The sequence below is a fragment of the Durio zibethinus genome, chromosome 17, assembly GCF_047325235.1.
Source record: "Durio zibethinus cultivar Kanyao isolate XHJ-2024 chromosome 17, ASM4732523v1, whole genome shotgun sequence".
In the NCBI taxonomy this organism is placed as follows: domain Eukaryota; kingdom Viridiplantae; phylum Streptophyta; class Magnoliopsida; order Malvales; family Malvaceae; genus Durio; species Durio zibethinus.
Window position 1 is genome coordinate 18,968,834 of NC_143178.1, and position 144,179 is coordinate 19,113,012.

General features: G+C 28.8%; 2 protein-coding genes and 2 non-coding genes across 11 annotated transcripts; 3 read left to right on the plus strand and 1 right to left on the minus strand.

The window, feature by feature from the left end:
* The first annotated feature begins 37,008 nt into the window (after positions 1-37,008).
* Positions 37,009-45,387, plus strand: LOC111282738 (FKBP12-interacting protein of 37 kDa-like). Of its 7 annotated transcripts, XM_089746544.1 has the most exons (15): positions 37,011-37,278; positions 37,378-37,429; positions 37,521-37,573; positions 37,820-37,887; positions 38,010-38,046; positions 38,579-38,666; positions 38,847-38,911; positions 39,010-39,087; positions 39,795-39,842; positions 42,108-42,161; positions 42,691-42,852; positions 43,199-43,268; positions 43,458-43,513; positions 44,349-44,433; positions 44,934-45,073. In XM_089746544.1, exons 1-14 carry the CDS (start codon positions 37,252-37,254, stop codon positions 44,406-44,408), a joined length of 918 nt encoding a protein of 305 aa, XP_089602670.1. In that variant the 5' UTR covers positions 37,011-37,251; the 3' UTR covers positions 44,409-44,433; positions 44,934-45,073. The 7 variants fall into 7 exon arrangements, 6 of the variants coding, with proteins under 6 accessions (XP_089602673.1, XP_089602670.1, XP_089602672.1 ...); XR_016329282.1 differs by lacking the exon at positions 43,199-43,268 and having other exon boundaries at positions 37,009-37,278; positions 44,934-44,964; XM_089746545.1 differs by lacking the exons at positions 44,349-44,433; positions 44,934-45,073 and adding an exon at positions 44,255-44,342 and having other exon boundaries at positions 37,012-37,278.
* Positions 45,388-56,192: 10,805 nt separating this feature from the next.
* LOC149514078 (small nucleolar RNA R71) lies at positions 56,193-56,298 on the minus strand. Its single transcript, XR_016329453.1, has one exon. It is a non-coding gene; the product is annotated as a small nucleolar RNA R71 (small nucleolar RNA).
* A 2,033-nt stretch (positions 56,299-58,331) lies between these two features.
* Positions 58,332-58,438, plus strand: LOC149514079 (small nucleolar RNA R71). The gene has a single exon (XR_016329452.1). It is a non-coding gene; the product is annotated as a small nucleolar RNA R71 (small nucleolar RNA).
* Positions 58,439-96,015: 37,577 nt separating this feature from the next.
* Positions 96,016-107,751, plus strand: LOC111282763 (tetratricopeptide repeat (TPR)-containing protein). Of its 2 annotated transcripts, XM_022871003.2 has the most exons (5): positions 96,016-96,631; positions 96,741-96,790; positions 96,884-96,971; positions 97,439-97,555; positions 107,514-107,751. In XM_022871003.2, the coding sequence occupies exons 1-5, from the start codon at positions 96,209-96,211 to the stop codon at positions 107,583-107,585; spliced, it is 750 nt and encodes a 249-aa protein (XP_022726738.2). In that variant the 5' UTR covers positions 96,016-96,208; the 3' UTR covers positions 107,586-107,751. The 2 variants fall into 2 exon arrangements, with proteins under 2 accessions (XP_022726738.2, XP_089602674.1); XM_089746548.1 differs by lacking the exons at positions 97,439-97,555; positions 107,514-107,751 and adding an exon at positions 97,069-97,329 and having other exon boundaries at positions 96,065-96,631.
* Positions 107,752-144,179: the final 36,428 nt, after the last annotated feature.

Below are 144,179 nucleotides of genomic sequence, written 5' to 3' on the forward strand. Positions count from 1 at the left end.
TTTATGGATCTAGTTTTAAGGAGGTTCATGATGTATAGAATTTGGAATGAATAAAACTTCTCTTGATTTAAATTACCTATAAATGAATATTTATATTTATATCTTAAAAGTATGCTTAAAGGTACTTATAAAAGAGGATGATGCTTGTGAATATACTCTCATCAAACTTTTGAGGCTAAAGGAGTATCCTTAAATAACTCAGCCTAAATATAAGAGGGGGATTTAAATTCTTTTTCAACAATAATAAAATTTAACTTGGATATCATGCATCATTTGTTTGAACATTGTTTTTCATGCCAGCTAAAGATAAGGGATGATGTTTATAAGTATGCTTTCATTAAACCTTCAAAGTTAAGAGATATCCTTAAAAGTCTTATGTAAATATTATAGGGTTTTTAAGTTATCTCTTAAAGACAATAATAAATATTCACATCATGTACTTCTAATTTTTAGGAATCAATAAAAGGTTCAAAGATAACATACCTTAAGAAATCAAATCAATTAATTCTTTGCACCTATAATACACGAGCTTACTCAAGAATCATGAAGAATGAAAATTGCCAACTGAATTGATAGGATGGAAAGGGCCCATGAATAAATTAAAGAAATAGTTACAAGGATGCAATAGAACATAGACAAGCAGTTTGCAAAATTGAAATAAATATTGGCAGGATTGTCAAAAGGAAAAAGGGTTGTCGAGATACATGATACAAGGGAAGAGATAGTTGTAGAAGAACCAATATATATGGGGTTCACATACTTTTATCCTCATGTTACTCAAGCACTATCGATAACTCATCAATAATATGTTGGTAATTCTGTCAGGCCATCTCCAGTCCAAATGAACATTAATCCTGGGTCCACTCATTTTGACCCTATTACTATGCTGAATTTGGATAATCCTAATGAACAAGAGAAACTAAAAGGGGTGTCTAACTTAACAAAAAATACTAAGATGAAGAGCCAGTATGACATGTTGGAAGATAGAATGAAGTAATAGAAGGTCATGGTATATATGGAAGCATTGATGCTAATGAATTAAGCCTATTGCTTAACTTGTTATTCCATCAAAGTTTAAGATCTAGGATTTCAAGAAATATTATGGATCGAAGTGCCCCTTAGCACATATTACAATGTTCAATAGAAAAATGATAGACTATACGCACAAAGATAAGTTGTTGATCTACTATTTTTAGGATAGTCTCACTAGGTCAAGTGCAAGGTATTACGTCCAACTGGACTAAAGCAAAATTCATTCATGGAACAATCTAGCTAAGACCTTCATAACATAATACAAGCATGTTAACAAGCATGTTAACAATAAGAGCCTTTTATTGAACATAATTATGAAGGCACAATACAAGCAATGCCTCAAAAAATTTTGCCAATATGGTGATTTCGAGAGAAATGATTGAGAATGCAATAAAAAATGATAAAATTGATGGATAAAAGACTTCAAGTTCTAAGAAGACCCCAGCTATAAGAAAGAAAGAATCTAAAACCCATAAAGTAATATTTCAAGCTCATCATCTAAACCTTTTATTCCCTTCCCCCATGTCCGACCTATCACTCTACTACCTATCAACAAACCAAATATCCTAAACACTATACACATATACAATACCCGCCAATCAATGTACCAACTCAATTTTCAACCAAAAGTTCCTTAATTTACCCAAACCCTAACTATACAACAAATTTCCCAACTAAACAACCCAACTCCAAAACAAAAAAAACTCTTGCACCACTAACACTGGAGAAATAAACCCTATTAACTCAATACCCATTTTTTACATATACCTTTACCCACAACTCTTGAAAGGCCACTTATCACCCCTATCCCTATTGAACCTATCAAACCACCATATCCTAAATGTACAACCCCAATGCTCGATGTGAATACAATATACGCAGTAGGTCATTCCTTAAAAGATTGTACAACTTTAAAATACATGCTGCAAGCATTGGTGAAAGTTGAGTGATTAATTTTTTATACCTAAAGAAAACCCAATATTGGAAAAAAACTCATTACTAGATCATGCTGGGGGTATAACTAATGCAATAAAGAAAGGCAAGGGAATCAAAAGGTGCATAAAAAAAGTGAAAACTCTTTTAAAAATTGTGTACAATTGTTTGGTCAAAACTGTTGTGGTTCAATTGATAATTTTTTAGACTAATGACAGATGTCTAGGATCAAGTCTGATCTATAAGTATCATGGAATACTAGTGGGTCATCTAATCTAGGATTGTAAAAAGTTCAAATAGGTAGTTTAAAGGCTGATGGATATTGGAGTAATTGAGCTTTACAATAAAGAGAAAAAAGACGAAGTAAGTAAGATAGTAAGTCAAGGATCCAGTGGACTGTTCATCCTAAAACCTTTAACAATTTTCTACAATTAGCTAAAATCGATGGCAAACAAATAAACTCCTTACCATACAACAACTGTGAATATATATGTTCTAGTGCATTTCCTTATAAAAATGACAAAGCAGTGTGATTGCACTTAAATTTTAGCATTTTCTTACTAATTTAGTCTAATTTCTTATGATTTTTAGCTTGATCCATGAGAATTTTGGCAAAAATACTTCTAACTACATAATTGTCACATGTGTAGGTGAAAATATAAAGAATGAGGAATTATGGAGATTTTGGACTCATTCTAGAGGATTTTTTATGCTAAAAGCTAGGAAAGGCCAAAACTAGTGTGATTTTATTATCTTATCACTTATGGGAGTTTTCTTAACCCTTTCTTCTATGATCTCTTTACCTCAATTGAACTTTATGGAATCTTATTTCAAGTCTTAATTTTCACATTTCTTTTTTGGGAAAGTTATTTTTAGCTCATTAGTGCATTATTACCTTTGTAGTATTTTTATAAGTGCTTGAAAGGTAATAGATGCATTAGTGTAGTTGGAAGCTAATTTTGAATTGGTAATTTTTCAAAATTTTTCAAAGAGATTATAATCCATAATCTGTTCATTTAATGGTTTGAATTTTGGCAAAAAAAAATGAAGAGGGAATATGTTATAATTGGTGCCAAATGGAGTAAAAATGCAAGCTTGTGCCATGAATGCAAGTGTGCCATGAATGCAAGTGTGCCATGTGAGGAAAGCATTGCAGCACCAATGTTGGGATATTTAATAAGAACTAATTAGAGCTGCTAAGTAAGCTATTTGAAGGCCCCCTATTGGTCATAATGTTGACTTTTTTAAGCTCAATAGATCATGAGAATGAGGCTTAAAGTAAAAGGAAAGCCAAAGGAAGAAACCAAACAAGCAAAGAAGGTAAAAAAGGAAAGAAGAAGGCTTTAGAAATATGGTAGTTTCTTAGAGTTTTTCTCTGTAATTTTATGAGTTAAAGCATTTCTCATTTGCCTGTAAATAAGGGAGAGAGACCAGCCATAAGGGGAACTAGATAGATTTTTATATTTTAGTTTTAAATTTCATGCATTTACTTTTCTCTACACTTTTATTTTCTTGCTTCCTAAATAAGGTTGTTTGTCAGCCAAATTTGCTTTACTTAATATGAAAATTTAACTTTCATGCATCAATTTTCAATATACTTTTAGATTTCTTTAATGAAATTTCAAGATTCTTACGTTTTTACCTTCAATTTTTATTGATTTCACTTATTTTTCAAATCTATTTAGTGAATCACATTCTTGACCTCTTTACAATGTTTTGATTAGATCTTAATGAAATCTAGCTTGTTTTGAACCAAGTTTTTTTCTTAGATTTATAACTCATAGAACTTTAAATCTAAAAAAAAAAAAATTAGCTTCAAATTCTATCTGCATAATTCTAGAAAAATCTCTAAATTTTTAGCTAAACATTAGTGGTAGAGTTAAACTTTGCATGAATGATAGCATAGCAAGGATCTTCTCTCCATCTTGGCATTTGGTTTGAAACTCTTGCACTCTACACTCTTAGATTCATGTGTTCACTTGTTAATTTTCATTTGATTGCATTTGATTTGTACATGCTGCTTGGATTATTTCTTTGTTAACTACTTAATTTTTACTGTTCTTGGATTAGACTTTTGATTTATTTCATTGAGCTTGATTTTTTATTGTTTCTTAATATTTCTTTTTTGATTTAGGTAGTAAACTTGTAAATCTAGGTTGTGTTAACTTAATTTGAGTTCATTCCATATAGAAAGTATTAAATCTAAATTTTCTTCCAAACTTAAACAATTTTCAGAATTTAAAATACATTTTCAGTTTTCAAGTTCTTGTCTAGATTTTGCAATTTTCTTCCTTTAATTGTTCTGCAATGTTGTTTTTATTCTAATTCACTCCTTATTTTTGCAATTTTAGATTTCATACAATTTGATGCAAATTAGATCTAGTTTTAGTTGCTAAATTTTTAGCTTCAAGCTTTGCATATAGATTTCGATTTTGTTAGTTCCTTTAGGATTTGTGATCTTGTTGCTTTATTTTCTTTTCCATTATGTTTGGATCTTCAATTTACATTCTGTTACGATAGTTTATGTTCAATTGTTAGTAGTTAAGTTGGTTACACTCTTTTAGTTACTATTTTTCATTTTCTACTTGTTATTTTCAACTCTTAGATTAGATATGCATTTTAATTTATCTTAATGTGATTGAACCCACTTTAGAAAGGGTGTGGAGATAATAGGTATTTCACCTAAGAACTTCTTTAGTTAATCCTCATGGGATTGACATCTAGGCTTTAAAGCCTCTATTATTACTTGAACAATCTATGCACTTATAGAAAATCCAAATCACTATATTGTAGAAGTATGATTGTGACAAGGAAGTCCAAGGATCAAACTGTTCAAAAATTAGTGATGTGACCAACATATCTGGGGTCTTCCATCAATGTTATGCCAATGGCTACTCTAACAAAGTTACCAATCAATCCTTCATATATGAAGAATAGCCACACAGTGTTCAGAGCCATTAATAGGTCAAAAAGGGAGGTGATTGGAGACAGAGAGATTTCACTATAGATGGGGCCTTCACCTTTAATGTTGAATGTCAAATCATGGACATCTCACTGTCATATAGTTGTTTGCTGGGTAGACCATAGATCTACACCATTAGGGCTATACCATCATATTTACATCAAAAAGTAAATTTGTGGTTGATGGAAAGCAAGTATGTTTTGATGAAGAGGATGACCTATTAGTTACCAAAACCTTGACAACCCCTTACATGGAAGCTATCGAAGAAGCACTCAAATGCTTTTTACATGCCTCGAAGGTGTTAACACTACATATGTGAGAAAAGGCTCAACCATATTGATCTCTTAATTATAAAAAACTACTAGGATGATGGTTAAGCGGATACTTGAAAAAAGGTATCAACCCAATCTAAGTCTCAGGTTGACACCGCAAAGGATGAGAGAAGCACCACAATTTGCAAAGAACAGAGAAAGATTTGGTATGAGATATAAGCCAACTACTGCTAACAAAGGAAAGCAATACAAGAGTAGAAAGAGAAAAGAATGGCTTGCCTCAAGGGGCAACAACTGAATGGGAATAAAATGGTGTTCTATACCTTTAATGACACTTTCGATTTTGGAAACTATGTTTATCCCAAAATATCAGAGGTAGGAGTGCCAACAAATGAGATAAAGGGTGACCTTCTCAAAGATGAATTTGAAGATTAAGGAAGCAAATAAAACAATGACAATGGAAGAAGAAATCTTCTTGTTTCCTTTCAATAGTGTTTTCTAAAGACCAGTTTGTTTATGATTAAGGAAACTATGTAAGTGCATAAGTCGTCAAGTAATAATAAAGACTATAAAGTCTAGATGTCAATCCCTCGAGGATTAGTTAAAATAGAGTCCTAGCCTAAGTACCCTTTATCCTTATACCTTATCTAAAATTGGTTTGGTCAATCAAAATCTATGAAAAAGTATTCCTACAAAATTAACAACTAAAATCTAATAAGAAAACAAATTTGTAAAATGAATTAATACTATGAAAGGAATGTGCAAATACAAAATTAACAAAGATGACAAACAAAGGAAATTTTACCTAAAGTGTATGAAATAAAAACCTAATATGCTAATTCAATTGAGAACTAGAAAAATGTGTAAAAGAATATGTACATCATATGAAACAATCTATATGTACATGTATTCTACCTAAGTAATTGAACAGAATATATGTAAAAAAAAATCAACTCAACATGAATAGCATATTAAAAAAGAAAATTTACTCTTGCACAATTCAATGTAGTGGAACTAATCTAACATGCTTGGTATACTAATCTAAAGACTAAATGGCAAGTAAAAAAAAAAAACTTAGTGAAAAGTTTGCCGAGTGTATTAAACAAAAATAAACAAAATTGTATGAAATACAAAAGAATGTGTAAAACATTACACTATTAACAACAAAAAACAACTTAGATACTGAAGTTTAACTATCTTTTAATGATGAATAACTATATCTCCTAAATGAACAACTATATGAAAACTTAAAAAAAAAGAAAAAACCTATACATAGAAAATACATGCAAGAAAACACAACTAATAGTAAACATGATCTACACCTCTACATTTACATGAATTGCATTGTACACTTCCAAGTTTAAACTTTCCAATATGTAAAGATAAATCTAGATTTGAATGAAATGTGTATGAACATTTAAAAGACTATCTAACAACTTGAAATGCAATAGAAAAAAAATTTTGATTAACAGTAAGCAACATATGAATAGAACTTCTATCACTACTACATGTATAGCATGAGCATGAACAAAAGATGGAATTGTAGTATGAAATGAATCTAAGCTAAATAAGAGAACTTATATCTAACTGAAACTAGGAAGAACAATTAAAGAAATAAAATGCAAAATTAAAATACAATAAAAAATTGAAAATAATGGCGTAATACTTAACTAGAAACTATTCAACTTACACATGAACTAATTTGCATGGATCTAAGAGAAACAACCTCAACATATGCTTATGAACTGTAAGAATCTTTGACTAACAAGATTCAACAATGTACTAATTTAAAGAAAGTTAAGTTGACAAATTCTGACAAGATTCAACAAGAAAATCTCACGAATCTAATGTAAAATCAGCTCAACAAAGTGATATTCAAAACAACGTACTTATGTGAAAAAATAGAATAAGTTTACAAGGTTTCTATCCAAACAACTAGTAATTTCAAGTGAAATCAAAATACAAATAAAACAAAAAAAATGTAAACCTAGACTAAGAGCACTCCAAGGCCAGCCCTTTCCTCTTATTTATAGGCAAAGGGGAGAGTCCTTGACTTATTAAAATATCTAGAACTTTCATGCTCTTATAGGTGCTCACCTAGTGTTCCTACATGACTGGTGATGGTGCACGTCGAGTGTTATTCGTCTCCCATGGTGCTTGGTTCTTTTTTAGCCAATTTGAGCCTTCATCCAAGTTAGCTTCAACAACCAATCAAATCCCCCAATATGCCACATTAGCCCTTTTTATGTTTCCTAGCTTAGGCAACTTGTTGTAGCTTGATCCCTATGCACCAACATGTTCTGCCTTTTTCAATATATATATATATATATATATATTTTTACAAAAAATTCCAACACTTAATGAACAATTTTATCACACATTTTACTAATAAAAATCTATGAAAATAAGACAAAAAAATTTTAAACAAGAAAATTTAAGAAAATTCCCTAAGTGTCAATGTGATCTACTGACACTAATTAAAGCCATTTGCATAAAAAATCTTTCACAATTTGTCCAAATTAACCAAAATTCTTCATTTTCTTTAACTGTACCTACAAATGAGACAATTATGCTTTTAGGAGTATTTTTGCCATGAAATGCCAAAGAATAAACTAAGATATAAATCGAATTGCACTAAAATTTAAGTGCAATCAGACCCCTAAACTTATGCTTTTGCTTATCCTCAAGCGAAATAAGATTGAGTAAAAATCATACTATGCTTTCAATGCTTCATTTAACATAATTGCCTTATGAATTGATCAATGAATATAACTAAAGTAAAATCATAAATAAGTGCTAGTAAACAGCAATATACCAAGGCTCAGATCATTCTAACTATGGTTCCATAAGTAAAACCTCCCATACATCCTTGCATTAAATCTAGTAATGTCATGCAAAACATGAAACTTTAATAACAAGGATCAATAAAGCATGCTTATGTTTCATAAGTTTATTTATCACATCTTTCTCCACTAATGTAGATAAATACATGATCGAGGATCATTTAAAACTTCATTAAGCTTGTAATGTAAGGATATGGTTAAAGTATGATAAAAATATGATAAAGCTTGTAATGTAAGGATATGGTTAAATACAATTCAATGTTCAAAGCATCACTTGCAAATGAATACATATTAAAGAATTCATTAAACCTAAATATCATCTCATATTTCACACACATTCAATCTTTTCCTAAAGCTATGTCCATTATCAATCACTACCTATCATTGGCTTTGTGAAGAACTAATCAAAGAAAGTATAATAAAGATTTAAGCTACTGATAAGCTCAATTTCAAGGCAAGCTAAAGGAAAACTAAAAAATTTTACAAAAAATTTTAAAAAATTTCCCCTCACCCCCAAACTTAAACAACACATTGTCCTCAATGTGTAAGCATCAAGCAATAAAGCATAAAAGAGGGAACAAGGAAACTCCTTTATCATCATGGAGGCATGGTAACCGAATCTTCATTTCTTACTTTGGCTAAAACTAGTGTATCCATTTCAAGCTTTTATTTTACCTACGAAACAAAAGAAAATAGCTATAACAAGAAAAAAATCAATATGTACAAAAAAAATTATAATCAAATGAACAAAAGAACAAAATGTACAAATAAGGAAAATTGAATGCACAAAAAGGAAATAAACATACAAACACATATGTACAAAATCATGCACAAAAAGAAATAACATGAAAAGTAAAACTCGGGTTGCCCCCTAAGAAGCATTTTATTTAAAGTCAAAAGCTAGACTATCAAAACAAGTTCAACCCTATATGTTCATAATAATCACTTCACACTTGATTCCTGAATCCAACCATTTCAAGACCTCTCTCTTTACGATCTCATCACAAAAATGGTCTAATGGTAGATTAAGTGGGAAAGTAACAAGAGTAATAGTAAACACCTCAACCAAACCTTTAACCTTATACCTAGAAAAACTTAGATAAGTGGGTTTTGGTTTTGGCATCCAATCAACTGATTTATCATCAACATAAACCATTTCATGTCCTTGTATCATATCTACAACCTCTCTCCTAGAAGGACTATGATAGGTATTACTAAACTAAAACTGCTCAAAGACCAATAAATCAACTAAAAATGAGATCCCATCAACAACACCTAAACCATCACCTCTAGGACTCTGATAAGCATCATCATAAATAAATGTATCATAGTCTAATTATTCTAGATCTAAAGGTCTAATCACTCTAGGGAGAGTATTGAGATCAACTACAAGCTCGGCACCAGTAGGTGGTGCAAATTAAAAAGTAGAGGTATCAATATATCACCATCATCCTTACTCAAATCCATGTCCTCTATTTCATCGACTACATGGGATTTATCAAAATGCAAAATGGGGTGCTTTAAGTGTAAAACATCATGAAATAACAACACTAAATACCTCTACATTTAAACACTAATCAGAATTATCAAAGAACGGTAAAGCCTTAAAAACATGAAAAGTGACATTCTAATCCTTAACTCACATTGTTAATTCCTCTTTTTACATATCATCAAAGTCCTAGTAGTGGCTAGAAAGGGTCTTCTTAAAATAATTAGGATCTTATGATCCACCTCCATCTCTTGAACCCTAAAGTAAACAAGTAAAATGAATTTCTCTACCCTAACTAAGACATCTTCCATAATCTTTTTAGGGTATACTAGTGACCAATTAGCTAACTACAGAGTAACTAAGATGGGTTTTACCTTTCCTACGCCTAATCTTTGAAAAATAGACTAAGGCATCAGATTAATACTAGCACATAAGTCACACAAAACTCTTTCAAATGACATACTTCCTATGGTATAAGGAATGGTAAAACTACCAAGATCTTTAAGCTTAGTAGGTAGTCTTTTATCACTGATGTACATTCATCGATGAGTGCAATAGTCTCATAATCTTTAAGCCTTTTCTTATAAGAGATAATATCTTTCATAAATTTTTCATAGGTAAGCATCTATTTAAGTGCATCTATAAATGTGATATTAATGTGCAGCTTCTTCAACACCTTAAGATATTTAAAGAATTGTTTCTCTTTTTTCTACTTTCAAACCTTTGAAGGAAATGAATATAAAGTCTAGGTGGCTCAACTTTAAGAGGAGCAAGCCTAGATGAATTGGGTAAAGCACTATATAATGGTATCTATGGTAATGGGGTATGAATAGATACTACACCCTTATCCTTCTTCTTACCCTTCTCTTTTTCTTAAATTAGCTTTCTATTAAGCTCATCATCATCAAACCCTTCTATGCCCCATCTTGAAAACTTATTTGACTCTGGCCACTTGCTAACTACTTCTTGCTTCTAAATGTGATTTCCTAGTAGTGCTCTTTCCACTCCCTTCTAGGGTTGACCTCTATGTTAATAGGTAAGGTGTTCTATAGTTAGGTACTAAAAAGGGTCGCTAAGTAACTAATCTAGGTCTCTAAGTTTTTTATGGACACGGATTGGTTTTGAAACATGGTGGTCTGGTTCTGAAACATGGTATTTTGGGTCTATATAAATGAAATCATGATACCTAAAAGATCTTCCATTGAGGGTTTCTTTTCATGAAGTTGGCATAGATGGATAAGAAAGTGTGTAATACTACGAGTGTTGTTATTGCTGATATGATGACTACTAAAAACCTAGTGGGTAAGGAGGTCTAATGTATTAAGGCTATTTTAGTGCCTGAATGGATTGGATTGAAGTAGAATTATTCCTCTAACCTAGGTCATATATGAGAGCATGAGGGTTGTTGGGTTACCTATGGGTCTGTCCTAAATAATGGATACTCTCTAGATGGGTGCTCTTATATGACTTCCTCGGGTGTCTTACCCTACATGTATCACACATAGCTAAAGAACTATGGGTATAAGTAAACCTAGAATGACTAGGACTCAGCTCAGAAGGTGCAACCTTACAATATAAAGACTCCACAAATTTGGTTAGGGAATCTAACTTAGCACTAATTACTGTAAGCTTACTAACCTTGTACACCCTCGAAGCTTTCTTAGAATGTTGTTTCTCATTAAACCACTAACAATTATTAATTGCCATACCCTTAATAAGATCATAAGCTATGTCAAAAGTCTTATCATCAAAGCACCTCCTAATGTAGCATCTAAAAGCATCATAATATTAAACACCAACCCATTATAAAAAATATGGATCTCCAGTAATTTTGGTAGCACATGATATGGACACCACCTTAGGAGCTCCTTCTATCTTTCTCATGCCTTATACAAGGTCTCCAAGTTATGTTAGGAAAATATAATAATTTCATTTTAAAGCTTGGCTAGAAAAAAAAATTTAGCCAAGAACTTCTATATTAAATTATCCCAAGTGGTGATGGAATCTAGTGGCATAGAGGCTAACCAACTTTTGGCTCTATTTTTAAGGAAAAATGGAAACAATCTAAGCTTAATGGCATCCTTAGCAACACCATTCTATTCAAACATATCATAAATCTCCAAGAAATTCAGATCGTCACTTAAATGACCACTAAATTACACTGACTATTATATCAATTAGATGATTACAGGTTTAATCTCAAAATTTTTGTCTTGAATCATTGGCCTTCTAATGCTAGGTTGAAAACCCTGAAGATCAAGCACAGCATAATCCTTAAGGGATCTAGTGTCTTACTCAAAAATGTTGTTGGTAAGATTAATTTGTCTCTTCCTTCTAATCCTCTTACGGGTAGCCTTAACCTAAAAATCTAAAGGATCAACTCACGATTCCCCAACTAAGTACATACATGGGCCACAAGAACACTATACCTAATGAACCAATCTAAATATGGAAACTTAAGTATGCACAGCTAAGGATAAAAATGATCCACAAAGGAACCTTGGATATATACTCTTAAAACCAAAGTAAGCCTAAGCTCTAGCCTAAGGTATGTACACTAAAGGGAACCAATCTATAAAAAGGTATGGTGAAGGTTGATATTAACCTAGGAATCTTAAATGTTAATCCTTGACAATGATACTAAAAGCTTACTTAGGGAAACTCTGCAAGCATACAAGCCAACAAGTAATAATAAAGACTATAAAGTCTAGATGTCAATCTTTTAAGGATTGGTTAGAGAAGACTCCTAGCCTAAGTACCTTTTATTTTCATACCCTATCTGAAGCTGCTTTGATCAATCAATATCTATGAAAAAGTATTCCTACAAAATTAACAACTAAAATCAAATAAGAAAATAAATTTTAAAAAATAATAAATTAATACTATGAAAGGAATATACAAATACAAAATTAACAAAGATGAAAAAAAAATTTGCACAGGAAATTTTACCTAAAGTGTATGAAACCAAACCTAAAATACTAATTCAATTAAGAACTAGAAGAATATGTAAAAGAATATGTAAGGTATATGAAACAATCTATATGCACATGTATTCTACCTAAGCAATTGAACAAAATATATGTAAAAAAAAAAATCAACTTAACATGAACAGCATACTAAAAATGCAAAGAAAAAAACTATCTAGAAAGAAAATTTACTCTTGCACAATTCATTGAAGTGAAGCTAATCTAACATGCATGGTATACTAATCTAAAGACTAAATGACAAGTAAAAAAAAATCTTAGTGAAAAGTTGGAATGTCGAGTGTACTAAATAGAAATAAAAAAAAAAATTGTATAAAATACAAAAGAATCTATAAAACATACTAACAATGAAAAACAATTTAGACACTAAAGTTTAACTATCTTCTAATGATGAATAACTAAATCTCCTAAATGGAAAGCTATATGAAACTTGAAAAAAAAAAAACTAAATGCAAAATCACATGTAAGAAAACATAGTTAACAAAAAACATGATTTACGCCTCTACATTTATATGAATTGCATTATACACTTCCAAGTTTAAATTTTCCAATATGTAAAGATGAATCTAGATCTAAATGAAATGTGTATGAACATTTAAAAGACTATCTAATGACTTGAAATACAACAAAAAAATTTGAATAATAGTAAGCAACACTTGAATAAAAATTCTACCGCTATTGCATGTATAACATGAGCATGAACAAAAGATGGAAATGAAGTATGAAATGAACCTAAGCTAAACAAGAGAACATATATCTAACTAAAACCTTGACGAATAAGAAATAAAATGCAAAATTAAAATGTTATAGAAAACTAAAAATAGTGCTGCAATACTCAACCAAAAACTATTCAACTTACATAAGAACTAATTTGCATAGATCTAAAAAAACCTTTAGCATATGGTCATTAATTTCAAGAATCTTTTTGAATTAAAAATAGCTAGGTTGACAAATTTCTTAGAAGATTCAACAAGAAAATTGTACAAATCTAATGTAAAATCAGCTCAGCAAAGTGAAATTCAAAATAGTGTAGTGATGTGCATAAACAGAACCTGTTTACAAGGTTTCTATCCAAACAACTGCTAATTTCAGGTAAAATAAAAAAAATCAATCAAGATTTAACAAGTTAATCGTAAAACTATAGATCTAAGAAGAAAAATAGCAAATAAAACTCCACAAGGAGAGCAATTCCTTGCTAAAGAGGATTATTCACCTCTGGCACCTGCAATTGCTCTAACTGCACCTTTCAGCCTTAATATGGAATTCTTTGCTTCAAGATATAATCAAAATTTTTATATGTTGAAGATCATTAGTTTAGGAACCAATGAAAAAAATTGGAAAAAAATAACAAGAATTGCTATAGATTTAATGCAAGAACCGAATGAATATCAACCTAATCAATTTCACAAATAAGTGGAAAAGTAAATGAAAATAAATTGTTTAGAGCTAAAACCTAATTGAATCTTCAGATTTCATTACAAAATTTGAAAAGATCTTAAAAAAATACATAAAAACATGTAAATTACAAATGAGTTCCATTAAAAAAATCTAGAAAACAAGTGCTTGAAAGCTAGGAAAATTTAAAATATGAAAAGAAAATACAAAAAAAAAAAAAAACATAAATGCAAACCTAGACTAAGTGTTCTCTAAAGCCAACCCTTTCCCCCTATTTATAGGTAGAGGGGAAAGGGGGGAGGAATCTTGAGTACTAAAAATATCTTGAACCTTTATGCTCTTATAGGTGCTTACTTGGTGTGGCTACATGGCTAGTGATGCTATACATCGAGTGCTATTTTTCTCCCTTAGTGCTTGGTTCTTCTTTAGCCAATTTGAGCCTCTTTCCAAGTCAGCTTCAATGGCCATTCAAATCCCTCCAATATGACACACCAGTCCCTTTCATATTTCCTAGCATAGACAATTTGTAGTAGCTTGATCCCAAAGCACCAATGTGTTTTCCCTTTTTCAAAATTTTTTTCTACAAAAAATTCTAACATTTAAAGAGCAATTTTATCACACATTTTACTAACAAAAATCTATGAAAATAAGACTAAAAGAATTCAAGAAAAGTTAAGAAAACTCTTTAAGTGTCAATGTGATCTATTGACACTAATTAAAGCTATTTGCACCAAAAATCCCTTACATCATGTCTAAATTAACCAAAATTCCTCATTTTCTTTAATTGTACCTACACATAAGATAATTGTGCTTTTAGGAGTACTTTTGCAAAGAAATGCCAAAGAATAAGCTAAGATATAAGTTAAATTACACTAAAATAAAGCATGAAAAAGCTAAAATTTAAGTACAATCAATTTTCTTTCATTATCCTTGAACCGAAATCCAAGTGCCTCTCCCAAGCATATACGAATAGTTTGTATGGGCTTATTTTTTAGCATTATCAATAAAATATCAAATGCAATGCATTTTTCATCACATATTCTCTTCCATTCTCTTCTATTCTTTTATTCATGCCAATATATCTTTTGTTCTTGCCCAAATATCCACCTATATCCTTGCAATCTTAATAACTTTTAGGTTTCTAACACTAAACATCATGAATGGTCATGACAACTGATTCGAGTTCAATTTTGAGAATTTTGTCAAAGTTAACAACCTAATGATGAGGATTTAGACAACTATATCTTGTTTCCAAATTTGATAAGACTAGTAGAACAGTAGGAGAAAATAATAAAACCCCATCGAAAGCTCATTGATATGATCAATTTAGAATAATAAGAATAAAATTGAAGTCAAAATGGATACTTCACTTTCGTAAAAAGAACGACGAAGATTAGAGAAGTTACTTCAGAAGTATATGAATGTATTCACATGGTCATATTAGGATATGTTAGGGCTTGACACAAATATTATAGTGCATAAGTTACTTTTGGTCTCGGCTTACAAATTGATATAGCAGAAGTTAAGACGTATAAAATCAGAGATGCTTTTGAGGTTCAAAGATAAAGTTAAATAGTTTGACATTGGCTTTCTAGCAGTGGCCAAATATCCCAAGTAGGTTGCTAATATAATCTTAATGCTAAAAAAGAATGAAAATGTGAGAATGTGTGTAGATTATAGGGATATGAATAAAGCTAGTCCCAAAGATAACTTCCCATTACCCCATATTGATACATTGGTTGACAACACTGTAAAGCATTCAATATTCTCCTTTATAGATGGATTTTTTGGTTATAATCAAATTAAGATAGCACAAGAGGACATGGAGAAAACCATATTCATCACAATATAGGGAACATTTTGTTATAAGGTCATATCATTTGGATTAAAAAATGATGGTGCTACCTATCAAATAGCTATGGTTACCATTTTTTTCATATAGCTATAGTTACCCTTTTTTTTCATGATATGATGCATAAATAGAGTGACGTTTATATGGATGATATGATTGTAAAGTCTTTGAAATGTGAGGATCATATGGAAAACCTTAAAAAGCTTTTTGAAAGGCTAGGTAAATATCAACTTAAGTTAAATCCAGCAAGTGCATGTTCGGGTTGAAATCAAGAAATTTGCTAGAATTCGTGATTAGTGAAAAAGAATTGAGATAGATCCCAACAAGTTTCAAGTAATCACAAAGTTGGTTCCCTCATAAACACAAAAATAGGTAAAAAGTTTCTTGGGAAGGTTGAATTATATTGCTTGATTCATATCTTAGTTTACCTAAAATGTGACCTTATTTTCAAATGGTTAAAAAAAATGACCCAAGAGAATGGAATGAAGAATGCCAAGATACCCTTGAAAAAATCAAAGAATATATTATGAATCCACTAGAGCTAATACCTTTTGTGGTGGGAAAACCTTTGATCTTGTATTTAATAGCGAATGAAGCCTCTATGGAATGTGTATTAAGGTAAAGAGATGAGATTGGTAAGAAGGATTAGGCCATTTATTACCTGAGCAAGAAATTTACTGATTATGAAGTCAAATATTCATAGCTTGAAAAGATGTGTTATGCTCTAGTGCGAACTATTCACTAGCTCAAGCAATACATGTTGTATCATACAACTTGTCTATTATCAAAATTGGATCGACTGAAGTATATATTCAAAAAACATATTTGTGACATAGAATAGCAAGGTGGCAAGTCATACTCTCAGAATATAATATTATATATATAGTTCAAAAAGCTATTAAAGGGAATGCAATAGCTGATTTCTTTGTTGACTGAGCCACTAATGATTATGAACATATGAAATTTGAATTCTTGAACAAAAATCTAATGGCTATTCTGTCAATAGAAAAAGAAGAATCTAGGGTGGCTACATAGAAAATGTTATTTGAAGGGGCATCAAATGATTATAAGCAGATGAGATTTGAATTTTTAAACAAAGATCTAATGGCTTTTCTATCAATAGCTAAGTAAGAATCAAGGGTGGCTACATGGAAAATGTTATTTGATAGGGCATCAAATGCTTTAGGGCACAATATAAAAGCCATATTGATATCCCCAAATGGAAAATATTACCCCAACACTAGGAGATTATCTTTTAACTGAAGGGAATTATGTATCATTATTAAAGTTAAAGTAGCAAAATTTTAAAAAAATTTTAATTCTCTATAGCCAAGATCAATCAATAAGATTATACAAACAATATATATATATAAGCATCATGGTTTTAACTAAAGGTGTTACCTTGAATGTAAAAAATTCCTTAGCTTAATTTGGTGATCTTCCAAATAGATTGTAAGTAAAAAAGTTATCCAAATATTCAGCCTTTAATGGTGATCTACACAAACTCTTGTGAAAGAATCTTATCTCAAATTTGGTAAAACTCAAAGCCACACTATAACTAGTAAATGTTTGCAAGACCTTTTGTATTTTCTTAAGTGAAACTTTTTTTTCTTATTTATTCTTCTTATAAGAGGGGATAACCTAATGTTCCTTTTATAAGGGAAGCATTCGACCATATTAGCTTTAATGCTTGGAATACAAATTCTCACAATTAACCCTTTACTAGCCGAATGTACCAAACAAGTGAAATTGTTTCTCTTATTTTTATTTCCTCTATTTGTTGGTTTATTTCCTCTATTTTTTGGTCATACCAAAATCAAATTAAGTCCAACTTAATTTGTCCCAATTTTAGTCTCTCACAATTGTCCTATTATGTGTGACCTATTAGGTTCTTTAATACATTGGCAATAAAAACAAGCATTATAAGCCTTAATATTCAGCTATGAATGAAATAAACTTTTTGTCTTCATCACCAATTCTCCAATTAGAAAATTTTATGTTTATAGATTATGATCAATGCTAGCTTTATTGCCATGATCCCCAATTGCTAAAAAAAAGTCAATATGGCTTGACAACCTATCCATAAATGCTCTTAGTGTATAATTAATATTCATTTACCATATAATATCTTGGTTTGAACATTAAGTATGGTTTAGTGTCTACTCACTCTTGTTCAACTATGTTAAGTCTTGTCCTTGACATTAACTTACAAATAAGTTTTAAAAAAATTTTAAAATCTTATTTCACTTTGGCCAAAGATTTCTCAAGTTAATTCAATCACGACTAGTTAAGATATTCTCTTGATCACATAAGGTGATGAATCTTATCTTGATTACTTTATGTATCTTCATATGCCTCATGTTATACCTAACAACACTTGACTAGAGCATTCTTGGTTAGAACCATAAGTAAAGTAAAGTCAAAGTATAACATTCATTATATCAGATCACAAGTAGTCTCAAGTTAAAAGATCACTTATATAACCATCACATGAGAATGTAGCTATAGATACTATGTGGACTACCATATAGCATTCTCATTTTAGGTCATGTTTAATGAAGTTGTTCTTATAACAAGCACCCAAATGTTAACTAAAGTTTATCCAAACTTTAACTATGAGATTAGTTACCTGCTTCACAAAGAATAGCATAATTATGTTAGTCTTAACAACTTTTATAAATGTCTTCTTATTGATAAAACGTCAACTAGGAACAATTTTGGAACATATAACTTTTATGCAATGACTTGTCTCAATTTTAATCTTTAACAATTATCCTATGTGTGTAACCTATTAGGTTCTTTAGCATGTTGGGAATAAACACAAGCATTGTAACTTTAGTATTCAGCTATAGATGAAAATAATTTTTTATCTTCATCACCAATTTTCTAATTAGCCAATCTCATATTTATAGATAATGATCAATGCTAGCTTCATTTTCATGACCCCCAATGCTAAAAGTATGGCAATATAGCTTGACAACCTATTTGTGAATGGTCTAAGTATATAATTAATATCATTTTATCACATAGTATCTCAATTTGAGCATTGATTATGATTTAGTGTCTACTTAATCTTGTTCAACCATATTAAGTCTTATCATTAACATTAATTCACAAATAAGTTTTAGAACAATTCTAAAATCTTATTTCACTTTGGCCAAAGATTTCTCAAGTTAATTCAATCAAGACTAGTTAAGATACTTTCTTGATCACACAAGGTGATGAATCCATCTTGATTACTTCATATATCTTTATACACCTTATGTTACACCTAACAATACTCGACTGAAGCATTCTTGGTTAAAACCATAAGTAAAGTAAAGTCAAAGTATAACATTCATCATATATGATCATTAGTAATCTCAAGTCAAAGGATCAATTATACAACCATTATATGAGAATGTAGCTATAGATACTATATGAACTACCATATGGTATTCTCATATTGGGTCATGTTTAATGAACTTGTTCTTGTAATAAGTACCCATATGTTAGCTCAAGTTTATCCAAACTTCAAGCTATGAGATTGGTTGTTTGCTTCACAAAGAAGAGCATAACCATATATTAGTCTCAACAACTTTAATCAATGTCTTCTTATTGATAAAGCGTCGATTAGAAACAATTTTAAAACATATAGCTTTTACGCAGTGATTTGTCCTAATTTTAATCTTCAATAATTATCCTATATGTGTGACCCATTAGGTTCTTTAGCATGTTGGCAATGAATACAAGCATTGTAAGACTTAGTATTTGACTATGGATGAAACAAACTTTTTGTCATCCTCAACAATTCTCCAATTAGCCAATTTTATATTTATGCATCATGATCAATGATACCTTTATTTCCATGACCCATAATTACTGAAGAAAAGTCAATATGGCTTGACAACCTATCTATGAATGGTCTTAGTATGTAATTAATATCCTTTTATCATATAGTATCTCAATTTAAACATTGAGGATGCTTTAATGTTTATTCAATCTTGTTAAACCATGTTAAGTCTTTTCCTTGATATTAACTCACAAATAAGTTCGAGAATAATTTTAAAATCTTATTTCACTTTGGCCAAAAATTTCTCAAGTTAATTCAATCAAAAGTAGTTGAGATACTCTCTTGATCACATAAGGTGATGAATCCGATCTTGATTACTTTATGCATTTTCATATGCCTCATGTTACACCTAACAATACTCAACTAAAGCATTCTTGGTTAGAACTATAAGTAAAGTAAAATCAAAGTATAACATTCATCATATAAGATCATTAGTAATCTCAAGTTAAAAGATCATTAGTAATCTCAAGTTAAAAGATCACTTATACAACCATCACATGAGAATGTAGTTATAGATACTATGTGACTATCATATAGCATTCTCATATCAGGTCATGTTCAGTGAACTTGTTCTTGTAACATACACCCATATGTTAGCTCAAGTTTATCCAAATTTTAATTTATAAGATTAGTTACTTGCTTCATAAGTAAGAGCATAACTATGTGCTAGTCTCAATAGCTTTTGTCAATTCTTTTTATTGATAAAGCATTGACTTGGAATAATTTAGGAACATATAGTTTTTTTGCAATAATGATCTCATAATTACAATCTCATTATAATTCTTTTGCAAAGCTTTATTTATATTCTGAGGATTTTATCATATAAGCATCAACATTGAAATATATGTATACAAGCTCAATGATAAAAGAAATAAAACCTTTTGTAAGATATCAAATATCAAAGTATTACAAATATGATAATATCTTAGCCAAAATATGATTCAGCTTGAAGGGCAAATACCAACATTTACTACACTAATAAGATAGAAAAACATGAGGCTTATATCTTGGGCTTACAAATGGCCTTGGACAAAAAGATCAAAATTCTAAAAATTTTTGGGGATTCAACATTGGTGATTTATCAGTTGAAAAGTGAATGGGAAATGAAAGACCTGAAGCTGGTGTTATATTGGAGGTATATTGCTAGGTTGATAGAAAAGTTTGAAGATATCCAATTTCAACATGTACTTTGAGAAGAAAATCAAATAACTGATGCCCTAGCCACTTTGTCAGTGATGTTTAAAATAAATGCAAATGTCGAAATTCAGCCTAGCAGGATATAGACTCTTGAATTTCTAGTGTATTGTATAAGTGTAGAAAAAGATAATGGCTAGCCCTTGTATCATGATATCATGCAATACTTAAAACATTAGAATTATCCTAAGCATGATCAAAAAAATGATAAGAGAATTTTGAGAATATTGGCAATGGGATTCTTTTTTGATGGGATAATTTTGTATAAGAAAAGTTGACATAAAGTACTACTAAGATGTGTAGATGTTGCAAAAGCAAAGAAAATAATTAAATAAGTGCATGAGGGAATATGTGTGACACATGCAAATAGTTACATGATGGCAAAACAAGTAATGAGGGTAGGATATTATTGGTTGACAGTGGAGGATGATTGTATTAACTATGTAATGAGATATCATAAGTGTTAGATTTATGCATATAAGATCTATACTCCTCTAGTACCATTACATGTTCTGAAGCCTCAATGGGTTTTTTTTTTATGTAGGGAGTGGATGTGATTAGACCCATTACCTTGAAAGCTTCAAATGGGCATCATTGATTTTTATGGCAATTGATTATTTTACAAAATGGGTGGAAACAGCATCCTATGCCAACATAACCTAATCAATGGTATACAAATTCGTAAAAGGGAAAATAATTTGTTGGTATAAATCATCAAGAAGAATCATTATTGACAATGCTAGTAATTTGAATAATAAAATGATGAAGGAAGTATGCACTTAATTCAAGTTAAGCCATTATAACTCAGCACCCTACCATCTTGAGGTGAATGGGGCAATGGCAGCCACTAATAAAAATATTAAGAAGTTATTAGAGAAGATTGAAAATTATAAAAACTAGCATGAAAAGTTGCCATTTGTTTTGCTTGCGTATAGAATGTCAATCTTTACTTCCACTGAGGTAACTCTTTTTCTTTGGTATATAGAATAGAAGTAATTTTGCCAATTGAAATGGAGATTTCATCTTTAAAGGTCTTGATAGAAATACAATTGAAAGAAGCAAAATGGCTTCACAATCATTATGAACAATTAAGTTTGGTTGAAAAAAAAGAAGCTTGTAACACTCAGTCATGGCCAGATGTATCAAAAAATAATGATAAGGGCACATGAAAAGAAGATAAAGCCCAGATGCTTTCATGAAGAAAAGTTAGTTTTAAAAAGAATATCACCCAATTAGCATGACAATGAGGAAAATGGACACCTTATTGGAAAGGTCCATATGTGGTCACTAAAGCATTCTCTGGTGGAGCACTAATTTTGGTAGAAATGATGGAGACGATTTGCTAAACCCTAAAAAGTAAAATGTTGTTAAGAAATACTTTGCTTGAAAGAAAAAAAAAAGAAAAACCAAAGAAAAAATAGAGAAAAAATAAAAATAAAAACAAAAACAAGATGAAAAAAAAAAAGAAGATCTAGGTTGAAACCCTAAAAAATGCTATCTAGGTCATAGGAAGATATACGTAAGTTGAAAACTTGAATAAGCAACTTAGGTATAAAGAGGAAATTGAAAAAATGTTTGGGTTAAAAACTTGAAGTAGAAGGATGTGGGGGCAACAACACTGAAAAAGTGAAAGATCGATAATTATCAAATTAGGGATCATGATTGTAGTTCGATCAATCAACATTGATCAAAGTTGTTAATGAGACAAGATTTTCATAAAAGACATTAGGTGTAAACAATCTAGATCCGTGTTCAATATTGGAAATGTTGAAAATCAATCCTAGATACCATTATCATTTGCTCACTTTTCTTTTATTCTAAATGATACATTTATTTTCCTCTCTCCAAACATTTTGTGAACCAGGTTAACCAAAATTACATTGAATATCCTTTGTTTTCCTTTTTTAAATCCATTTTGTTCAATCTATTGATTGAAAATGGTGTTGCATCTAACATAATATTGTTGGTAATGATTGATGATTCCCATAACCAAACTTGAAGCATGCTAAAAAAAGGCTTTAAGATAACAAAGATAAATAAGCAAGGTTCTAAAAAAATGAAATGAATGAAAAAATGAAAATTTGGAAAATGAAAAAAATGAATGATGAAAAAATGAATGAAATGGATGATAAATTGAATAATGAAAAATAAAAATGATGAAAGATGAAATGATAAATGATGACTAAACAAAGGAGAAATGAATGAAGTGGAAAGTGAAGAAAACTCGAAATGGAAAAACAATAATGATAAATTGAGGATGGTAACATCTTTAGCAAAGTTTGATAAATAGCTAATAAAAAGATCAAGGCAAAATGATTGGTAAAGAGAGGAAGAAGAAAAATAAGAAATGCTGAAAAATGAAAAATACTTTGATCATATGATTATAATTTGACTACTAATGACTTATTCAAGAAACAAAAGTTTAAAGATAATTGTGGTTAAAAGAACCTTGTTTCCATAAATTCAAGTGCATAATGTGGACAAAATTTGTTTGAATGACATACACTGCTTGCTATGCATTTATTCCATCCATTGCATGAAGAATGAATTTTATTTTTGGAAAAGCAAAACACATTATCAAAAAAAGAACACATTTTAAAAAAAAAAAACATTTTTAAAGTCTTACACACATAACCTAACCTTTTTCAAATTGATATTTTTAAAGTTCCATACCAATATTTATAGGAGCACTTTCTCAAAATGAGATTTTTAAAGTTTCTAGCCTATGTTTATAGAAGCTTTTTTCAAATTGAGATTTTTAAAATTCCCTACCCAAGTTTGTAAGAGTCATTTTTTCAAAATAAGATTTTTAAAGTTTTTAACCTATGTTTATAAAAGCCTTTTCTAGATGAGATTTTTAAAGTTCCCTACCTATGTTTATAGGAGCCCTTTTTCAAAATAAGAGATTTTTAAAGTTCCTACCTATGTTTATAGAAACTTTTTTTCTAAATAAGATTTTTAAAGTTTCTAGCCTATGTTTATAGAAACCTTTTTCAAATTGAAATTTTTAAAGTTCCTTGCCTTTGTTTATAGGAGGCCTTTTTCAAAATGAGATTTTTAAAATTTTTAGCCCATTTTATAAGAGCCTTTTCTAGATGAGATTTTTAAAATTCCCTACCTATATTTATAAGAGCCATTTCAAAAATAGAGATTCTTAAAGTTCCCTACCTATGTTTATAGGAGTTTTTTTTAAAACAAGATTTTAAAAGTTCCCTACCTATGTTTATAGCAGCCTATTTCAAATCAAGATTTTTAAAGTTCCCTGCAATGTTTATAGGAGCCTTTTTCAAAGCAAGATTTTTAATTTCCCTGCCTATGTTTATAGGACCCATTTTCAAAGTGAAATTTTTAAAGTTCCCTACCTATATTTATAAGAGTCTTTTTCAAATCAAGATTTTTAAAGTTCCTTGCCTATGTTTATAGAAGCCTTTTTTTAAGATGAGATTTTTAAAGTTTCCTACTTATGTTTATAAGAGCCCTTTTTCAAAAAAAAAAACTTTTAAAATTCCCTGTCTATGTTTATAAAAGCATTTTTCAACACGAGATTTTTTTAAAGTTCCTTGCCTATGTTTGTAAGAGCTATTTTTTTTCCAAATGAGATTTTTAAAATTTCCTAGCCTTGTTTATAGGAGACTTTTTTAAAAATAAGATTTTAAAATTTCTTAACTTGTATTTTTTAAAAAAACTTTGGATGGCTTAAAAAAATAAAAAAACAAATGAACAGCACACAAGCAAAACCCTCTCAGCCCTTAGTCCCAAACAAATTTCATATATTAAGCCTTTGCATTATTTTTTATTCTCAAAATTATGCAAAAAGGGACAACTGCAAACACTTAATTTTGTCCAAGCAAAATTCGGCCAATTGTGAAGCTCTTAGAATCCAATCCAGTTCAAATCCAACATTTTTTTTTAATTTTGACATGTTTTTCAAAAAGAAATTAGGGACCAGTTTAATTAAAATGCCCCTTGATCAAATTTGGTTAAACTTAATGAAACAAAATCAAACTTGGTCAAAATTGATCAAAATCAATTAAATCAAATTGAACTTGGTCAATTTTTTAAAAATTCAGAACCAAATAGGACTAATAATGCTTAAAGTTGAGATTTGTGATTTAAACGCACTGAAACCTTGATTATGCTTTTGGAAGAGTAAAATTTTCAAAATGCCCTTATGGATATTTTCACAATCTAACCTCTTCAAAGTTAGATTTTTATGAAAACTTCCAATCAAGATTAAATATTATTTAATATTTTTGGTACATTAACAATCTCAATTGCACCATGTAAGGTGTGAAATTACTAAAATACCTTTAAGGGTATTTTCATAAAGTGACCTTTTCGAGGTCAAAATTTTATGGAAAGCTTCATACCAAGATTTGATATTATTTTATGATTTTTAGTGCATTAAAAACCTTGGTTGCACATTAAAAAATATAAAATTACTAAAATACCCTTTTTGGGTAGTTTTGTAATTTGACCTTCCCAATGTCAAATTTTCATGAAAACTTTCAAACCATTATTTCATAATATTTCAAGATTTTTTGTGTTTTAAAATCACAAAAATGAAGAAGAGAACATTGTTTTCTAAGAAAATAGCTTAGAAATCGAAAACTTTCCAACAAAGGATAAAATATACTTTTCACTTGGTTCTAATAGCTTTAAAAATGCAATCTTTGGCTATAAACATTCTTGACTGTGAGATAATCTTAAATGCTTGGATCCAATGGCGAAAGTTGGTTCCTTGCAAGGAAAAAAAAAGGAGAAAGGATAGCCATTGGCTGATTTTTTAATCTAAAGGTTTGCATGGCTTATGCATGAAATTTATTTTCATGAAGGGGGTTAAAAAAAGGGGGAGGAGTGAAAGGTAGAAAAGTAGATGGGATTCACGAAAATACAAGAAGAAAAAGAAAAAATATTTTGGAAGCTTGCATGCTTGGAGGTATATTTTTAGTTTTTTTCTTACATTTCATCACATTTCATTCCATTTTCATATTTCTTTTCTCTATTTTTTTTCTATTTTTCTTGAAGAAAATTCATATTTGTTTGTGTTTCTAACCTCAAAATTGATCCAAAAACTCAATCAACTAACCTATAGTTCGAGTTAAGACAAATGATCAAAGTAAACAAAAAATAAATCCACCATTGTTGACCTTTGAAGGTTCAACCAACTTTGCCTCCCCCATGGCTGAACCTCCTTTGGTCCATTCATAATGTTTTCGTTGCTTCTAATCTTGCTTATGAATGATTTGATGGTTATTTCAATTGTTAATTGCATGGGTTTGGATTAGTTTAGTGGTGTTTGGTTATATATGTTTGTTTCTACGATTTCCTTACTTATTAGTTTGTTATGATGAAATTTCTCTTATAGTAAAAATGTCTTTGTATCATGGTTTTATGAATGTTTTATGTATAATGTAATGAAATGAAACAATGAATGTTTGTGGAATGCCATAGAGGTTATTCAGCCAAGCCTTTCCCATGGTTGGCTGAAACTTCCTTAATTAGTTTATGGCTAAAGGTTGTTTAATTCATCTTTAAATGTTCATGTTTTTGCATTGTTCTTCAAGTTTTCAAAGTGTTTGATCAAATTTTCCACGAATAAAATGATGGTTTAGTAGATTTTTCGTTGATTTTGTGTTTATTTACATGAATTTTTAAACCAAAAATGGTGGAACATGTCTTTTATTTTTTAAAAAAAATTTGTTTTGCTTTATTTTGATCTCATTATCCCTCACATTTTTTTTTTTATAATTTATTTCTTAGATTTGCCTAATTTGGTTTTTTTTTGTTCATGCATTTTCCATGCTCTAATATTTACAATTTTATCGATGGTATTTTTGTTATTTGTTTTCATCACATTCATTTCCCATGAAAACCTAAATCACCCATAAAACCCTAAACCACCTTCTAAATACTCAACCACCCACAGAACCCTAAACCACCCATGAAACCTTAAACCTAAAACCCAAAAAAACCTAAACCTTAAACTCTAAACCTCAAACCTTAAACCTAAACCCTAAATTCCAAATCCAAACCTCAACCCTAAACCCCAAACCCCAAACCCCAAACCCAAACCCAAATCTCAACCCTAAACCCTTAACAAAACCTAACCCTAACCTAGACCCCAAACTTTAAACCAAATCCCAAAACCATTCCTTAGACCTTAAACATCTCTCAAACCCTAAAATCTAAACCAACCTTCAAACCCTAAAACCAACCCTTGATCTAATTCATGCATTTGCATTTCACTTCATTTTGTTGTTATATGCATTTGTAAATTGTCATGCATTTATACTTTGTCATACATATTCAATCATCAAGCATCCATATTATTACTATATTCATCCATGCATGCATCAATTTTATAAAAAAAAATTTTTTTTTTCAAAAAAACAAGTGTTTTAAAATAAGATGATATCTTAAATAAATATAACCTTTAAAATCTACCCTACCTATAGGGAAACTTTCAATAACTATTATTTATGTGGGGTATTATCTTAGTTTTGTGGGACAAATTGAAAATCTTCAAGTTAGAAATATTTTTAAAGCTCTACCTAAATATAGGAGAGTGAAAAAGATACGTCAATACTTAGGAAATTTTTATTTTGAATTAAAAATAAATTGTTCTGCTTTTCAAGAAAAAAATATATAAAAATGTTTTACCTTTCAAAAGAACAAAAACTTTTTGAATAAAAAAGAAGAAAAAAATAGGAATTAATCTTAAACATTAGAATAGGACCATTTTTACCAAAGTCTAAGTATAACATGCAATTAATTGATACCATTTTCGATGGGCACTTTGGGGTGTTAATCTTTTCCCATGCATAACCTACTCATGAACCCTAAATCTAATTTTTGCATTCCTTTTTTTCTATAAAACTTTTAAATCTATTAAATGTTTTATTAAAAGGACAAAAAATTTTAGATAGCCAATTACACCTTAAAAAAGATTCATAGCGACTCCTTATTTTGTTTTTATAGAAAATTCTTTTAGCACCCCATTTGTTTTCAAATTCCCTATTGTCTGGCGTTTAGGTACTTTGATCCCACACATCACAACAAGTTTTAGGCATTAAGAAGAGCATGGTTAGGGTGATAGCCCATCCTATAACTTTATAAGGTTTATTTTCATTATTTTATTATTCTTTCAAGTTCTTTTTAGTTTATGGTTGGGGTTACAGACCAATCTTTCTAGTTATTCATTTTTTTCTTGCTTTCTTTCAAGTTTTATGTTCTTTAAACTTCTCTTCAGTTTGATTTCAATTTATGTAAATTTACTTTAAGTTTCAAGTTCATTTAAGTTTTGTTTCAAGATTTTTACAATTCAGTTTACGGTTATCTTGGTTTAGATTCAATAATGATCTTGTTTAGTTTTCTTATTCCATACAATTTACATTGGTTCCTTCTTAATTTAATATTTGCATGCTTTAATTCATCATGTTAGTTTTGGTTTATGCACTTTAGTTTGGCTCAGATTTGATTTGTTGCTTCTTGATTCTATTGCATGGTTTTAGGTTTAATCTAATTCGATTAAAGCTTAATTTGTTTAATTTGAATGTTTTAGGGATTAATTAGGGTTAGATAAGTTTAATTTATTTTGGTTGCATGCTTTTATGTTTAATCAGTTATCTAGTTAATTTAATTAAGCTAGTAAGATTTAATTTAGTAATCTTGTATGTTAATTAGTTGAATAGGTTTCTAGGTTTAAAGTTTTAAGTTAAGTTTAATTTATAGCAATTGCATGTTTTAGGATTTAATTAAGTTTATTTTGCTTATATTCTTAAGTTTATGCTTATTCCAGGTTCAACTAGGTAAATTGTATAAGTTTAATTAGCATTCAATTTTGGTTAATTTAGTTAGTTACATTCTATTTTGAGTTTAACCTATATCTTTGCTTATTATTTGTTTAGTTAAGTTGTTGTTTTAGTTATTACATGTTAATTTCAACTTAAGCTTGTTTAATTTAATCTATTGCACAAGTTAATTTTTTGTTTTGATTAGTTAAGTTGTTTAATTTAGTTTTTGCATATTAGCTTCAATTTGTTTGAATATAATTAGGGTGTTATAATTTTGGTACTTAGTATTAACTCTATTTACAATCCTTGTAAAAATGATATTTACTTACTACCTGTATGATTTATGCACTTGTAAATTTTTAATCATTAGTCTCAATAGATTTGGTCAATGTCCTCTTATTGACAAAGCATCAACTACAAATTATTTTGAAATATAAAGCTTTTATGCAATGATGATCCTATAATTATAATTTCATTATAATCCCTTGCAAAGCTTTGTTTATATTCCGAAGACTTTATCATGTAAGCATCCATAACAAAATACATGTATACAAGCTTAATGATAAATAATCAAAACTTTTATTAGATATCGAATATCAAAGTATCACAAATATGATAATGTTTTAACCAAAAATGATTAGGCTTGACAGGCAAATACCATTTTTTTCTTTTATTCTTTCTAATATCTTGAAAAGTCAAAACGATCTCTTAAAAAAACAATATACTGACTTAATTAACCTTAAACATAAAAAGCTTCTTTCACAATTAGTCTTGAAATCAAAATTAAAGTCTAATCCAATTCATCTAAAAATTGAGCTTCAATGTTAAGCTGAAATAACTTTAATATATTATTATTGATGTTAGGAAGTTTCATCATCATCCATATACTTTCATCCAAAATAATGATCATATCAATAATATTAGATGAAATATCATACCTCATAATATAAGTTTTTTCATTTATTTTGTTAGTATTTATCATGTAGATTGTTATAATATAAGTGACAAACAAATATACATATATGTTAACTTTGAATTGATCTTTATTTTAAAATGACAAAATATTAAGCTAAATAAGCTTAATTAAGATTTTGAAAATATTTATTTAGTACACATTTTTAAGTTTTATTGTTTCTATACTAAATAAATAATATGTTTTTCAAAGTGATATTTGTAATGAAAAATATTTTGAAAAAGATTTAGATTTTGAAAAAGGTTTTTTTAGAATATGGTTTTTATGATATATTATATTTAGTACAAAACAAATATTGTACCTTTCAAAATTGTTATTTGATTTGAAAAATATTTTAGAAAAATCTTTTAAATGATTAGTCTTAAAGTTTATATCAAAAATACAAATTTCTAATGTTAAGAATTATTTGTAAAATATTTCTCAAAGTTTAAATAAACCTTTCTTTATGTCTTTGTATTTCTCACACCAAAATTATCTTTAAAGATTTTTTATTTGAGCTTAAAATAAATGCCCACTTGTTGTTTTTTAAGTAAATTTATTTATGTTAGACTCTACATAATTTTGATAATATTAGTTTTGAGAAATAAATTAACTAGAGAAAATTATTTGTAAGAACAAAGTTTTCCAACAGTGATTTTGATTTATTTTCTTTTTTTATTTACAAAGTTTTAATATTTGAATTATATATGGTTGGAAAGCTATTTGAGTTTACTTTTTAATAAACCAAACAAATTTGAAATCCAAATTTTTTAAGAAAAGATATCGAATTTTTACAAGAGACTATGCAAGTTGTCTAATAACTACACAAAGAGGAGTTTTGAAAATTCATTATAATTTTTATTCATTGAATCATATATTTAATTTTATATGGATAGAAAGTCTCTTAAGTTTAGTTTTTAAATCTTCAAAATTAATTTTATATGGATAAAAAACCTCTTAAGTCTAGTTTCTAAATCTTTAAATGGATTATGATTTGGATTTGTATAACTCAAAAAATAATCAAATTAGTGAGTAGAGTGCATAATAGAATTTAAAGCAATTAATTGCCTTACTCATCTAGAATCATTTTAAGTGCCAGATCAATATGACCTGATCGATCCCTTATGAAAATGGATTAATCCCTTAGCCTACAACAATCATAATTTGAAAGAAATTCATGACTCGATTGATCCTCTAATGGACCTGATCGATTCCATTGCTCTTGATAGCTTTCAAAAGCTAGTTTTTCAAGAGATAAATATCTGATTTCTTCTCTAACTCAATCTCAAAGGCTTCATTTCATTTATCTTTATAGAAAAAAGGTCTTCCAACAATTATGAACAAAAAAGAAACATAGGAGAAAGTTCATAAAGTCATATCTTCAAAATTCTTTAGGAAAATCAAGAGTAACAAAAAGCTTGGAACTTAAATTCTATATTCTTTATTTATGTTGTATCTAAATCATTCAGCATCTCATTTGTACTTTATTAGGAAAACACTAAACCTTTGTAAGTTGTTTTTAATTTGTAAAATATTAAACCTTATTATAATTAAGAGGTGCGGTATTTTTTTGAATGATTTTGAAAGTTTTTATAGAAACTTATTTTGAAGAATTAGAGGTTGCTACTTAAGCCTAAATAGGTAGGGAATTAGATGTTACTATCTTAGCCTAGAAAGATAGTGAGTGAAAAGTTATTCTTTAGACTTGAAAGGTAGTTTGTAAGAATTTTCAAGAATTAGTGAATTTGGATTCTTAACTAAGGAAGCTAAGAGAGGGGATGTAGATGTCTTTCAAAGAACTAAACTTCTATAAATATTTGTGTTTGATCTCTCTACTTTACTTTTTTATTTTTCAATGTTATTTATTTGTGCTTTAATTTCATCTATCTTTTATATTTTAAAATTCTCATTTACATTTATTTGAAAATTTATTTTGGGAAAGAATTTGAAGATAATCAAATTCATCCCCTTTAGATTATTATCTATTCTTGAGCTAACAATATATATATATGTATGTATTCAATCATCTTAATTTACACCACTTGTACATGTGAATGATATAAGAGTATAACATAATAACATAAAATTGCATTTACAACTTCACATCAAAGAGTTAATTAAGCCTATTTAGGCCTCATTTAGTATTGCCTTTGAGTTCAAAAAACACAACTTTTGAATGCAAAGAACACATTATGGTTTTGTGTTAGCACTTTTTGACTACTAAAAGTGAGCTAACTGAAAAAGCTAATTGGGACGTACAATTGTATTTAGAATTTATGGTTTGGAGACAAAATTACCAAATACCTATTCAATTATTTATTTTTGACAAAAACAACCTATTTTTTCCTTTCCAAATCATATACTTTTTAGACATTTTAATTTTTCATAATAATTTTTCACAACAATGCTAAATACTCAGAAATCTTAAACCATAATTTTTCACAGTATTTTTTATAGCATTTTTTAATCATTCTTTTTTCAAACCAAACTTTTCCCAACTATAACAATAATGATAAACTAGACAAAGTGTGGGCATTTTATTAATGCTGAATAATTAAATTAATAAAACATATTAATAATGTGGTTTGATTAAGTGAAAGCAACTGAAATTTTGGTTTTATTTGTAAATGAAAAGCTTAAACCAAACCACATGATCTTTTCTTATGAAAAATGGAAAAAAAATTAAATTGAAATCAGGATGGACTGGATTTAGATTCAAAGGCCTTACATATACTAATTTATTAGTATAATGGATGTTGCAATATTGGGATAGAAAAATAGATTACAGGCACTAAAATTTGAATTTTATACCTATTAGATATCATCTTTTAAGAGTATGTGTATAAATCAACTGAATTAAACTTCGAATTCTAAAAAAAAAAAAATCTTTTCATTTAACTAGTTACATACTAAAAAAAAGATTGGATTACAAAAAGGATTAGTCATCTTCTCAATATAGGATGACAAAAACACAAATTCTCAACAAATGCATATGTTTCAATCTTCTAATGGTCTAAACCCCATCTGCAATGAATTATTCCATAAACACCCCTGAAATATCAAATCTTTTTTACTTTCATTCAAATGACGTTAAAAACAACTTTGTAAACATTTTTCATATAAGATAACTTGTTTGAGTTATAAAACATTTGCAATATAAACAAATTTTAAAAGCAAGCTTTTTTATGCCTCATACCATTCAAACATCAATAAATAACATACAAATGTATTAAGGCCATGAAAATCATATTCATGAAACTTAAGCTTACTCATCCAAACTCATTTATGCATAACCAAGTTGGATAAACCATTCAAAACTTAATTTTTTTTTAGATTTTCATTTTTAACACTTTAAAACTCATTTTTACTTAAAAAGGACCTTCAAAAATCATATAACTAGTCAAGCTTGTTTTTAACTATCTTGAACTATTCCAAAAATTTTCGAATGACAAAACAAAATTGTTTAAGGGATCATTTTCCCTTAGAAACAAGAAAATTAAAAAGTCAACTTTTAAACTCCATATTTTCTTAAAAAAGATCATTAAGATGGAAAAATATGTTTAAACTCATATTTAAGCTCATTAAATCATTTTGAAAAATTTGATTACACAATTTTAAATTGTCTAAATGGTTTTTACGCCCATGTTTGCTCAAAAATTGATCTTTAAAGCTCTAAAAATCCTTTAAACTTGCATTTAACACTTCAAAAATTAAAACTATTACAAGTTATCAAGTCTCTTTATTTCAACATGTTTAAATCATTAAACTCAAGATATTGAAATTTATTTTGCACTTCAAAACTTTCTAAAACAAATTTTCACATTTTAAATACTTGACTTTTGCAAAACTAATTTTCAAAGCAAAACCTAAAGTCTAAAATATTATTAAACTTTGGATGCTTGCCCTAAGTTTGGGCATAAACACAATTCAAACAAACAAGTACAAAACAATTGCATTAAGCATGTCAAGTTTTTAATATCAAGCATTCACATACAAAGGTGTGCTTATGCTAATGCTCATGAGCATAGATATATATTCAATATAAAATCAAATTCATCAAGCATATCAACTTGTTAATATGAATCCTTTAAGAGCAATGACAATGCTGACACTTATACTTTCATAAAAATGAAATATAAATATATCTAAAGGAAATAAGCACCAAAATAAATTTCAACAAGCATGAAAATATATTTATATCAATGCCATCAAACATTCAATAACATGATAAGAACATACTTCCTTCAAGACTATGCAATTTATAACATGTATCATCCCAAAATCATATAGTCATAATCAACATATATTAATTAAGCTCAAGAAATGTTAGACAGCATATAAAGCACAAAAAAAAAAAAAATGTAACCAAAATTTAAATTCAATTCAAACAACTATTTGGTTAAGAGGTTATTCCAATTCCATTCACATAACTCATAATTTTCAATTTTGGAAGCTTTGAGAATTTCCTCAACACCTTGAAAATTATTTTGAGCCATATGATTTTAACTCAAGGTTATTAAACCTATATAAAAAAAAAGAATCTAAGCACTGTTACTAATTATTAGCTCAAATGTAGATAGCAATCCAAGATATGTTGAATTGGATTGTCTTTAAATTCTTTTCCAAAAATAATTTTTAAATAAATTTAAAATGAAAAAATAAAAATATATGAAATTAAAGCATAAACAAACAACAATGAAAAATAAAAAAAAATTAGAGTAGAGAGATCAAACACAAATATTTATAAAGGTTTGGTCATTCTCCAAAGGTAGCTACATCATTTCTGTAGCTTTCCTAGCTAAGAATCCAAATTCATTAATTTTTAAAAATTCTTACAAACTACCTTTCAAGGTTAAAGTACAACTTCTCACTCGCTATCTTTATATGCTAAGATAGCAACTCTAATTCCTTACTTTTCTAGGTTATGGTAGTTACCTTTAATCACTTAAAATGAGTTTTTAGAGAAACTCTAAAAAAAATTCTAAGAGATATCTTACCTCTTGATTATAATTAAACTCTAATGTTTTGCAAACTAATGACACCTCCCAAAAGTTTAATATTTGCCTAATGAAGTACAAATGAAAGACTAAATGATTTGGATTCAACATATACAAAGAATATGAAATTTAAGCTCTAAACTCTTTGTTGCTCTTGATTTTTTAAGAGAATTTTAAAGATATGGTTTTATGAACTTTCTTCTATATTTCTATCATGTGCATGGATGTTGAAAGACCTCTTTATATAGAGAAAAATGAATTATAGTAATTGGGATTGAATTGGAGAATAAATGAGACATTTATCTCTTGAAAACTAGCCATTAAAATCTATCAAAAGTAATAAGATCAACTCGATCCATTAGGGTATTGATCGAGTCAAGAATTTCATTCAAATTTTGATTGTTGTAGGCTAGGGGAGCAATCCATTTTTATAGGGGATCGATTAGGTCATGTTGATTTTGCATTCGAAGTAATTCTAAATGAATAGGGTAGTTGACTACCTTAAATTAAACCTTGTTCTACACTTTACTTATTAATTTGAACATATCTTGAATTATATAAATTCAAATCAAGATTAGTTTAAAGATTTACTAAACTTAAGGACTTTCTATGCATATAAAATTCAACATCTGATTCAATGTATATAGTGTTTCCAAAACTACCTTACGCAGTTGTTAAACAACTTGCATTGTCTCTAGTAAAAACTCAATATCTATTTTTATAAAATTTGGATTTCAATTTTATTAGGTTCATTAGAAACTAGATTCAAATATCTTTTCAACCATATAATTTAAATATAAAACTTTGTAAATAAGTATAGAAAATAAATTAACATCAATGTCGAAAAACATTGTTCTTACAAAACAATTTTCTTTAGTTAGTTTATTTCTTAAACCAATATTATCAAAATTCTATGGGGTCCAATATAAATAAATTCACTTTAAAAGGAATAATTAGATTTTCATTTAAACTTAAATAAATAATTTTTGAAGACATTTTTATTTGAAAAATATAAAAACATAAGAAATGTTTGTTTAAACTTTGAAAAGCATTTTACAAATAATTCTTAATATTGAAAATTTGTATTTTTTATACAAACAATAAGGCCAATATTTTAAAATATTTTTTCAAGATATTTTTCAAATGAAATAACAATTTTGAAAGGCATAATGAGAACCATGTACTAAACAAAACCTTTTTTAAAATTTAAAATCTTTTTTCAAAATATTTTTCATTTTAAATATCATTTTGAAAATATATTATTCATTTAGTAACAAAAATTAATGAAACTTAAAAATATATATCAGATAAATTTTTTAAAATCTTAAGCTTATTTAGCTTTATATTTTGTTATTTTAAAATAATGATCAATTCAGGACTAACAAATTTAAATTTTACATTTTTTCTTATTTTCTTTCATGTTCTCTCTTTTCTCCTTTCTTTTATTATTATTATTTTTTTTTGTCTAGAGGGGGAATAAAAGAAAAAAATAAAAGAAAATAGATAAAATTATATATATGATACTTATTTTTTTTTGAAAAAAATTAGCTATTTTTTTTAAAGACTATTTAAAAAAGTAATTTTAGCTCTCAATTATATAAATTATTTTAAATTGTTTAAAAAAAGAACACATATTAAAAAGAAAGAAAATGAAAAGAAAAAATAATGAAAAATATTTTTGATAAAGATTAAATTTTAAAAATAGTTTTTAAAATAATTTAAAGATAAATTTGAGAAAAAATAAATTTAATTCTCATCTACAAAAATTATCATAAAGAATCAATTTTTAGTTAAAAAATTTTGAATTATACTTGTATAAAAAGACTATAAATTTAAATTATTTTTATTTTAAAAGAGAGTAGTTTTGAATGATAAAAAAGTTATTCTATCATACTATTAATTTTACATTCTATTATATTATTAATTTTACATGTAATAAAAGAAATGAGAGATAAAAATAATCTTATCATACTCTTAATCTTAACACACATTAAATATAAGATAAGATGATATTATTTATTTTAATTCTATTTATAACTTTATATTATCTTACGGTAAGCTTGTAGAGTTAGTAATACTCACTCAAATGAGAAAATTTTATTAAATTCATTTAAATATGAATTTAATCAAATTTAATTTGATAAAAAATTAATAACTAAGACACCTTAAATTTATAAAAAATAATTAAATTTAAAATAATTTAAATTTAAGTGATTCATAAAATTAATTTAAAATAATTTAAAATTAATCTAATTGAATTTTAAAATTTAATAATTTAAATATAAATGATTCCAATTAAATAATTCAAATCCAAAAAAAAATCAAATACTAAATCCGAAAATTTTAATTCTAAAACATATAACGTCCAAAATAATTCAAATTTAAAATAATTTAATTTTTTCAATAAAAAAATTTTAACACAATATAACTAAACCCAAATCTGACGTGATCCAGTGCCATTGCAGGCTCCCCATGCTAAGTATTAAAGAATCAGGCCTAATAAAGATGTACACAATGTTAAACAGCCATTTGGATTGGTTTCCTTAGACTGAAAATTGAACGACCTGCTCCCAGGAGATCTCAGCTTCTTCCTTCCCAATTTCGAACTGGTTACCCCCTTCACTGCATCCCACATTAAAAATTAGCTTCTCCCTCCTCTTTCTCACTCAAAATCAAATTCCTAAGGTTTTGTCTCCCTCACCCCAATACCTGCTTCCCATGGCTTCTCACACGCATCTCGACGATGTAAGTTGCATCTTTCTCATTACAATATGGTGCTAACTTTTTCCATTTTAGGGTTTTTAGTTCCTTTTTAATGAAAATTTGTGATGTTTTGGGGAATAGGATGACGATTTTGGCGGTGATTTTCCCCGCAGTCATAATACCAGGCGTTCAGGTTAATCTCAATAATTTTTTAAAATTTTTTTGTTAAATTCTTTGCTTAAATGATCGATTATATTAATTTTTTCGTTGAAATACTTATTCAGGTAGTAAAAGAAGCTTTGGTGATCTTGAGGATGATATTTTTGGATCAAAAAAGGTAGTTATAGTTATTTCACCATTTTAACTAGCCTCTGCAACTTTGCATTTTTTTAGTTTTCTTAGACCCATTGGAATTCAAGGAAATTTTAAACATGGAACCCTAGTGCTCTAATTTGACATCCTTATCTCATTTAATTGTTGCTCGTTTATCACTTAAGCTTGAGAAGTCTTTTGTGGAGAAACAAATTTATTTTTATTATTATTATCATCATCATCTTAGGAGTTTTATCTGTTTGTATTGCAGGGCAACTCTAAGGTAGAAGAAACCACCCCTGGTGTAGCAACAGGGATGATTTTGTCACTTCGTGAGAGGTGTACAGCACAGAATGACATATAGCTAACAGATTATTATGTTTATGTACCTGCTTGTTTGTTTTTGATTTTCTACGAGACCTAACTTTGCCTTTTGTTGTGATTTTTACCGCCTTTTGCAGTCTTCAGATTTGTAAGGATACCCTTGCAACATGCCAAGTATGTATTCATCTATTATTTGATATCATTCGACTCTTTCTTTGTCTAATCTATGTATATGTTGTACAGTCAAATTCTTGGTAATATTTAAGATAGTATGAGTTCAAGAAAAAACAAAAAGTCTACTTCACAGATAACATTAGAGTTTTATGTGGAAAATGGTTTACCCATAGATTTTTCTAACCTTTTGGTTGCACTTTTATGCTTCCTAGTCACCTGGGAATGTTTATGGATGCTTTACTGTGTTCCTTTTGTTTTGCTCAAAGGTTTCTTAAATAGATTTGGCATGGTGTCTTTAGGACAGTAGCTATTATTTCCATATTAGCACTTTCTGTTGGTTCAAACTTTCAAATGACATTATATAGACATGCAGAAATAGAATTATTGTAATCTACAAATTTCATGGTCAAAGAATTTAATGCCATCTGCTTGAGCTTTCGCAGTGTTATTCATAAACTTTGATTTTTAACCCCTTTCGTTTTCCTTTTCTTATTTCAAAATTTTGGATTATTTGTGATATTTTCTGTTTTAGATGGAGCTTGAAGCTGCAAAATCAGAGATTCAGAAATGGCACTCTGCCTTTTGGAATGAGCCCTTCATACTATCTGGAACAGCTCCTGGTTAGTCTTTTCTTAACAGTGTTTTCCTTATTTATGCATCATATATTTAGACCTCTTGATTTTCTGTCCGATTCAAAGTTTTTTTTTTTTTCTTCTTTTTTTGTACTTTTAAAGTTTATGATAATTTTATGTGATCTATCTTTCCTTATTAAGCAATTGTTTTATACCATTTTTCTGTAGAACCCAAGTTAGTAATAAATTATCTTCAAACTCTGAAATCCTCTGAGGAAGCACTGAAAGAACAGGCAAGAGCTTGCTATTGTTTGTTTCCACTGTATTTTTCCGCATTAACCTGTCTTATTTGTCATGCTGAATTTCATACATATTTTGTTCTTATTTCCAGCTAGAAAAAGCAAAGAAAAAAGAAGCTGCATTTATTGTAACATTTGCAAAGCGTGAGCAGGAGATAGCTGAGTTGAAGGTGACATCATTTTCTTTTGTGTTTTTCCCCCTTTTTAGTATGTATCTATATCTCACATTGTTTAGCATGCAATTTTCTTCTCTATGTGGTGGAATATGCAAGAATGAGATAAATTTTTGAAGGAGATTTTTTAGAAAGATAATAAAAAGTATGTGAATGACCAGCCATGATGATCATAAAAAACTTGAGTTGCATTTTACTTCAAGCTCATCCTTTAGCTTCAAAATCTGCAGCATAGGACTTACTGGTGTATCCGTTATCTCAAATGTCCACTGGACTACTTTGTTGAGAAAACTGCATAGTTTCTAATTTTGTAACTGTTAATGTTTCACTATGGCTTATAGTTTTTTGTTAATTCTCAACTTGGAGAGGACTTTTACTCTTGTTCCTTTAACTTGAGTGATAATTCATCTTGTCTCTTCTATATACAATCCTTTAAGATCACCTTTCTGGGAGTTTTTGTTGCTGTAGCTTGGGATGGAGATTATCATGACCTTCTTATATGTCTTATCTAGTTCACAGTTCTGGAAGAACTTTCAAGGGCACTTTGACCATTTATTGTTACTTTTATACAATCATCTTGAACCTTTATTTGGTTAATTCTTTTCTTCTAAAGTATTTTGCCCAGTTACTTAATGCAATGATTATATGAACATGATTGTCTAATAGTATGGCTAGCTAAGACCAAAATCATTTTTAATTTCCAGTCAGTAGTTCGTGACTTGAAAGTGCAACTGAAGCCACCGTCAATGCAGGTATATAAACTGCTTGTTTTATAAAAAAAAGGGAAAAAAGTTATTTCTATTGCTCTAGATATCATAAACTTCTTAGTTTTTTTTTTTTTTTCTTTTTTTTTTTTTGGTTGAAGACAACCTAGAAGAAAAATGTATAAAATGTGTTTCTTAAATGGAAACAGGGCAGGGAAGATGGTTTTTTGCCTGCCCCAAACCTAACCGGACTTCATAACATCTTCACCCAAATCTGGCGCACCTTGACCTTGGGCTATGAATTTTAATTCCCAACCTGAAATTTAATAATTATAATTTACTTTTAAGATACATTGCATGAAATATTTTTTTAAAACTAAATTACATCTTAAAAAAAATCAGGTCGGGGCGGGTTGGAACCTATCATGTTTAGGGCTTTTTCCATCCCTATATATACCATTTGCCCAAATTTTATGCATATTAATAATTTGATATTGTCATTATATCTAGCTGATTCAATAGATGGTACCGTAACTTATCCAAAAAGAAAAAATTTGATGGCACCGTGTTAATGGTGATTCTAGACGTGTGTTTGGTACTCTATTATTGAAGAAATTTGAATCTTTCTAAGAAGTAAAGTAAATGCTATATATGTAGTGCCATATATGCCTTTCTTTGCACTAGTTTTATTCTCTTCTTAAATCTGTTTACAGTGGTTGTTCTAATTTTTTATTAAACACTCCTGCCGCCCCATAAAGAGAGTTTCAGTTTGATTTTGGGGACTGTTAAGAAAATGTTTTGAACTTTTATTGAGTGCTCAACTTTGCATACATTTATTGATTTTGACCTGGAAAAGGTATAAAACTAGTGAAGGTTAATTTGGAAACTTTTGTGGAACAATCTTACTCACTTTTCAAATGTGACTAATTGGGTAGGATATAGCTATGGAAACAAGACAGTGTTTCTGTTTACAGTGGTTGTTCTAATTTTTTATTAAACACTCCTGCCGCCCCATAAAGAGAGTTTCAGTTTGATTTTGGGGACTGTTAAGAAAATGTTTTGAACTTTTATTGAGTGCTCAACTTTGCATACATTTATTGATTTTGACCTGGAAAAGGTATAAAACTAGTGACGGTTAATTTGGAAACTTTTGTGGAACAATCTTACTCACTTTTCAAATGTGACTAATTGGGTAGGATATAGCTATGGAAACAAGACAGTGTTTCTGTTTACAGTGGTTGTTCTAATTTTTTATTAAACACTCCTGCCGCCCCATAAAGAGAGTTTCAGTTTGATTTTGGGGACTGTTAAGAAAATGTTTTGAACTTTTATTGAGTGCTCAACTTTGCATACATTTATTGATTTTGACCTGGAAAAGGTATAAAACTAGTGAAGGTTAATTTGGAAACTTTTGTGGAACAATCTTACTCACTTTTCAAATGTGACTAATTGGGTAGGATATAGCTATGGAAACAAGACAGTGTTTCTGTTTACAGTGGTTGTTCTAATTTTTTATTAAACACTCCTGCCGCCCCATAAAGAGAGTTTCAGTTTGATTTTGGGGACTGTTAAGAAAATGTTTTGAACTTTATTGAGTGCTCAACTTTGCATACATTTATTGATTTTGACCTGGAAAAGGTATAAAACTAGTGAAGGTTAATTTGGAAACTTTTGTGGAACAATCTTACTCACTTTTCAAATGTGACTAATTGGGTAGGATATAGCTATGGAAACAAGACAGTGTTTCTGTTTACAGTGGTTGTTCTAATTTTTTATTAAACACTCCTGCCGCCCCATAAAGAGAGTTTCAGTTTGATTTTGGGGACTGTTAAGAAAATGTTTTGAACTTTTATCGAGTGCTCAACTTTGCATACATTTATTGATTTTGACCTGGAAAAGGTATAAAACTAGTGAAGGTTAATTTGGAAACTTTTGTGGAACAATCTTACTCACTTTTCAAATGTGACTAATTGGGTAGGATATAGCTATGGAAACAAGACAGTGTTTATAGGAAAAGGGAATATGACTTTTGACTATAAGTTTTCTTAATGATTCCAAATTTCCTATCCACTGCCTCAGTATTTAGGTGAATTGTTGTAGCTATTTCCTAATACTTTCTGCGGTGTAGAATTTTGTTGTCCAATTATATGGTGTGATTTCATCAAATATCTGCTTTTCTTATTCTAAATGTTTTGTTCAGTTAATTGGAAATTTGTCCGACATGATTTAATAACATTTTTCTTACAAGGCCTGGAACTAAATAGTATTTGCAACTTGCTACCTGTTTAGTTTTCTTTGTGGTTTATTTGACAGGCCAGAAGGTTACTACTGGATCCTGCCATTCATGAGGAATTTACACGTTTGAAGGTTTGTGCAGATAACTCATTGCTTATTTTGTTATTAATTATATGCATTGCGAGGATGTCTATTCTTCTCTCAATGAGGTGGGATGAATTTGGGGAGAGAGGAAGCATAAAGTGAGTGACATGTTTATCTGGTGAGAATTGAATTACAAGTTATTAAAGGACAATGCTAATATTACTATTAGTAACAAATCTTATGGCTTTGGGTTTTAGGATGGTTTGGAAATTTTGACTAGGCAGGTGTTTATAATTGATTAGGCTGTCATTTATGTTTCTGCTTTTAAACTTCATGCATATCCAATTTCTCTTGTTCCTCATTTCTGGGTGGTAATCATACAATAAGTTTAAGAGTTAAAAAGTTGAGGCCCATCAGTTTAATCTGCTGTTAGATTGTGCTCTGCCTTTATAGATTAGCCAATCAGGGTTATTTTAATGTCATTATGCTACAATTTGGATGTGGAGATACATGCTTTTAATTTATCCATTGCGCTTATAGATCAGTTATTTATAGTTTTCTAATGTACTGCTGTTAGAATATGGTTGAGGAAAAGGACAAGAAGGTTAAGGAGCTGCAGGAAAATATTGCTGCTGTTAGTTTTACTCCACAAAGCAAAATGGGAAAGATGCTGATGGCAAAGTGTAGAACCTTGCAAGAGGAAAATGAGGAGATTGGTACTCAAGCAGAGGAAGGAAAGGTATAACAGTTATGTATCATTGTTTTCTGGGTGCATGCCAATTTATGTGTAACCATGCATCTTCCCTATGTAAAATTAGGGGGTGGGGTATGGATGGATTGTGAAACTTTTCAGCTGCATCGAAAAAACATCTTTGTTCTTTGAACATTAAAGAATCCTAAAATAGATTAGAAATGTCTTTCAATAATGATTATGATGGACTTTGTATCCTCTTTTTATTTTTTTTTATTTTTATTTTTTTCCTTCATCTCAAAAAAATGCTGAATATGATTCAATTATATATTGAGACTTTGGACTGTTAGTGATGATGATTTCACTGATTTTTGTTGGACTCTGTGCTCTGCAGATGCATGAATTGGCCATGAAACTTGCATTACATAAATCTCAGAATGCAGAACTCAGAAGTCAATTTGAAGGTCTGAGTTAAATATGTTATAAATTTTGGGTTGAATAAATCAGATTATAGATTTCTTAACTTGTCTAGTTATAATGACAACTTGATTATGTCCTTTCCTTTGCCATTTTTAAATTGCAATTTTTATTTCATGGTTGAAAATTTTTGGTTCACATGCCATCTTTAATCATTATCATTTTGTTGCTTGCAGTACTATACAAACAAATGGAGGGGCTGACAAATGATGCAGAAAGATCAAATGAAACGGTTTTTATCTTTATCTCATCTTTAATCTTTTCTCATTGAAGTCAATCATCACATACCATATAGCAAATGAGGCACAGATGGAAATTTGACTTTAGATATTTAGCATCCTCTGGGGGTATTTTGAGTAATATCTGCAATTTTAGGATCATCTGTTCTAAATTGCCCTTGTTGAAGTGGAACTACCTTCCCATGTCACTATAATCCCAAATAACAATCATGATGAGCACTATGGTGTCCTATTTCCTGCTGTACTTTTTCTTTTTTTAACGCAAATTAGTATCATTTACCTGCATATGAATCCTATTTGCCTACTCATGATAATTGACATTTGCATTGAAGAAGCTAAAACATACTAGAATAGGATCTCATTCTGAGTTCTATAGCCTCTTTGTATTGTGATGTCTTACCAACTCTGCTGCGGAGTGGGAAAGAAAAGAATTTGTGGAAGGAAAATGAACTTTAGATCATGTTTGACTATATATTGCATCTGCCATCTGGGGTTTTGACTTTGGGAAATTCTTTCCATAATGAGAAGGCATAAATAGGCAACATGATTTTGATAATATATCTTGAGCAACCGACTTTCCTGGATCCCCCACAAACTATATCTTTGTCTACAAAATTGGAAGTCTTGATTTTGATAATATCACTAAGCAGATGGCATCTATTCTACTCAATAGAATTGTAAGAATTTTATTTGGAGTATATCACTATTCAATTTATAATCTTTGTAATATTTAGTTATCTGTAGTATAAGTACATTATGCTGTTGGAGGAAATGCAAGGTACCATTACTTGAAGACCAAATCTGCTCTTGTATGTATTCGACCCTCAGGTAGTGAAAGACATCCGTGAATGGTGGCTACGCATCAACCCACCTCACAAACTACCCTAGCAAGATGATGATCTTACTTAAGGTGGTGAGCACTCAAAATTTACACAGACGAAAAGGAAAAATGAAAGTCACTTAGGATGTGATAGAACTTGCATAAACTTGTAGATTACATAGTTATTTATCCTACTCAAAAGATGATTCTAAACTCAAGACATTAAACTCAAATGCCTCTTAAAACTAGGTTCATAGATAACTAGATTCATGAATAACTAGGTTCATGAATGGCTAGAGACATTAAGTAAATTTAAGTTTAATATCCAACAGAGCTAATGGATTCACATCCCTTAAACCGATGCAGGCATAGTTAAATGACAACATCGACCAAGTTAGATGTTTCATGGTCTATTACATTTACCAAATGCTAAGATGAAAAGGATCTCGAGTATTTCATTGGCCATTACTGTAGCTCATATTCAGTTAGAGCTGTGCCATATTACTGTAGTATTTTGCCATGATGGCCTTGTCATTTCTTAGCAGTTATAATTGCTTAAGGCAAGTTTTTAATTAGGTCATATTGTGTTGCAGGTGTATATCTTGCAAGGGAAACTAGAAGAGAAAGGCAATGAAATTAAAAGGTTGAAGCTGGAACTGCACCAGAAGACCCTGATGGAAGAGGATAATAAGACAGATATAGCCTTTGCTACTGCTAATCAGGTAAAAGATAAGATGATAACCGATGAAACCAGGAAAAGTAAACAAGTAGACATAGCATTATTTTAGGATGTCATTATTTCACCCAAATTTTTGTTGTTTGTACATTTAAGATGGTTTTATTATTATTTTTTAATTGTTAATGAATTTTGAAGCCCATTAGTCTTGTGGAATTGCATTTTTGAAGTGCAAATCCATAGTATGAGGTAAACTTAACCATCTATGCGGTGTGGGTCGCATCATGTTGTTGCTTTGTCAAAATTTCATTTGTGGCCTCTTTGATAATTGTTTAGCTTTTTTTGCATGGAAAATTTGGTATTTTTGGCAACTATTGTCCGGTTTATTCTTGTTTGCCCTCACTTTTGGGAGAACAAGTGTCTTTTGTTTATTACTTTTGCTATTTGTATTTCACTCGTTTTGCAAAAATAATATAAGGCGAAAGGTAAAATAAATAAATAAATAGCTAAAGCATGAATTAAATGAAGTTTTATTTATTTATTTATATTTGCTAGAAGGAATTGGAATTTCATAAGATAAAAAAAAAATTAATTACACTTTTGGTACTTAAATTTTGAAAACAAAATATATATATATATATATATTGGTTTTTATAGACATAAAATGTAAAATATGCACTTTAAATTTTTATAAAATATACAATTTGCATTTTGAATTTTTAAATTATTTATTATGTTAATATAGATTTTAATCTCATTAATCATGTGTGGTGTTTGATATATGTTATTAAATTATTTATTCATCACACAAACAATAAATATTTTCTTCAATAAAAATTTATTAAAAAATATATTTTTTACGTGAAGCCTAAAAATTGTTTAGGAGATTGATCAATTATTATTCTTTATGTGATATTCACATGAAATGTTTTACAAAATACTTATTATTTTTATTTAATAAATAATATGTATATAATAAAATTATATTAGTTAAATATTATAAAGATAAGTTAAATTAATAATATTAGAATTAAAATTAAAATAATATATTATTTGAAAGGTAATGGTGCAAAACTTGTTTATTCCAAAGTTCAGATATAAAAAGTATAATTAATAAAAAAAAATTTTAAAAATGTTTTCGAATGTTTTCAACTCAATATTCAATGATGTCACCAAAACGTTCTATAAGGGTAGAGTTGAGATCTCAATTTCGTGACATATCCAATAACGTTTTGGTAGCGTTCAATGTTACTTTAAGATACCCATGATTATAAAATCAAAAAGGTTAATATTTTAAATTATCATATTAAGTGTAATATTATAAATCACAAGTAATATTAAATCACTACGTTTGGTATTATATGAAAAATTGTAAAGTACAAAATATCCAAAATATTGCAAAAAAAAGGAAAAAATTTAATGCTTATTAAATCAATCATTTATAAAATAATTAAATGTAATTATATAAAAAATTATTTTGATGAAAATAATTTATAAAAAATTTTTAAATGAATTCATTTTTTTTTTCTAATTAATTAACATTTATTCAATTGTAAGAGAAAACTTTTTAAAAATAAGTAATTAGAAAAATTAAATTTTGAAAATTTTTATTAGCTAGCTTTTTAGGCAATGTTACTACATTTTTCGTTAGAGTAAATTAGTTAGAAAATAATATTAAAAATTATTTTTTCATAGGTGTTAAAATTTTTTCACTTTTTAGGTTGAGAATAAGATCACTCCAAGGCAGTGATCTTATTATCCCAATAATTTAAAATCACCATTACATAAGATTTTTAGACTAATTATCTAATATCAAACGTTATTCTTATACCAAACACTCTATGGGTTAATACGTTCTATTAAGTACAAAAACTTGAGAAAATCAATCAACTAGCTTTTTAACCTAGCATCAGGCATAATAACAAAAAGCAAGTTGATGTTTGGGCTAAAAAAGCTTGATAATTGTACTAAGATTTGTCATTTTTTGCCAAGAGGGATTATTACCCATATTTACATATGTGAAGCATTGCTAAAAAAGTCTTGCTGTAGTGAGAGACACCTATCACCTACACTCATCATATGAACCAATTCATTTTAGTATTGACCTTGTGAAGGATAATGTAATAATATGATGAACATCGAAATAATGCAAAAGACTTACTTAATTTACAGAAGCACAAATATGATCAATTTGCAAAAGTGTTGTAGAAGCAATGCCAACTTGATTCACTAGTCAAGAATAAGATTACGCATTTGAAAATTGTCTATTATTTCGAAGAGTTTTCTTTTTTCTACTGATCCCTCTTTTTTCTTTGTGTCTTATTACATAGTCCTACATGAACGAGACTTATCTCACACTTGGTTGAGATGAACTTATTCTCTTTTTTCTCTCATCATGGTTGAATGCCATGTCTCATTAAGAGAGGAAAAGGCCATGGCATATTCTTGTCTCAAACATTTTTACATCATCTTCTCATATGGCCAGATGCCATATTCATAAATTAAACAAAAGGAGCATAGCAGTTTTTGCTTATTTTTTTAATTCAAATAATATAATTGCCTTAGTTAGTTTTTACCAATTAGAAAAAAAAAAAACATTCATATAGTTTCTATGTGGTCAGCCCTATTTATAGGCAGGCCTTTTTAATATCACTCGCACAAAATAGGTGGTAAACTCTCGTGATCAAGATAATATTTTTTCTATTCTTTACAATAGGTTCATACAAAGAAATAAGTTATGTGACCAACATACTTCAAGAGCTTAGTTGCTATACAACTATTAGGTAATTATAGTAGCTTAAAATCACATCTAGTCACTTATACAACTATTAGGTATGTATAGTAACTCTCAAGTATAAGTAGAGTAAATATACAACTCCCTAAATCAATTCAATCATATTTCAAGTTCCTGACAATCTTTTTTTTTATCATATTGCATGATATACTTGTGTAATCATAATTATGTTCGACGTCTCAAACATAATTGGTTGACTTATGAATACAACCAGATGTGACATCATAATGATCTTTTCTTCTTATAGAATCCTCCTTTCAATTCAATTATTATTCAAATATGTCTAATTAGATCGAATCATCCTTGACCATTGGCAACAATTTAAGATAGCTAATGTTGAATTGAAACTTTAAGAAACAATTGAAAGTCTTTAAAGGTACTAAATATGAGATTCTCTGATCTTAAGAGTCTTTCGCAACAAGAAGAAGAGATATATTCTTTTGTGACCCTTGTTGGTTTAACTATGCACATATGGTATAAAGCACATGCTATGGTATCACTCTCTTTTTCTTAGGGGAGCGTATGTGTTTATTATTAGATATCAATATCTTATAAGTGATAGTTTAAATACTTCCACTATCTAACTTGAGTCCACACTTTACTTGGTTTCACATAGTCAACAAGACTTCCATCTAGCATTTAAGATAGCCAAAGTGAATTGTGGGATTATTTACTTTTGGTTACAAATCTCAATATCAAGAGACTTCATCTTGATTTTTTATCAAGGTGATTTCATTTTAAGCTTTGGCCTTTGATCCATATTTTAAAATGAATCTTATTTCTATGGTGCCAAGCCATTGAGGCGATTGTCTCTGTTAGAAGGCTAATAATCTATCCAACATACTTTTCAAATCATATCGCATATGTACATATACATATACATATACATATGTGAAAAGAATTATGAATCAATAAACAAAGTTAAAGCAATAAAATTTTAAAATTTTTAATTCTCTAAAACCAAGATTAATTAACAAGATCATACAAACAATATATATCTATATATAAAAGTATGAATAATTTTGGCTCAGGTTGTTACCTTAAATGCTGAAATTCCTTTGGTTTAATTTGGTGACCTTCCAAATGGTTTCCTTTGCTAAGAAGCTGCTTAAGTGTTCAGGCTTTAATGGTAATTCACACGCACGCTTGTGAAAGAACCTTCTCTAAGGTATGGTAGAACTCAAAATCATACTTTACCTAGTAAGTGTTTGCAAGACCTCTTGTATTTTTTCAAGTTTTGTTTAGACTCTCTTAACTTGTTTTTTTCTTGAGTAAAACTTGCTAATTGCTTATAAAAATAGTACAAGAAGGGCGATGGATTGATGTTCCTTTTATAGGGATAATATTCGACCAACCTTAAGTTTAATGCATAGAATGCATATTTCCATAAATAACCCTTGCTAGCCGAATCCACCAAAACAAGGGAAAACTCTTTCTCTTGTTTTATTTTCTTTATTTTTAGTCATACCAAAATCAAATTAAGTCTAATTTAATTTGTCCTAATTTTAATCTTTCATATTTCTTCTATTATGTGTGACCCATTAGGTTTTTTAGCATATTGGCAATAAAATCAAGTATTTGGTTATGGATGAAACAAACTTTTTGTCTTTATCATTAATTCTCAAATTAGCCAATCTTATGTTTATAAATCATAATCAATGCTAGCTTCATTACCATGACCCCCAATTACTAAAGAAAAGTTAACATAGCTTGACAACCTATCGTAAATAGTTTTAATATATAATTAATATTCTTTCATCACATAATATCTCAATTTAAACATCGAGTATGATTTAACATCTACTCAATTTTGTTTAACCATATCATGTCTTGTCCTTGACATTAGCTCACAAATAAGCTTTAGAACAATTCTAAACTCTCATTTTACTTTGGTCAAAGATTTCTTAAGTTAATTCAATCAAGACTAGTTGAGATACTCTCTTGATCACACAAGGTGATGAATCCCATCTTAATTATGCATCGTCATATGCCCATGTTATACCCAACAATACTCAACTAGAGCATTCTTGGTTATCATGATATCTCGAGACTCGAGTTCAATCAAGACTAGTTGAAATACTCTCTCGATCACACATGGTGATGAATCTCATCTTAATTATGCATTGTCATATGCCTCATGTTATATCCAACAATACTCGACTAGAGCATTCTTGGTTGTCATGATATCTCGAGACCCAGGTGTGAGCTGAACCAAAAGCTAAACGAATGGAGAAAATTTTAAAAAAAAGGGGTTAAAAATATTTCAATAAAAACAAAATAAAATGAGTCATCATTAATATTTTTTAGGGTCTGATCTGTCATCCAAAAAATTATCTTTTTAATAAAACATTTTAAAATAAATTTAAAAATTTCTAGAAAAAGAACAAATTTACGATTTACGAAATCAGAGTTGACTTTGAGAGTTGATTATGCGTGGAAAAGAATTAGCACCCCCATAACGCCCCTCAAAGATGGTACCAATTAATTGCATATTATTTTTTAATTTTAATTAAAATGGTCTTATTTTACTTAATGTTTAAAATTAATTCCTTTTCTTCTTTTTATTATTTTCTTTTTCATTTTTTTATTTTTTTTGAAACAAGAAATAAATCAAATTTAAAACTAATTGTTTTTTTTTTTAAACAAATCAAATTTAAAATAAAACTTTTTTTTTGGATCAAAGAGAAAATATTTTAAATATTGAAATGCTTTTTTTTACTCTTCTATAATTAAGTAAAGCTTTAAAAATATCGCTAATTTAAAGGTTTTCGAATTACCCCACAAAACCAACATATCCTCTTGTAAATAATAATCATCAACAGCCCTCCTATAATTAGGCAAGATCTAGATGACTACATTTACTTACGGTATTATCTTATTTTAAAAATATTTTTTCTTTGAAAACTAATTTTTAAAAAACAAAAGCATGAAATGTATGAACATAATATAATGATAAATGTATGATATTATAATATGAATAAAGTATGGATGCACGATCATATAAGAATGCATGTAATGATAAGATACTATGAAATGCAAATGCATGAATGATTTAAGGCTTGGGGGTTGGTTTGGGGTTTAGGCTAGGGTTTGGGGTTTAGGCTAGGGTTAGGGTTTAGGTTTAGGTTTAGATTTTAGGGTTAGGGTTTAGGGTTAGGTTTTAGGGTTTGGCTTTAAGGTTTAAGGTTAGTGTTTGATTTAAGGTTTAGGGTTTAAATTTGGGGTTTAGGGTTTGGATTTAAGGTCTCACAAAAATATTTTTTAGGTTTTATGGAAATGGACGTAAAAGGAATGCAAAATTACAAGAATGCCATTGATGAATGTATGTGTCAAATGCATGGCCTAGAAACATAATTACAAAATAAGATATTTTCTAACTTAATAACACAAATATAATGCATAAAAATTGAAAACAAAAATGGATCAAACATGGAAAACTTTAAATTTTGGTTTGAATGTCCCATCATTGTTCATCTTTTAACACAACCAAATAACATAAAAAATTCACCAAAAACAACCTTAAAACAACATTTTTTCAATGAAACTTTCTATCAAACATGTGAGAAAATTACCAAATACCATAAAACATGGAATGAAGCATGGATCAAAGAACCAAAAGCAACTAAGGCATGAAACTAGGCTTATCCAAACGAAACCCTACCATGGCTAATCCATTATGCTATTTTCTTAATCATTTTCTTCATTTTATTTCATCCAAATGCTCATTAATCATATGAAAATCATTAAGAACAATTTCATCAAACACATAACGAACTAATATAGCTTGAAGATCTCATGAACAAATATATTATGCAAATAAAAACAAAATCCTCATTAGAAACATGATCTAACCACATCGAAACTTGGAACCCTTAACTAAAACATCACATATCAATTATGAACCAAACAACATGTATTCAACAAACCAAACACATTTGGTTAAAGGAAAATTTTCAATGGTTGAACCTTCCATGGACTTTCCTTAAGCATACTTTCATTCTATTTCATCCATAAAGCATCCTTTACTCATGCATTCATCATACAAAGCATTTGAATCATTAGGGAACATTTATCAAACATAAAGTAAACTAAAAAAATATAAAGAAAATATAGGAAACTCAAACATGAACCAAATATCCCCATATTTCAATTACCAAATAAAAATCTATACAAGATTCAAACTAACTAATCATTTAAACATCACAAGTAAGACTATGAAGCAAGTGAAACAACTAGAGTAGCCAAGAAAAGGTTCTACCAACATGGCAGACACCATGGTCAAACCTCTAACTTGGTTGTATCAATGGCGGATTTTGATGTTTTTGCTTGGTTTACAATTTCAAACCAACTCTGGATTAGTTGGATGAAAATGAGTTCAAGCTTTTTACAAGAAAAATAAACCTAAACTTTTTGAAAATAAACAAGAAATCAATGAAATATGGTGTAGAATGAAAGAAAATGAGATAGAGATGCTAGAAAACGCAAAAGATGAATATGGAATGGATACCTTCAAGTCAAGCACCAAAAAATTTTCCTCTATTCTATTTTTCATGTTTTCTCCTTTGGTTTCATGTGGTAAAATCCTCCCTTGAATGAAGAAAAAGCCAATAAAAAAGTATTTTGTAAGATTGAATATAAGCCTTAGGAACAAATCTCATCTAAGAGCTAAAATTCCTCCATTGTTTTTAATCCAATGAGCAATCTTTAACCATTGGATCAAGATTCAATATGAGATTTAATGGTCTACATTGTTCACTATAAAAGTTAGATTTTTACAGCCCCTAAACCAAATGAAAAGATAATTTTGCCTTTAGTAAAAAGTTTTCAATATTTAGGCCAGTTTCCTAAAAATCAATGTTCCCATGCTTGTTTTTAGGATTTTAAAATACTAAAAATCATGAAATATAATGGAATTAAGATCTAAAAACTTTCATGAAAATCCAAACTTGAGAAGGTCAAATTGCAAAACTACCTATAAGGGTATTTTGATAATTTCACACCTCCCAAGTTACTGGTGTGATTTCGAATGCACAAAAAGTCATCAAATATTATAAAATTATGATCTAAAAGTTTCATGAAAAATTGACCTCAAAAAGGTCCAATTACGAAATTATCCCTAAGGGATGTTTTAGTAATTTCACACATCCCAAGGTACAATCAAGGTTTTTAAAATTTTGAAAATCAATAAATTGAGTTTTTCATGAAATTTCGACCTTGAGAAGGTTAAATTACAAAAAAAAACCCCTAAATGACGTTTTGGTAATTTCATACCTCCTAAGGTGTGATCTAGGTTTTTAGTGCATTAAAAATCATAAAAAAAATTTATTTATAATTTGAAAGTTTTCACTAAAAGTTAACTTCGATAAGCTAAATTATGAAAATACCCTTTAAGGGTGTTTGGTAATTTTACACTTTTTAAAGTGCAAACAAGATTTTTAGTGCTTTAAAATCACCAATTTCAAATTTAAACCACATTGATTCTAATTGGGTTGTGAATTTTAAGAATTGATGCGAATTTTATCCATTTTTATCGAATTTGATCAATTTTGACCAAGTTTGACTAATTTTTGACTTTGTTTGATTAATTTTGACCTAAGTCGACCACAATTAACTTTGGAGCACTTGGGTTAAATTGGTTTAAATTTTAATTTTAAATTTTTGTCAAAATTAGAGAAATGTTGGATTTGAATCAGGTTGAATTTTAAGCACTTCAAAAATGGTTGGAATTTTGCTCAAACAAAATTAGATGTTTATAACTACCCCTTTTCTGCATATTTCAGAGAATAAAAAATGATGTAAAGACCAAAGACACAAATTTTGTCCGATACCAAAGGCTAAGGAGAAGTTTATTTATGCTGTTTCTTTTCTTTCATGTTAGAGGATTTTTTTTTTTTTATAGAAGAGCTCCTATAAACATATGCAGGTAACTTTAAGAATCAATTTGAAAAGAGCTCTTATTAACATAGGCAATGAACTTTAAAAATTTGTTTGGAAAAGGCTCCTATGAACATAGGCAATGACTTTAAAAAAATTTGTTTGAAAAAAGGCTCCTATGAAAATAGGTAACGAACTTGAAAAAAATTTGTCTGGAAAAACTCTTGGCTTAGATTTTTTTCTTTTTTTTTTTTGTATTCAAATTTTCTATTCTTTACATTTTATTACCTACCAAACAACTTCTTTTTCCAATATTTTCTATTGAATCTAGCTGCAACTTAATAGTTTCTTAAGAGTTATTCAATGCTCTTTAAAAATCTTTCAATTAAATTTCCATTTACAATTGTTTTCCAGCTCACGTTACTAGATTTTTCATTGATGTTCAAATCTGTTTTTGAATCTCTCTTTTCTAATATAGTTCTGATTTTTGAATCAAAATTCTAAAATGTTCATTGTTTTTGCTCAAGTTTTATTTCAGGTTTCCTAATCCCTAGAGCTACAACATAGTTGAAATCTAGCTTCATATTCGTAGCACATCAATCCAAATCAAGGTCGAAAGTCACAGTTGAATGTAGGTGATTGTGCAAGCCAAACATGAAGACTAACTCTGTCATGGATCTTTTCTCCACTTTGGTGATTTGTTTGGCTTCTTTTCTTCTTCAAATCTTTAGTTCTATTAGTTACCTTGCTTAATTTCATTTTATGCAATTTATTTCATGTTTTTGATTGCTGTTTGGTTCATTTTCTTTGATATTATGTTATTTTTCTAGATTCTGCACTTGTTTAGAAGTCAAGTTCATTGAGCTGATTTCTTTGTTCATTCATGAATTTTTCTTATTGGTTTGGGTAGTTAATTCATAGATCTATGTAGTTTTAGCTCAAATGAAGTTTATTTTCACTATGTAAATGTAGATTGGATTTTTCTTTTGCAATTCCATGCGCTTCTAGTACATACCAACTGTCATTTTAGTTTCTATGTAGTTTTTATGTGTTTTTATGCATGTTTTCTTTTGAAAATTTTCTCTTCATTTAGTTCTTCATTCTTTTACACATTCAAGTTTAATTGAAGGTCCATTTGATTAGCTTAAGAGATAAGCCAGATTTTAGTTTCTATTTTTTTTCATGTTTGTCATGTCTGCATCATATAGCCAAAGCTGTAGGTTCTGCCTTGTTGAGTTAATATTGTAGATTCTTTAGGTTTTTTCAGATCGTCATTCTTTAGTTCATGTTTAATATAGTTGTTTAGTGTTTGTGGAAAATCCAAGTTGCGTGTTATAGATTTCTTTTTCCTTTCATGGTCATACATAGTTGTTAATTCTAGTTTCTATACTTCTAGAATTTAGGCATTATTTTCATGTGAATTTTGTAATTGTATTTCACACTTGACTTTTAACTATACATTTTCTTTTATTTATCACTTGTTCTTACATTTTAGGATTAGTTATAATTTTTCATTTGCATTTTGTTCACTATTTTACATGTCTTGTTTTCTTAGTTGGTTTTAGTTGATTACTTGTATATTTTTAGTAGAATTTCAATTTTGATACATTTGGTTTTTAGTAATTTTTGTTATGTTGCTTATTAGTTTTTTTTTTTAACTAGTGATTTTTGTCTTAGTTGATTTTTCATAGACATTCTTTGATTGAACCAACTTTAGTAAGAGTAAGGTGATAATTGATACTTAGCATAAGAATTTTTATCTAATCTTTGTGGGATCGACATTATGACCCAAATGTCACTTTTACTACTTGTCTAGCTAGTATACTTGCATATTTCTCACATCAAGTATTTGGTGTCCTAGGTTAATATCAATCTTCACCATACTCTTCTATAGATTGGTTCCCTTTAGTATACATACCTTATGCTAGTTCTTAGATTTGTTTTGGTTTTAGGTGTCTATATCCTTGCTTCCTTTGTTTTCACTTTTCATAGTTGTACATACTTAGGTTTTCATTTTTAGAGTGTTCTTTTGGTCTAATGTTCTTGTGGCCCATGTATGCACTTAATTATGAATCATGAGTTAATCTCTTTAGATCTTGAGCTTGACATTACTAGTAGGAGGACTAAGTGGCCTAATGGTTGAACAGGACACTAGGGCCCTTAGGGATTATATTGCACTTGATCTTCATGGTTTTCAACTTGGCATTAAGAGGCTAATTATACAAGCCAACAATTTTAAGACTAAACCTACAATCATCCAAATGATACAATAGTCAGTGCAATTTAGAGGTCATTCAAGTGAGAATTTGAAGGCTCATCTTTGGGATTCTTGGAGAATTGTGACACATTTAAATAGAATGGTGTTACTAAGGATGCCATTAGGCTTAGATTGTTTCCATTTTCTATTAGAGATAGAGCCCAAAGTTGGTTAGCTTTGATGCCACTAGATTCTATCACCGTTGGGGATGAAGTTCATGGCTAAATTTTTTCCTTCGACTAAGACATCCAAGCTTTGAAAAGAGATCACTACTTTTTTCTAGCATGACTCAGAGACCTTGTATGAGGCATAGGAGAGATACAAGGAGCTCCTAAGCCAATGTCCACACTATTAACTATCGAAATGGCAGGAGATCTAGGTTTTCTATAATGGGTTAATGCCTAATACTCAAACTTTTTTAGATGCTGCATCAGGAGATACTTTGATGAGTAAGATTTTTAACATTACATATGAGCTTATTGAAGATATAGTGACTAATAATTTTCAATGATCTAATAAGAGATAGCATTCTAGGAAAGCTTCAAAGGTGTACAAAATTAGTGAGCTTATAGCATTTAGTGCTAAGGTAAATTCTCCAGCTAAATCTGTAAAGTCTTTACATTGTAAGGTTACACCTTTAAAATTGAGTTCTAGTCATTCCAGGTTTATTCATACCCATAGTTTCTTAGCTATGTGTAAGGTATGCGAGGTAGGTCACCCAAGGGAGTCATGTTCGAGCACCCACTCAGAGATGGTTCAATTTGTAAGATAAAACCCTAAGCAACCCAATAACCTTTATGTTTTCGCATACAGCCCAGGTTGGAGGCTTTAGCTTTCCACACCCTAGCTACATAAAAATATTCAAAAGCATTAGATTTTGTAAGGAATAGTAAAACTCTCTAGATCTTTTTGCTTTATAGGCAAGAGTTATTGAAGTTTAGGCTTGTAATTTTTCAAAAATGTGGCTTTTTTTATTCTTTAAGCAGCTTCTTTTGAATAAGCCTTAGGGCAGGTGGTGTTATGCTAAAACACTACCTATACATTCTAGCAGTCATCTTTGGCCTTGTTTGCATATCCTCTTGGACTTCATTCTCTTGATCTTTTTTTTCTTGTTGTTGATCTTTTTCTTAGACTGCCTCTTTTTAAACTAGTTCTTTAGGCTTAGGCTAAATGCTTTTCAATGGTGTTCTCCCTACTTGTAATAGCATTTGCCCTTTTTCAATTGACTCTTCAATGTACTCTTCAGGATCTTTTTCATATTCCATTTTAGCATTTTCTTTCTTGGGATCTTTTTCATAAGGTTTAATGTTTTCAAGAGCCTCTAATGCCATAATGTCAAACCTTTGCAAAATTTTTCTTCCAAATCTCAAGAGTTCCTCATCTTTTAATACGTTTTCCTTTCCCACAAAACTACTTCAAGTTGTTTCATAAAACTTGAGAGGTTTATCAGTATAGGTTCATCCATAAAATCATCCTCATTATCAAAATCCTTCACCCATCATTTTTTAAAGAGTGGATAGCATTACATCCTTCTTTAGCTTATCTTTTAGGTTGGATTCAATTAACTTATTTGGTTTTCAAAGGTAGTTGGCTATGGCTTAGCCTAGTTGACCTATTTGGTATTCAAAGTTTTTGATTACTACAACTTGACTTTGGATGTTGGCATTTTTATCTTGCATCTGTTGGGTTAACATATCATCAAAACTTTGTTTCTTTTCCTAGGGTGGGTTGTAAGTTGCTAAATTTGGGTGATAGTTATTATTTTAGTTGTTGGTGGGTTGGCAGTTTGTTTGGTTTTTAAGGTTTTTAATTATTTTAGCTTGATTTTGGATGTTGGCATTGTTAGCTTGCATCAGCAGGGTCAACATATCTTCAAAACTTTGTTTCTTTTCTTGGGGTGGGTTGTAAGTTGTTGGATTAGGCCAATAGTTATTATTTTGACTGTTGGTGGGTTGGTGGTTTGATTGGTTCTAAGAAAATTAGGGTGGTTTCGCCATCTAGGGTTGTAGGTATTATTATAAGGATTATAGTTAGGCTTAGATTGCTTGATGTATTGGATAGGTTCTATCTTGTATTGGATCTTTCATTGAAATAGGTTTCTTCATAGATATCACAAGAAACAAAGATTTGGATTGCATTCACATGGTTGGTTTAGGGTTAGGCTCTTGAGGCTTCTACCATTTTAGTTAGGGCGACTAACTAGGAATTAATGAAGGTAATAGCATCTATCTCAAATAAATCAGTACATACTCTCTACCATCTCTTCAATCAGCTCATTTGCTTCATTAAAAGTCTCGTTCATAATTACCCCTCTAGCAACTGAGTTTAAAGTGGTTCTCATGAGTGTTGTGAAACCATTGTAAAAACTCTGCATTTGTAACCACTAGTGTAATTCATGATGTAGGCACTTCTTTAACAACTTTGTGAATCTTTCCCATACATCATATAGTGTTTCACCATCTGTTTGTAAAAATATGGTGATCTCATTCCTTAGCTTTGTTGTTTTGGCTGGTAGGAAAAACTTTACTAGAAACTTTTGTACCAAATCATCCTATGTGATGATTGAGCCAAGTGGTAATGATGTCAACTAATTTTTTGCCTTATCCCTGAGAGAAAAAAGAAATAATATTAGCCTAATAGCTTCATCAAAAACACCATTATAGTGAAAAATATCACAAACTCAAGAAAATTAGAAAAGTGAAGGTTAGAATCATCAGTAGGTAGCCCTTCAAACTGCATAAAAGTTTGAACCATTTGTACGATTAAAGGCTTCATCTCAAAGTTTTTGGCTTCAATAGCTGGCCTATTAATGGATGGTTGAAAACCATTAGAATTGAGAATTGCATAGTCCCTTAAGGTTCTTTGCCTCTCATTATTTGCATTAGCCATGTGTGTTGGACAAATGGTGCTAATTACTTTTTTCTTCTTCTTGTAAATGTTTTTTTAATTTTTTGATGAACTAGAGCTAAGTCAACACTTTTGGATCGATGTATGCAAACAAGAAAATATCAAAGAAAAGAAAAATAAAAGTAAATAAAAGAAAAAAAGTTCAGATTATAAGAGTTTAAGAAATCTTTATTAATAATGAGAATACCGTTATAATCCCATACAATGGTGCCAAAAGCATGATTGCTACTTTTCATATAACCTACAAATACATAAATCAAGTAATAATAATGGAAGTATTCCAGTATCATCTCCCAAGGGATTATAGATTGTAATGTTGGGTAGTTTCGCAAGTACCAATGGTGATAGCCTAAAATCTTATATCTAAACAATTAAAAATTTAAAGGTTGTTTACAAAATAAAGAAAAGAAAAATTAAAAGCAATATAGATTTAGATCTATACTTTCACCAACTGTCACTTGGGAAGTAAAAGAATATAGCCACAAACAAAATCTAAAAGAATAAGAATTAAAAGCTTGAAAACAAGAAAGAGTGATTGCCAAATGCTTGTAAAAATCTTGAGCTAAGATTGCATAAAAGTAAACTTGTAGATCCAAAAGACTAATGGCCAAAACTAGTAAAGAGAAATAGGAATGTTTGAATCAAACTCTAAAATAAAAAGTATGCTCATCGAAATTAAGAAAGGAAAAACAAGATTTGAAACTTAAAAAAATGAAAGAAAAATCTTGCAAAAATACTTGTTGAATTGAAAAAGAATTTTAAAGAATAAAGCTTTGTTATTGGCAAATCTATCACCTAAGCTAATAACTTAACTAAAGAAAAAAAAGACTAAAGAAATTAGAACTAAAAACAGAAAAGAAAAGTGAAGAATGGGATGATGGAATAGGTTGAATGGCCTCCATATTTATAGTGAGGGATTTGGCCAAATGGGATAGGATTATAAGACTTTGATTCGAATTCAAATACTTGATGATAAAGCTTATCTTTATCTTCTAATAAGGCATGGTCAAATGGACTCTTTTCTTCTTAGGAATGCTTGGTTGAATGGGGTCTTAAGGATTTAATCTTGGCCTTTGATCAATGCTTGATGAAATTTTAAGAAATCTCCACTCTTGAATTTGACTAAGATGATTTTGAAGAGCAAGGGTTTGAATTTCATCTAACTCTTGAAGAGATAAAGTCCTTCTCCAAGCAAAACTCTTTAAAGCTAAGCCAAAGTGTCATGATCGCTTTGAATCTCTCTTTGGCCAAATGCTTCTAGTCTCTATTTTGAGGAAAATTGCATGAAGTCATTCTTGAATAGGGTCTTGGCTGAACATGATAAGGATTGGAGAGTTTTTAAGCTTGCAAACTAAGTTTCATCTTTGCTTGGCTAAATGGATAAAGTTCTTCTTAAATGAAAACATATTTGGCCAATCATGCAAGAGTCTAAGGTAGCTTAAACTTCTTTAAATATCACATGTGTTCTTGATCTTTTCTTGGAAATGAGCTAATCGAATGCATATAGAGTCATTATGCAAGCAAAATTCCTTCATGGCTAAGTAAAAGAATCATTTTGAAGTAAATCTCTTTAGCCAAATACAAGAGAGAATCCATGTGCTAGTGAAACTCTTTTTTTGTTGCAAGGTTGAAGGATTGCATCAATAAGGTTCGACCCACCCTTGGTCTTGCTTGGTCGCATATGGTTTTGCATGCATGGATTGCATGCTTTCTTCATCCATAAGCTTGAAACCCTAAAAATCACAAAAATAGGCATTAAAGCACTAAAAATCAACAAAGTTTTAAATTTTTTCACCCATTTTCACATGTAAAAACATTATATTTTTCCGTGCTATAAGGGATAATGGTGATAAGTGGTTCGAGTAGCATGTTTCTCCTCCCTAGAGGTTGAAGAGGCCTCAACTTTCTCATAACTCAATTGTTTTTCTATTGGTTGTCTACCAAGGGTGACCAAGTCAAGTATTTTTTAGGCTTAGGGTGGTGTTATGCTTTGGACCATTTGTTTTAAGGCTTGGATTTGTTCGGTCAAGGCTTAGAATTACTTTATGGTCTTGCTTGCTTGTACTTGCATAGGTCTATTTGTATGTTGGTTGTTGTGGGTTTCAGTTTTAGCTAGGACGATTAGTTCTCCTTCTTTGTTGGCTCTTTTTTTAGGTGGCATAGTGTTTAGCTCGACTAAAAAATATGCCTCTACCTAGCATGCCAAATGTTGGTGCCGAGCTCCAAGCTAGGGGTAAAGAACTTAAAATCATAGGAGAAACAAAGCAGTTAAGAATAAGGGCAAAGGGTATTCTCTACATTTATGCTCCAACGCTTAAGTCAGAGGTTGGTTAGAAGAGGTCAAAAATAGAGGAAAATATGATAATAAAGGAGAAAATTAGATAGATTAGATAGTACTTGGGTGGCGCTATGTATAGATAAAAGGTGAAGGGTTTATGGAATAAGATGTGATGTAATCGAGCAACTGTGGAACTATACATGTCAGGTTAGCCTAAATGTCAGGTTAACTTAAAAGTCAAAAATGCCCCTAACTGTTTGCTAACATTCTCTATGAGAAAAAGATCAATTTGCCCTCTGTAACCAAGAATACCTTTAACAGTTGCCTATATCTGATGATAAAAAATCCAAAAATTCTAGAATAGATCTTTTTGACCCTCTCTTTGATTCCCTAGTTGGATTTCCTAAATCCTTCTAAAACCACCTAGATCTAAGCCTAAAACCAAACCTTGGATCTAACCTCAGAGGGGAAATCTGAAACTCTTTGCTACGTAGAATTACTCATATCCTTGTTTGAAAATTGTACACCCACTAAATTTTCTTCTTAGTTCGCAATCTTGAAAACCTTAAAAAATCCTAAGTATACTTAAATCGAAAACAGAGCTTCTACCTCATAAATTATACTGTTGTGTTACTCTTGATTTGCTTGTGTATTTTTGCTGACTATGTATTATGTTTCGGGGTAATTGCTTGTTCTGATTGTTTTTGCTAACTATTGCTCTTTGTATTTGTGCATTGTGGATCTGTTCTATGTATTGTTGTAAGTTATGGCTTGGTTGAGGCTTTGATTCTCACCAATTTCTTTGTGTTAATTATCTTCTGCCACTCTTTTTTCAGTGTAATTGTTTTCCGAAAACCACTAAAACTAATGTTGAATTCCAACCATAATTGAAACTCCAACACCCAAAAACATTCAAGAGAATTTTTTTTATCAAGACTTTGATGGTTATTCCCCCCATATGCCGATGCTGATTGTGTTTTCTATAAGCATGCAATTTCAATTTGGATAAATCTCTAAAATAGATAAGGATTTAGCTCAAAATGGTTTGCATAATGTTTAGGAATTTCACTAGGGATTCAATCTAAAAACAACTTTATCACTAATGAAATTCAATCCAAAATTTCTTTTATTTTTCTTAATAGTTTGTTTTTAATTTCAAATATTCCCTCTTTTTGTCTTTTTGTTTTACTTTTTTTGAAAAAATATTTTAGAAAAGAGACGAAAATAGATGAAATATAAAAACAAATAAATACCTTAAACTTTATTGGGCTTATAACCAAAAAACATTTCAATTTATGCTTCAAAGCTCGAATCAAGGCCACAACTTAGTTAACCAATTAATACCAAAAAATGGTGACATGAAAATTTAAACCGAAAGGCCTTGGACAAAATGAAGTGTCTATAGCTTCTCTTTTTACACATTTTCTATGAAACAAGATTTGTGCAAAGATATTGGCATACATTATGTTTGAGACTAATTCAAAATAAAACTTTAAAGCTTCTCATTTGAAATAAAAATTTGCAATTTGACAATATGTAAAAATCTTAAATATGCATAATGCTAAAAGTCAAATATTTGCAATTGGAAATTTAAACATTAACAACTTGCAATTCAAAGATTCCCAACTTGAATTTGAAAAGTCCTCAATTTGAAATTAAAAAATTCTCAACTTGAAATCAAAGATTCTCAATTAAATTCAAATATTCACAAATAAATTCAATGATTCTCAATTTGAATTTAAAGACTCATGAAATGTTCAAAGATTCGAAAACATTTAAAGATTCTCAAAAGATTCAAGATTCGTAAAAGATTCAAAAGTTCATAAAAGATTCAAAGATTTGCATAGATTCAAAGATTCGTAAAAGAGATCAATGATTTGAAAGGAATTATGCATCAATATATAGAGTTAAATTAACAAAATTTTAAAATTTTAATTCCCTAGTCAAGATCAATCAATAAGATCATACAAACATACCGCACATATAAACACACATGGGTTTTGGCTATGGGTATGTACCTTTTTGCTAAATTGATTTTGTTTCAAGCTAGCGATCTTCCAATTTGTTTCCTGAGCCAAAAATCTACCAAAATGTGCAACCTTTAATGTGATCCACACGAACTCTTGTGAAAGAACCTTCTTTGAGGTAGGGAAGAATACAAACCACACTTTAGCTTGTGAGTGTTTACAAAAGACACTTGTTTTCTCTCAAGTTTTTACTTTGAGTTCTTCTTAGCTTATTTTTGTATCTAATATGTCTTATAAATTCTAAGAGAGATGAAGGCTCATGTTCTTTTATAGAAGGATATTCAGTCACAACTAGGTTCATGCATGAGTTGTATATTTTCAATTAAATCCTCATGCTGCGGTGAATTTAAATAAAGAAAGTTTCTCTCTTGTTTTATTTTCTCTATCTTTTGGTCTTACTAAAACCAAATTATGTCTAACTTAATTTGTCCTAATTTTAATTTTTTTACAATTGTCCTATTGTGTGTGACCCATTACGTTTTTTAGCATGTTGGCAATAAACATAAGCATTGTAAGCTTTTACATTCAGCTATAGATGAATCAAACCTTTTGACTTCATTACTTATTCTCTAATTAGCGAATCTTATGTTTATAAATTATGATTAATGCTAGCCATATTGTTATGACCTCCAATTGCTAAAGAAACTTACTATGGCTTAACAACCTATTCGTGAATGGTTTAAATGTATAATTAATATCATTTCATCACTTAGTATCTTGACTTGAACATTGAGTATGGTTTAGTGTCTACTCAATCTAGTTCAACCATGTTAAGTCTTAGCCTTAAGATTAACTCATAAATAAGCTTTAGAACAATTCAAAACTCTTACTTCACTTTGGCCAAAGATTTCTCAAGTTAATTCAATCAAGAGTAGTTAAGATACTCTCTTGATCACAAAAAGTGATGAATCCTATCTTGATTACTTCATGCATCTTAATATGCCTTATATTATATCCAACAATGCTTGATTAGAGCATTCTTGGTTAGAACCATACGTAGAGTCAAATTCTTCTTAATACAAAAAGGCTAGCTGTATGTTATTCTTATATTTTGAGTACCAAGTCAACAAAGTTGAAGCAAGTCAACAAGATTTATCTAAGCCAGCACCTAATCTAGTCAAGATTTAGTCTACATAATTCTAGCAAACAAAGATTCAAGCCAAGAAGTCTAATCCATTTGAAGAATTTAAGCAAGGCCTAACCACATTTCTTCAAAAGACTAAGTTAAAAGTTGCTACACCTCTCTACAATGCTCTCTAAGGTTTCTTGTAATCTTTTTCTTATAAATAGCTAGATTTAGGAAAAGGAAAAGCCTAGACTTAGGGTGACGATAGACCAATCCTTAGTCTTAAAGTTTCTTTAGTTTTTTAAGTTTCTTTTAGTTTTTGTTAAATTAGTTTTGATTGGGGTGACAAACTAATCTTGTTCTTGTTTCTTATTCTTGATTCTATGTTTTCAATTTAGTTCTTTTTAATTTAGTTCTTTCTATTTGCTTTCTTTTCTTCAAATTCAAGCCTTTTTAAATTCATGTTCAGGTTCATTTAAAATTCAATTTCAATTCTATTTTTACAGCTTTTAAATTTCTATTTCAAGTTTCTATTTCTAGCCTTTTGCAATCCTTAATTTTGGATTTAAGTTCTTTCGAAGTTCTGTACGGTTTAGATTTCATGCTTTAATACTTCATATTTAAATTTTAATTTAAGGTTTTAACTACATGAAATTAATTTGCTTTAAAATACTATTATTAGTATTGCTTTCGATTTTAATTCAACTTTATGCACAGTTTCAGTTTCTTGCTTTATGGTTTAAATTCTATTATCTTTACTTTTAAGCCTCATTATTCTTAGTTCTTGCATTAAGTTTAATTATGTGATCTTAGGGTTTAATTTAGTTTTAAGTTTATTCTTTATAATTTATTTGCTATTTTTAGTTTATAATTATTCTTAATTTCTATTTTATGTTTTACTAGTTATTGGAACGTTTTATTCTACTCTTTAGTTTATATTTTTATTATATTTAGCTATTATTGCTTTTACATGTTTTACTTTAATTTTAAGTTGTTGTTTCAGTGATGACCTTATATTTTATACCTATTTGCATATAATTTGAGAGTTAAAATTTTAAAAATTTTCATGAATTTTGCTTAATAATTATGTAAATTGGTGATTTTTAGGTTTGCATAAAAAAATTAATTACTTTAAACATCAACACTAAATCTCATGCAAACCATACAAAGGTGATAAGATAAGGCCATGCATGCAAAGATGAGATCCATGAAAAGATGGCAAGCATATTTAGTCCATCAAGAAGCCGAACCAAGAAGCTCATTAGGATCTGAAGGATTTTCAGCCAAAGTTAAAATGAATGCTAGAGTGAATCATGGAACTTCTAATGAATCCCATGATTTATACGAAATCAATCAGATATGGCATTTTAATGTTGATTTGTTGAATCACACATAATATAGTTTTTAATGCTTGATTGAATGCCTTTCTTAGATTGCAAATTATCGGTAACAATGGGTTAAATGCAAGAGTGATTCTTGGATTTTCTTAAGAATCCCATGATCTGTGTAAAATCAAGGAGATATTGTCTTGAATGCTAATTTGCTAAATCACCCATGAGATGGACTTTAATATTTAACTGAATTCCCTTCTTGGATAGCAAAATATAGGTAACAATGGTATTGAAGGCAAAGGCAAGATTTGGATCCATCACATTCATGTATAATTCCTTAATCAATGGGACTATAATTGATTACCTACCAAAATTAAGAGTGTCCAGATTCATTCCCCCTTGGCTGAAAGTTACACTATAAATAGGCCATGAACTTCCCTTGTAATGGACCCCATCCTCTATCTTATCTCCCATTTTTCTTATTTAGTTTCTAGTTTTTTTTTTTTTTCATTCAGCTAGGGTGACAACTTAGCCTATATTTGTGTTTTCTAAACATCATTTTAGTACAAAGTCTTTCTTAAGTTTATGTAAGCTTTATTTTCTTTATTTCGTTCAAAGTAAACTGTTTCTTCTCACGTGTTCTAAGCACTCTTTTTTTCCTTTAAAAGTTTTCAATTTTATTATTATTACACTTAATCTTGTTTTGGTTCATTTACGTTTCCCTTAAAGCATACGCTTTAACTTTTTAATATTGCAAACACTTTTGTTCTTTGGCCAATTTCCATTTTCTTATTACAACATTTGATTTTTTTAAAATTTTAGTTACTTTATATATGTTTTCCTTTGCTTTGATCCATTCAACCTAAACCGTTACTAAATAGATTCATATCTTATTTAGTTTGGTTTTGTAGCCTTTACATTTGTTAGCCATTTAGTGTTTACTTCAATCTCCCAAGCATTCAGCCATCAAATATAGAGTTAACTGGCATACTTTCAGTATTTGATCTAGCACTATCATATAGTCTTCGTGGGATTGACAACCCTACTTTCACATTTATTACTTGATAATGACCTATGCACTTATAGCTTCACAAAAAAAAGCAATCAAGTTTTTGGTGCCATTGCTAAGGACTATTGTAGTGCTAAAGACCAATATTGATAACTTTCCTTTCAACTTTGTAATCTAGATTTTTTTTTTATTTAATAGTTCTAATGTGTTCTTTCTTTTTCTTCCTTTATGTCTAATTTTCATTGTAATGAGGCTAAAACATTTAGGGACTATGCCAAGTATTCCCATATTCAATTATCATTCCAAAATCCTAGACTATGGTGCAATAGTGAAAGCTATGATGAAGACCCTCTCTCAACCACAATCTCACAACTTGCTTTTTTGGCTGAAAAGATATATGCTCCTAAAAGAAAGCATAATCTTAAATATGTTCCATCAGTTCATAGCACATTTTATGATTGTCATGGTTATAGGGTGAATACTATAATGATAGGTGTTAGTATGCCCAACAATCCAATTTTTACACAAATACCTACACTTAAGGTTGGGAAAGTCAACCTAATTACCTATGGGAAAATAGTCAAGAGCAACCATTTAGTTCAACATCCAAGTATCCTTTTCCTAGTCCTAGTAGCTTTCCAGTACCACAATACCCTTCTTTTATACAGTATGATCCTTCACCTTAAGAAAAGAAACCTTCCCTAGAAGAGATGTTAAATTAAATATTTCAAAATCAGACCACCCTCATGCTTCAAAGCTAAGCTTCTCTTAGGATCATTGCGAATAATGGTTAATGCTTAGCAAATGCTTTTACCAAACGCCTACAAGATACACTACCTAGTAATATAAAATTAAACACTATATTAGAAAATGAAAAGGAATATAGGGATTCTAAAAGGAAGGTTGAAGAACTTTTTTTTTTTTTGTAAAAGCACTATTGAAGAGTATAAAACTTGAGGTGGAAAACAATTGTAAAGAAATGGTAGAAATAGATGATCATTCTAATGAAAAGGAAGTAGAATCGACTTTAGAATTGGACGTTCTTGATGAAACTAGCATTGGTCCCACTGAAGTTAGGCCTGAGCCTTACAATCCAGCCTTGCCAATCCCCCAACCTTATGAAAATCATGATTTGGAATTGAATAAGGTGGATAAGCCCATTGTTGAGAAGTGTTTTGTTGAAAATGTGCTTGAACTATCAAAAACACCCCTTGTCAAGTTTAAGGAAAAGGAGAACACATTAGCCACTCTGATTACACCAACCATGGAGAACCTTTAACCTTAGGGACTAAACCTATATTTTTCATGGTTATACCTCTCTCACTGGTACTAAAGCTAATGCCCACCGACTATAGTCTAGCAGTAATGAAAACATTGCAATAAATTTCTTGTTTTTCACCATACTACAATTTCTACAGCACACATACACATTTTAATTCTGAGGATCATAATAAAATGCAACATAAGTGCCAATTTGAAGTGCTTACTTAGTGAAAGACATGTCTTATACATAAGAAGTACTTGATCTTCTTAATGAATCCTAACCAACTTATAAGAAGAAAACTCAATCAAGAATTTTAGATATTGTATGTAAGAAAAGAAAAACAAAGAAAAAAATATATCTCACATTAATAAAAACAAAAGTGGAAGACAAGACTGACCCTTTTGGCTTTCAAAACTTGCGCTTTTATATTTGGCTCATTTCTAATACTGTGCATAAGAAAACAAAACTTATTTCTTGCCAAGCCTCCATAATATATAAATGTAAAATCAGTTTAGAATGTGAGAAAATGCCAAAGTTCCTTTATACAAGCATATAATATATTATTTAAATATTAGTAGTCCATCTCTTAAGGTAAATTTGTTTCCCGCTATGTATTTTTCAAAAATTTACCAACTTTGCACATTTAGTTCACATCCACATTTTAAGGCATTTGCACAATTTTTTTATGTATGCAAAAGGATTTTTAAATACAAAAAGATAGAAATATTACCCTTTATACAAATCTGTTAGCGAGTTATCCAACTCAGGCAAAGGTCATGCTTCTGTAATTAAACAAATTAAACAATAAAAAACCATTATTCATAAGGTAAAATTATTTCATAATATCAATAAATTAAATTAAACCAAAAATAATTAATTTAAAAAGTTACCTGAAGCAACATTTGCATCATTCTCCTTGATCTTTTGAATTATAATGTCCGCAAGCATCCTTTATTGATTAGCATCTTTTTATAAGAATACCTCCAATAACATCTCTTCATTCTCATCAATCTCTTTCTTTAACATAAAATAAAATAGATGTTTAAAGCTTTACAAGAATAATAGCAATAATTTGCAAATTGAAAAGCAAAAAACAATGATTTTGGTAATAAACTAATGATTCATTAGCTTTTTACTTTTGCTACTTGCTTTCTATAGGTAGCTCATATACTTGAAAAAGGCTAAAAGGCAAATCATATTCAATACTGTAACAAAATCCCACATGTTTTTGACATAAAAATTAAAATTTTAATTATTTCAAAAACATTATTTTCATACTTCTAGAATCAAAAGGCAACAATAACATCAAATGGAGCCTAAATTGCAGTATTATAAGGAAATCATGTCTAACTTAGTAAATCCTATCCAAAAGGAGCCCAAAGGTTCAATTGACCCTACAAGAGTCTTAGAGAAAGCTTACTCAACCATAAAAGCTAAAAGTTTCTCAACAACATGCATCATAGCACTCACAAACCAGGTAAGACATTTTAGTTTTGGGCATGCTGATCATTTTCAATGTTCTAATTCCAACAAGAGTAACTTTTTCCTAAAATAATTATTTGAAACTCATCTAAACCAAAATATTGGTTTTTGCACTTAACATCAACTAATGAATTAATGACCTACAATTTGAGGCCTTCGTCTAAGTGAATTTGTAATTGTTTTCATCATTTATTTGGAAAATGACCTAAAATGGGCAACACCTAGAAGTTTTCCCTAGCTTATGTCCTAAGTAAAGGTTAAAATCTATGTCAGTAACTTGTGGTAACTTGGTAAATTTTGAAATGATGAAAGGCCAGAATTGAGGCTTTGTGTATTAGTATACATTCCTCTTCTATTAAAATTACACAAGTTGCATTCTTCTTTGATAACTAGATGTAGTTACTTGTTGGATCGTATATTAATTTTTTGAGTTTTCACTACAAGGTTTTTGTTCTATAAACTTGAGAAACAATGGTTTTATGGTGGTTTGAGATGGATGCACTATATTTAGATCCCTTATTCAGCAACTTTATTGTTCTATAAAATATCAACAAAAATAAATTAAGCAACGATATTGAAAAATCATTGCTAATAAAACAAGTTTTTGCAACAATAATTTTTTATTATTACAAATATAATAAAAATTTTTGTAATAAATTTTTTGTCATTGTATAAAATATAAAAAAATAAATTAAGCAATGACATTGAAAAATAGTTGTAAATAAAACAAATTTTTGCAACAATAATTTTGTGTCGTTACAAATATGAAAAAAATTTTCGTAATAATTTTTTTATCATTGTATAAAATATAAAAAAAATTAAGCATCGAATTTGAAAAATCATTACAAATAAAAAAAGTTTTTGCAACAATAATTTTGTATCAATACAAATATGATAAAAAATTTCATAATTTTTATTGCACATAAAATATTTAAAAATAAATTAAGCAACGACATTGAAAATTTGTTGCAAATAAAATAAGTTTTTGCATTAATAATTTTAAACTTTACAAATATAATAAAACTTTTCTCAACAACGTTTTTGTTGTTGTATAAAATATTAAAAAAATAAATTAAGCAACAACATTAAAAAATTGTTGCAAATAAAATAATTTTTTAAAACAACTTTTTTTTGTTGTTAGAATATAATAGGAATTCACAACGATAAAACTTATTGTTATATAAAATATTAAAAAATTCAATCAAGCAACATTATAAAAAATCATTGTAAATATAACAATTTTTGCAATGATATTTTTAGTCACTGCAAAATAGGATTGTTAAATATCCACTTTCTTATATCGTTAGCTGTATTTGAAAGGCTCAATCGATCTAAATACGGCCTATATCATTTCCTTAATAATTTCTCCTCTAAGATTTTGCCTTAATAGATGAACAAAACAAATTCAAGAATATGAAACATAACTTCAATGACCAATAAAAAATATCTTACACTCACATAATCATGCACTAGATAAAAAAAAGTGCAATTCAATGATCAAAGTATTAACTCACAAATTAAAACTATATTCAAAAAGTCACTAAACCTGAGTATCATCTATTATTTCATGCAATATTCAATCTTTTTCTAAAGTTATATTTGTTGTCAATCTTTACCTATCATTAGTTTCATGAAAAACTAATAAAAAAGAGCATCTAATGGTACAAGCTACAACAAGTCAGGCTCAATTTTAAGGCAAAACTCAAGGAAATTTGACAAAAAAAATTGAACAATTTTTTCCAACCCCTAAACTTAAAGAACACATTACCCTCAATATGTAATCAAAAAATAAATAAATAAAGCATACCAAAGGAACAAGGGAAATCTTCTATTATCATTGGAAGCATGGTGGTTGAATGTATTAAATGTGCAGCCAAAACTTGTGCTCCTAGCTTTCAAGCCCTTTTTCACCTATAAAACAAAAGAAAATACCTAAAAAAAATCAATATGTACAAGGAAATTTAAGCAAAACAATAAAATAAGCAAATGAATAAAACATGAAATGTAAAATTTGAGTTGCCTTCCAAGAAATGCTTTAGTTAAAGTCAATAGCTTAACTTTCATTGGTGTTAGAGAATCACACATATTTTTTTCCTACATCTCCCCACTTTATTCTTTTTCTTTGCACCAAATATGTAAAGATAATATTTAAATGACCTTAATACTTTAAGGTAGATTTGTATCTCACCTTTATAAATAGTTTAAGCATATTGCAAACTAACATAATAAAGGTGTTTCTTGGCTTCAGTACCAATGAATTAGTTACCATTATGGAGAGTATGGGTTTAGCTCTAAGATGGAAGAATCCTCCATAGATGGTATATGTGTAAGCTTGACAAGGGTTGTGTCTAGTGGTGAAATCAAACAACCCTCATTACTATTTTTGAAAAGTGGGTTTTCAAACACATGCATTTCCAACTCATCATGCAATGGATTTTCAAAGAACAATGGAAATGGCATAATTATACTATAAGGCATCTTCTTAAATAGGACTCTTAGTACAACCTACTTGCAACTTAATGTAGGGAATTGATCTATCCTCTCCAAAATCCTTTTTATTTACATTTTCCTCCATGGATGGTCTTTCTTGATAATGCTAAAAAATGAGATGTTTATAACTTTTGGCACAGGATCATGGAATGAAGAAACTACTAAACAAGTAAGTTCTTTGCTAATGAATTCCTCATCAACCTTAAGCTTAATACTAGATTCAAGAAAAAATATATGTAAGAGCTTAAGTGATTTATGTAATAGGCTTGCTTTATCAACACATTTATCAACCTCATCCATTTTGAATACAATAGGGTAAGTGAGCTTCAAGGAATTTAAGAAATGGCATGAGTGTAATATGAACATCAACTTCTTCTTAAATGTTATCATTTTTCTTGACCTCCTTAAATGATCCATTATCATTAACCTTCCTAAACATAAACTTGTCTTCTATTTCCACTTTCTCTTCCTCCACAACTTTAACAAAATGTGACATCTCCACCATAATGAGCTCCATATCATCATCATTAACCACATTGCACTTCTTCTCTCGAAATCATCTTTTAATGTACACTCCTTCTTATTTACTTAACAAGTTTTGACTCTATAATACTAGACAAGGAATCTTAAAATATTTATTATATGTGCATTTCAACCAAATTGCATAAGATTCTTAGTGAATGCCTCTTGGGTTTGAAGAAATTTTGCTCGAGTTTATAGTATGTTATCTTAGATTTTGTCTAACTTCTCCTTAAATGATTTCTTTTCTTGTGGGGGGATGGTGATGAATATTGAGTAGATAGAAAATGATGTGAAGATGAATGGTATTGTGATGAAGAAAAATGTTGTTGTGGTGAAACATAATGTGGCACTTGAGAGAATAATGGTGATAGTGGGGAATATTGAGGTGGTGGAGAGTATTGTGAAAATAAAGACTCAGTAGAATAAGTCAAGGTATACTTGGGTGGTTAACTAAAGGATTTTTTTGAATTAGCATCCTATATGTGCTTAGGATGACCTTCTCAAGTTTGACTAGTGTAGGTACTTGAATAAAATTAGAATTATTAGTCAATGACACACCTATCACTATGATAGTTTTCACCATGCACTTCAACATTTTTATATTAACTTGGGAATTGATGCACAAGATTAGGCTTAGGATCACAACTAGCTTTAATGGCCTTTATCTTATATGTTAGAAAGTTTATTTGTGCGGATAAGGCTTTAAAGGCCCTATCTCTTATGGCTTTCCTTACATCATATAGCCATCATACTAAGTAATTATCAAAAGAAAAAGGTCTAGTCTAATCCTCATGATGCTCGACTATCTATAAAGGTTGAATTCTCATATAACAAGTAAAATAAAACCAAAACAAGAAATTAATAATTACATGTACTAAAACTATCTACACTAACCTATCTGCACTAAAGCTATGAAAACTAAATGATCAACTAATCTACAATAAAGCATATTGAAGCATGATATTAAACTAAAGACTAGCCTTTTTATCCCTGGCAATAGTGCCAAAAACTTGATTATATCTATAAATGCATATGTCATTCAAGTAATAAACTGATAAAGTGGAATATTGTTCCCTCAAGAACTGCTTATTTAGGAAGTAAGACTAAGTACCAATTATCAATATACTTTAATTGAGGCAGAATTAACTCAACATTGGCTTTAAATTGATTAAATTCTAATGAAAGAATTTAAATGCATATGAATGTAAAAACCTCAAATTGAACTAGATCTAGTGTAAGAAATTCAAATTTCTAGATTTAAATTCTAGATCTACACTTCTAGAAAGCAAATGAACTTAAATCAAACTAAAAGAACATATATCAACAAGTAAACATTAATTGCATGAAAAAAAGTCGCTCAAAAAGTAAGATAGCAAGCTCAATAAACTAGAAACATTGTTGAATGCATAAACAGAGAAAACAAAGCATTAAGTAAAAAACTCAACCAAACAACCATTAAACTCAACAATTAAAGTACAAGCAATTGAAGATTAATATGTTAACAAGTAAAGGAATGCATGTAAAGCAAGGGAAGAGTGGACTAATCACCAAGCTTGAAGGAAATCACCTACAACTTTATCATCACCATTGTTGCCGCCTCTATTAGCTAGCTTTTGTCGCACATTCCAAAAATTGTAGAAAAAAATGCAAAAAGAGTTTGATAACCAAACTTTCCAGATCTCTAGATCTATGAATTTAGAGTATTCCAAACAATTTTTGAAGCAAAATAAGTAAAAATTGTTAGAGAAAAGCTATGAAAAGCAAACGGTGCTCAAAAACAGAATTTGCCAAATAGCATTGAAATTGTAAAAGAAAAGCATATAAAAGTATAAGAAATCTTAATGAAAATAAAAATGCATCGCAAGAATCTTAAAGTGCATGAAAAGTAAATTTTGAAAGAAAATTAAACATATCACTTCTTGCCTATAAATACAGAAGTGGTCGATAAATGAGGGGGAGTTGGTTGGATTTACATTTTTTTGCAATTTACATTTTTTACATATTTTCTATCCAAACAACCCTTTAAATGCAAAAGAGAAAATTGTTTGGAGAGAAAATGTGTAGAAAATGTTAATTGCAAAAAAATGTAAATCCAGCTAGCTCCCTCTCCTTTGCTAGCCACTTTTCTATTTATAGACAAGAAGTGATATGTTTAAACTAATCAAATTATAAAAAAATGCCACATAGGCTACCCACTAGGCTAGATATTTTCATGCCATCAAAATTGCTTCACAAGCTTCCTCATTTGTTTTTGTCTCTTCACATCTTTTCAATTTTTCCTTATTTGATCATTTGAGCTCCAAAATGTAAAAATTATAACCATTTAGAATCTTTCAAAATACAACATAAGCTATTGTCAATCTCCCATTTAAATCCTAAAAAAGGTGCCAACTCAAGTTATAGCTAATAGCTTAACTTTCCTAATAACTTGACTATCTCAACCTTTTACTTTTTTAACTTTACCATACCCTTTTTGTCATAGCATCCAACCACTTCACAACTTTCTTCTTCATCACATTCTTCATGCTAAGCTCTAATAGATGCTCAATAGTGTTGATCGATGAATTCAATAGCTAACTAGTAATGTGAGCCTAGATGTCTAGATTAGGTGATGGAAAAATAGTATTGATTGGTTGATGCAATTGTCAATCTATATGGTGGTGATGGTTTTTGGTTGATTTGGATAGTAAGAGATGAAGGCAGATATTAAAAGAGCTTTGTAGTGATAATAATGAAGAGTACAGATTGACAGTAGTCAAACTCTCAGATTTAATGAAAGTCAATACTCAAGCTATATTAATCCTTTTCCTATAATTTAAATCAAACTCTTGCACATATTAGACTATCGATCAATAATTAAGCCAATAGAATTCATTAATATGTACAAATCTTATTTGAGATAATATTGTCACTAATATTCTAAGATTTTAATAATATCATAAACTTAACTTAAATTTGCTAACAATCACAATCTATAAAACATTAAGTGCACACATCATGGAAAAGGAACAAGATTATTGTCACTAACATTCTACGTTTTTTAATACTATAATAAACTTAGCTTAAATTTGTTAACAATCACAATCTATATAACATTAAGTGGAAACATCAAAGAAAAGGAACAAGGTCAAAAATCAATTTTCAATGATTTAAACATTCAAAAAGAAATTAAAAATTTCACATATGAAATATTTCTTTAATTTCCAATATCCTTTTTATAGAGAGACAAATCGAAATTCTTAAATAAAACCAAACTTCAAGTGGTCAAAATTTATAGTTTTAAAATAAAAAAATTGAAATAACAAAAAAGAATTTTAACATAAATTTTAAGTAAAAATTTTACTTATGTTGTTCAAAGCAAACATGGAATTTCATGGACCCAAAGCTTAGACTATGTTTTAATGCATGCAACTTTACCTATTGCTTGAGGATTCCAAAAGTTAAAATAATATAGTTTTCACAACATATTTTTATTCACTTAAGGAATTTACATAGAGATTGCAAAAGACAAAAAAAAGGCACAAACTAATTGACATTGAAAGAACATTAATAAGCTAAAGCAATTATGATTGAGGCAATGATAAACGCAATGGCTTTGGTGGTCAATGAGAGAGGTGATCATGATGTTAATGGTGGTAAATCACAAAAAATGTGGCAAAAACTAATTGAAAACAAAGAAAATATTATTGTATATTTACCAAAAAATAATGTTTATTAAAGTAAAAACGTTGTTTTCTAAAGTATATAGATTGAATGTATATTGAAAATAGTATTTTATAAGTATTAAATAAATCTTAAAAAGAATTAATGAAAGAATAGCTAATTAAGCACTTGGCTGCCTTACAACAAATCATGAATAGAAAGTTTCAAGGACATTATATTTGAAAAGAATAGTTGAATGTCCTACCCAAAAAAGTGAGAAATAACTTTCAAAGTGATGACATCTGAATGTTTGTAGTCTATTTGAGCAAAGTAGTCAACTGCTATAAAGGGCAATCAACTATTTATAGTAATTTTACCTTAATGAAATCAACCACCTAAATTGCTTAACAGAACTTTACATTCTATTTGAAAAAGCAGTCAACTGTCCTTAAGAGCAGTTCACTACTCTTTTCAAATAGCATTGGGTAATCAATTGTCTTGAAAACTAATCAACTGCCCAATAAGATCTTATTTCTACTTTAAAAAAATGCTTAAGGTAGTCAACTACCCTTGTAAAGCATTCGACTATTCATCGTGAAAATTAAAAAAAAAGAGTTCGTTAACATGTTTTTTCAGTCTAAAAGAGATGTTACTTCATTCAAATGTTGTTCATTTATGGAAAAGAGTTTAATACATCCTTTAGAGCTTATAAATACTTCACTAAACCCTTATTTTAATACATCTTTATATTATTTCAAATTAAAATTCAAAATTTCTTTTCCTTCACTCTATTTTTTGGTTTAGGTTCAAGAAAGTTCAAAAAAAAGTTAAAGTGTAATATCATCTTCTTCTTTAGTCATTATATCTTGGGAATGATGTTTCTTGTAACCATTTACACCTAATGGAGAAATTATTATTTTTAAGAAAATTTTTTGAAAGTACCTTGTCTAAATTCATCTTTTATTTTATTTCATCTCTAACAAAGTTGCCTGGTTGTCATTGATATATATACAATAATTTAAAAATAATAGTCTTCTCAACATGTTAACTTATGCGATCAAACCATAAGGTTATGAAGTGGAGAAACTTGAGAGATTTCAATGGAACAAACTACAAAAGATAGAGCATGAAGATTTACTATCAAATCAATCTTTTAAAGGTTGTCTATGTACTACATGATGGCTATCCATAAGTGATTATGGACATTTGAGTGTTAGACAATAAAAGTCAATAAAAGATGACTTTATATGTGACCTAACCATTCTTTAAGCATTAAACAACTCATTTTTAATATGTTTCATAAACATAACATAATACAACACAATGTGGGAACTATGGCATTCTATACAAAAAAGATATGAGAATGAAGATGTCGAAAAAAAATCTTTCATTATGAATAAGTATGTTGATTTAAAATGATAGATTATAAACCTATTAATTGATTAAGTTAATGAGTTAAATGATGAAACAATTAAATGTAATGATGTCGATGAACCAATTTTAAAAACTTTCAAGTGTCAACCATCATTGCTAAGTTGCCTCTATCTTGAAAAAACTACCAAAGGTATTTGAAACATAAAAAAACAAGTCATTTACCTTAGATGAATTGGTTAAACAGATATAAATTGAAAGTGTAGCTTTTATGAGAGATGGAATCTGGATTGGAGTGAATGATAATTATGTTCTCAACATTGAAAGTATTATCAACACATTTTCTTAAAAGGGTGAGAGCAATCATCATAACATAGGTAAATAAATTTTTCAAATAACAAGAGAAAGTTCAAAAAATTTGAAAAGAGTTTCAATGAAGAAGAAAGGTCTTTGCTATATATGTGGAAAGAATAATCACTTTGCTAAAGTATGTCATTTTTAAAAAGGTAAAAAGAATAATGTTGACATAGTGGTCAAAGATGAAATGGTTGCCATGCTTACCAAAATTCTCATGGTTGAAAACCAAGAGGATCAGTGGATTAATTCCAATGCAACATGCCATGTTACTACTTACAAAGGTATTTTCAAGGCTATGAAAATGAAAATGAAGATAAATCAATTTTCATGGGGTACTCTTTCACTTGCAAGGTTGTTGGCAAATGAACAATCAAAATTCCTATTACATTCGACAAAGTATTAACTTTGTTCCAAAACTTAGTAAGATTTTAATTTCTATGAAAAAACTTGATTATCATAGTTTCAAGGTTGTGTTTGATTCTCAAAAAGTGATTATTTATAATAAAAGATCATTTTTTAGGAAGGGTTATGCTACACACCAAATGCATGTTTTCAATATTAATAAAAATGCTTTTAATTTTGCTTACATTATTGATGTATATAACTCTAATACTTTATGGTATTATAAACTAGGACATATTGGTATGAATGCATTAAATCGCGCGTCATTACATTATTATATTCCTAAGTCTTCTACCATACTTAGTACTAAAACATGTAAAAATTTGTGCACTAAGTCTTTTTGTCACATTGCTTTTAAATCAAATGCTTTATTAGAATTGATACATATTGATTTGTGTGAGAATAATGATGTACTAACTATAAGTAGTAAAAAATATTTTATAACTTTTATAGAAGAATTCTCTAAGTATACTTATGTTTACTTGTTAAGAACTAAAGACGAAGCCTTTGAAAAGTTTAGCATTTTTAAAAATGAAATAGAAAATATGACTAACAAAAAATTAAAATATTAAGGTCTGATAGTAGTGGTGAATTCTTATCTAATGAGTTTGATGTATTTTGTAAATCCCGTGACATAGTAAAAGAAGTTTTTGCTTTTAATACTCTACTATAAAATGTAACAAAGCATTACTTGAAATGGTTAGTGCTATGTTTTACATGCTACTTTACTCATGAATTTTTCAAGTGAAGCATTATTTACTACATGTTATGTTTCTAATAGCACTTTACTAAAAAAATTATGAAAATCACCTTATGAATTAGTTAAAGGTAGGAAAGCTAACTTAGACTATTTCAAAGTCTTTGGATGCATTGCATATGTTATAGATACTACCAAAGATTGGAAGTAAAGCCATTAAATCTTTTTTTTTTTGGTTATGAATTAATATAGTAATGCTTGTAGGTTTCTTAATTTAAAGACTAATATTGTGTTTGAATCTAGATGTGTTATTTATTTTAAGCATTTGGCCATTAAGGATGCTAATGATCTAGAGTTAAAAAAATTGTAAATGAATCGAATGAGCATGATTTTATTTTTTTATAATAATGATGCACACAAAAATATTAATGATAGCCATGATATTATATCTCATGATAATGAATAAAAGTGAAGTAAAAGAATAAAAAATAGAAAAAAAATTTAAGACCAGACATGTATACATATTATGCTAAAGGAGAATCCTAAATCTTTTCAAGAAGCTATAAATGTGCATGATTTTATATTATGAAAAAAAAGTCGTGGATGATAAGTTTAAATCTATTGTAGAGAATGATAGTTGGTTTTTTAGTGGATCTACCTCTTAATACTAAACCTATTGGCTCAAAGTGGTTTTTTTTTTTAAATCAAAACTAATGGAAGTATTGATAAATACAAAGCAAGATAGCTAGCCAAAGTTATAGATCCTTATCACAAGTTAGAGCTTAATTAAGGAGAATCAATTAATCAAAAAGAATATGCAAAGATCGTAAGTAATTTAATCTATGCTTTGAAATATATGATTGGACATTACATGTGTTGTTAGTATATTGAGTTGATTTATTAGTTATCCTAATAATGATCATAGACATGAGTTAAAGAGATTGTTGAGATACTTGAAGCATACATTGCACTGTGGTTTGCATTACATATGTGCAACTTCTATTTTGGAGTGTTATATTTATGCTGATTGAGCTTCAGACAAAACAAGTTTGCAAACCATAAGTGGTTGGCTATTTTTCATAAGGAAAGCAATTGTTTCTTGGTCATTTATGGAATCTGAGTTTATTGCCTTGTCACATGCAACCAAAGATTTACTTTGGTTTAAAAGGTTCTTAAAAAGCATGCCTTTTATAGAGAGAATCTAATGACTAATCAAATTATATTATGATAATAAGGTTACTATTTACAACATAAAAAATAAAAAATTACCCAACAATAGCAAGAATATTTCAATGAGATATAACATGTGAGAAGTGTTCTAAAAAAAAGAAAGGTCAATATAGAATCCCTTTCTACAAATCAATGTTAGCAGATTCCTTTACTAAATCTCTTTCGATAGATAAAATTGCCAACACAATGAAAGGTATAGGACTGTCAGCAGTTACTAAGAGGTAATCTTGATTGATTCATACTCTATCTATTGTTGCCATTTATAAAAATTAATTCTTTCAAAGTAAAAGATAATTTTCTCTCCAAACAACCCTCTTAATGAACAAATGAGGAAACTCTCTAAAGAGAAAATATGCAAGAAAATGTAAATTACAATAAATTAAAAATGTTACCTAACTCCTCTCTTTGATGCCCATTACTCTTATTTATAGGCAAAGAGTGATATGTTCTAGCCAATCATATTACAAGAAAAGCCAATTAAAATGCCATATAAACTAGATATTTCTATATCATTAAAGTTTGCTTTATAAACTTCATATTTGCACTATTCTATTTCTCTTCTCTTTAAGCTTTCTTCCTTTCATCTTTGTATATCTAAAAAGTTAGAATTATAACCAATTAGGAGCCTTGAAAATGCTAACTAAGCAGCTATCTATTGGCCTTCCTTTTAGATTCAAATTAGGTGCCAACTTCTTCTATGCACACCATGATGCATCATACTGCTAGAAGGTAATCTTCCTCTAATTTCGGGCACCAATTTTTGCTACTTCTTTTTTTCAATTTTCAACCAATAGGAAGCCATCTAATTGCTAACTCAGCTTATGAAGATTCCAAAAAAAATTCCAACTCCACATTGCTCCAAAACCACTACTTTGCTCTTCCTTCCATTTAGCTCATACAACTTTACTACAAATATGATAAATGATTTAATGAGCTAAAAAGAAAAAATAAGCATAAAGAATATAAAGACTAGGACTTGAATTGAATTCAATTAAGCTCAAAATGCAAAGAAAGTAATGAAGAGAAGTTAGGAGATTCTCCCTACAATGGCAAGTAAACAAGATTTAACACAAGTTCGTCCAAGTAGTAAAAATTCCATAGAAATGCATCCAACTTTGACATCAAATCCTCATTTTTCCTTTTTTTCATATTTTTACATGCACATTGAACAATTGCACAAGTAAAAGTAGTTTTGCTATATTTTTTCAAGGAACAAGCAAGAATGCATTATAAAATATCTTTAAAAGCTATGATAATTCCATAAAAATATAAAATTATCACAAAACACTACTATGGGAGTTAAGGGCTTCCAATCCTGAATTATCCAAGGAATTCATATATGTGATAAATGAAATTAATTTCAATACATCATTCTTGGAATAGTAGGGGTAATTAAAAGGACTATTCCGAATAAGGTCTCATATCTAAATGCATTGTAAATCTAAATATTATGGCTAGACCTAAATCCATAATAAACTTATAGCATTTTTTTTAGTAAAGTATAAAATAAAAAAAAGGTTGTGGAACACTTTAGATAAGTCCTTCTAAGCAAGTAAAAAAGTGAGAGGCTAGTTTTATGGGTTTTTGGTTAATCTTAAAGTACTTACAAACACATGATTTAGCAAATGCCTGTGTATTGAATTGTGCTACCCTTAAAAGGAACTCATGAACTAGTGTAAGGCATGAATATGTATCCTTGTTTTTCATATTCAATATAAAAGTTGAAGCCATGACCAGTTTTAGACATACAATTTGCATAAGAATCAAAATTGTAATTTTTTTAGGTTACATAAGCATTTGTATTTTTTGGTAATAAGTAGGGGACAATTGGATATATTACTAAAAAATAATGTTTTCTCAAGTAAAGACATTGTTTTTTAGAGCATATAGATTGAATGTGTATAAAAAATAGTGTTTTAGAAGTACTAAATAAACCTTAGAATAAGGTAATGAGCGAGCAACTAATTGAGCAACTAATTGCTCTAACAACTACCACTGAGCAACTGATTACCCTAGCAACTTCGCATGAATAAAAACTTGAGGGAATTTCTTGTTGAGAAGAGCAATTAGTTGCTCTATTGAGAAAAGTGAGCAATTGACTTTCAAATAGATGATATCTAAATGTTTGCATTATGTTTGAGCAAAATAATTGACTATTTTAAAGGTAATTGACTGCTCATACTAATTTTACCTTAAGGAAATTAATTGCCTAAAGTGCTCAACAGAACTTTACATACATTTGAAAAAGTAATCCATTACCCTTAAGAGCAATTTACTACTTTTTTCAGAAAGAACTGGACAATCAACTTCCTAACATGATTTTGATTTATATTTAAAAAAAATGCATAAAATAGTTCATCACCCATGTAAAACAGTTTACTGCTCATCATGAAAATTTTAAAATAAGTCTATTGGACATGTTATTTAAGTCCAAAAAAGATGTTATTTTATTCAATGTTGTCCATTTATAAAAAAGCATTTAAGACATTTTTAGAACCTATAAATGCTTCACTAAGCACTTATTTTCATACATCTTTACATTCTTTCAAATTAAACTTTAGAATTTCTTTTCTTTCACTCTATTTTTTTGTTTTAGTTCAAGAGAGTTCAAAGAGGAATTTTGAAGTGCAATCATCATCTTCTTCTTTGAGCGTTGTTTCTTGGAAACAACGTTTCTTGTAACCATTTGCACCAAATGATAAACTATTATTATTAAGAAAGCTTCTTGGAATTGCCTTGCCCAAGTTCATATTTTATTTTATTTCATTTCAAATAAAGTTAAATGGTTGCCAATGACATACATACAATTAAAATCATTCACTAAGCAATAACAATAACAACCATAGTAAAGAAAAAAAGACAAAGAACAATAGTATTGAGTAATAAAGAATGATGAAGATAAAACTAAATTATTTATTTTTGCAATTTGAAGTATCAATATATAGGAATGGTGGACTCTTGTTTTGATGCACATACTTTTCTCACCAACAGGATAAAATTGTTTAAAAATATAGGAATGGAGGACACTTGCTTTTATGCACATACTTTTCTCACCAATAAAGATAAAATTGTTAATGACACAACCATGATTGATGATTTTGACCTTGTAACACTACCGTGTGATGGATGCATATTAGTTTTTTATGTGAGATGATGATCCAATAAAGGAGTGAATTTGATTTTTCTAAATTAGTTCCAAACAATAGTTCCAAGATAATTGAATGTAAGATTAAAAAGAATATTCTCTTTGATGAAAATATGATTTAATCAAGAATAATTAATGAACTTAGAATCAAATATAAACAACAATAAACGTAACGAGTGTAGGGATAGAAAAATTAAATACAATGTTTATAAAGGTTCAATCTTTCTCCACAAGGCATTGACATTCTCTCTCTTGATTGTCCATACAAGTTTTAATTCACTAATTTTGAATTGAAAAATTACAACCTTATCATTTTCCTAAGGCTTAAGACAAAAACTAACACTCCTTACTTTTTAGGCTAAGTAGTAATTTCTTTATCTCACAAATTTAAGAGGATACATTACCTTTTGATTACAAAATCACTCAAATAAAATACAAAATAAAACACCTCTCAAAGGCTAAATATTTGCCTAAATGATGAGTGAAATACAACAATATAACTTGGATACAACAATATAACTTGGATACAAAAGGTACAAAGATGTGAACTTTGAAGCACTAAAAACTCTTGATTTCATAATTGAATGAATATATATGATTTCTTTGATCTTACTCTCTTGACTCTTCTACTTTTTTGATGAGTGTCCAATTTATAGAGAAATTAAGTTAATAGCGATTAGGGATGGATTAGTTGAGAAAATAGCCATTGGTTCTTCGAGAAACTGGCCGTTACTCATAGATTTGGGCAAAAGGGTTTGATTCTACACCAAAAGAGACTGATCAGTTCATGTTATGGAATACCCAAATTTGCCATGAAAAACAAGACTTGATCGATCAAGTCAAGCACCCTATTGATCTTATAAGCAAAGTGATCGATCCCTTAGGCTACATAATTGATCCTTTTTTATGATTTTCAAAACAAATTTACTCTGCATAAAAAGTCAATTAGTCAATTGATACCTTTACAAAAGGGATCAATTTTATCCCTGAAACCTTTAAAGGGATTGATCTTATCCCTCACGTGATCGATCCCATCCTTCCAAAATTATATAAAAATATTTTTAACCAAGGAAAGAAATTTATTTTTGATCTAAAATAATTTTTCATTTGATAAAACACTTACAAACATTTTTTTTAAAGTTTAAAACATACTTTCAAGTTTTTCAAAATTTAGCACATCAAAAATCATTTTGATAAACATATTTTGTATTTAGTAAAATAATGATAAAACTTAAACATAAGAACAATGCACCAAATTAATCTTTTGGAAAATCATAATCAAACTTACTTAGCTTAATATTTTGTTATTTCAAAATAAGAATCAATTTAAGGCTAACAATCTCCTCATTTTTTATATGACAAAACTTAAAGATAAATTTGCTTGATAAAAATCATTTTAGGGTTTTGAAAGGGCTTTCAAGGGTTTTGAAAATGACTTTCAAAAATCTTTTGTAAAAACTCCCCTTTAAACAATACATACCAAAGCTTAATAAATTCTTTTCCTCAACAAATGCATTAAAGTAATCCAACACAACTTAACATACATATGTTAAAGTATATATAACAATTAAGCACACACAAATATATACATGTCAAGCATATGTAAATTTATCTACATGATATTTCTTCCCTTTTTTTGTCATAACAAAAAGGTATGAGCAAATAAACACAAAAAAGCATTAAAAAATATTCACATATTCATTTCTTCCTCTTTTTGTTTAAACCCTTTATACCAAAGGTTGAAACTCCTACCAATTGCTATAAGCAAACAAAAAGAAATACCTATAGATTTTTTTCCTTTTTGTCATAACAAAAGAAAGAAAGATCAATTCAAGGCATGAGACAAAATAGATGATACCAATAATATCAAAAATATTTTGAATATATGTAATTACGTTATATGCATAATGAAGTTCACATATATGTATTCAATCAGAAGAGTATAAAAATATAAAGTGTATCTAATTAAAACATTTTAGCACAAAATCATTCAAATTTACTACATAAAACTTATGAACAAAAAGATAAAAGAATGATATGCATGCTATTCATAAAGCATGTTATTGTAAATGTGTTTATCATTTAATTATACATTCAAGTGCATATATTTAAACTCATACCAAATGTTAAAGATATAAATTATTAAAGATATGTTATCACAAAGCATATTAATTGTTATCACAAAATAAATCATTTTAATCCAAACAAAAATTGTATTATAAGATTTCTCTTTCTTTTTAAAATAAAAAGTAATCAATTTAAAGCACACACAATTTGGCATGAAAAATACAAGTTATATCAAGGATAGGCACATACTAGCATCCATGAAAGCTAAAAAATTCTTTAACAATTTTGTTCACTAACTTTCAAAGAGCAAAAATGTTTCATGTATATAAAAGATTCAATCAATAAATTGAAAATGATAAGCATATATTTTGTAGGCATATCTTATCCAAATAAGAAATATACAACAAGAACCATAATCTGATACATATGTAATAAAGCATGAATACTAATAAATAATGAGGTTCAACCATTATCATGTCATAACAAAGATTATTCAAGCATAATTTTTTAAACATGATGAACACATATATGCTATAGCAAAGAAATAATGAAAGCATAATTATTCAAAAATATTCCTATTTATTTCAGTGCATAGCAATAAACTTAATCTAAGTGTATACAAGTAATCAAACATATATTTATTGCAAATAAAATCACTCAAGCATATGCAAGAACATTTCAAAATATATATAGCAATATACCAAAAAGAATACAAACATTTACACATAATGTGGTATATGTTATTTTAATAATTTTAATCAATGAACATGTTCAAAGAAATCAATCTATATAACTTATAGCCATGTTCAAAAATTTTATCTAAATCAAATATTTATGCACTAAAAATTAATCACATAAAGGTAACCATGAACTAGGCATGAATATTAATCAAAGTGCGATAATCAATCCAAGCTTTCAAGAATATTAAATAATTTTTATCAAGTAGCTTGGTGACTAATTTATGCAAATTATTCATATATTCAAACACAAAATCTCATTTTTACACATATCAAAGCAAGCACGTATATGTATTTAAACTCATACATCATAAGCACATAGTATAAAATCAATACATTTATCTCCATCTATGTCAAGCTATGTTGTTGTGCTCATTTTGTTAAGTAAGGCTTTGAATCCTCTATTCCACATCATTTGAGCAAGATTTTTGGTATTTGAGCTTGATTGATGAAAATGACATACTTTGCTTATTATACTTGATACTCCAAAAAGAATGTTGACCTATTCATATTTATTTCAAGTTCTCTTAACATAGACTTAGAAAAATTTCTTAACAAAAGATTTTCATTAGTAGCTTCAAGAATGTCAATTGATAAAAATTATATCAATTTTTAAAAAATAAATTTCATATTCTAAGTAATTATAAGCAAAAAAATTTATTCACAAAGCACAAGTTACCAAAAATAAAGGAAATACATAGTTAAGGTAAATGTCATATATTAAATTAAACTTCAAATGCTCAAAGATAGCACTAGAGCAAAAATTCTTATGTAATGTGCAAAAATCAAACCTTTTAGATCATTCATAAACATAAAATAAACATATTCAATATTCATATATATTTAATAAATCATCAAAGAATTTGTCAAGACAAATTTTAAGCGATGAAAAAATTGAAAGCTCAAAGAAGACATTTATCATCCAAACATATTCAAGAAAATTTCATCATAAAAGAATAAATATGTCAACATAAATCATAGGCCATAATTAACAATGACTTAAGGCAAAACATAAGCATCATAAAAAAATTATTCACTTAAGTCATGTTAGAAGCATGTCAAGTAAAGCTTAATCGTATTCATATAAGTGACAAAAACAATAGATAAACTAACAACACATATCATTTTAAAAATAAGTAATTCATCATACATCATTTTAAGATCACAAATCAAGAGATATATCAGTTAAGTATAGCATTTCAAAAATCAAGAGAAAAAATTTAAGCACTTTCAAATTACAGGTATTAAGGTCATATTGAATCAATCATCATATAAGCATATATCTTAACTAAATCATAAATGAACCAAGAATCAATGTATTTTATTTAAGCACATAAAGTTCATCAATTTGTCAACAAAAGTAATAAATCTTGAATTAATAATTAAAAACAATCATACAATATATTTTAAGATTATTTCATAAGAAATCAATAGATGAAACAGATAAGTATAACACAATTAAGTTTTTTAAAAAATTTCACAAAATCCAAGCATTATAAACAAGTTAAGCAATTTCAAAAATCATGGTCATATAAACATTGAAAGCAAATTCAAAAGGCATTAGAAACAGAATTCATAAATATTTTTTCTTATAAGCAAACTTGTTTGAGTCATAAAACATGTGTAGTATGACCAAATTTCTCAAGCAAGCTTATTAGGTCTTATACAAATCAACCATTAATATATATCACAAAAAATGCATTACAACCAGAAATATCATTTTTGTAACACCAAACTTATTTAAAACAAATTTATTTATGCAAAACAAAATAGGATAAATCATTAAAAGCTTAATATTTTCAAGATTTTGATTTTTGACACTTTAAAGCTTATTTTTGCTTAAAAAAGACATTGATAAATCTCAAAACTAGTCAAACTCATTTTTAACCAACTTGAATTATTCCAAGGAATTTCAAATGACAAAATAAAGTTGCTCAAGTGATGATTTAACTTTAGAAAAAAAGGAAATAAAAAAGTCAACTCTTAAATCTCATTTTTTTAAAAAAGACTACTAAGACAAATATGTTTAAACTCACATTTAAGCTCATTAAATTATTTGAAAAAGTGTAATATTACAAGAAAAAAATGTCAAAATGTTTTTTATGCTCATATATGTTCAAAAACAAGATTTGATATTTTAAGCTCCAAAATCCTTTATAACTTATATATAACACTATGAAAGATTAAAATTATTGTAAGTTATCAAGTTTTCTTTGTTTGAGCAAGTTTAAAACAATGAACACAAGATATTCAAAATCATTTTATACTTAAACACTTGCTAAAAAAAAATTACACATTTTAAAGGCTTAACTTTAGCAAAAATTATTTTTAAAGCAAAACATACAAATTCAAAATTAATAAGCTATAGTGCTTCCCCTAAGTTTCTACATAAATATAAAAACAATCAAGTACTACAATCAATACATCAAACATGTAAAATATATTTCAAGCATTCAATCTCAACAACTATCACAATCAAGAGCATAAAATAAAAGTATACTCAAATTAAGCTCATATCATGCAATTTATAACATATAATCAATTTAAATCAAATTTGCAATATCAACAAAGCATATAACAATTAAACATTCAATATTCAACAAGAATAGGCAACAAATTTCAAATCCACCTCAAATAAAAGTTTAAAGGTTATCCATCACTATTGTGTATCTAGAATTTCAATCTTCAATCTCACATTGTAGCTCTTTATTCTAACCCACTTACAAGAGACATTCTCATTTGATTTTTTATACCCAAATTACTTTGGGTCTTTGAGAGTTAGTGATTAAATCTCTTATTTCCTTAGGAATTCATATTTGCCTAATTCTAAATGGAACTTTTATCTTTCTAAGACAAATAGGTATGAAATGATCATGAAATTTACAAAAATTGTATTTGTAAGTTTGACCTATGAGAGGTTAACTAAAATTTCATGCTTTTCATTCATCAATTTCTCAAATTTCCTTCTCAATTCTCTTTTTTTAGCATTTCATTTCTTTTTTGAGAAATTTCAAAATTCATTTTCAACTCTTTATTTTTTTTCCAAAATATTATTTGTATTTATCAAGAAATCATTTTCAACATTCAATTTTGAAATCATTTTCTTGTATTTCATTCTTATTGACTAAAATTTCATAACTAATTCATCAAAGGCATCTTGTAATTCACCAAAAGTATATGAATTTGAATCACTAAAATTAGAGGTTACTTTGAGCTCTTCAAGAACTATGAGACATGATGAATGTTGGTTGAAAATTTGTATTTCATGTAGCTTATCCAACTTTCTCCATATTTCATTTGAAGTGGAGCAATTTTAAACCAAATTGAAGTTATAAGAATCTAAAGCTTCATAAAGTAAACACTTGGCCTTGGCATCATCCATCACTTGATTCAAATAGTTTGTATCATTTGAAAGAGTTTCAAGCCCTTTTCCATTACTAACCATGCTCTAAAATTTTTTGCCATTATAAATACTTTCATGCTCATTCTTCTTTCACAAAATTCATATTTATTAAACATGGAAATTTTGAATACTTCTTCACTATCTTAAAAAAGCTACAGGATCTTTACTTGAGATAATTAAACCTGCAAAAGAGACTAAGGCTTTAATATCAATTTTTTAGGTGAGATAGTGATCCAAAATTAGGGTGAAATAGATTTTTTCAAATTATTCCCAAATAATGATTTCAAGATAATTGAATGTAAGATTAAAAACAATATGCTCTTTAATGAAAACATGATGCAATCAGCAATAATTAAGGAATCTAGAATCAAATATAAATGATAATAAATGTAAAAAGTGTAAGGATAGAGAAATTAAATACAATGATTTATTGAGATTTAATATTTCTCACAAAGCACCTACATCGTTTTTCTTGATTGTCCACACCAAGCTTTAATTCATTAATCTTGAATTGAAAAATTACAACCCTATATTTTTCCTAAGGCTTAAGATAGAAACATAACACTCTTTACTTTTTTATGCTAAATAGCAACCTCTCAATTTCACAAATGCAAAAGGATATCTCACCTTTTGATTTCAAAATCACTCAAATGAAATGTAAACTAAAACAGCTTTCAAAGGCGAAGTGTTTGCTTAATGAAATATAAAGAAATGATGAATGAAATACAACAATATAACTTTAGATACAAGAAGTACAAATATGTGAACTTTGATGCATTAAAAACTTTTGATTTCTTGAGAGAATGAATATATAACTTGTTTGATCTTACTCTTGTGATTTTTTTATTTTTTTGATGTGTTGAAGTGTCAAATATATATAAGAGTTAAGTTAGTAGCTATTAAGGATAGATTAGTTAAGAAAATAAACGCTGGTTTTTTTAGAAACTAGCTATTACATATAAGTCTAGGTAGAGGGGATTGATTTTATACCAAGAGAGATTGATCGGTTCATGTTATGGAAGACCCTAATTGGCTATGAAAAGCAAAACCTGATGATTAGGTCAAGCACCCAATCGATCTTATAAGCAAGGTGATCAATCTTTTAGGCTCGGTGATCAATCCTTTTTTATGGTTTTCAAAACAAATGTGCTTTGTATAAAAAATCAATCAATCTCTTTATAAAGGGGACCAATCTGTCCATGAAACCCTTGAGGGGATTGATCCTATCCTTTATATGATTGATCCTTTTCTTCTAAAATTGCATAAAAATATTTTTAATCAAGGAAAGAAGTTTGTTTTTTTATATAAAACCATTTTTCACTTGATAAAATACTACAAACATTTTCTTTTTAAGTTTAAAACATACTTTCAAGTCTTTCAAAATTTAGCACACCAAAAATCATTTTGATAAACATATTTTATATTTAGTACAATAATTATAAAACATAAGAACATAAGAACAATGTACTAAATTAATCTTTTTCAAAATCACAATCAAACTTATTTAGCTTAATGTTCTATCTTTTTAAAATAAGGATCAATTCAAGGCTAACAATGCCTTTGATGATTTTGATATTTGAAAGTCATTTTTTTGCATTTGGATAAAGGTTGATAATACTATTACTAGAGATGTGGCTCATGCTATATTGTAGTACCACACATTTGTTTTTATTAAAAAAAATTGACTTTGAATTAATTAATTAAAATAATAATATAATTTATTTTTAACAATTAACAAAATAAAAGTGAGAATAATACTCATTGCATGAGCTTTGACTTTATTTTTTATTTTTTTCTATGATATGTGTTTTGCCAATAATTTTTCAATATTATCTTTTACTTGGAAAATGAATAAAATTAAAAATAACATCTAAATCCACACATCATAGAACTTATAAATGTTTAATCAAGTTCAAAACACACCATTATTATTGTTTCTCAAATAAATTATAGGGAGCTTTTATTAATAAGCTGTCAAGCAAAAGTAAAAAACAAATCTTCAAAAAAAACTTTCAGTCAAAATTGGTTCAATCCAACAATTTGAAAAAAACACCTTTTATTACCTAAAGTCCTCAAAACCTAAAAAATTTAACAACTATCAATTTTTTAAAACTTTTGGATCTTTTTAATACAAGGTATATAGTTATGAGGTATTTATTTATTTAATAAATTAATTATGCGTATGCAACTTATGAGCGACATCTCATCTATGCCTCTTTGTTAATACTTTTTCCTTGGTTACATGACCACGAGTGTTTTTGCTTGAAGCGTTCTTGTATACATGCATTTTTTTTTTTATTTAAGCCTAGTAAAAGTGAAAACAAATTTTGAAAGAAAAAACTCCAAAGTTTGGCCCAATCCAACCATCTAAAAAAATTTTAAACTTTATTTTTATTACCCCAAAGCCCATTAAGCCAAAAAATAAGACACTTGTAAACTTTTTATACCCTTAAGATCCTATATTAGGTAGCATAGAATGTCTAATAATAAATTTGGTTAGTTGCTATTTCCTTTTTTACAATTATATTAATTTCATGTTGGCAATTAGTAAATATTTTATATTAGACCAGCCTTAAGGGATGTTTGGTTTAGGAGAAGTGAGATTCCTTTCAAAAATCTTACTTTTGTAATACAATTCCTATATTTGGTTCTTTTAATGTGATTTTTTGAGTTTGTTAAGATTTCTAACAATGTCAAAACGAGAGAAAATAGCCCTGAATTATAAACTCTCACCTCTCTAAGTCTTCTAAGATTCTTAATAAGATGCAAAATATATCTCATTTTTGTCCTAAATAAATGGTTTTTATAGTTTGTTTTACCCTCTAATATAAAAAAAAAATTACATGATAAACTGAAACCCAAACTAACATGCATAAAGTAGTTCAAGTCTTGTCATTTGACATCTGGTAATAACCATGATTAAATTTTATTTTTCAAAAAATATAAATTTAATTCAATTTTTTTGTATTGAGTTTTAATTCATTATGATTAAATTTGTATTTAGTTTGTACAATTGATTTGAATTTATTTAATAAAAATACAATAATTGTTAACATATTTATATTTTTAAATAATATTAAATGATTTGAAATTAAAAATACAATAATATTAAATTCTTTGAAATTAAATTTATTTTAAATGTTAATTGTATTGAGATTCAAAAGATAAATTATTTTTGAAATTTTAAAATTTTAACGAATGCTATGTTTTTAAAATAAGAAACTTAGTGGATGTTAAAATTTTATTTTTGGGTTAAATATAAAATGACCCTTGTACTATTCACTTTCTGTCAATTTGGTACCTAAAGAAATAAATTATCAGTTTGGTGGCCGAACTTTCATTTTGTCATCCACTTTGATACCTCAAGCTAACGTTGTTAATCAACTTGTTGATATGATATAAACATCCAATAAAATACTAATACAATTAAAAAAAAATCTAGCTAGTGCAACTTTTTTAATTGTTACGTCAACTAAACAATTTTAACAAAGACCACATTTTTAAAATAAGAAATGTGATAGATATTGAAACTTATTTTCAAGTATTTTTAAAATAAGAAATGTAGTGGATTTGAAACTTTATTTTGAAATTTTGGAATTTTAACAAAGATTGTGTTTTTAAGATAAGAAATATAATAGATGTTAAAACTTTATTTTTGAAATTCTAGAATTTTAACAAAAAATTTCATTTTAAGTTAAAAAAACGTAGTGGATGTTGTTACTTATAACAATATTAAAATAAAACATAAAATATCTTTATTTTATATTATTACATATACATTTAAAATATATTTACTTAATATTATTACTTACAAAATTTGTTTCGAGAATCCGCTTCTTGAAACCCTTGAAAATGAGGTTTACCACCACTTCCAAACCTTATATAATTTTTTGTGCATATGATAACTCTATAAAATAGAGTTATTTCTAGTGCTTAATTGATTGATTTTTGCTTAGTTCTTGGTGAAATAAGGATATTTTTACTCCTAATAGATTCAATTTTCTATTTTATAGGAAATCTTGGAAGAAAATATTGAATCTTGTTCAATCTTAAAGAATCTTGATAATTCTTGATCAATCTTGGATGATTCTTGATGCATTAGAATGAATTTTGGAATGTTCTTGATATATTCTTTGTGATTTTTGAAGTTTTTGAATTTTTTGAAAATCTTAAAGTGGAAGATGTTTAAGATTGGTTTTGCCAAAATTTGAAAGTTGAAATTGTTCAATCTTGATGAAAGATTGAGAAAATTTATGCAAGAATGAAGCAAGGCATGTTTGACCATAATGAAGGATAGAATTATAATTTCAAGTGAATGCAAGTTTATAGTAACTTATGTAGGTGCACATCTATAGAATTACTAATGAATGACATGGTAGCAAGTCTTTTCTTATTGGTTAAAAAAAATGATTTAAAGGCTTATGTGGCATGATGAGGTGGTAATTATGTTTACATTAAAAAAGACTAAGCAAACCTTGATTTTTCCTATTTGGATTTAGATTTCTTATTTTTACTAGGATTGTATTCCTATTTCTATTTCTATTTGGAGTAGGATTTCCATGAGTTATAAAAAGAGCATTAATAATAAGGCAAAGCAAGAATTTTTATTGAAGAAAAACTCTTAATTTTCTCTAAGAAAAAGGCCAAGTCATGATAATCAAGAAGATGTTCAAGATTATGCAATTTTATGCACTTTTAGAACGTTAGTGTACACCTAAGCTGAACCTAATTTCTAGTTTGCAAGATTCGATTTTCTCTTTTTTTCTTTTATTATAGAAGTTGATATATGTAAAGAAAGAAGTTGCTAGAAGATATTTATCATCTAGAACACAAGAATTGATCTAGAAAAGTTCTTTTTGAAGAGTTCAACTTTCATTCAACTTCAAGAAGCATTCTTGGATTCAATAAGTTTACTTGAACCAAAACAAATGAGCTACTAATTGGATTCTAAGTTAGTCGAATACTTCTTAGGTTTGTTTATAAATACCTTGTTTAGGTTTTAGGAAAAAATGTGTAAGTGGTTGAGGTGACAAACTAATTTTAGCAACTTTAGAATTCTTAAAATTTCTTGTTCTTGAACTCTTTTAAGGCTTTCTTTGTTCTTTAATTTTCTACTCTTTTAAATTTCAATTTATGTAACTTTTTTTCAAAGTTTTAAATTCAATAAAATTTTATTTAAGCATTTTTATAATCGCTTTCTAGTGGATTCAATTTTTACTAAAACAATTTTGGTTTCATGTTCTTGGCTTATATTTTGCTATTCGGTTTTAAACTTTGATTATTCTTGTTGTAATCTTGCTTAGTTGTTGCTTAATTCTATTCAACTGTTTTGATTTGCATACTGGTTTCATATTATGCTTTCAATTTCATATTTAATTAATGTAACAACATTCTATTATTATAGTTAGGTTAGATTTAATTTCAATTATTGCATATTTGCATGATTTCGTTAATTTGCATGATATATTGTATTAAAGTTTTGGTTTATATGTTCTATTCTTCAAAATGGTTTCTATTATTGATTTTTCATTTGATTTAAGTTAAATTCTTGCATCTTTAATCTTTAATTAGTTATATTTAGTTATAGCTATTGCATGTTTATGGTTAATTTAAGTGATCACAACATTCGATTCTTGCTTCTTAGTTTGATTCGGTTCTGTTTTGAATTATTTAGATACTATTGCATGTTTTTAGGTTGATTTAAGTTTAATAACAATTTTTTTGCATGCTTTGGTAGTTGATTAGGGTTAATTGAGTAAGTTAAAGTTTAATTTGATTAGTTCACTTGCTGTTTAATTCAATTTGGGTTAGTTGAAGTTGGTAAGTTTAAATTTGCATGTTGTTGAGTTTAATTAGTTAGTTCATAATCAGTTTAGAGTTAATTTGGTTATTCTTGTTTTGGTTTTTTGTTAAATTGATTAGGTTTGCATATTTAGGCATACTTGTATATTTCGATTTAGTGGAATTAGATTATTTGCATGTTGATTTGTTATTTATTAGTTTCAATTTGGTTATCTAGCTTTATTTTGATTTTGGTTTAAGCATAATTTCATTTTTTAGTTTCAATTTTGCTTATTCATAATCATTTAAATCTTGTTTCTTTTAATTTTTTTTCAATTTGCATTAGTTTAAGTTAAATTTCATATTAGTTTATAATATTGCATGTTTTAGGTTTAATTGCATATTTATATTTTGTTTTTTCATTTTTGTTTTGATTGTTTAAGTATAAGGTAAAATGAGATAATTTTAGTTCTTATTATTCTCAATAAAATAATATCCGAGAGAACAATATTTTTTTATTACTTTTATGATCTTTGCGTTTACATATTCTTAATTAGCATGGGGACATTCAATGTAACAATAGTAATTATAATTATAAAATTTTTTTGTTGAAAATATGAAAAATATTTTCAAAATTATTTAATTTCAATGAAAGCAACGTATTATAAATATTACGTATTATTTACATGTCATAAAAGATAATATAATAAAAGATTTTTTAAAATAATCTTATATTATTGTAAACTAAATACAAAAAATTTATATTTATTAAATCAACAAAACAAAAAATTCATACAAATTTTTTAATATTACTTTCTCCTAAAATTGTGTATTTCTCATAATAAAAAATCTACCTACCAAACGTTGCCTTGTTATAATCTTTATTCAGAAAAGAAAAAACTGGTGGTTTAACCTTTTTAGGAGAATTCAGAGTGTTGGCAGAGGTTTATCCGGGAAGCTTTTTGATTCGATTAATAATCGGATAGAGGGAGAAAGGGTGAGCAAAAGGAAAGCAAATTAGGGGATTGAGAAAAGCAAGAGAGAACGAAAGAAAATCAAATGCATTTGTGGATTTCCAATTCAACTTATCATCCGCTTCTCCGTTTCCCTGTAAAGAGCGAGGCTCAAGTGCAAGAAATCAGGGTGTGCACCAACCGCACCTGCCGCAGACAGGGTTCCATGCAGGCCTTCCACACCCTCACCGCTCTGACCCCGCCTGACATCTCCGTGAAGCCCTGCGGTTGCCTTGGACGCTGCGGTGCTGGGCCCAACGTGGCTCTGCTGCCGGACGGCCAAATAGTGGGGCATTGTCGCACCGCGGCCGAAGCCGCGGAGCTTGTGGTTGGATTATGGTATGGAGGTGGCATTGGTGATGCTTCTAGCAAGAGTAAGGCTAGCCTGGATGCACTTGCTATGAGGATGAGAGCTGAGGCTTTGATTGACGAGGCTGATTTCTGTGAGGCTGAGCGCCTGCTTTCCCAGGTATAAAGAAATGCAACAAAAGTAGCAATCCTGTCAATTAATTTCTTGAGCAATCAATTACAAAATAACGTTAACGAATAACCATCGCTCCTTTGTTTCCACCGCACAGGCTCTCGATTTAAAACCAGTTGGTGGCATTCACATCCTTTACAAACAAAGGTTTATCCGGTTGTGTTAAGTGCAATCTATTTCTTCCTTTGAAAAAAAAAACCATTTTCATCATAATTCATCTTTATTTTATTTTGCATCCAGATCTGTTGCTAGACTGGCAATGCACAATTACACTGGCGCTCTTGAAGATGCCACTCAATCTTTGAAATTAGCCCCCAACTATGCCGAGGTGAGCTATTTACTTTCTTCTTACTTGAATTGTTAGAGGCAAGTAACTTGGACTTTGAAAGAATCTCTTACACTCTACTGGGTCCTGGATGGTAAAGAATCTCTTACAATATTGCTTGATGCATCTTGACAAAAGGGACCTTCAAGCAAGTAGTACTTGGGGGGCAAGTATGGACTTATTTTGTCTACACATTTCTATCAATAGCAACTTTTGGCATCCATATTTTTGTGCATATATGTTTATGGGTCTACAATGTGTGCTCATATATATATATATATATATATATATATATATATATTGCAGTCATTCTTTAATTGATTTTAAGGAAGATGTTCAAAGTTGAATCATTTTCACGCAAAACTATCAAAACCTTGAGGACAATCACGCCATTTAAAAAATTGTAATAAAAAATTCAATTGTGCTTTGCATGTCATCGAGGTATATTTACCATTCTTTTCATTTCTTAGGCTTATATCTTGCAAGGTGATGCTTTCTTGGCCATGAACCAATATGATTCAGCTCAAAAGTCTTATTCAACGTGTTTGCAGATAGACCCTTCCATTCGTCGTTCCAAATCATTCAAGGTATCATTTGCTCATTGACTGCATTGATTGCATCCCCTAGTCTATAAATAGGATTAACCTCATAGATGTATGATTTGTGTTACAATAATTTTTCACTTCATGTACGTGTTTCGTGCTTATCATATGTGGTTAACCTAGAACTAGAGGCAATATTTGAGTTAGTCTCAAACACTGGGATGTCATGAAGAGTTTTGACTTGGTGGGCTGATGTGGGGCTAGTTTAAGAGGTTCTTCCCCTTACCGTTTCCTTGAAATGCTTGAATACCTCAATTGATCATGCTTAACATACAATGTCCTTTTACACTTTCAATTATGGTGCCAAGTATAACAGTTAGCTCTTTGCACTGCTTGGCCTTATTTATTATAGGATGAACTAGAAATATAATTTACCCATTGGCTGCACTGTTTGTACCTCCCAACATGCAAATAGGTGTTGCCTTGCATAAATGATAGCATGAACTGCACTGACGCAGTACAGCTTGGAAGGGTAGGGTTTATGACAATAATTATCTAAAATTCTTAAGAAAATAGGGAAAGCTAAATAGAGAAAAGGAAAAAAAGAAAAGAAAAGATCTCTAAGCTTCACACCTAGGATTCCCATAACACAACCAAAAGAAAGAAAACATAAGTATTTGTGGGTTCCTTAATGGTACAACGAAGGTTGATTGCATCTCACTATCTCAATAGCAATATTGCTGAAAAATTCTCATAATAATCCATCTTCCAAAAGAAAAAAGTAGATTGATATTTAAATAGGCTCCTACAAAACCAAATCATAGAAGTAGAACTCATTCTGAGTAGGAATTTAAAGAAAATACTTAAGAACCCTAATTGAAAACTAATAAACTTTAGTTAAAGTTTTCGGTTAATTACACATTTGGTACCTAAAATCTATAGCCAAATTCTTTATTTGGTGCATAAGGTTAAATATTAGCAATTATGTATTTAAACTTTGCTTCCATCCAACAGGTTGCACACGTGACTAAAAATGAGTCAAATGAATGATGTGCCTGAAAACAACCTATAAAAACATGCCACATATCTCAAAATGCCATGTCAGCAAGCAACTTTTGTAATTTTATTGGATATTTTGAGTACATTATCCATTTGACTAACTGTGTTAGTTTATTGTGCAAATTGTTGAACAAAAGCAAAGTTTGAATACTTATTTGTACAGTTCTAAACTTCAAGTGCAAATCAAGAATTTGACCAAAGTTCAAGAACTAAATGTTTAATTAACCAAAAATAAAACTAAGATAATACTAGGATAAGGAAAACCAAACTAAGTTATGAAACCCTAATATAAACATAACATACCAAATATAGCACTAGATCTATAGGTCATATTTGGTATATAAGATTATGATGGGATATGATAAGATGATATTATAAATAAGATTAGATTAAATAATGTCATCCTCTCTTATGTTTGATGTATGCAAGGATTAGATAAGATAATTTATTTATTGGTCAAAAATATCCTTTCTCAAAGTTTATACAATTTAAATTATTGATGTAATTTTTAAAGGTATAAAAGGACATGTAAGTTTAATCCTATAAATTAAAAATCCACTTTGGGAGGATTGAAGCATCTTATATCAAGAGAATGATAATCCTTCTTGTAATCTTATCCTTTTCAATTAGATACAAACCAAACATAATATAAAATGATTATCATATTATCCTATCCGTTATCCTATGCACCAAACATGACCATAGAATATTACATCTAAGCACCATAAATACAATAAATTAAGAAAACAAAATCTTATATAAGTTAATCCCTTAATTAGCTTCCTAGCATTCTGCATTATTCACCTGACACAACTCAAATAAACTTTTAACTATTTTCTCTCTAGGCCTTTCAGTATCTATGTAGTTTTGCTCATCCTTGATATTAGCTTTCCTTCAATAACAACACTTTTTGAGAACAAGGTTACCACTTTTCTGCTTCCCAACCGTTTTACATCTAAGTTAGCACTATCTCCTGTACGTTTCCTCCCCTACCACCTTTATTTCCGTACTTGCCACAGTTCTCAAGTATGTTAAGGCTTTTTCTTTCTTTTGCCTATCTGAATATTCTATTCTCCCTGCTTACTCAGTTGTAATACTACCTTTTCCTTCTATGAGAACTCCTCAAACACTTGAAAAAATAATATCCTTAAGGTGAAGTTTCAACAAAGTTGACAAGAAATCATTACATAAGTTAGAAATGACATTAACTCTAGTGGAGGTTTAATGTTATAATGGAGGAATAATTCATGAATTAAGCTTATATGTATCATGCAGAAATTAATGAAATGATAATGACACAACATAATCTTAGGAAATTAAGAGTAGCATTGCGTACAAATATCAAATAAAAGTATACAAGAATAAGAGTATTTGCTACTTGTAGCCTTATTGGCATGGTAGACAAAAGAATTATGCAAGTCAACAGGAAAAGTAGACATTATGCAAAACACCAATTTTTGCAAAACCATTATTTATGGTTATAATATGATCACTAAAGCATAAATTCTCAAATGTTGAAAACTGCTATAAAGATTGTCAAAAATAATGATTAAATGTTGTTCATTAACTGTATAATGTGCTATATGCCATGAAAATTTCATTAAATTGCTGATATACGAGTCATTTAAATGGGAACAAAATTGAGGTAGAATGATGAATGTGATGAGTGCTGACCGATCCTTGATCAAGAATCAAACAAAGTTTGGTAATGATAGTTGTGTTTAATTTCTGTAATAAAGGTGCAATGGCAACTTATAGTAGTTGGGCTGGCAAAGTTATTTGAACTTGAAAAATCCTCCTAAACAAGAACTTGACCTATCAAGAATCTAAATCGAAGATGATCTATACTTGAAACCGACTCAAATTCAAAATGACCTAAACACAGAATGATCCAAAAAGCTAAATTTAGATGATATAAACTTAAATTGAGTATAACTTTATTTTTTAAAAATATTAATTTAATTAAAAAAATAAATAAAACTAAACTATTAGTTTACTAATATTTAATAACTTTAAATTATCTTTTGTAATATCTTTCCTTTGCTTGCATTTCTATAAAACTTTGGATGTTATCCTTGTTAATTATTAGTAAAAAAGAGTTAAAAACAAATTCTTTATGTTACTATAATTAAATTAAATTTCTACGTTTATACATAGGAATAAATTTTTTTTCAATTTTTCTTTTTTTTAATCTTATGTAATAATAGAAGAAATATTTAGCATAAATAATAATAACTTTAAAAACAAAAAGTAATTTATGAACTAGAAACACAATTGAATCTTTCTTCGTCTCACTTAGAAGAAGTTATTATTACATATCACTTAAATTTCATATAATAAATCGTTGACTCTTTAATGTAGCTAAAGAGAGAATTAAATATTCGTATCCAAAATTTGAAATGGCTTTTTACTTATTACCTTTCAAAGAAATTCTAATTTTGAGAAATTAATTAACACCACCTCTAGCTTTTGGTTAGGTATTGAGAAATTAAGGCGTAAGTCGTAACCATATCATGGGGATTCACTAATGATATTCAATGTAGTGAAAATTAAATTTAATATCAATCAATTAACAAAAATTGTTAATTCTTTTGGGAACAAAATGTTAATTTTTATGTGACTTTTAATTCATTTGGTTATTTTATGTGATTTAATGATTTTTTTTTTTGAAAAATTTAATTTTACGATATGAAAATTCAAAGTTGGATGTATGTCACAAATGGATGAAAATGTGGCTTTCAATAACTTAATAATGGCTGATAAAATTTGGCTTGATTTGAATAAACCATTCAAATTCAATTTGATTTGACTTTTTAGAGTAAAAAACTTGAACCCGAAATGATCTGAATTCAAATAACTCTAATGTCAAACCTGAATGATGCGAATCCAAGATTTCCATGATTCAAAGTGACCTGAAATAAATATGACTATAACCCAAAATGTCCAAACGTTTTCTGACTCAAAGGAACCTTACATGAAGTGACCCAATCCAAACCAAACCTAATCCGCTCTATTGCCATCAATAGATGGTGGTAGTAATTCTAGGGGTTACATTAAAGCATTCAAATCCAATTTGATTTGATTTTAAAAGTCAACAAGTTGAACTTGACATGTTTCTAATTGGAATGATCCTAGTATCAAACCTGAATGACTTAAACCCAAGATGACCATGATTCTAAGTGGCCCAAAATTAAAATGACCCTAAAAATGTACAAACTTCTTCCAACCTAAAATAACCTTGCTCGAAGTGTCCCAATCCAAATGAAATCTGATCTGCCTTATTGCCATCTCTAGATAGTAGCAGTAATTCTAGGAGTTACATTAACATTGTTAAATCGGAGTGGTGGAGATATAGGGTGAAGTGGGATTTGTTAAAAGAGATCTGGGATTATTGGAGTGAAGATTTTTTATGATTATAGTTCTAAAATCAAAAGAATGATCTCCCTAGGGTGGGAACATAAGGTTTGCATTCCCTTGATTCCCAACATTTGTTCTTATATGTTAATTAGGGATGGCAATTTCACCTATATCGACAGGTTACCTGTTCTCTGCCCTAAATGGATGCGGATATAGGGAAATTTTGTACCCGATTAGGTTAATCAGGTTCGGGGATGGGGGCAAGTGAGGTGATACTTGCCCCGCAAGTCACCCGATACCTTATATATTAAAATAATATATAACTTATAAAAAAATATTTTACATATCACTTTGTAAAATATAATTATTTTGGATTTTATTGAATTGTTTAGTGCAGATTTTTTATATATGATTTTTTTGAATTATTTTATTATTTTTAAAATTATAATTGGATATTTGGGTAAATTTGAGTTATCCGTTACATATCGGATATGGGGATGAGCATACAAAAATATTACTATGGGAATGAGTATGAATATCATAATCGGTTACAACGATAGAGTGTCATACTTGCCTTGATAGTGACTCGCATCCTAGGAAGCACAAACATGGCAAAAATCGCAACGTACCAATGTCATACCAATATGACATGGATACGTCTTCAACATGATGGAATATGTGTCAAACACACACAAACACGCTAAAAAAAAAAAAAGGGACATGCTCTTGACATGCTCCGGCGTGGCGAGGATACGGCATGGAAGGTTTTTTTTTTGTTACTTAAATTTTCTTTGAAAGCAGAGAATTGTAAAGCCCATATAGAAATTAATCAAAGGAGGAAGAATATCCAGCCACAATTAAAGTATAAAACCAAACAAGTGATGAATTCGTATCTAGAATCAGGCATCACCTGCTAATTTATTGAAGGTTGAAGAAAGATGGAGGATATGGTAAAGCCAAAGTGGAGACTGTTAATTTGTTGAAGGTCAAAGGTCAAAGAAGATGAAAATGGATGTGGTAAACCCTTAAAGTGAAGACTAGAGAAATATCCAGCTTATAGAGATATTCAATTTCTTTATTCGTTGGCCTTTTTGCTTTCCTTCGTTATTATATTGTGCTTTCTCCGCTTATAATATTGGATCGTGAATGAAGAATGGATCCATTAAAAAAGGGTTTTTATTGTGGTAGAAATAATATGGAAAATGGATAACTTGTTTTGGATCTTATTTGTATCGAATTTTTTAACATCATATTGAATGTTTTAATATAAGAAACATATAAAAAGTATTTCTTATTGTCATGTCCTGTCGTAGTTGTGTCTTTATTTTTTTTTAAATTACCATGCCTCCATGTCGTGCATATCCATGTTACGTGTCTGTGTTTGTGCTTCATAGCCTATTGCCATCCCTAACAACAATTCCAACAATAAATTAAGTTTTTTCCTGCTATTTTTCCTGTCTTATAATCTACGTTTAATAATCCATACTTTATAAATAATGAAAAAAAAAAATAGTGAATTATTGCTCAATCAAATGGGTACAATTCAGCAATGAAGGATATTACACAAAGAAATAGTAGACAAAAACTAAAATTAACAAGGAAAAAGTATTTGAAAGCAGTAAGTGCAAGTGAAAGGTGTGCACATTATCACAATAGTTGAACACTCTTTACTTTTAATAACTGTAAACAAAAAATAGTAACATGTGACATGATGTAGTTGGACAAAAAACTACACTATGATGTGTCACATTACCCAAATAAAGTAAAAAAATATATAAAATAAAAAAAAAATGAAAACCTAGAAACAACAAATAGGGGCAAATGAAACAGATTGTTTAGATGATAGTGTCACACCAATTGATTGAGATTCTGCAATCATGTAGATCGTATAAGTAGTAAACTAAAATTGTTCCCACAGAAATTGAAAATAGTGAATTAAGTATTGAAATTGCTTCACCTTTCTTATATTTGGCAAATTCAAAATAAAAATTGAATAACAGATGAAATTAAGTAAACAAAAACTGAATAATGTACATAAGCTCCAAAGTATGTAATAACAATGAATTAAGATGTAAACAACCCTAAATTAATGCAAACAACGAGTAATTAAATTAGTTAAAATGCAATCAACTTAAATTAATCTAAATTGAACTTCCCAACAAGTTAAAATTAAAACCTAAGCATGCAAAATCAATTTAAACATGTATCAACTCTAAACAAAACCCTAATTATGCAAACTATATGCTTTAACTAAAATCAAGAATTAAAACTTATGAATTAATTAGTGTAGCAACCTAAGTAAATAATTAAACATGCAAATATAATAAATTAACAAAAGTATAATAAAAAATGATGAATTAAATTAGAATCGAATTTAACTTAAATCAATTAAACTTAAAATCATGCAATTTAACTAAGGTGCATATGTAATAAAATAAACAAAAGCAATGAACTGAATTTATAATCAAGCAAAAGCAAATTAAACTTAATTCCTAAAACATGCAATTATTATGAATTGCTGAATAAACTAATTAACTAAACTAAATTAACCTTAACTTTAAAACCAGACACTAAATAAACTAATTAACATGCAAGAATTACTGAATTTAAACTTACCAGCTTATCTTAATTAAATTAAACCTAATTAAATTCTAATTAACCCTGAAAGCATATAATTTAAACAAATTAATGTAATTAAATCTTAACCAAATTCAATTAAACCTAAAAACATGCAATTTAATCAATTTAATCTCAAAAGAGCAACTTAAACTTAAAACCAAATTAGATTAATAAGCAGAACATGCAAACTGAATTAATTCTATTACTTAAAACATGCAATTATCAAATTCAAGAAAAACAACAAGTAAATTGCTTAAACTAAACTGATTTGAATTGAAAAAGCAAGAACAAAAACTTAAACTTATAAATTGAAACTTCAATTGCTTTGAAAACTGAAAACAAACTTGAACAATATTATATTGTAGTAAAAAAACGCTTAAGAACAATAAAACTTAAAAGAAAACAAGAAGAAAGTTATTAAACTAAAGGTTTGTTTGTCACCCCAACCAAAAACTAAAGCAAGTTTAAAAGAGCAAAAAAACAATAAAGAAGAGCCAAGTAACTAGACATTGGGCTGTCACACCAACCATGTTTTTCCTCAAGGCTAAGCTAGCTAGTTATAGAATAAGATTGCATAAAAACCCTAAAGAAATAAGTTGGGAGGTGTGGCAGCCTTTAACTTGAATTGAGAAGGGACCTGTTCTCTTTTAAACTCTTTCAAGCAACTCTCAAAGTTTCAACTTTGAGCTACTTCGCAACCTTTTTTTTGCAAGAGTCTTGTATGGTTAAGTCTTTAAGCAGCTTAAAAAGTCTTGAAATTTTCAGCTGCTTAACTCTTCTTGAACTCTTTTTAAACTTTAAATGTCTCAAAATTAAAGAGTGGGATGTGACTAGGGCTTTTTCAAGAGAAAACAATGTATTGCAATTACTTTTAAACTCGTGCCAACTTTCAATCTTCAACTAGGATTAAGCGTTGCATCTTTTAAGCACTTCTTGGACTAGGATTAGGACTTGTTGAATAAAAGAGAATTGGGTCATCCATCCTTGTTAACAGCCCACCAAACCTAACACTATAGTATTTTGGGCTCTATTAGGATCACCTCTTGGATTGAGCTAGCCTTGGACACAATCTTGGGCTTATCTTGCAACTTGGCCATCATACATCTTCTTTAGTGTGCCACCCATACCTTTATATATTCTTCTACCTCATGCAATCATACCCTAGGTAAGAATACCAAGTCAACTTAAGATTTCCTAGTCAACCTTGGAAAATCTTTCCCAAGTCGGCTTCACCAAGTGGATCTCCTAGTCAAGGTAGGAATTCCAAGTCAAAGTGGGATATCTTAGTCAAACTAGGAATTCAAGTAAAAGTGGGGAATCTTTTTTCAAGTAGGAAAACTATTGGCAAAATGAGCTTTTTCAATTTAAGGTGGGATTTGTCTAGAATTCTCCAAGATTAGTAAGATTTCCTTTTTTTTTCAAGATTACCTACACATTATCAAATTAATTACATTAGGAGTAAAAAGCATTTTATTTTGTCAAGAACAAAGCAAAAATAACTCATTTAAGTACTAAAAATAAGTCTAAATAACTCTATTTTATAGAGTTATCACCAATAACTTTAGCATATACCTTATTTATTGTTTCTATTCTTAAACTTATATATAAAATGTTCTCGTTTTTTACTATTTATTTCTTGGACATGCATGCATGTGTAAATTATAACAAGCTAAACACATTAGAGTTGTTGCAAAAGATGCTTGACCCTAATCCTTCTTTCTTATCAAATAAAGGTCCCTTTGGTTGTTTCCCTTCCAATCGTAATATTGCTGGCGACCAAATGGGGCATTAATGACTTGATAGAAAAGGTTTTTTGTTAGTTGTTACTTTTGCTACTTGTTTTTGTTTCTAGAAGCATACAACACATTTGCATAAAAAACAAATAATATTCATGAAAGATTATCGGTACGATATATAATTTGTTTAGGTCATGTTTGATGCCTAGGATGATAATTATCCTATACCATATTTGGTTTGTATATAAAGAAATGGATAGGATTGTAAGGAAGATTAATTATCATCTTGGTATAAGACGATTTAATCCTCCTAAAATGGATATATCTTATTATGCCCTTAAATATTATATTAATAATTTAAATTCTATAACTTTGAGGAAGGATAATTTTGACTAACAAATAAAATTATCCTATCCTAATTTTTGCAGAAATCAAACACAAGTTAGGATAATATTATTTAATCTAATCCAATTAATAATTTATCTTATCCTATGATAACTTTGTGCATCAAACATATCCTTAGCGAATGTTTTTGACACAAGAATATGATAAGATTGAATAAGATAATATTATAAATTGGATTAGATTAAATAATGTCATCTTCTCTTGTCTTTGATGTTTACAAGGATTAGGATAAGAAAATATTATTTATTGATCAAAATTATTCTTCCTTAAAGTTTATACAATTTAAATTATTGATGTAATTTTTAAGGGTATAATAGGACATGTAACTTCAATTTTATTGATTAAAAATAATCACTTCACTTTGTGAAGATTGAATCATCAAATGCTAAGAGGATCATTAATCATTCTTGCAATCTTATCATTTTCTTTTGATACAAATCAAATATAATATAGAATAATTATAATCTTATCCCAAACATAGCTTTAGATAACAAAATACCTTATTCTGCATCTATATGGATTATGTTATTCTAGGTGATACATTTTAATTATTTTATCCTTTTTCTAATCATTTAGGACTATGCTTTTTTACCCATTTTTTTATTCGTTTTACCTTTTGTTTTTTCATTATGGTAACTTTTCAAAAGTAAAAGCAAAACTGTAATGGAGTAGAAGTCTGTGGCTTTGTGTCTATTTGTTATTATACTTTTTACTTTTCTTTCGCTGCTGTTTGTTTCTCATTTTCCTCATTGCTAATAACTGCCTTGTATATATATATATTGATTTGCTGTTAACTTTAGAATTCATGTTTTATGCAATGAATGCAGATTCGGATGGCAAAACTTGAAGAGAAACTAGCGACAGTAAATACACCACATGACTCGAATTCCCAGTTGTAATTATACTGAAGAAGAATTCAGGAAGAGTCATGTTTCTTCTCGTACTTCCAGATTAGACTTCTCTTCTTCCTTCAAGTCTGTTTAATTTTCTAAATTATTTTCTGAAATTAAAACTTCAAATGAAATTATAAATTTTTATTTTGAAAGCATCGAGTACTTAAGGTTATTACATGGTGCTTCTCTTGCTTAACCTTGATAGGTTTAACGCATTTTTAAGAGATATATATGGAAAGATCTAGCTATACATATTATAACAATTTAGTTCCCACTGCAACACTGGTTTTTGTTTGTTAAATCTTCACTTTTTATGCCAAGCTGCTTTTGGTGGCATGGGATACTCACTAGTCTATTAGCGCCCAACAACAACAACAACAACAACAACAATAAATAAAGTTTTGTATCTCATAATTTTAGGATCAATTGTATGAAAAGTTAAAAATAAAAAATCATATTAGTTCGTAATTTTGAAACTTTTTGCATCACTCTTTCTAATAAAAAATAATTTTTTCATCTAATTTCTTAACCTTCATATTATTTCTTATTATTTGTATTTACATCCTTCATATTATTCCTTATTATTTGTATCTATGTCTTTTATGGTCTTCCTTTAAAATCTTTGGTTTCTTCCAAATCCAGAAGCTTATTTCTTCTAACAAGCTTATAGATAGGCTTATGTCTCACATGTTCAAATCACTCAAATAATCTTTTCTCAATTCAGACTACTTTTAATTTTCTTCAAATCTTTTCATTTTTGATTTTGTCTCTTTTGGTCTTATCACACATCCATTTAAGTATTCTCATTTAGATATGTTCATTTTCTTCTCATGTTGTTTCTTATCGACTCAACACTTGATCCAGATAACAATGCAGGTCTTATAGTGGTTTTATACAACTTCGTCTTTAACTTTAAAAGCATATTGCAATCATACAATACATTCGATGCATTTCGCCACCTTAGTCATCTTGTTTGAACCCTATAATTTATATCATTTTTTATCTCAGCACGACTTTGTATAATTCATCTCATATATCGAAAATGACATCTCTTTGAGATTATCTCACCATCAAATTTAATCACATTAGCACTCATTTTCCTATAAGTACTAAACATATATTCCATATATTGAGTTGTAGATCTACCAAACTAGTCCACTAGCTCTATATATGTTAAATGTATTATTGGAAGTGTTCATTGGCAAGACATTTTGCTAAGAAGCAGCAAATATCCCTTGATTTTTTAATTACTTGTATTACCATTATTATAATCACTGAGAGGATTTATCTTATTTCAGGAATTTAAACAAAAGTATGGATGCATACATGCTTATTGTCTTATGGAACTAACATTGATTCTGCCCATTCTCACAATGATCTATGACACCACAACTATACCAAACTTGTCCTACCTCTGTTAAACCAATCAGTAAGTGCAACAGATGAGTAGACTGATATGTATATATGAGTCATTTGCACAATCCTCGTTTGCAGTTAAGTTCGCTTGCATGGCATTGCGCAAGCTTCATTTCTGTTTTTTTTTTTTTGTTGATAATTGAGGCTTCAAGCCCCTTAATTGTTAAACACTATCAAACAACAACAAAGATAGTGTAGGTTATGTATGATTAATGTGCCCAGCCAAAAAAAAAAAAAAAAAAACATGTATGGCCAATGTCATGCGCATCGTGTTAGGAAATTTGCCTTTTAATCCCATAATTTGTATGTGAGATATTTTAATAATAATAGTTATTATTTTAGAAAATAATTATTTTTTCTTTTGGATATGTGTTTTACACTAATTTGATATATGGTTGTCCATTTAACTATATGAAATGTTATTAGGGTGCATTAATATAATTAATGTGCAGAGATCTTAATCATATTATATAGTTAATCAATTATAATTTATTTATAAACTTAATAGAAAAGGGCAATTTTATTTGTAAAGATTGTAGTGTACCAATGAGATGATTTGTCTCGAGCATGGAAGCGAGATTTCGATTTGGCATGCTAGTGCATTTGAAATGCATTGAACTGGACTTTGGTGAGAATGTATCTTTCTAATATTGTCTCCTATAAAATATAATTCTCACTGCTATTAATATGTAAAAGAATTACTTAAATTTTTGGTATTTGAACTTTAAAAAATATACAAATTGGTGTTTAAAAAAATAAAATATACAATTTGCACCTTAACTTTTAAATTATGTATTATGTTAATCCAAACACTAATTTTGTTAAGCATATCAATTTATATGTAGTGTTTGATAGATATTATCAAATTATTTATTCATCACGTATATTACAAAAAAAAATTTTCAATGAAAAAATTTTAAAAATATGTTTTTTTACGTAAACAGTAAAAATTATTTAGGTGATCGGTTAATTATTTGTTATGTGATATCATATGATATTTTTATAAAACAGTTTTTAATTTTATTTAATAAATAATATGTTTAAAAGTTTTAAGTATCAAAAGTATAATTAACTTTATGCATATTATTTATGCATACCCAAAAAAAAAAAAAAAAACTTTATGCAAAAGATCCCTAACCTTGAGAGAATGATGAACTTTAATTTATTATTTTTGTTTCTTTAATATATTAAGGAATGCAATTTATTAGCAATCAATACTTTAGTACGTTGGGAAATTATATTTTAAATTAAGGCAACATACATTCTTATAATGGAATTTTACATTTCTCTTTATAAGTGGAGACATTCCCTGGTAGCAATTTATTAATTTGGTTAAAGGAATCATGATCAAGTATTTTAGCATAAAGTGTGCTAAAATTTAATAGTAATGATGAAAATAAATTGGGATTCAAGAAATAAAAAATCATAAGCTTAAAAGATTAATTGTTCATGAATGTTTAAGTGAAGGGACTTGTTTACATGTAGTTAGTAGGTCAAAGAATTGACTTTATACTTTGATATAATTTAATAATTTTTTAGAGTACAATTACAATTTTAGTGGTAAAAATTGTAATTAACATATTTTTTAATTTATTTACGAAATAAATGGAAATTAAAGAAATTTATTTACGAAATAAATGGAAATTAAAGAAATCTGTTGAAGCTAGGATTTACAAGTCCTTATTGGTCTCGCTTTATACCTCTTTAATAATTATTTAGTTTAATCATAATTTTAAGAAAAAGGAAGAAAAAAAACTCAGATATTAATTTGGATTTACAAAACATGAATTTGCTATATATATATATAGGTGCATACATCTATAAATTTAATGTTGCTTATGTATGAATTAGCTATGTTGTGTCACGCAATGCAATTTTGCTCCTTTTTTTTAATTTTTATATTTAATTAATTATTAAAAAAAACCAACAAATAAATAAATATTTTTTAAGATTTTACATTTTTGGTGTGGGGTCTACGTATATTAAACTTTTCAGTTTTTTATTTTTTCCTTTTTACCCTTCTTTTACTTTTTTTTAAATAATAAATAATTTTTTGGATTTTAAATTTTTGTGGGAGATCACTTGATATGAAAGTTATATTATATTTTTATTTATAGTTTATTTTTATATATTTAATAAATAATTTTTAGATTTTAATTTTTTTTTACTGACACTCACTTGATATCAACAATATGTCATATATCAAGTCATTTGATTGCTTTGCATATTTTCATATTTATTTAGTTTTCTTTTTTTCTTTTTTAATATTTTAAAAAATATATTTTTCATTATTTTTTAATTTGATCATTTTTAAAGAAAAGGATATTAGTTGAGGTATCGATGTCACATTCGAATTTATTTCTTATTCTTCTTCAAGTCCTTTTTTAGTATTCTTTTGGTTTTTTAACATCAATGACACAATATTTTAGAAAACTTCGTTATTGCTAATATTACATGGTGACTTAACTTTTTTATCTTTTTTTATTTTTTTGCTTTTGTCTTTTTTTTTGTTATTTTCTTCCTTTCTTTTTTTTTCAAATTTTTAAATTAAATCCTTTTTTTGAAAAAAATTAGATCTTTCCCTTTTTTTTGTTTAATTAGATAAATTTTGTACTAAAAAAAACTGGTAAATAAATTTTTTTAAAAAAATCGATGAAGGTATGTATGACAAAATAATCCTATACCTAATAGGTTTCAATTAGTCCGGATCTAATATATATATTTCTTTTAATTTGGGATATGATCGAATTTAATTTTTAAAAGATGGGAACATATTGGATATGAGTATAAGACATTTCATCTTGTCTAAGTACATATAAATATATGTTTTATTATTGATTAAAATTTAAATTTATACATGTATTATATTAAAAAAATAATTATTTAATTTCTTAATTTCATAAATCCACATGCAATCCCCATTTGGCTTTTTTTTTCTTTCCATTTATTTTTTTTTCAAAAAGTTTTGACCTTTTTAATTCAGATAAATTTTGTAAAAAAAAAAAAAATAGACGTAGGGATGATAAAACAAGTCATATCTCATGAGTTTTTATTTGGTCTAATCCAATGTGTTAGATTTTGAAATCAAGGTTGATCAAAGGGGGTTTGGGCCTATCTGGCCTTAGTATATATATAATTAAATTTTAATTAATTTTATATTTATATGTTATTATTTAATATTTTAATTTAATATAAATACTATATTTATATATAATTAAGATATAATTTATCAATTCATCCATCCATCAAGTATGTAAATTTTACTCATTTTGATTTTTATTTGACATTCATTTATGGTGTGATATGACATCTTATTTTTTTATTTTTTTATTTTTTCATCATTATTCTTTTTTGTCAACTTTTTTGCTTTTTTAAACTTTTGTATTTTTAATTTAGATAAATTTGTTAAAAAACTAATTGAGGCATGGCATCCCGATTTGATTTTTCCTTTCATTTTTTTATTTTTTAATTACATAAATTTTGCAATAAAAGGAATTGGTGAATAGAGATGAGAAAATAATTTGTATATGATGGGTTTTGATTTGACTAGATGTGATATAGGATAATTTTTTTCTTTTTTCCTTTTTTTCCTTTTCTCGATTTTTCCTTTTTATTTGTTTTTATACATTTTTTATTAAATTAATTTTGTTAAAAAAAAAAAGACCAATAAAGATATTACATCGTAACCCATTTGTCTTTTTTCTCTATTTCCTTTTTTGTATATTTGAACTAGATAAATTTTGTAACAATATGTGCGAATTGATAGAGATAACAAAACAATTCGTATTTGATGAATTTCGATGCATCTTGATCCGATATAGGTGAGATTTTTTACATCAAAATCAAGTTAGGATAGATTGAGCTTTCTATAAGGTACGAGATTAGGGCAGAAGTGTGTTTGGGATGCTTTGGTCCAACTCATTTTGGAGTATATATAAAAGTATATTTTTATTATATTTTAATTTTATATTTATATATATATGTATTATATTAATAAATATATTATTTGATATTTTAATTTAAGAATGAATATTTTAACTCAATTGAAGCATGATTGCAAAAAATAAAAAAATAAAAAATTGAATTGAAGTGTTCATGTGACACTCTTTATGAGCTCTTTTTTTATTTTTTTGTTTTTGTATTTTTAAAGATTTTTTTATATTATTATTTTTTGTTACATATATTTTGTATGAATAAGAGGTTAATATAGATATCCATATGTCACTTTTATTTGGCTTTTTGTCTTTCAATTTTTTTTGAATAAATTTTGCCAAAAACATCCATCAATAAAATTTTTTTGACTCGTAACTATGCGGGAGTACTCACCTAATCTAATACAAAGTAGGTGATAGGGGTATCGCTTAAGTTATAAAGAAAATTAAAATAAAAAGGAAAGGAAGCCACCGCAATTTGCTTTATAGTAAGCAAAATTAAAAATTTTTTTTGCATTTGCTTTAGGATTGGAATGGTACCAGCCCACCAAATATCAAGAGGTAACAAGGAGAATATCTAAGGTTTTCGAAGTTGTTTTTTTTTTTTTCCCATCTTGTTTAAGCTTTCGCGAAAATTTAATTTAATGTTATGTTTTGTAATGTTAAATAAAGAGGATTTTAGGACCTTTTTAATTGGTTTATTTGCTAGTGAAACCAACAATGGTATTAGGCCACCCTCTTTTATTTAGAAATCAAATCTTGATCTTTAATTGTTAAAGACTCTTTATATGAAACAAGTTGTTGCATAGATTTATCAAATCAGATTTGTGGTTGTACCTCCTAACTATTTTTGTTCCAGATAGAAAATAAGCACCCTTTCATGGCCATGATTAATTATTGTTTTTAATTTTGTGATATTTCATGGTTGTATAATATTTTGGGTTTGTAAAGGGCAAGCTATTATGGATTGGTTTCCTAATTTAATATTTAGTCATAGTTTATTGTTGTAAGACCCAGAGAAAGGTTTTATTTTTTTTTAAACCATGTTTTGATCCTTGAATATCTCGAATTTGGAGAAGACTTGGTAACATGCATAAAGTTACTATCAGTGGAATCGGTTGTGAGCAATTTGTTGGCATGAGAGGAGAGTCCTATGTTTATTGAATTTGAAATTCTTTAATTTTGTATTTAATATTCTGATTGTTTTTTATTACTTAAATTGTTAAGTAATAGATATAAAGTAATTAGGATAAGGTAGCAACAAATTAAAATAAATTTAATTGATATGAGATATGATCATATATATTAATAAAAAGGAAATCCCATCACAATTAGTTTATTTTAATTTAGTTTATACATATGTTAATTCATAAGATGAATGGTATAATATGATTATTTTGTATCATTATAATAAAAAACTCTTAAGTTAAAATTTCAAGTGGGAGAATAATTGTTAGGAATTAGTAGCTTCACCATTAGTTTATAGTAAGGAAAATATAATTTTTTCATAAAATTATCTGGGCTCCCTGTGGGAGGTATTTAATTTTCGAGTTACAAGTATAAACTTCTTAGGATAGAGATAAGAGAATCAAAGTAAGAAATATTATCTTATGGTAATGTAATTTAGGTCATGTTTGATGTATAAAATTATTGATATGATAGGAATATAATCATTCTATATCATGCTTGATTTATATCTAAAGAGAGAGATGTGGATTAAAAAGAGGATTAATATCCTCTTGGTATAAGATTATTCAATCTTTTTCAAGTGAAAATGATTATTTTTAGGCTACGTTTGACACATAGGATTAGTTGAAGGATATGATACTAATCATCCTATCATATGTTTGTTATACACTTAAATAAAAGGATTGGATTATTGAAGGATTAGATATCTTATGCTAATAGGATAACTCTATCTTTTGGAAAAGTAAAGGATTATTTTTAATTTATGTAAAAACTTATATGTCCAATTATACTCTTAAAAATTACATCAATAATTTAAATTATATAAAATTTGAGAAGGATAATTTAGATAAATAAATAAATTATCCTACCTTAATCCTTTTATACATCAAACACAAAATAAGATGACATTATTTAATTTAATCATATTCATAATATTGTCTTATTCTATCATATCATAATCTTATATATCAAACATAACCTCATTAAATTATTTAAAACTCTAAATGATAGTATACACTTGACAAAGAATAATAACACCATTCCTACAAAGTTCTTGTTTGTTGATTCTTTGAGGCTTAGAAATTTGGCAAGTTATATTTATTGACATGAGATGTGCATATATAAAAATCATGGTAATATTACATAATTCATATTTTCCTTCATAAAGGTACTATTTAAGATTAGGTTGCCATGCTTTCACTTTTTATGTTTTTATAGGTTCACATGATATTTTATGATTGCTAAAGTCTTTTTACCACATGCCCTTATTTAATTGTTATATTTTAGCTTATCTCTCAAATTTTTTACAACACCAATATCAGTTATTTTCCGTAGCTCCAGATATTTTGCAAAATTTGTATGAAATGTTTGTCAACCAAAGTTATGTTGCTAGTATTATAATGGTTTTGGAGATTGTTTAATGAAAATTTTAAAAAATTAAATTAAATTGAAAGAGACATCATTAATATTTTTTTGTTAGGTGTAATGCCCATTTAAAATTTTTTATAATAAAATCTTAAATTTAATTAAAACTTATTAAAAAAAAGATTTTTTGTTTATAAAAAATAAAGTTAGGTTCAATAGTACAGTTATATGTTGGAAAGAATTAACACCCCAACAATGCCTATTTAAAAAATAATACCAATTAACTATATGTTATCTCTTAACATTGATGAAAGCAATTTTATTTTTGATATTTAAAAAATAATTATCTTAATTTTTCTTACTACAACAAAAATCCTTTTTTCTTTCAAAAATCTTTTGCTTGAAAAATAAATAAGAACCTTGTATATTTAAAATTTCTCAAAAATATTTTAATACTTTGGCAATATTAAAAGAAATTTTCTCACCTAAGAATCTCTTAAAAATTATTACTCAAACTTTTAAACAATCTCATTTTCGACAATTCATATTTATCTTCAAAGTCATTATTTGTGATACATATAAGAAAATATGAAGCTCGTAATTTAATTTAAACAATATTTTAGTTTTTTTTTATTTTTATTTTTTACAAAGAAAAGGTAAAAAAAAATTATTGAAAATCATTCCTAATACTTTAATAATTTGGTAGTATTTTGGAGAATTTTTTTCACTTAGAGATTTTTTAAAAATTACTACTTCAACTTCTATAAAATCTCATCATTGGGAATTCATATTTTTTAAAAAAATTATTATTTTACCCAAAAGTTATACAATAATACAATTATTGATAAATAAATTTATTTCCTAAAAATGTGTATTTTTATACATAATTTATGTTTTTATTTCTTTTTAAAAAATTATTTAAATTAAAGGAAAATGAAAGAAAAAAAATGAAAATCTTTGTGTTGAAAAGAGTTTCTAAACATTTCAATACTTTGCAATTTTTAGAAGACTTTTCTTACCTAGAGAGTTCTCGAAAATTACCATTCGAACTTCTTGGAGCTCTATTATTGAAAATTCACATTCATTTTATTTTTATAAATACACATGATGCAAGGGTTCTTACATGATACAAATAATAATAAAAAAATAAATTTACAACTTTTAAAATTATCCAAATATTTGAATTTTCATACCATATTTCCTTTTTATTTTTTTAATTTAATCAAAGTAACACTAATTATTTTAGAGCACGTACCCATTTAAGATCTAATATAAATGTGCATACAATTAAAAGAAACTAAACAAAATAACAAAATAACAAAAAAAAATTACCAAGCTATTGGGTTTGACCCAATGAAGAGGAAAGCCCAAAATTATTCAAGTCAAATTTGAAGTGGGCCAAAGTTGGATCTGGTCTAGGTGGGTCCAATTCGAAGTGAGTCATGGTTGGATCCAGCTAGGGACAGCGTCGGGTTAGATCCTATGTAGGTGGGGCTAGCGATTCGGCTCAGTGGTTTCCTTTTTTTTGTTTTTTTTTTCTAATCCATTTATTCCTCTTACCTTAAAAAAAATTACCCTAAAAAAAAGATCCAACTACTAACCACCTTAAAACCTAAATGTTGATGGTTTATCGCCGTACATACCACTACCCTTGTCACTGTCTGATGCCAATTATAGTAAAAAAAAAAAAAGCTTTTTTGAATTCCTTTTCCTTTCTTTTGTTCACTTTTCCAAAGTCATTTTGTGTGAAAGTTTTTGGTTTTTCCTAGAACCTTGAAATTTGAAACTTTAAGTAGCTAAAAAATACTATTCCACTATCCAATCTTTTTGAAACCAAAGTATGTCCTTCTCTTCTCTCTAATCTTTTTTTTCACCATTTAGATGCCCTAAAAATAACCCATATCATCATGAGCTACCTTACACTGCCATTACTCATACCTTCATTTACTATCCAAGCTCCAACTATGTCATTTTCCTTTCTAAGATCTCTTTCTTCATCCGAAATCCAACCTTAAACCTCATTAGGGCAATCCCAAACTGAGACTTTAACAAAACCTTTTTTTCTCTCTTTTTAACTTTTTTTTTTTGCATTTTTGGTTTTTTTTATTGGTGGCTACTGCTTTCCCTAAGGGAAATGGGTTTTATTTTTTTATGTTTTTCTTAGGTTTGGCTGCTATAGGATTCGAGTTTGGGTCGTAGGGAAGGTTTTGGGGTTGTTTTTGTTAGTGATGGTTTGACAGTAGTTGTGGAGATAGTGATTGGTGGTAGGGTTTTGGTTGTGATGGCTATTGATTTGGGCAATGGTGAGGGGTTGTGTATGATGTGGTGATTGGTGGTTTTCTGTTAGTGATGAGGGGTTTGGTGATTTAGGTGGTTGCTGGGTGGTTGTGGTTGCAGTGATGATGAGATTGGGATGCTGAATGGGTAGAGGGAAAGATTAGAATATTAGGCTGGGTTTAGGTGTTTGTTGGTTAGGGTGCTAGTTGCTGCTGGTGGGCTATATTGGTGAGACATGAAAGTGGTGATCTCAATTTTGGTGGCTTGTTGGCATAGCTGAGGTTGTGGCGATAGTGATAGCAGGGCTTTGTAAGTGGCGGTGAGAGGAGCTATGGAAGGTTATTGGCAATGATGGGCTTGGTTAAAAGTAAGAATGATTTTTTGTGGTTCTTGCTTAGGATTGAAAAATTTTGTTCCTCTCCCTGTGTGTCCAAATCCCCTCGTCTGTGTCCCTTTTATAGGATCTTGTAGAACCACCATTTAGATAAGACATATGAATTGAATTTTAAGCAAGGTTATGGCAGGAAACTACTGCATTTGGGAAAATGTAGCTTGCTAGGTTTGGGAAAATGGAAAAGTTTGATGAATTTGTGTAGGGGTCAAAGGTTAAAACACAAGGTAAAAACTGAAGAGTTAAAAATGGTGCAACCATCTGAAAATGGTGCAACCAATTGGGTTCAATGGATCTGGAAAGATAATGACTATCTCAGCCTTAGTATTGGCTTTTTTGAAAATTTAAAATAGCTTGTTTTCAATTAATCAATCTTAATAAGAATAATTACGCTTAAAAATTGAATTTGGACATCTATTAGGCTTTGAAGCCTAAAGCCCAAATCACTTAATTACGAATTAATTCAAAATTGGTTTCAAGGTCACGTAAAATAAATCTCTAAGGAAAATTGACCTTAAGACAAAGCTCATCAAAGCCCAACATGAAATAAGTCTAATTAAAGTGTCAAAATAAGCTTGAATTAGGATAACCAAATAAAAAATCAAATCGAATTATTTTAGCAAAATTCGGTGTCTGCAGTTAGGTAGGTCATGATGAAGTCTATAATGAACATTACAATGGTCAAAGGAACTTTAGTTCAAGAGCATTATTTGAAAATGATTTTCTATTTAAATGAACTAGAGATCCTAGGTGTAGAAATTGATGGGGGAAACCTAGGTTGATATTTTACTAAGGCCATTGCTAGAGTCATTTAGTTAGTTATATGAACAAATTAAAGTTAAGCTTAACTAAATTGATTAAAGAGCTCCAAGCAACTAAAGATATTTTTTATGCCAAAGGTAATGTTCAAGTTGTTGATGTTGGCACTTCCAAACAAAAGCTAAAAGGCAAACATCAAAATAAAAATAAATGAGGCAAGTAATAGAAAAGTTTTGCACCTAATGTGTCCGATAAGGGAGTGGATGAGGCTAAGCTCAAGCCCCAAGCAAAGTGTTTCCATTGTGGGAAAGTAGAACATTCAAAAAGAAATTATCAATAGTTTCTGGCAAAACAAAAGAGAAATTTATGATTGAATCACTCATTTTTGAAGCATGTTTTGCAGTTTGTTCTATAGAGTTCTGGTGTGTAGATTTGGTAGCTACTAATCATGTTTGCAATTTTTTGTAAGGGTTTTAGGAAACTAGAAGAATGAGTGAACGAGAGATCGAACACTTGGTTTAATTGCAAGAGTTGCAGCACTAGTAGTAGGAATAGTTTATTTACAATTTAGAGACAATAAGAGTTTATAATTGAAAGACTGGCTTTATGTACCAGACATTCGTAGGAACTTGATTTCAGTTTCTCACTTATTTAGACAAGGATATTTGGTTACTTTGATTCTAAAATGGTTATTAGAAGAAGTACAATTTTTGTTTGTGACGGTACATTGGTTGGTGATCTGTATATTTTTACTCTTATATAATACTCACTATAAAATATTAAAAAGAATAACCAATTACCATTAAAAAGAAAAGTTTCTTCCTTAAACCAAACTTATCTTTGTCACTTACGTTTGGGTTATATTAATCTAAATAGGATCCAAAGACTAGTAAAAGGTGAACTTTTGGGTTCTTTGGAGGTTGAACCTCTTATAGCTTACGAATTCTATTTAGAGCATAAAATAACCAAAAGGCTTTTTACAGCAAAAAGGTATATAGCCAAAGAGCTATTAGAATTAATACTAATGGATGTAAGTGATCCATCGAATGTTCAAGCAAGAGGAGGTTATGAATATTTTATCATTTTGACTGATGATTACTCTAGATATATATATTTGTATACTTATGCACTCTAAATCTGATACTTTTAAAAAAATTAAAGAATTTTAGGCTAAAGTAAAAAAAACATATGGGTAAATACAAAAAAGGTCTTTGATCTTGTAAAAGAGGTAAATATCTTCTAGGGAATTTCAAGGACTACTTATCAAAAAATTGGATTTTATCCTAGTTAACTGCACCAAAGACATCCAACAAAATGGTGTAGATGAAAGAAGAAACAAAACTCTTTTAATAAGGTAAGGTCTATGTTAAGTTATTCTACTTGACCCATTTTGTTTTTGAGGATATGCACTAGAAACAACAATATACTTCTTGAATCTTATTCCATTTGAATCTATAGAAAATACTCCTTATGAGTTATAGATAAGACAAAATCACAATTTACACCATATATACATTTGGGGTTGTCTTGCACATGTACGGAAAGGCAAGATAAATTTAGATAAGTTAAGAACAAGATTAGAAGTATGTTTGTAGGATATCCAAAAAGAACTATGGTATGCTTATTCTTCAACCCTAGCAAAAGAAAAGCATTTGTTAGTACAAATGTGATTTTCTTAGAGGATGACTATGTGGTGAATTATAAGCCAAGAAGCAAATTTGTATTGGAGTTGTCAGAAACTTCACCTATTCAATCAACATTGGCACCACTAGTTGAGGATGAATCACCAAGAGTTTGTAAATCAAACACATATGATATGTAAGAGCTATGTTATAGTGGAAGAATTATCAAACCATTGAACAGGTACACGCTCTTGAGAAAAACCTATGATGTTATTCTTGATGAACAAGATTTTAACCCCTGAACTATGATGAACCAATTAATGATGTGGATGTAATATCTTGGAAATAGGCTATGAAATGAGAGTTAGATTCTATGTATTCTAACAATGTTTGGGAACTTGAATAAGCACATGATGAGATCAAACCTATTCAGTGTAAGTGGGTCTACAAGAGGGGGAAAAAAGGTAGATAGAAAGGTAGAAACCTTTAAAGCAAGGTTGGTTGCAAATTATTTTAATTAGAAACAAAGAATTGATCATGAGGAAACCTTTTCACCCATTGTCATGGTTAAGTTTATTAGAATTATCCATTGCAACTTATCTTGATTGTGAGATTTGGCAAATAGATGTAAAAGTAGCTTTTTTGAATAGTTACCTTAAGGAGGTCTATAAAGTGCAACCCAAAGGTTTAATAGCAAAAAGCAAAAGAAAAAGGCATCTTGTTTGTTAGTTGCATAAGTCTATTTATGGACTTAAGCAAGCTTCGAGATCATTGAATATACGATTTGACGAAGCAATCAAATGCTTTAGATTTATTGAAAATCTAGATGAATTGTGTCTTGTAAAAAAAAGTGAAACAGTTTTCTTGGTTCTTTGTATTGATGATATCTTGCTTATTGAAAATGATTTATGAATGTTATCAATTGTTAAAATTTAGCTATCTAATCATTTTGATATAAAAGACTTAGGAGAAACTAGTTACATTTTAGGGATCAAGCTATGGCAGGATCAAAAAATAAAATGTTAGGCATACATTAAGTTGTTTATATAGATAAAATCTTGGTCAAGTTTATAGTATGCATAATTCCAAGAAAGATTTATTTCCCTTTAGACATGGAATAAATCTGTCAAAAGAGCAATGTCTCAAGACATCTCAAGAGGAAGAATGCATGAAGGTAGTTCCTTGTGCTTCTACAACATGAAGCCTAATGCATGCAATGTTGTGTATTAGACTAGATATCTGTTTTGCAATTGGCTTGACTAGCAAGTATCAATCCAATCTAGGTCCAAAACACTAAATAGCGATTAAACATATATTTGATACTATTTTTTATAAGTGTATAGGCCATTCAAGTAATATAGATGATAAATATCGAGTATCATCTCCATAAGGATTAAATATAGGATTAACCTAAAGATAAGTACTAAAATCAGACACCTAAGTTATATTCGATTCTAAATAGATAATGATGAAATTACTAATTTAACCTTTCATAAACCAAATTAATTGAACCTAAATAAATTATGAAATTAAGCAAATTAAACAAATTAAACCTAAACTTGGTGATTACTTCTTTTTTCTTATCATAACGTATCGGTCCGGAGACTTGATCACTAGATGTAAAAATTTAGAATCATGTAAAACATAGGAAGTTGCCACCAATATTTTTTAAGGTGTGATTGATCACCTAAAAATGTTATCTTTTTAATAAAACAATAATTTAAAACTTTATTTAAAAGATGATTTCAGTCTATGAAAATAAGATCGGGTTTAGGAGTCGATTACGTATAGGAAAAATTAGTACCTCCACAGCACTCATAGAATTAGTACCAATTAATCATACACTATTTATAATTTAGGATAAAAATGATTCTTTTACAAACTTTAATTATAATTCCATTTGTTTTTATGAAAGAAAATTAATTTTAAAAAATCTTTATTTAAGAATATTATGAAAATTTTAAATTAAAGAAATATCTTCTAATTTATCAACATAAAAGCAGAATTCAAAGATAGTCTTTTTATCTAAAATTTGTCACAACATTTTTTTTAAAAATAATAAAATAACATTCTTTATAAATAATAATTATTGGTAACTCTCCAACATCTAAGCAGGGTACCAACACTTATATTTTGTAAAATACTATTTTAATTTTATTCGTTTAAAACCCTTTTTTTAGAAAACTTTTTATGCGGTAAAAAGGTGAAAATTAATATAGTCAATATTAAACATCAACAAACATATATATGAATTATGAATGTACATATTATTCTAAAAATGAGATATATATAGATGATGATAAAATATGAATTTAAGGATTGAGTGTGGCTACTTAGACTCTCCAATATCTAAGCAGAGTTTGAGTGTGACTACTTATATTTAAAATCCTATTTTATTATTTTTATTATTTTATATCTTTATATTTGTTATTTTAATAAAACGAGTTTATTTTGAATTACGAAAACGTATGAAAATTCTTAATGACATAAAATTTTTGAAATACCCTGCAATCTATAAGGTATTCGAGAATAGATTATTTCATTAAAGGTTTTCACATAAATCTTTAAAAATTTAAAATGAATTTAGGCTTTTGGGTAAGTTTACATTTTGGGCTTTATTTAGGGTTTAGGATTTTAGGGGTTTTAATTTTGCTTAGGGTTTGGAATTCACCTTGGGTTTAGGGTTTTCACCTAGGGCTTTTGGGTAAGTTTACATTTTGGGCTTTATTTAGGGTTTAGGATTTTAGGGGTTTTAATTTTGCTTAGGGTTTGGAATTCACCTTGGGTTTAGGGTTTTCACCTAGGGCTTTTGGGTTTCACCTAGGTTTTTGAGTTTCACCTTAGGTTTCATTTAGGGCTTTAATTCTAGGTTTTAGGTTCTCACAAATTAGGGTTTCGGTTTCACAAATTTACTAGCCTCTCTAAAAATCTCCAACATCTAAGTAGATTTTCGAAACAAGTTCTTATTTTGTAATTTTCCCAAAAACTTAATTAAAATAAAGTTTTATATTTTCCCTTATTTTCCTTTTTATTTAAAATATTTATTTTTATTATAATTTATTAATATTTTATTATTTTATTTTTAATATTTAACAATTTCTCAACATTTAGGAGGAATTTTTAATTGTTAACATGGTATTCTATTCCCTCTAACATCTAGGCAAAAAAATTTTTAAAAAAACTTTTATTATATTTATTACTTATATTTAAACTATATTATTACTATCATTTCTATTAAAGACCTCTTAATATTATCATATTTCATTTATTTCCTTATTTTACCTATTGGTATTACTATCTTTTATTTTATTAAAAGTCAAAATGCATAGAAATAAATTGCATAAAAAAGTGAATACATAAATAAATAAATAAACTAAACCATGAAAACTCGAAACACACAAAACTTAAAATGAACAATCAACTATCCTGCAAATGAAGGAAATCATGATTTTCCATACTTCCCATAAATAACCTCATGCCATGATGCAAAACAACAAGCATGGTTAAACCATGAGTTTTTTAATCAATAATAACCCATACACAGTCCCTAAACGGACATAGTACAAATGGTGTTCTAAATCTCCATACACCTATCAACTACGAAGAAGAACAAGATCACTAAAACAAATGAAATTTCATGATTTTATATGCAAACAAGTAACCACATAAGAATAAAGGCACTTGACTTCTCATATACCAATCGCATACAAAAGGAGAAAGACGAAGGAAGAAAACACACATGAAAACCGAATACAACAGGCAGAAGAAGGAAAAAAAACTGAAACTTTGAGCTTCATTTTGCCGATCACATGTAGAAAAAACATAGAATAAAAGAAAGAGGTAGAAGCTACCTTCCCCGTTTCTACTCTGGTGTCTTCGTGTCTGGTTCTTCTGATTTCGGTATTTCTCTTTCCCTTCCTCGTCTCTTTTGCTTTTCTGCACTTCTTCTATCTTTCCTTCCTTCAACTACTGGCTTTCACGTTGATTCTAATTCCTTTGCTGCCTGTTGCCGCACTTGTTGTCCTGCCAAGTCTGTTTGCACGCTACTGCTTCTTGTTTTTGCATATCTTCTTCTCCCAGTCTTTGCTGCCTTCCCTTCTTTTCCTGTTTCAGTTTACTGCTACAAGCTTTGTTTTTTTGCTCACTGCACTTGAACTTTTTCTGGTTTAGCCGCATGCTAGTTTTATTTTCCTTTTCCTGTTCTGCTTTCCTGCATGTTTATGCACTTTTCTGATTTTCGTTACTGCTTGTTCCTTGCGCCCTTAGGTTTTCCTGCTGCTTGCTTTCTTCTGTTTTTTTTTTTCTCCTCCTTTCTGCTCACTACACCTGTTACTATATATATTTGGTTCTTTTCACCGGCACTGGTTCCGTCTGGTTGATTTTGTTCGCTGCCACGAGGTCAGTTTTTCTGCTTTCTCTTTTTTTTAACCGCCGTCCCCCTCACTGCATGTATTTTCCCCCGTTTTGAAGCCCCTTGCCGTTTTCAAGTCCCACGTTCCTAGCCTTGATCCCATGCAGCCTTCATGCGGTTCCCCCTAGTTTTCATTTCTCTTCAAAAACTTCCCCTTTGTAACCGGTTCCTTTCTATCCACTCGTTTTTTATTCCTTCACAACATGCATTTTTTTTTATATGCCTTTCACGTAATGGACTTTCAATTTTTTTTTTTTTTGTTTTATTATAACTTCAATTGGACCCTCACAATTTCATGTTGGGCCAAACTATTTTACTTTTATTTTTTTATATTTATAATTCTTTTTTTAATTTAATTTTTATTTATTTATTATTATTATTATTATTTTGTTTAATGGCCAATAACAAGCCACCAATGGGCTTTAGGAACGGGTCTTTATTGAATTTTTTATTGAGCCATTTTGGATATTATCCGGGCCAATACAATGAGCCTTGCCATGAGACTCACATTAGGTCTTAACTTTAAGCATATAAAAATGAACTATTAATGAACTCAAAAAATCGATGATCGATATCTAATTACGAAATCGAGCCTAGATTAAAATAATAAAATATTTTAGACAAAATTAATTGTTTATAACTGTCTCTTTTTACATATGATCAAAAATAATGTAAAGACATTAATAATAATTTTGTCTGAATACTACTTTTTGCGAAAATTTTTTGTTTTTCTCTTTCTTTCAATTTTTTTTTATTTTTTTGGTTTCTTTAGTTTTTTTTTTATAGTTTTTTTCTTTTAGTTTTTGTTGTGTTTCTTTTTTTTTTTGCTATTTTGTTGTGTTGTTTTTTTTTTTTTTTGTTAGTAAAAAATAAAGAATGACAAGGACAACACCGCAAGTCAAAAATAAAGGACCAAGCCTCAAAAGTTCATGCAGTATTCGAAAAGCCCACATCTCCAACCTTCCACTACCCAACCACTTGTTTAGCGAATTTTCCACTTCGCACCTTTGCACCACCATGAAAATCATGGACTCTTTGTAAATTTTTTGCCTAAAAATTACCTAAGAAAAAGACATAGTTAGATCCTATCTCCATTTCATATGAAAAACTCTTTCCTTATTTGTTTGAAAGATTCATTGTTGCCTTTGTGCCTTAAAAGCCTTTAAAGCCTTTAAAGCCTCTATACTCAAAATGGTTCAACCCAAATGCAAGATGCAAATACCATGATGGGAATATAAGACACTCCATTGAAAATTGTAAGGTTTTCAAACACAAGGTGCAATCACCAATTGTGGAGACTCGCGCCCAACCTACGAGGTATTATCTACTTTGACCCGAAGGTCTCACGGTTTTGTCCCACAAAAGGCACCTCACAAGTTAAGTTTAGATCTCTACGTGTATATCATTTCTTATCCACACATTCTTCTAATATGGGATTGAGGGTGTTACAATCTCTCCACCTTTAAAGCTTGACGTCCTTGTTAAGTCGAGTCCAATTACAGGACCAAGATCACACCAGATCACCAGGTAGCACTTAGTGACTCCAATGATTGTTGACGAATAATTGCTTTGATACCATTTGTGGAGACACATACCCAACCTGCAAGGTATTGTAAGCTTTAACCCGAAGGTCTCATGATTTTGTCTCATAAAAAGTGCTTCATAAGTTTGAGTTTAGATCTCTACATATACATCATTCCTTACCCACACATTCTTCTAATGTGGGATTGGGGGGTGTTACACTTATTTAGCTTAATGTTTTGTCATTTCAAAATAAAGATCAATTTAGAACTAGCAGATCCAAGTTTCTTTGCTTTCTTTGCAAGATTCGAGTACACTCTTTTTTACATGTTCTTTAATTTTTTTCATGCAATCTTTATTTCTTAAAAAACAATTCAGCATTCTTATTTACAATCTTTTAATTCTTGGCTTTAGGATTAGTTGTTGGCATTAATCTTTTACTTCTCAAGTGACAATTGGTGAAGTTTATAATCTTGCCATAGATCACCATTAGTGTTACTTGATCCATGTCTACCTAAACCCTATAACCCTAAAACCTTACAAAGTCATTTGTTTAGATATAGGATCTTAGCCTTTCTCTTTTGGTACTTGTGAACTGCCCAACATCACATTCTATAATCCTTGAAAAGATAATACTTGGAATACTCCACTTTTACTTGATTTGTGCACTTGCAAGTTCTATAAAAAAAAGTAGCAATCAATGTTTTATGGAGAGATGGATATTTTATGGATGTTATTTGGATTTTATATTTTAATTAATAATAATAGAATTTTTAAATAATTACTCATGTTTTAATTATAATTTATTAGTTTCTTAAATAAGTATAAATGAAATTAATCAAATTATTGATTAAACTATAATTTTACCAATGAATTTGATTGACAAAATTTTGATATTATCAATGAAATTTTGGTCATTATCGATAGATTATTAATGAAGAAACCTTTTAGTGATCGATTTTCAATGGAATATCGATGGATTATTGACAGATTAGCAATGAATTACCAATGATTTACTGATGGATTTATTGATGGATTTATTGACCAATTTTACCATTGGTAATTACTAATGTAGACACTGAATTTTGTCCAAAACATTTTAAAATGATTGAACAAAGCTCATTTGAAGCCCGTTAAAAGGCCCCTTAAAGAACCCATAAAATGCATCGATATTTAAGCCAATAAATAAAGAAAAAAGAGACTCATGTGATTTATATCAACTTCTTTCACGTGGGATTTATATGGATGATACATTTTTCTCATGGATGTATGAAAAGTAAAGAATAAATTAAACGAGTAAACCCTAAAGTCAACTCAAGTTAAAATTACACAAAACTTAATCAAAATGAATAAAACTAGGATAATTTTCAAAGTTCAAAGTCTAATTGAAATCAATGTGGTTTAAAACCAAATTTGGTGATTTTTTAAAACACTAAAAATTTTTATTGCACTGAGGAAGTATAAAATTATCAAATTACCCTTATAAGGGATATTTTTGTAAATTGACCTTTTTGAGCTAGGATTTTTATGAAACTTTTCAGATCTTAATTTTATAATATTTCATGATTTTTGGTGCATTTGAAATCATAGTCGTACCTCGAGAAGTGTAAAATTACCAAAATACCCCAATAGAGGTATTTTCGTAATTTGACTTTCTCGAGCTTGGATTTTCATGAAACTTTTTAGATATTAATTTCATAATATTTCATGATTTTTGGTGCATTTGAAATCAAAGCAGTATCCAAAAAATGTATAATTACCAAAATACCCAAATAAGGGATATTTTAGTAAATTGACCTTTTCGAGCTCATATTTCATGAAACTTTTTAGATCTCAATTTCATAATATTCATGATTTTTGGTGCATTTGAAATTACAACCATACCCCGAAAAGTGTGAAATTACCAAAAAACCCTTATAAGGGCATTTTTATAATTTGACTTTTTCGAACTCAAAATTTCATGAAACTTTTCAGATATTAATTTCATAATATTTCATGATTTTTGGTGCATTTGAAATCATAGCAATACCTAAAAATATGAAATTACCAAAATACCCTTATAAGGGTATTTTTTTAATTTGATATTTTTGAGCTCGGATTTTCATGAAACCTTTCATATCTCAATTTTATAATATTTCATGATTTTTTGTGTTTTGAAATCACAACAATGAGCATGGGAACATTGATTTCTAAGAAAATGACCTAAATACCAAAAACTTTGTACTAGGGGTAAAATAATCTTTTCATGTGTTTGGAGGATAAAAATCCAACCTTTGCAATGAATAATATGGACCGCTAGATCTTTTATTGATCTTGGTCCAATGGTCAAAAGTGATTCCTTGAAACAAAAAAAAAAAGACAAGCTTTGAACCTTGGATGTGATTTTATCCAAAGGTCTATATTTATCAAGAATGAAATCTTTTTCTTAAGCTGACTATTAAAGAAGGGCTGGGGGCTTGCTCAAGGGAGGCTGGGAGGCTGGAAAAGTGGAAAAAAGAAAAAGCTAAACACATAAAAAAGGGAGGGAAAGAAACTACTAACAAAAAAAAGAAAAAAGAGGCTAATCAAATAGAGTAGGTGAAGAAAAAAGGAAAAAGAAAAAATAAGAGAGGAGTTTGTTGGCTGGGAAGTTTGGTCAAAGAGGAAAAGGCTAAAAGGCTAGGAAGAAAAGAGTTATACACATAAAAAAAGGGAGGGAAAGAAATTGCTAAAAAAAAAGAGGGGTGAGGAAGCCGAATAGGGAGGTGAAAGAGGAGGAGAAAAGAAAAAGAAAAAGAAAAGAAGTAGCTAAAAGAAAGAGGCTGAAAGGGGAGCTACCAAAGAAAGAAAGAAGAGGAAGCAGCCAAAAGGAAGAGGAAAGAAGCTGCTAAAAGGGGAAAAGAGGAAGCAAGCCAAGGAAGAAAAAGTTTCAAGTTGGCTTTCTTTGTTCTTTCATGCGACATGATTTCAATTGCTTTTCTTTGTTGTTTGTAGTTACTACAGTGTTCTCATTTGCATAATTTAGAGTGGATAGAATTGACGTCCTTTTCTTTACATGCCATATGCATATTTGGCTTGACTTCATAGAAGTTGTGGTCAATGCATTTCCAAGTTGATTTGTTTGATGCTAAGTTGGACTTGGTCATTGTTTTTAAAACATTCATTGAATCCATTGGTCTCTATGGAGTGATGAATGGTTATGGGAAGGCCAAAATTTCTTTTTTTATTTTTTTTTCACTTGTTAATAGTATTGTTTCTCCTACTTCTTTTTGGATTGTTTACAACTTTACAAAGTTCTTTTAAAAGATGTTGAAATTTTTACAATAAGGCTTATTTTCATGTATGTTTTATATCATCATTTATATTTCTCTAATGTTGTTTCAAATATGATTATAATTTAATTCCCATGTATTTTCCTTTCATTGCTGGTTCGGTTAAATTTGCATGTTCATTTTGATCTTTATGCAATTTAGTTTTTGCACCTTAATTTATTTTTAAATGCAAATTTAAAAATAATATTTAAAAGCCTCTTTTCAATATGAAAGATTTCCATTATATCATTATTCTTAATTTAAGTAATTTTATATGAAAATATACACTTTTGGAAGTAAATTTGTTCATAGATAATGATATTATTACATTTTTTTAAAGTAAATGAAATTTTCAATGAAGGGACTTCGAGAAGTTCGAGTAGTGATTCTTGAGAACTCCTTAGGTGAGAAAAGCCTTCTAAAAATTTTTAAAATATTGAAATATTTAGAAGTTTCTTTTTAATATCAATAAACTTTTTATTTTATAATTATTTTCTTTAATTTGAACAGTTTTTCTTAATAAATAAAAGTGTTTCTTTTAGGAAATAAATGTATTTGTATATAATTATGTATTACAAGACTTTTAATAATTTTTAAAAAAACAACATGAAAAATTTCCTAGGATGAGATCCTAAAGAAATCCGAGTAGTGATTCGTTAAGAATTTTTAGGTTAGAAAATCTATTTTTAGGTTAGAAAATCTATCTAAAATATCACCAATGTATTAGAGCAATTAGATTAATTTTGGATAAAGATTTTTCACTCTTTTATAAAATGGCATAAAAATTAGTTTTGAAAAATTCTATTTTTTAAAAAATTATATATATCATATTTTATGGAAGTAAATTTGAACCATCGAGAATAGGATTTTTAAGAATTTCGAGTAGCGATTTTTAAAAATTTATTAGGTAAGATGGTTCCTTTTAATATTACTAGAGTATTAAAATACTTTTAGAAAATTTTCAATATAAGGTTCTTATTCAAGCTCATTAAAAATAAAAAATATGTTTTTAAAGAAAATTAATTTTTAAATACAAAAATTAAGACCCTTTTTAATCATAATTAAAGGATAACACATAATTAATTGGTACCATTTTAAACGGGCGCTATGGGATGCTAATCCTTCCCCATATGTAATCGACTCCGAACCTAAACTGTTTTTGCAGACCCAAAAAATATTTTTTTAATAAATTTTAATTAATTTCAAAATTTTATTAAGATGATAAGTTTTAATAGGTGGCCAATCACACATAGCCAGAAAAGATTGGTGACGACTCCATTTCTTTTGTTTTCCCAAATTCATCTAGTGGTCCCCAAAACTGTTACGACAACTTGGAGACTCTTTTGGAGAAGTCATTTTTAGAGAGCTAAGCCAAAAATTAATAATTTGTTATCCTTAATTTTGATTTAATAGTCTTAATTGGTATTTAACGTTGATTTTTTTAATTTTAATTCTTTCTAATAAGTAATAATAATAATAACAGTGGTAATAAAAAATTACATTTTATTTGTACTCATGTCATTTGCCCTTTTATTATATGTTTCGTATGTACTATTATTGTTTTTATGAAATGCTTAGAATAAGATCATAATACCTTATTCCTTTGTTCACACATGACACCTTCACATCATGTATGAGCTCTGTACCCGAGCTCCAGCCTTTTTAGGAGGGAGTAAAGTATTTATGCTCTCGTGAGGTGAGAACCTTCATAATGGCAAGCAAAATACTCTCATTCAAATTGAACCCTTTTTGTTTATAAGCTATAATGGGTAAGGATCGGGGTGCCGTACTAGTTCAGAATGGATGCTAGTAAGGAACAGTTTGGAGACCTTTAGATGTAAATCAATTTGAATCTAGCATATAATAAACCATAAGAGCTGACCCGAGGTAGAACCATATCCACCATTTCATAGACTGGCTCCATAAATTGGAATAAAGAAAGGAACATTTGTATTATGTTTTTCAAAAAAAAAAAATCATAAATGTGGGCATTCAAATTTGTTTTGATTTTTGAAAAAAAATACAATATGATCTTTGTCTTATTTCTTTTTCCAAGAAAATTTATCCTTTTGTTTCTTCTATTTTTCAAGCTTTTACCTTTTATTTTTTTTTCTCTCTCTTTCATACTAACAACTCTTTTTTTTCTTTTGTGCTTTTTTTTTTCATAATTCACATTAGCATGACACAATAGCTAAGTAAGGTATTTGCTCCAGGACATCTTCAGCAAAGTTCTTTTCATGGATCCCACAGTATTACATATTTGCTCTTCTTCTATGACTGCCCTGTGTGAATCATACAATGAGGTGTATGAATGGTCTACAAGAACTCAGCAAAAGGAATAAGATTGGTTACCTATTGGTTTTATGTTGAGGTTACCATAAAAAATGCATATGAATCTTACCCAGAATAATTTGAAAGAACTGGCTATCATATGGAATTAGATAGGCGAAGCTAGGAAGGAAAAGTTTTGTGAAAATATAAGCAGATTGCATCTTTTATCTCAGTAATGATTGAAGAACATTTGATTCGAGCAGCTGTTCAATTTTTGGCCATCGTATAGATGTTTCACATTTAATGAAGTGGGTTTGACATTGACCATTGAGGAGTATTTGATTTTGGTAGAATTGAAATTGCAGTACCCTAATAAGATATATGTCAGGAAACCAAAATTAGGATACCATAAAAAGATAGCAAAATTGATGGGAATAAAGGTAGAGGCTGTGGTTGCTTTGACTAAAGACAAAGGTAAATGTGTCGGCCTACCTTGAAATTTCTTTCATGATTTCATTTAGGGACACTTAGAGGATGATCAAGGCATGGTAGTGTTTTCCCTAGCAATTTATGGTATGGTGATCTTTCCAAAAACTCTAGGATATATTGAATTGGCAGTAGTTGATTTGTTTGAACAAATGGAAAGTTAGGCGATTAATCTCATTCCAACCATCCTAGCTGAGATGATAGATCATTGAATTTTTGTTGTTGAAATGGAAGATGTTTCATAGGGAGTGCACAGTTACTATTTGTCTAGATAAAAAGCCATTTTAGAAGCAAGAAAAGTGTTTTTTTCCAAACCATATCTTTGAAATAGAGCCCTAGTTAAAGAATTTTACGAGAGTTAATGGCCATTGTTGAAATCCAAAAAAGAATGGGTAGCATTCTTTCAAAGGCTTACTAGTGGTCAAGTCAAATGGATTGCACCATGGATGCTTCATGTGCCAATGTTATATCAAGGTGGAGATAATCCATAGGTACTACTTTTGGGATTGTGGGGAGTGGTAAGTCATACTCCACTAATGGTGTTAAGGCAATTTGGTGCAAAGTAGTTTGTCCCTGCCACGCATGGATTTGCCCTAGTAAAATTTGCTTATAGAGAAACAAGTTCATTAAGAATAACAAAGCAGTTAGTTCAGGTATGGAAGAAAAATCGAAAGGGTAAGATTAGGACCTATTCTTAGCAAAGTCACCCCCAATTAGTTGATTTGGAGGGCAAAGTGTTCTGGAGATATTGTGCTCCCTTAAGATGATTTCTCATTTCAACAAGTGAACCTATAGGCAAAAGAACCATTGTCAAAAGTTGAGCTTGTTAAGCAAGAACTTGAAGCAAAAAAAGAGAAATTAAGAAAAGAAAATCTAAGACTTTGGAAAGAGATGGGACAACTAAAATATGAAGCGAAAGCTTGAGAAAGTAGACTAAGAAAGGCAATGCAAGATAGGGATATGGCCTAAAATGACCTAAAAGATTTGCATAAAGAAAACAAAAAAATAGGACCTAATTAAAGGAAAGAAAAGGCAGTAGATTTGGTGTAAAGTAGTAAATGGAGATGATTGAACTTTAAGAAGAGATGCAATGTTAGAAAGACAAAGCCAAGAAAATGAAGAAAAAGCCATCAATATTTCTTGAGAATAGCAAGAGTGGAAATGTTTGTATTTAACAGTTTCAACAAGATTGATGAAATGTCAAAAAGAGAATGCTAAGTTGAAAGCGTAGATCAAAGATGAAGAAAGAAAACACCATGAAATGCAAAAGGAGAAAGAATCACTCTGCTATGTAATTCAAGAGATGGAACAACAATTGCAAAACCACAAAGACCATATTTCCACAATCATTAAAGATTGGCAAAATAGAAAAGTAGATTGGAGATATACTTGCGATCTTGAAGTGAATGCTTATATGAAGTGGAAAGCGGAGAGCTAAAGAAGGCAACAATACATCAAGCATTTGGCTAGTTAAATTGGCAAGGTCGTAAGGAAATTAAGAGAGATCGTCAAAATAGTAGAAGCTTTAATATAAGAAATCAACCCTACTAAAAGTTATGGGCAACGTTTTTTAAACTTTTTAGTTGAAGCCAAGGATCACTATGAACAAATTAACTATTAAATATTTCTATGGCTACAATGCCAAAATGATATACTCTATGTAACTAAAAACTTGTTGGCATCAATGAAAATTTCTAATGTTCAAGATATGTCTTAGAGTAAATCCCTCTCAATAAATTCATGCATATATTTTGCATAGTTTTCAATATTTTACCTCATTAAAATGATGTTTTCAAAATTAAAATAAAAATTATTTTGCTTTCACAAAAATAATATGACGTCCTAATTTTTCAAATTGTAGTAAGAAAAAGGTTTAAGGATAGCTCAGTCATTGAAAGTTTGAAACCAATCTACTCACCACAATACAAGATTACAAGTTAGAATTATGAGAAACAAATAGGTAGCCAAGATAGAGAAAATGGAAAATGGATGCTTGAAGTGCAAGAGGAGATACAAAGACAAATGATAGAGCTGAGGGAGTTAATGGGGGGCATGGCCAAAGGGAAATGTGTTGTTGAAACCTCTGTTACAAGAGAGGAAAATTGACCCCATGAAAACAACAATGTCAGAAAAGAGCCATTCTATCGACCTGGGTATATACCACCCTAAGCTCGAGCTCCTCAACTAATGTATCCATTATATGTGGGTAGACAACTTTATCCATTCTCTAATGTGAACTTACTAATTAACCAACAACCAAATCAGAGGTAATTCAAGCATAATCTAAGATGCAATCCAGTTAATCCAATTTTTGTTCCCAATTTGGATGATCTCGAGGAGCAAAAGAAATTAAACGGTATGTCTAAGTCAAGAAAGAAAAAAAAATTCAACACAAGTATGACTTATTGGAATAAAAACTAAAAGCTATCGAAAGAAGAGATATCTTTGGCGTTATTGATGTAAATGACCTCAATTAGGTCCTAGATCTAGTAATTTTGCTGAAGTTCAAAACTTCTAATTTTGAGAAATATGACGGAACTAAATGCCCATTGGCCTATCTCACCATGTTATATATAAGATGACAGGTCACATTGATAATGATAAGCTTTTGATCCACTATTTTCAAGATAGCCTCATTGGGTCTATGGTTAGGTGGTATGTCCAATTGGATAGGGGCCACATAAATTTCTAAAAAGACCTCGCTAAAGCTTTTCTCGACCAATACAAGCATGTATTAGACATGGCTCCTAATAGATTGTCACTATAAAATATGAAAAAGAAGGCTAATGAAACTTTTAAGGAATATGCCTATAGATAGAGGGATCTTGCCACTAAGTACGATCGTCTTTGATCGAAAATGAGACAATGATGCTTTTTGTTAATACTCTCAAGGCACCATTATGATAAACTTATTGGCAATTCAATAAAAAATTTTGTAGATATGGTAATTATTGGTAAAATGATAAAAAAAATACCATCAATAGTGGTAAGATCGAGACAGGTGATGCCACCAATCCAAGAAAGTAATGTCACCTAAAAAGATGGAAAGGCACATGTTGTGGCCTATGGGAATCAACCACCACAAAATTTTATCACATATCACCCATACCCACCTTATTTCCTCACCTATATCAATCGGTACCACCACTGAGATTCCTGTAATGTTTTTGTCGTTGCATGCCTACTTATGCTCCTGTACCCGTAACCCAACCTATTGTTCAGTAAAATAGTTTCACAAGCAATCCTAAAGGTCCATGGGCCATTCAAGAGAAAACTCCCCTTGATCTTTTTCCCATGTCCTACACTGATTTGTTCCCTCAATTCGTAGGAAACCATCTCATTCCATCTTACCCCATAGAACCATTGAAGCTTCATACCTTAGATGGTATGATCCAAATGCTCGGTGAGATTATCATGATGGGGTTGCAAGCCATTCCATAGAAAGCTACACAATTCTTAAGTATAAAGTATAGCACTTGATCAAGAAAGGATACATAAATTTTGACACTAGTGGAAAACCTTTGTTGGTAAGTTTGAGTGTCATCTTAAGAATATTATTGGGAATATGAATTTTTGGGTTATGTTTGAGTGTTTGTATTGCATGAATAGATCTTGTGCATCATAAGTGTTCCATGGATTTACGTCATCATTTGATATTTTTAATTTCTATTAAATTTTGGACTTATAATTGATAAAAAAAAAAGAGGGGAAAATGTTAGATTTGAATAAAGCCTTACATAGTTAGGTCCCAAGGTTAAAATAAAAAAAAATAGTCTAAAAAAAAAGAGAAAAAAAATTTTGAGTCTCGTATGAGTTTGCGATCACTATTAAGTATTTGTCAAATACCTAAACACTCTTTCTTAAGCCTTTCAAATGATTCCATTCAATAGCCATGACCTCCTAAAAGTCATAAAGTTGAATTCGTGAACCTTGCTTTCACTTGATATCAAAAGGTGATATTCTTTTCCAAGGTAATGAACAATGAAACATCTAATTAAAACAAGAAAAAAAAACTTGGATTCCTAGAAGATTAGGCAAATATGACATTTTTCTTAAGAATTCATATACGGTAATTTGATGTGTCACTGTAATTTCAAAAATTTTTGAAATCAAAGTTAACCCAAGTCCTGTAAAATGACCTCAGATTTACCAACCTTTCAATCCTTTACCTAAAATTTGGCATAGCTCATGTGTTTTTGGGGCATGTTGCTTATATTTACCAACCTTTTAGCCCTTTTACCCAAAAAGTTGGCCTGGCCCATATGTCATCAGGGTCATGTTGATCATGAAACTTACCAAATTTTCAAATTCTTACCCTAAAATTGGCCTGACCTATGTGTCTCGAGGGCTTGTTGATCAAAAAAGAAAGATCTCATAGCCTTTTAGACAATTTGAGCTATGATCAGCCCATTCATTCTCTTTTTGGTAAAGTGACATGGATCATTTAGTACCTCAAATGGGTTAATTTTGTATGACCTTTTCTTGTTCATTCCACATAACCCTTTCTTGTAATAACTTTCATTAAGAATAGTTTGCTAAAATAGGGCATCTTCCGTGAAACATGTTTTTGGCAAAATGAATCTAGGTATATATTATGAAGGGCATGTTAAATACCAAAAAAACAAAAAACAAAATAGATAAAAAAAGAAAAGAAAAATGGTTATGACATCACACACTTAGAAAATTTGAACAAATTCCAATAAAATCTTGACAAATTCAAAGTTTTGGAAAAAGGGATAAGAAAAAAGCGCAAAATAGAAAATGCCAAAACAAAAAATAAATAAATAAAAACTATTGAAATGAAAACCTTTCTTCAAGATCATTTTTCTAAAGGGGAACTACTTTTCAATTTAAGTGTTCGTACTTGAAATGATAAATGGTTGCCTTTCATTATCCTTTCACAAAATGTAGAAATTTATCCCTTGTTACCCGTATGAGCATGATTGAATTTTTCAAAATAAACCCTAACTAAGAATCACCCTTCACACTAGAGGGCAAAAAGGAACACATCTAAGGGGATATCTTAATGGAATCCCATATGATGGGGGGCAAAAGACTAGTATAAAAGTTCACAAAAGTTCTTAATCCACTTAATGAAAAGATACAAAAAAAATAAAAAAAAAAAGAGAAAGGAAAGGAAGAATAAAAGAAAGAAAAAGAAAAGAAATGAATGGGTAGAAAGCAAAAAGGAATAGCCCTCAGCGTGTATCCTTCGAATAGAAAATGATCATTGGTTTTAAATACCCTTAAATACTTGTTTTGGGCTTTTCTATCCTTTTCCTTGACAATATCATTGAACCTTAACCTATGTTACAACCTTTAAAAAGTCCATATTGGATTAAGTATAAAGGCTTAAAATTGAAGAGTTTCTCTTAGAAAAATAATCTTGAATCTTTTGAGTCCCCCTTTATTACATAATTTCCTGTTTGGACCATTAACCCTTTTCAAAAAAATTCTTTTCCTTTTTTGGACTAGTTTTGAATTTTTTAAGTGCATGGTGTGTTAATAAAAAAAGAAGAAAAAATAGAAATAAAAGTGGCTTTAGGGTGAAAACCCTAAAAAAGGCAGTTTAGAGCAAACCTTGAAAGCCACTCCTAATACTAAATGTGGTAGATATTGAACAAAGAAAAGCCAAACCTTATCGAAAGATTTGAAAGGTCAAAGTCACAAAAGTCTAAGATGAGTTGATTTTGAAAATCTCAACCTTCATCCATTTCCAAATAACCTTTCAAAATCTCAAACTTTACAGCTAACCTTGATATATATCAAGTTCTAACATTTAGAGACTAAGTAAGATGTTTGGTCTTCAAGGAATTCATGTTTTTAGAAAAACTTATGTTTCATTTATGAGCTACCATGGAAAATTATATGATTCATTTATCCTCTTCAAGTGTTGAAACCCTTTTGAAGAAACAAAAATCTTTATATATAGAATCATTCACCATTTGAAAATAAAATTTTCACCTTTCATTCCTGATAGAGGTTGCCAATTCTCGGGCATGCAAGACAAATTTATTTGGCATAAAAAAAAGACATTCATATTTGTATCACTCGTATTCATACTTGTATATGCATCTTAAGAAAGACATTTCCATTCACATTTACATCACAGAAAGGATATTTACATTGGCATCACTCTTATTCATATTTACATGCGCATCTTGAGCAAAACATTTTCATTCACATCTGTATCATAAAAAAAGACATTCATATTTGCATCAGTCACATTCATACTTGCACTTATATCTTGAGAAAGACATTTGCATTCATATCTGCATCACAGAAAAGGATATTCGCATTGGCATCACTCACATTTATACTTGCATGTGCATCTTGAGCAAAACATTTGCATTCACATTTACATCATGAAAAAGATATTCGCATTTGCATCACTTGCATCTGCATCACAAGAAAGACATTCATATTTGCATCACTTACATTTGCACTTGTATCTATATCTTAACCAAGGCATTTGTATTTACACCATAAGAAAGAAGTTTGCATTTGCATCATGACATCTGTATCCTAAGAAAAGGTATTTGAAGAGGCATTTACATGAAAAGAACATTGTCATTTACATTGTGAAAAAGTCATCTGTATTTGCATCAAGCATATGTATTGACATTTGTAGTCACATCATTTGATAGACATTTGTATTAGGATTGAGTTTTTCAATTTTGTAAATATTAACAAGTTAAAAAAAAAGAAAAAAGGAAGGCACATATTTTCAAATTCTTCAAATCATAGTAAAAGCCTATTAGAAGTAGTGCTGGATAAGGATTAGCAAATGATCATCGAAGTTCACAAGAAATAAGCTCCTAGAATATGCAAACTGGGTTTAAGAATGGTTGTTTAAAAAAAATACAAACAAACAAAAGCGAAAATAAACTAAAACAAACAAAAAACAAACATAAAAACAAATAACAAAACATAAAAAAAGAAAAAGGGGAAAGGATTGATGTAAAAAACTTTGTTACCACAATTGGGATAAGTCATTTCGATTTCTAATAATACTTGCATTACATGTATCACATTCATTGCAGTTGCAAATTATAATTAATATATTTTTTAGAAATTTGAACTTTGCCTTTCAAGGAAGAATCATTCAAATAAAAGACTAAAGAATGAAAAATGATTTTGAAACAATCATAACTTGAGAAATTCATAAGCCATAATGACATAAGTCATTTTCAAACTAGTTTTAAAATAAAAAGAAAGAGAGAGAAAAAAAAAACAAGATTTTAAAGTTTCAAAACCTCTGATTGGGGGGAAGCCATTTTCAAATTAAAATTTTTAAAGTTTTAATGCCGTTGATTGGAGGACCATTCACAGATTTTGAGATTTGTAAGACCTTTGGGCATAATCTCTAGGACCTCCAGGCAAAAAATTTTAAATTTTTAAAGTTTCAATGACTTTGATATGGGGAGCATTCCAAGATTTTTAAGACTTCCAAGCATAATTTCCAAAACCTCAGGACAAAAAATTTAAAATTTTTAAAGTTTCAACGCCTCTGATACGTGGAGGATTTAAAGATTTTTAAGACTACCATGCCTAATTTCCAAAACCTTTAGGCAAAAAGTTTTAAAATTTTAAAGTTTTAATACCTCTGATACAAGGAGCATTCAAATATGTTGAGATTTGTAAGACCTGTGGGCATGATCTCTTGTTTTATTTTCTTAAGTTATTGAGTTTTTGTTTAAATTCGTTTAGTTTATTAATTTAAAAAAAATTAAAAAAAATTCAAAAGCATTATCCAAACAAAATTGTTCTCAATGTCTTTGCATATTTTTTATTCTAAAAAATATGCAAAGAGGGGCAGTTGTAAAAACCGAATTTTGTTTAGAACATTTTAACATGATTAAACAAAGCCCATTTAAAACCTGTAAAAGAGCCCCTTAAAGAACCCATAAAATACATCGATATTTAGACCTAATAAACAAAAAAAAGGAGACCAATATGAATAATGTAAAATTCTTTCACATGGGAATTATATAGATGATACCTCTCCACGTGGATTTATGAAAAGGAAAGAATAAATGAAATAAGTAAACCCCAAAGTCAATTAAAGTCAAAATTACACAAAACTAGATCAAAATGAATAAAATTGGGGTAATCTTCAAAGTTCAAAGTCTAATTGAAATCAATGTAGTTAAAAATCAAATTTTGTGATTTTGTAAAACACTAAAAATTTTTATTGCACTGGGAGAAGTATAAAATTACTAAAATACCCCTACAAGGGATATTTTCGTAAATTGACCTTTTTGAGTTTGAATTTTTATGAAACTTTTTTGGATCTTAATTTTATAATATTTCATGATTTTTGATGCATTTGAAATCATAGTTGTACCTCGAAAAGTATGAAATTACTAAAATATCGCTATAAGGGTATTTTCATAATTTAACTTTTTCAAGCTCAGATTTTCATGAAACTTTTCAAATATTAATTTCATAATATTTCATTATTTTTGGTGCATTTGAAATCATAGCAGTGCCCCGAAAAATATAAAATTACCAAAATACCCCTATAAGGGAGATTTTCGTAAATTGACATTCCCGAGCTTGAATTTTCATGAAACTTTTCATATCTTAATTTCATAATATTTTATTATTTTTGGTGCATTTGAAATGATAGTCGTACCTTGAAAAGTGTGAAATTATCAAAATACCCCTATAAGGGTATTTTCGTAAATGACTTTTTGAGCTTGGATTTTCATGAAACTTTTCAGATATTAATTTTATAATATTTCATAATTTTTGGTGTATTTGAAATCATAGCAATACCCCCAAAAAATTGAAAATGACCAAAATACCTCTTTAAGGGTATTTTCATAATTTGACCTTCAAGAGCTCGGATTTTCATGAAACTTCTTAGATCTCAGTTTTATAGTATTTTATAATTTTTTGTGTTTTAAAATCTCAAAAAATAAGGGTATTTTTGTAATTTGACCTTCACGAGCTCGAATTTTCATAAAACTTTTCAAATCTCAATTTTAAAATATTTTATGATTTTTGGTGTTTTAAAATCTAAAAAATGAGCATGAGAACATTGATTTCTAGGAAAATGACATAAATACGAAAACTTTGCTCGATAGGTAGAATAGTCTTTTCATATGTTTGAAGGATAAAAATTCAACCTTTGTAATGAATGGACCATTAGATCTTTTACTGATCTTGGTCCAATGGTCAAAGGTGGCTCTTGGAAACAAAAAAAGGCAAGCTTTGACCCTTGGATGAAGAAATCTCATCCAAGGGTCTATATTTATCAAGAATGAAATCTTTTTTTTTTAAGCTAGCTATTAAAAGCGAGTTAGGGGGTTTGGTCAAGGGAGGCTGAAAGGCTAGAAAGGTGGAAAAAGGAAAAGCTAAACACGTAAAAAAAAAAGAGGGAAAGAAGTTGCTAAAAAAAAAAGAGGCTAGCTAAATAGAGTAGGTGAAAGATAAGGGAAATAAATAGAAAAAGAGTGAAGTTTGCTAGCTGGAAAGTTCGATCAAAGAGGAAAGGGTTGAAAGGTTAGGAAGAAAAGAGTTAAACACAAAAAAGGGGAGGGAAAGAAATTGCAAAAAAAAAGGGGAGAGAAATAAGCTGCAAAAAAAAAGGGGGAAAAGTCGAATAAGGAGGTGAAGGAAGAGGAAAAAAAAAGAGAGAAAGTCGCCAAAAGAAAAAGGTTGGAGGGGAAGCTGCCAAAGAAAGAAATAAGAAAAAGTTGCCAAATGGAAGAAGAAGGAAGTTGCCAAAAGAGGAAGAGAGGAAGCAAGCCCAGGTAGAAAAAAGTTTCAAGTTGACTTCCTTTGTTCTTTCATGTTGCATGATTTCAATTGCTTTTCTTTGTTGTTTTTAGCTACTGCAGTGTTCTCATTTACATAATTTAGAGTGAACATAATTGACTTCCTTTTCTTTACATGCCATATGCATCTTTGGCTTGACTTCATGGAAGTTGTGGTCAATGCATTTCCAAGTTGATTTGTTTGATGCTAAGTTGGACTTAGTAATTGGTTTTATAAATATTATTTGAATCCATTTGTTTCTATGGCATGATGAATGCTTATGGGAAGGCTAGAATTTCATTCTCTATTTTGGTTTTTTCACTTGTTAATAATATTGTTTCACTTACTTCTTTTTGGATTGTTTACAACTTTACAAAGTTTTTTAAAAAATGATGAAATTTTTACAATAAGGCTTCTTTTCATGTATGTTTTATATCATCATTTATTTTTCTTTAATGTTGTTTCAAATATGATTATAATTTAAATGCCATGCATTTTCCTTTCATTGCTAGTTTGGTTAAATTTCCATGTTCACTTTGATCTTTATGCAATTTAGTTTTTGCACCTTAATTTATTTTTAAATGCAAATTTGTTCTTCATTTATTAATAATAAATTAAATGAAAATTTACAAGGATGATATTTAGAGAAATTTGAGTAGTGATTTTCTAAAATATCTAGGTGAGGATATTTTTCTAAAAGCACTACCAAAATAATGGAGTATTTAGAAATATATTCAATACAAAAAAGTTTCATTCATCTATTTTTTAAAAAATTTTGATAGATGTTAGTAATAATGTATAATGACTTATTCTAGTAATGAATTAATATAATCAAAGTTTAAAAATTAGATCAAGAAAGATATAATTAATTCAGAAAGGACAAAGTGAATAAAAATTTTGGAGAATAAGATTATAAGGAAGTCCGAGTAGAGATTCCTAAGAAATTCCTAGGTGAGAAAATTTGTCTAAAATATCGCTGAAGTATCAAGGTATCTAGGAAAATTTCAAAAGTGTTAGTGATAACTGGAAGATAAGTAAAGATGATTAAAGTATAATCAATATATTTTTTGTATGCATATTCTACTTGATTATTTGCATTACATATTTTTAAATGAAATAAAATTTTCTGATGATAGGATCTCAGGAAGTTTGAATAGTGATTCTCAAGAATTCCCTAAGTGAGAAAAAGTTTTCTAAAAATTGCCAAAGTGTTAGAATATTTAGAAGCCTCTTTTCAATACAAAAGATCTCCATTATATCATTATTTTTAATTTGAGTAATTTTATATGAAAATATCTGCTTTTGGAAATAAATTTGTTTATAGATAATGATATTATAACATGATTTTAAAGTAAATGAAATTTTGGATGATGGGACTTCGGGAAGTCTAAGTAGTGATTTCTGAGAATTCTTCATGTGAGAAAAGCCTTTTAAAAATTGCCACAGTATTGGAATATTTAGAAGTTTCTTTTCAATATGAAAAAACTTCCATTCTATAATTATTTTCTTTAATTTGAACAGTTTTTCTTAATAAATAAAAAAATGTGTTTTTTTAGGAAATAAATGTGTTTGTAGATAATTATAGTATTACATGACTTTTAATAATTTTTAAAAAATCAACATGGAAAATCTCCGAGGATGAAATCCTAAAGAAATCCGAGTAGTGATTCATTAAGAATCTTTAGGTAAGAAAATCTATCTAAAATGTCACCAATGTATTAGAGTATTTAGATTAATTTTTTATAAAGATTTCTTGCTCTTTTATAAATGGCATAGAAATGAGTTTTGAAAAATACTATTTGTTTTTAAAATTATATATATCATATTTTATGGAAGCAAATTTGAACCACTAAGGATAGGATTTTTGAGAATTTTGAATAGCGATTCTTAAAAATTTTCTTAGGTG

What these genes read in the sequence shown, in the direction of transcription:
- LOC111282738 (XM_022870992.2), top strand. Translation starts at nt 37,252, where the DNA reads ATGGCTTCTCACACGCATCTCGACGAT. An exon ending in ACTATCTGGAACAGCTCCTG is followed by an intron (nt 38,667 to 38,846) that starts GTTAGTCTTTTC and finishes ATTTTTCTGTAG; the next exon opens with AACCCAAGTTAGTAATAAAT. An exon ending in TGAAGCCACCGTCAATGCAG is followed by an intron (nt 39,843 to 42,107) that starts GTATATAAACTG and finishes TTTATTTGACAG; the next exon opens with GCCAGAAGGTTACTACTGGA.
- LOC111282763 (XM_089746548.1), top strand. Translation starts at nt 96,209, where the DNA reads ATGCATTTGTGGATTTCCAATTCAACTTATCATCCGCTTCTCCGTTTC. An exon ending in CTGAGCGCCTGCTTTCCCAG is followed by an intron (nt 96,632 to 96,740) that starts GTATAAAGAAAT and finishes TCCACCGCACAG; the next exon opens with GCTCTCGATTTAAAACCAGT. An exon ending in CACATCCTTTACAAACAAAG is followed by an intron (nt 96,791 to 96,883) that starts GTTTATCCGGTT and finishes TTTTGCATCCAG; the next exon opens with ATCTGTTGCTAGACTGGCAA.